Consider the following 144,179-nt stretch of genomic DNA (forward strand, 5'->3'; position numbering starts at 1 on the left):
GGGAAGACATGCTGGATATTGCTTCTTAACTTTTTTTGCTTGTTTGTTTTTCGAGGTAGGGTTTTCACTCTAGCTCAGGCTGACCTGGAATTCGCTACGTAGTCTCAGGGTGGCCTCGAACTCACCGCAATCCTTCTTCCTTTGCCTCCCGAGTGCTGGGATTAAAGGTGTGCACCACCATGCCTGGCTGGGGTTTATACCACTTTTCGGGGGGGGGGGGCGGGCGCTGGTTATCGCTTCTTAATACTCATCTCCTCCAGAGGGGGTCCGACAACCAAGCCAAGACTGGGGTCAGACGAAGGCTCACCTTTGGGTGTTCTGTTAAATTATTTGTACTTAGTGAAACATTTCCAGGCAATGTACAAGCCCTGGTGTCGCCCCCCCCCCCGCCCCCGTTGCGGGGACAGCCTCATTCTGACAGTGTTCTGTGCTCTCAATAGAAGGCCCGCGATGCTGAGTTTTGAGGTGGTGAGGGTTCAAAGGAAACAGGTTGTGCTTATTGGAAAACTCTAGTTCTATTTAAGCTCTGTCTTTGACTTGGCGTCATGAAACATGTTGATTGATGTGAAAACTCCAGTATCTCCTTCTTCAATCATCTTCCTTCGGTGTACAAGAGAAGCCCTGCCCCCCAAGCTACTTAAAGATTCTTATCTATTTTGCAAATTAAAATGTAGATAAATGTATGATTTCTCTAAGAAATTCTAGCCCTTCCCCAACCACTCTCAGCATGCTTGTGTTTCCATTGCTGTTCTTGATCTTAGAAAGGGGCTGATGGAATTTGAGGAAAGCTGTGGACATCATGCCTGGTCACAAAGACCTTGCAAAGTTAGTTGTTTCCTTGTAAATTTTACCTTCAAAAGTGCCAGACATGGGGCTAGAGAGATGGGTCAGTGGTTGAGGGGCTTGTCTGCAAAGCCCAGTGATCCAGGTTCAATTCCCCAGGGTCCATGTAAAGCAAGATGCACAAAGTGACTCATGCATCTGGAGTTCATTTACAGTGGCTACAGGACCTGGCTCACCCATTCTCTCCCTCTCTCTCACACACACAATCTCTCTCTCTCTAGTTCTCTGATAATAAGTAAATATATTTTTAAAGTGCTAAACATATGTGACTCCACCTATGTCCAGTGCTGGCTGAGAATCAGTAACTGTAGGCTCTTGGACTACTCTCTGCCCATCATTGGAGCATCTTTGGTACAGCTCTTAGGCCCAGCAAGGTCTGTCTCCAGCTCTTCTCTACCGTGGCTTCTCAAGGGCTAATACCTTGATGCAGGAAGACCAGGCTCTCCATACCACTGGGCTGTCTGTGGGATGTGGGAAGGATAGCGTGCTTTTAAAACAATGGATAAAGGGTCTAAATAAACCCAAGGAAGGGAACATGCTTCTTTTTCAAGGATTAGACTACAAGTTAGGGAGGAAACAGAAAGAGAATTTTTTAATTTTTATTTATTTGAGAGAGAGAGAGAGAGAGAGAGAGAGATAATGGGTGCACCAGGGCCACTGCAAACACCAGATGCAGGTGCCACTTTATGTCTCTGGCTTCTGTGGGTCCTGGGGAATTGAACCTGGGTCTTTTGGCTTTGCAGCCAAGTGCCTTAAGCACTAAGCCATCTCTCTAGCCCTGGAAAGAGAACAGAACTTTCAAATCACTTGGAAACACACTAGATGTGCCTCCAGAGAGGAAAGAATCCCTCTGAGGTATACAAAGGCTGTCTCCTTAGGAGGAAAGCACTTGGTGTTCAGTGGCCAGTGGGTCTCATCACCACCAGTATCTCATCCTTCCCATCACGGTCACAGTCCAGCAGCAGCCTCAGAAAGCCACCACACCTTTCTACTGATGCTATGTTATATGTACTACCGACCCCTGGGCATCCCCCCCACACAAAAAATTAATGAATAGTACTTTGGTTCAAAAAGTCCCACACACATTTATCTAGCGAACAATAAAGTTAGCAATTTTAATCAATATTCTTGCAGATAAGTGTAGATATGTATATGCATATATACACACATATATATTTATATCAAAATTGGGAATTTACAAATAAGATTTGTTGCATTTCGTGTAGCAGTGGGTAAGTCCACAGAGGAAATGGGAAGGTGGGTAAATTTCCTTCGGTGGTGCTCGGGGCAATTCAGTTCTATGGCATACAGAGAGATCTGAAGCTTAAACTGAGCTGACGTGGGAGGCATCAGCAGTGAGAAGAGCAGGAGCAGTCTATGAAGCAAGCACCGTGTGCTATCGCTGTTTCCTAGAGATACGGGAGGGTCTGAAAATCGCACTGGGTCTGCTGCTGGTTTTTTTGATGTCACTGGAATGTGCTATCATGAACCACAAAAATGTGGTAACATGAAGTTTCAGCAAAACTGAGCCCTGTCTGTAGTCCAGGTCAGACTGAAGATGACCAAATTGTCCTGTGTCCATCCTGCAGCCTCCTGATACCCAGGGGCAGAAGGCTTGGAACATTGTCTTTCTCTTGCTCACAGCCCCTAGTGCAAGTTAGTCGACGAGGCTAGGAGGGCGTGTTTGCAGCAGGCTGGTCCTGTGGTCACCACTTTCCAGGGATGGTGACCCCACACTCGTACCAGCCCACATAGTAGTAAGGGGTTCCGAAACCAATGTGGCCAAAGCTGACGGGCTCCTGGCGATACTGGCGATGGTAGCCTGGAAGGAAAACACAAAAGAGAGGGGAAAAAGATACATGAAGTGAGCTGAACCAACAGGAAGACTTCTCAACTTACAAGCTGCCTGTAGGCAGAAGCCTCTGCTGAGTGTTTTTACGATATGTATGACTTGTGTTGAGTCACAAATGCCTGAAGTTTATCTCAAGCATGTTCTATGGGACCATTCGGTCACCTTCTCTCTCCCATAATAGGTGATTATAGTCAACACTAGGGAGCATTCACCACTGGCCAGCCTTGAGCATGCCCCGCTGATTCTCGCCAAGCTTGGAACCTCCAAACTCCAAGCTTTCATTCTGAGAACCTGAAGCAGACTTGTAGGTATTTTCAGAAAAGCTATTTTGGGGAGAGACTCCTGCAGCGCTACTGTGGAAGATGCTCCAATCTCCTCAAAGTATTTAGGGAAATTCAACCATTGCTCTCACTGTTGCCAAATCAATGGCCTCCTGCCACTCTACCCGTGAGTGTACTAACCAAGCAGCACTGAGGAAATACCACAACCGCAGCATTGAAATAGAGTGGACATAGATGAACAACTGTGCAACAGGAACTGGGGACGCCACAAGAGCTGCGAAGGTATGAACTGTGCATACTTCACATAGTTGTTCTGACAGTACTGTAGATGTTTTTATGAAAATATTTTTAAATGAGACTTGTAGTTGTCTGAATGCAATAAGTCCTCCATAGCCTCAGATAGTTTTGATTAAGTGAGTAACTTGAATCTCAGCAGCCTGCCTGGAGGTGTCACTGGGGATTGGATCTTAAGTCCCACCCTAAGGTATAAAAAGAGAAGTTTGAGGTGCTGGCTGTTTGCATTTGGTGGTTTCTGGCTTTTGATGATGTCACTCTGTTTGGATCCATGGAAGTGAGCCAGCTTCTTCCACCACTGATGGCGTTTCCCCTGGATCTGAAACAAAGCCTGGAACAAACCCTTCCGTCCCACAAGCTGCTTCTGGTTGGATGTTTGCCTTATCAAGGAGCAGCTGTCCAAAACAAGACTAAAATTTCAATCAGCAGACTAAACAAATTATCTCTATAATGTGGACGGTCTTTGCCCAATGGGTTGGAAGTTTTAATGGAAAATTACTGGTTCCCCACCACCCTAGAAAGAGGAATCCTGCCTCCAGGAAGCCTTGGCACATGATGTACAGTGCACATCTTCCCTTGGCCTTTGGCCTTCCTCTCAACTCTGAATTTTTTTAACTTCCTAGTTTCTGTAGTTATATGAAATAATTCCTTAAAATAAATCTCAACACATTTATCATTGGTTATGTTCTGTAGATGAGGGAGCACTGATCCACTTGTTTTACTGCTTTGTGTAGTTTAGTTCTTGGAAAAATAATGTTAATTCATATACCAGTCTGCAGTACTTTTCCTCAAAATTAGATACTTAGCAAATTAACACATGCCATGCCCTGAAAGTGCCGCATCACTGAGAACTGAGAACATGCTAGAAAAGGTGCTGGGCTTCTTTCTGCCCTGTTTGTTTGCTTGGGAGACTGAAGGAGTTAGTACCACATTGCAGGGACTAATCTTTGAGAGTAACCCACTTTCCCTGGCCTCAAAGCGCCATGGGCAGGTAGCTCAGGCACTGACTGACAGCTCCCCCAGGCAGTGGACTTTCACGCTTAGCTTTGCTGTCTGTATCTTCACTCACGTCAGTCTCCTCTGGAAGGACTCCACTCTTTGCATGTTTAGACAGACTTGAAAGATAAGCCCAGACTTCTGCCCCTGATGATATTCCTTAACAGAGTGGTTGCCTCTCTTGAATTCACAGTCCCAATGATATGCACAATTCCTTGACAGCAGGACAGACACATGACATAACTGTCACTATCTACACATCACAGTGTTCACTGTGAGTTGCCCTTTCACATATTTGTTTTCTCTTCCTGATTTTGCAGACACACACACACACACACACACACACACACACACCCCTTTTTTTAAAATCCCAATTTCTTAATATTCATATCAAACCCAATACATGGTAAGAATGCTTGGATTCTTCCACTCCTTATAGTTTCTTTTTTTACCTTTATGTTCCAAAGTGCTCCCAACATTATCTTCAAGTGAAAAATCAAAGGCAGACTGTCCATGAGTTTGCTCCTTCTAGTCACCCTCCTCTCCCATCACCCTCAGCAGAATACTTGTTCACAGTACCTTGGATGTTGGGAAGGGCTTCTATATAGGTCTGAGGTCCTGTTCGTCCATCAAGATGTGAATCCACAAACTGGCAATGATCTTCACCTCGTCCCCAGCTGTCTCCAATGCTGTAGAACGTATCTGTAGAGGGGAGTATCGTGGGTCAGTGACTAGTCAAAGGTTGTCACTGCTGGCTTAGAAGTCAGAACAAGCTTTAAAGACCATTTGGAATAATAGCTAAAGGCACTTAAGTTGTGTTACATACTTTGTATATCTGAAAAAATAGGATAATAGCCCTAATTCCCTAAACCCATTAAGTGTTGTAAGAATTCAAAAGTGCCTTGCTCTAAATACTTAACATATTCTTAAGTAGGGGGACCCATAAATAATATACACAGCTCCACCCTATATATAATGGACCATTTTATTCCCCAGCTTTAAAAAAGTAATGTAGGGGCTGGAGAGATGGCTTAGTGGTTAGGCACTTACCTGTGAAGCCTAAGGAACCAGGTTCTATTACCCAGTGCCCATATAAGGCAGACACACAAGGTGGTGTATGCATCTGGAGTTCATTTGTAATGGCTAAAAGCTCTGGCACACCCATTCTCTCTCTCTCTCTCTCTCTCTCTCTCTCTCTCTCTCTCTCTCTCTCCAGCTCTCTCTTTTTCAAATAAATTAATGAATATAATATTTAAAAAATAAATGAAGAAAATTATAACAAAGAACAGATAGTGACAATAGGCAGTTCTGGTTAACCAGAAACTATGTTCCCTACGTAGCTGGAAGGGGCCTAGGTTCATGGGACAGGACGCTGTCCGAGGTGCTGAATCCCAGCAAGACAGTGGAGTTGTGTCTCTGCGTCTCCCACCTTAGAATCATGAAGATGCTTAGGCAACCTCTACCAGAGATTCTGAAGGGGAGGGAAAGCGTAGAAGAGAAGAAAAGAGTGTAGGAGAGGGGGAGACAGACGCAGGTAGAGAAAGTATTTAGGTAAAAGCATATAGGAATTGTAGGTAGGGGGGATGGGAGGGGAGGAGACTGAACCCTGCTGCCAAGTTAAAAGTACATTATAAAACTGACTAGCGAAAAAATGCAGACCATATAAAGGAAAGCCTAAATATTTTACACATGGAATTTAAAAAATTTTGTGAATTTTGAAATCAAAACTAAGTTGATGTGGATGGGTGGAGCAAAGCCAGCTTGGTAGGAATGACCTTTTGAAGCATTAGTCATTCAAGGTCTTCCACGAATTCTTGAAAACACTGTTATTTTTATTCTGACTGAGGAAAAAGTGCACTTCTCATATGAGTTTCACTGCCTGTAAACATTTTTTCTTTCTAGAAAGATGCAATGGCAGCAGGAAGAACTTTCCTTTAACTCTTCTAGACACTACATACTACAGTTGCAATAATATCAAATTAAATAAGCCTTTAAATTTCTTTTCACAAAAACGTTCATGCGTGTGTGTGTGAGCACGGGCATGTGAGGAACTCGGCACATGTGTGGAGGTCAGAGGCTAACGGTTTGGACAAGTCTTCACCATTCCACTGCTGCACCTGCCAAGGGTTCTAGGAAACTCTCCTGCCTCCATTTCCCACTTTCCATCTGTGTGCTGGGACTATAGAAACTCACCGTGGCTTCAAGCTTTTTACATGGGATCTAAGGAGTAAACTTGGGCACTTAGCCTTGAGCACCAAATTCTTTAGCCACTGAGCCATTTCCCTAGGCCAACCTTTAAATTTCTAACAGAATTAATTTTGAATGGCATTCATACAATGGACTGTGTGCTCTGTGCGTACATATGTGTGTGCATGTGGAAACCGGAGTTGAGGGTCGGGTGTCTTCCTTAATTGCTCTCCATTTGTTTTTTTTTTTTTTGAGACAGGGTGTGGTGGTTTGATTCAGGTGTCCCGCATAAACTTAGGTGTTCTGAATGCTAGGTTCCCAGCTGATGGACATTTTTGGGAATTACTGCCTCCTGGAGGTGGTGTATTGCTGGGGGCGGGCTTATGGGTGTTATAGCCAGTGTCCCCTTGCCAGTGTTTGGCACATTCTCCTGTTGCTGTTGTCCACTTTATGTGGGCCAGGGGATGATGTCCACCCTCTGCTCACACCATCATTTTCCCTGCCATTGTGGAGCTCCCCCCTTGAGCCTGTAAGCCAAAATAAACCACTTTTTTTTTTTTTCCCACAAGCTGCTGTTGGTTGGATGATTTCTACCAGCAATGCGAACCTGACTGCAACACAGGGTTGCTCACTGAACCTGGAGTTCAGCAGTTCAGCCAGTCATAAAGCCCTGGGATCCTTCTGTCTGCATCAATTCAGTGCTGAGATCACAGGCATGCACACACCCTCACACCCAGCTTTGTATGCGGGCCCTGGGAGTGCAGACTCAGGGCCCAGTGCTAGCATAGCAAGCACGCTGTCTACTGAGCCATCACCTCAGCCCCAAATGCAGTAGATCAGATAGATAGATAGATAGATAGATAGAGAGAGAGAGAGAGAGAGAGAGAGAGAGAGAGAGAGAGAGAGACAGACAGACAGACAGACAGACAGACAGGTTTCAAGGTTGAAAAGTTGAACTAGTAACCCTAGTAGAACCTGCAAAACTTCATTTTTAAAAAAATAACAGTTGTGACAGGCCCAGGCCTCAGGTACCTCCTGGGGCACCTGCTTTTCCGTAACGTGCCACGGCCGCCCATACTGCAGGACCTACCTTTCAGGTTGTCGCTGAGGTAGATCTTGTACCTTAGTGAATTACAAAGAACGACTCCCACAAACTTTCTGTACCACGTCCGCTTCACATATTGCCGCCCGTGGCAGTCTGTGTAGCTGGAGTCATGCTTGAAAGCAAATGGGATCCATATGGGCTCACCACCTGGATGACAAAACCCGCGCCCCAAGTCACAGTGGCTCACAGGAGTTTCTCTTCTTACACAGGCTCTCAGAAAACAGGCTTTTTTTTTTTTTCCCCCCACTAGCCCTTCCCTCTTTCAGGCCTGCTCTGAGGCAATGATTGATTGTATTACACCTTCCTTCTTAGTCCTGGAGCATAACTTGGTGGGTTTAATCTAAAAATGCCCCCCCCATGGGCTCATTTGTGAACATCTTGGCCCCAGCTGATGGGCTGTGGATTGGATCATGCGGGTTCCAGCCTCATCAGTGGATTAACCCGCTGAAGAAGTCATACCTGAATGAACTATTAGGAGACAGTTGAAAGAAGTACGTGACTAGTGCATGCCTTTGAAGGGTACGCATCTTGTCCCCAGCCCCTCCTCACATCTCTCTCTGCCCCCGGCCTGTCGGGAAATGAGCAACTTGGCTCCACCGTTTCCTTGGGCCGTAAGCTGCTGCTTTACATTGGCACGGGTACGATGGAGCCAAGTGACCCTGGGATGAAACCTCTGAAACCAGGAGCCAAAATAAACCCTTCTCCCCTGGTTTTCTCAGGGGTTTTATCATGTCAACCAAAAGCTAACTTACGGGGAGAGCTCATTTTACCTAAGTATAGCTAAGGCATTGGTACTTCAACAAGAAAATCTCAGAGTTCATGAAAGACTCAGGACACAAGAAAAGCAGTTGTAACAGCAGATTTGATCCTTTCTGGCACACCATAAACCTCCAGTCCCCCAGCACAGGTTCCTATATTTTTGCCACTCTGTTAGCCTATCTTAAACCACAGGGATTTCTCAGTTTGTTTGAAATAACATAAAATTTCTTTGTGTACTTGGTACATTTTTCTGTCTCTTCATCAATTTATACTATCCACAGGGGTTGTATAAACCAAGTTCCTATTCTAGAAACACTGGCTACTCCTGCCATGGCTTTGCATAGCTATTGATGGGTATGGTCTCACTAAAATATTTCCAGATCATTCTCTTCCTTAGGTCAGAATGGAAGGTGGATCATAGATGAATCAAGGTGATTAAAAAAAAAAAAACAACCTTTGAAGATGCCTCAATGACCCATCATTTTTAATTGTGATCTCACATCCCATATTCACTATGAAAACCAGGACATCAAAAGCCTAAAGAGGAGAAACTCACCTGGTGGCCTCACCACAAGCAAAGGATTGTCTGCAAATGAAGAAGAAATAATTAATGCTGTGTCATGTTCACAGACATGCAAATGTTGACATGTCTACTGTCACTTAGAGAGCTAACCAAACCAGAAGAGGGAGAAAAATAAAGGCTTATTTACCAGATACCAAAGTTTTCCTTCTCTAAACATTTCCTTTCAAGAAATACTCTTCTAGTCAAGTGCCTTGTTATTTATTTACACAGAAGCTGAGAGTGTTTGAAAGTAACATTTGGAAATTGGGTGTTACAAAATGATTCAATACTCTTAAAGCTCTGAATTTGGAAAAGTTTGGTGGTTTCTTAAAAAATTCTGTATGCACATGATACTACCTGTGGTTTCACTCCTGGCTATTCACCCAAGCATACTTAATATATTTATCCAGACACCCATGCTAGGTAAGCACTCTGCTACTGAGCTATATCCCAAGTCCAAACAATTGTTCTTCTAAGGTATATATCCTGTGAATTTTACCACATATACAGGTTCATGGAGCACGCCCTTCCATGAGTGTGCAGACTCTTCCATCACCCCAAGCCTCCCTTTGTACAGTCAATTCATTTGGCACCCTCATCTGTGCATAAGATAGTAATGCCACTTTAAGAGGAAAAGGCTGGTTTTGTCCTTCTCAGTTTGACTTCTAAAGTTGCAATAGTCTGGTGGAAATGTCTCAAGTACTCTGAGGCAGGCTAGCAACCATGACACAAATTGCAAAAGCCCTGCTCTCAGGGCTTACCTGTGTGCATTTAACTCCGACATCAATTATTAGATTATAATGGTTGCCAAAGGCCACAATTCACTGACATGATAATTTTCCTCTTTCTTCAGGGAAGCAGACACTCAAATAAAAGAAAAATACCTGGTTGGGGGGCTGGAGAGATGGCTTAGTGGTTAAGCACATGCCTTAAAGCCTAAGGACTGTGGTTCAAGGCTTGATTCCCCAGGTCCCACGTAAGCCAGATGCACAAGGTGGTGCATGCATCTGGAGTTTGTTTGCAGTGGCTGGAGACCCTGGCACGCCCATTCTCTCTCTATCTGCCTCTTTCTCTCTCTGTCCATTTGTCACTCTCAAATAAATAAATAAACATAAATAAATAAAATTAACAAAAAATACCAAGCTGGATAAACTGAAGATGACCAGAGCAAATAAATATCACATTTGTGTGTGTGAGGGTCTTCTGAGACCTCACTGAGAGTGAATTTCATGGGCCACACCACAGAGATTCATACTAGAATTTAAGGTTGGGGCTCTCCCACAAGGAAGATGACAGGAACTAGAAGTGGGAGAGAGGACAAAACAAGGGATTTTTCTTTCTTTCATTGGAATTTGACTTTCATGGTTCCCACAAAGCCAGTGGAGACTACTTTGAAATTTATATCTAAACTTTAATGTTGCAAGCTGGGCATGGTGGTGCACAACTTTAATCCCAGCACTCAGAAGGCAGAGGTAGGAGGATCACTGTAAATTTGAGGGTAGACTCAGACTACAGTGAGACCCTACCTCAAAAAGGGAAAACAAAAAATAAAATTAAAAAAACTTATGTAGCAGAAAGAAAATAATTCTAATTTTATAAAGAGCCATCTAATAGCAACTCATCGACTGGAACAGAAGCAATTTTCTTGCTTTCATTTTCCTTTTTCTGAGGGCATTATTCTGGGTCCCTTATTTCATTTTTCAGCAAAGTGAAAATGAGGAAAAACATACCTGATTCTGTAACGAATGAGACCGAAGGGCTGATGGGCCCATAGCCGTGAGTATTTTTAGCTTGAACCTTAAAGTAGTATCTGCAATTGAAAGAAACCGTCTTTTGAAAGAGAAATTTATTTGACTTCTGTGTAGTGAGACAGACTCCCCAAGCTTCTGAGCTCCTGCTCCACAGGAGGCTGGCCATCCTGTCACACATATCACTAGTGACCCCTGTATTTTTCTGAACTTTCTAAGTTTCAACGACTCCTTGAGATGACACAGTTCACGCAGTATAGACACACGGTGAATGGGCTGAGATCTGGGCTCCTGTGCTTCAAGGAAGAAGCATGCCTGCAAGAGGAAGTGGGAAAGCCTGGAGAGGCTCCGCTGCAGAGCTACGCTTTTTCTTGGAACAGAGGATGTGCTAAGGAAAGAAGTGCGGTGTTTGAGTCAGCAAGCTCACCAAGGAGGAGACTGAATCTCAACGTGTCTCTGCCAACAGGTGGTTAGGAGAGGTGGGTGCCCGTTCCGTGAATAAGATAGTTCATGTTTGCTTTGAGTCCAAAACAAGAGTTAGGGCTTAGCGGCTAAGGCACTTGCATGCAAAGCCAGAGGACCCAGGTTCGATTCCCCAGGACCCACATAAGCCAGATGCACAAGGGGATGCACACACTTGGAGTTCACTTGCAGTGGCTGGAGGCTCTGGCGTGCCCATTCTCTCTCTCTTTCCCTATTTCTGAATCTCTCTCTTTCTCTCAAATAAATAAATAAATATTAAAAAAAAAAACAACAAGAGTTAGCCATGCCTGGTAGTGCATGCCTTTAATCCCAGCACTTGGGAGGCAGAGGTAGGAGGATCACCATGAGTTCAAGGCCACTCTGAGACTACTGAGTGAATCCCAAGTCACCTTGGGGTAGAGTGAGACCCTACCTTGAAAAACCAAAATAATGATAATGATAATGATAATGATAATAATAATAAAATTTTAAAAATTGACATGACTAGTGGTTAGGCACTGGCTCCTTCCTGGAGTAGACTCACTTGTTGTCTGTCTTGGGGTCCTCAGATAGTCCCCAGGAGAGCACCCCCTCAGCAAGATGAGCACCGGCGGCTTTACCAGAATGACTCATAGAGCTGCTACGCGATGATAGTAGTCACACTGTCCTGACTGCAGCCTGCAGCTCCTGTCCACGAGGGTTTTCAGGAGATGCAAGCAGGAGCCCACGTGCCATACCATGTCCTGACGGAAGATCCCAGGCTGCAGACTATTACGGGGCACGTAGCACCCTTGCACTGTCCCATTTCCTCTTTTGAGACGTTTTTCTTCTTTTTTTTTTTAATTTTTATTTATTTATTTATTTGAGAGCGACAGACACAGAGAGAAAGACAGATAGAGGGAGAGACAGAGAATGGGCGCGCCAGGGCCTCCAGCCTCTGCAAACGAACTCCAGACGCGTGCGCCCCCTTGTGCATCTGGCTAACGTGGGACCTGGGGAACCGAGCCTCGAACCGGAGTCCTTAGGCTTCACAGGCAAGCGCTTAACCGCTAAGCCATCTCTCCAGCCCGTTTTCCTTCTTATAAGACTCTAAGCTTCGGGGTACCCTCTGTCTGTAGCACTTTCCCCTTGCCTCACCCACCTGTGCTCCAGCTCAACTGTCTCTCATATTCTAGACCTAACTTTCCCTAGGCGGCTTACTGGACTAAGCCCAGACTCAGTAGGAAAACAAAGTTCCCTGTTATGTATCTTCCAGGCACCATACACACTTCCTCATGACAACGGACCAGTAAAAGTCTGCATTTATGTTTCTTTATTTTTCTCAATCTGTCTCCCTTCCCAGGTGGCAAAAACCCATAATGATAGCATTGTAACCTCCATGACAGCCACCCACACTCCAAACCCCTATATTCTTTTTTTTAAGAAAAATTTATTTTTTATTTATATTTATTTATTTGAGAGTGACAGAGAGAGAAAGAGGCAGAGAGAGAGAGAGAATGGGTGCACCAGGGCCCCCAGCCACTGCAAACGAACTCCAGACACGTGCACCCCGTTGTGCATCTGGCTAACATGGGTCCTGGGGAATCGAGCCTCGAACCGGGGTCCTTAGGCTTCACAAGCAAGCACTTAACCGCTGAGCCATCTCTCCAGTCCAGCCCCTGTATTCTTAAATTCTTCACGCTGTGCTGGCCCCAGATGAACCCTCAGGAAGAACTTCTTGAATGAAACATGGGACCTGTGCCCACTGAATGAACAAGCACACCATCACCCTTCAAAGTGGCAGAGATTCAATGTGGCAGCTGAAAAGTTGTGGAAAGAAAGTTGGACATGTGCGGAAAGATCAGGAGACTGGCAGCGAACTTGTGCTGTGAACGGCTCTGTGGCAAAACCTGTGGAATGTGTCTTTCAGCTTTCTGATATCGTGCCTGGGCTATAAACGCACTGCACACAGTAGAAAGGGTGTTGACCTTGTTTGGTCTAATTCTGCTCTTTTTGTTTTCTCTAATCAATGTCTCATTACTATTAGAGAAAAACAAAGTGCTTTCTCAGTTTCCCATTTTACTGCTTGCTTTGAGTTTGCCAAATCCTGAAGCTCATAACAGTTGTCGAAAGCCCCATTCTGCTGAACTCAGATGGCACATTAAAATGTCCCAAGGGGAGCTCTCAGCTTATTCGGAAGTCTCTTGGTAGCCAGGCTTTGGCCAGCTTCTGCCCTCTCAAGCACGTCTGGTTACCAAGAGTATTTTGTTCCATCCTTTTCCATGTTCCTCTTGCCTGCACGGAAAGTGCTGGCCCTCAGGCTCACCCTCATGCTACTGTGAGCGCTTCTCGAAGTGAGCCCACTGGCTCTGTGTGACAGGGTAGTGCTGAAGCCATCTGGACAGGCCTACGAGAACCAGCCATGAGCTGGCCAGGAATTTTGCAGGCCTACTGATAAGGTGAAATTGGCCATGGTGGGAATCCTCACACCACAGAAATTGGAAAATGCTATAAGCCAAGATATTTTTTTTTTCCTTAGAGAGTAAGTTTATCAACATATCACTGCTTGGCTAGCACATGCTTGGGCCCTTACTCATGTTTAACCCACCAAGGAAGATATCTGATGGTCACTGCCTCCAAAACAGGGCAGTAAAGTTGAGGACACTCCCCTAGGACTCAGTTTGCCTAATTTTCTTGCTTCCAGAATGGTGCTGCAATCAGCTGGCTACTGCGCAATGGATAAAGGCATGCCTGTCCTTGCTAACGTGTGAAGACACCTTTCCAGAATGATTTGAACTTCAACATAACGGAGATTGATTGCCAGTTAACTAAATGTCAATTGCTTTTCCACTAATGTCACACGTGAAGGTTGTGCTGCCTAATGTAACCACACTGGTGTGACTGAAACTGAATCCATTCTCTGTCAATGAACAGAACAACCTTTCTTTCCTTAGTGGTAGTTAATGTTTAGTAAAACAGGTTGGAAATATAAGCACAATAACTTAACAATTTCAACACATAAAATAATTTCTCTTAAGCAAAAGACATGGCACATAAAAAGCCTTCACCAACATTCCATGAGAATTAAATAGAAAATTGAAGGAAATCATTAAAAATTCCCGAATAGCTCGGCGTGGCGGTGCACACCTTTAAGCCCAGCACTTGGGAGGCAGAGGTAGGAGGAACGCTGTGAGTTCGAGGTCACTCTGAGACTACATAGTGAATTCCAGGTCAGCCTGGGCTAGAGTGAGACTCTACCTCAGAAAAACAAAACGAAACAAAACCCTGATGAATCCTTTGTTTTCAACAAAAGGATATCTGCGACCCAGCTCATGGGTCTCATTTTGTTTGTCTCTTTCGAAATGACTGACATTTCGTACCTTGTGTTTGGCTTCAGGTTCTCGATGGGCAAATGGGTCACTGATGAGTCTTGGGTGGACCACTTATTCCTGATGAAGTCCTCATAGGATGCGCTGTATACCAAGTATCCTGGAAACATGAACGGGGAAGGACCCAGTAGGTATCAAGGACTGAAACTGGTGCGGCAGGGATGAGGCCATGCATACATACAGCTTGTGAGAGAACTCAGTGCTCCAGAGACCATTCTGGCTAGGGACAGCAAGATTAACATACTCCCTACTTCACTTCTTTCTCGGAACCCCTCACTCCCTGGCCTCTCTCAGCTTGCAGAACCCTTTCACTTTGGAAGCTAAGTATCTCAAATACTTCACTATAGTGAAGCTTTATGGAAAGCTTTCTGACACGATTACTGTTCTCTCTGTGGACATCCTCCTCCTCTGAGAACAGTGAGCTCAAGCTAACAATGCCTCCGTGGTGTTATGAGAGACAGTGGCATACAGGCTCACGTATGTGCCGGCGATGCTCAGCTTTGACAGGGGTTGCTGTAGCTTGAACTGCGGCTTCCATCAGAAACATGTGCTTCCTGTGGGGGGCGCTGGTGTCTCTGCTGAGCCTTGTGTCTGGGTTTTAAAGGCTTTGGGTTTTGCTCATGCCAACAAGATAACTCCTGACTTCTCACTGAGGCTTACCAAAACCAGTTGCAAAGGCTGACTGGGGAAGGGAGAGGGAGATATCTGAGTGAGTTAAGCGCTGGCCTTGCAAGCATGATGGCCTAAGTTTGATCTCCAATACCCACAGAAAAATGGCAGCATAGGGCTGGGGAAAAGGCTTAGCAGTTAAGGCATTTGCCTGTGAAGCCTAAGGATCCCCGTTCAAGGCTCGATTCCCTAAGACCCACGTAAGGCAGATGCACAAGGTGGTGCATGCATCTGGAGTTCCTTTGCAGTGGCTGAAGGCCCTGGCATGCCCATTCTCTCTCTCTCTCTGCCTCTTCCTCCCCCCCCACTCTCTCTCAAATAAATCAATAAATAAAATATGTCCATTGCCAATGTTCCAAGACACTGAAAAAAAAAAAAAAAGACAACTGCCTTCTCCACTCAATCCATCCACTTGTTCTCCATCCACTCAGCTCCCCATCCTTGGCTGTCTGTATTTCTCACCCACACATCAGTGCAAACTCTGAGCATCTGCCCAGGACACACCTGTGACCACATCTCCAGGGGTGGCTTTATTCCAATCCACAATGACAAACGAGTGGCAGCCTTCCATGGCCACCACAGTGATGTTGCGGGGAGCATGCTGAGGAGGCAGGTCACCCTTCCTCAGGTCACTCGGGATGATTTCATCCAGGCTGTCCACTTGGAAATGATCTAGAGCATCCGTCAGAGAACATGGGGCAGACGGATCTTTACTTAGGTATGTCACATATGGAGCTGGAAAGAAAAAAGAAAAAACCAGATACTCAGTTGGATTTTTTTCACACTCAAGTACTAACCAGGCTCAACCCTGCTTAGCTTCCAAGATCAGACGAGATCATGCATGTGGAGATGGTGGTATGATCATAGACCCATTTAGATTTTCCTGGAGGCAGAATCACATCATATACTCCTTGCAATAAGACCTACTTTTAGTCTTTCTGAAAGACACTGCGCAGCTACCAGCCCCACAGTCAACTCAAAAGTACTTCCCTGACTCTCTTTAATGGATCTGTATGTGTAAAGCTTCCAATCTGATGGCTGCAAGAGATCTCAATGCCCCATCATCGTTGCTGGCCGTGTCCTCCAAGTGATTTTGTATGATCCCCAGGCTATATAATTCAATGTAGTGTAAGCCCGTGGCACTCTGCCATTCCTACACTCACATACTTGGAGAAGTGTGAGTCAGGCCCATCTGACAGCTAACTAGCATCCTCTGTCAATTCCTCTTTAGGCCAGGGAATCTATCCACTGATCAAGACACCAGTTTTAGCCTTAGGTGGCCTCCCTTAGAGTGTCATAAACTCCTTAACCCTCTCAGGTATTTGTGCATAAGGTCAGGCCCAAAGATCCCTCTACCTCACTGCTCAGTCTAATAATATCTACTCATACTTATGGGCATGTTTAAGCGCACCCTACCCACGTTTGAGTGGGTAGACGAGGCCAGGAGTAGGGCAGGATGTGGGCTCCTGATGGGACAGTGTGGCCCCGGGGAGGGTCACATAGGAAGCTCTCTGCCGTCAGGTCACAGCTCTCTCTAGCCCATCCTGTAAGGAGTTTCGAAGGCTAAGGAATTGAGGTTGGGGTTTTATGTATGTGAGACCTTCAGGTGCTCTCAGGTTGCACTGGGTAGTAATTTCCAAAGGGCCTATTGTGGTCTTTGTTCTCACTGTCAGGACTGAATGTAATTGGGGTTTTTTGTGGCAGGGGGATGTTTCTTTTTTGAGGTAGGGTCTCACTCTAACACAGGCTGATCTAGAATTCACTATGTAGTATCAGGGTAGCCTCCAACTCATGGCAATCCTACCTCTGCCTCCCTAGTGCTGAGATTAAAGGTGTGCTCCACCACACCCAGCCTGAATGCCATTTTTTGGCCCCTTTATTTTCCAAGAATTAGAATGAAACGAGAACTTTGGACTTGTCTGTGGAGCTGATCAGGAAGTTTTGGAGAACAGGTTTTATAGTTTATAGACATGAGAAAACAGCCAGGCAATGGTGAACTGTTCTTTCAGTCTTTAGGGGCACTCTGTGGAAGAGCTATTAACAGCACTGAACACCTTTCCAGGCCGGCCTGTGGGACTGCAGGGAGAAAGATGAGGTCACTGGCTGAACTTGGCCAGGCTGCGGCACGGCACGTCACAGCAAACTCTGGCATTGGCCCCAGGAACGCTCCCTCACACTAATGGCCTTGTTCCTTGACGGCGTGTGCTTGAGACACTCAGCCACCACGTCTTGGCTGGCAAGATTCGTCCTCTGCTTGCGGCAGGACAGTTGTTTCGGAAATGGAAAAGTTGTGATGTTAACTTAAGCTATTGCTTAGTTATTTCCACCCACGAACATATTAATCCTACTGTCTCGTTAGTGAAGTTTATTCAGGGCATGGGAAAAGATGTCTTGGGGAGAGAAGGAACCAGTTTGGCTACATCGAATTTCTTACTGAAATCGCTTTAATAGTTGAGAAAGAAGAGGACAAAAATGCCTTGATGCTAGTGAAAATTGCAGGAAATAACTGGAGAAAGTGAGCTTTCCTTCTGTGATACTGTCTGGGCAAAGGGCTGCATTTACTTACTATGTTGCAAACCTTGTGGGAAGAACTTAACTAGACCTTTGCAGCTGAGGCCCAGAAACAAATCCTGTTTTAGAAAAGCTGGCTGCAGGGGCTGGAGAGATGGCCTAGTGGTTAAAGTACTTACCTGTAAAGCCAAAGGATCCAAGTTCGATTACCCAGGACACAAATAAAGCCAGATGCACAAGGTGGAACATGTGTCTGGAGTTCATTTGCGGTGGCTAGAGGCCCTAGTGCACCCATTCTCTCAAACTCTCTCTCTCTCTCTCATCTGCCTCTCTCTGTCTCTCTCAAATAAATAAATTCAATATTAAAAAAAAAAAGAAAAGAAAAGCTGGTTGCATTACAAAATACTTAAGGTGCTTCTTAGTCTACACAAGGCAGACTTGCTGAAATTTTATACTCAACACCGACTCTTTTATGGTGTCTGCCCCTTCTGACTTTTGCAGAAAACAAATTAATATGCATCTAAGTAATTTGACTCTCTAAATTACCCCAAATGGAAATTAAACCCTTAGAAAACATTTTTCTTTCGAAACACACCACCTTAGCCAAGCCAAGAGATTAGTCACACTCGTCTTCAAAGGACAGAAGTTAAAAACCCATGTTTCCCTGACTAAAGAAGTTGTATTTACCAACAAATCGCTTCTTTCCAGCCAGATCAAATTCTTCCTCGGGGAAAGAGCTGACTGTGCCTTCCTCTGGGATGACCTTCGGCGTGGCAGCAGTGGTCAGTTGCACGGTGGTGGGTGGTGGCCTCGTGGTCTCAGATTCATAGTCTGAAAGGATGTGAGGGCTTTGTAATTAGAATGAATAGGAAAGAGGCACTGTCTGCAGTCAAAAGGTTCTGTTTTAAAGTTTAGCTGTACACACGCATGCATGCACACATACACACACACACACACCCCTCAAATAATTGCTATACCTAGACCCAATAGATCTCTGCTAAAATATCATTTCTCTCCATTTTGATTCCCTTAGAAAAGCAGCTGCAAAAAGAAGAGGGGAAAAAAAAAAGAAATACATATTTCCACAAAAATGAAGTTTAAGGATTAGAGATAGAGAGAAGAGAGAGAGAGAGAGAGAGACCTAGAGAGAGAGAGAGAGACCTTTAGAATTTCCCACATGGTATCCTCATCTTACAAGGCTATTCTCTACTTGAATGACTTTCCTTCAGAGCCATGAAAGAACACATCAGAAAATAAATTTGAGTTTAAAAATATCTGAGTACAAACTTTTGTCAGGGGAAGAACCAATCTTTTTTTTTTTAATTTTATTTATTTATTTATTTATTTGAGAGTGACAGACACAGAGGGAAGGACAGTTAGAGGGAGAGAGAGAGAATGGGTGCGCCAGGGCTTCCAGCCTCTGCAAACAAACTCCAGACACGTGCGCCCCCTTGTGCATCTGGCTAACGTGGGACCTGGGGAACCGAGCCTCGAACCGGGGTCCTTAGGCTTCACAGGCATCAGTGCTTTCCCGAGATATAAGGAAGCCGTCCTCACTTCCCAACACCTGCCGCTTTTCTTTTTTTTTGTGTTTTTTAATTTTTTATTTATTTATTTGAGAGCGACAGACACAGAGAGAAAGACAGATAGAGGGAGAGAGAGAGAGAGAATGGGCGCGCCAGGGCTTCCAGCCTCTGCAAACGAACTCCAGATGAGTGTGCCCCCCTGTGCATCTGGCTAACGTGGGACCTGGGGAACCGAGCCTCGAACCAGGGTCCTTAGGCTTCACAGGCAAGCGCTTAACCGCTAAGCCATCTCTCCAGCCCACCTGCCGCTTTTCTTTCAGGTCAGTTTCCGTTTGAAAACTGTGGTGGATTAAGCCACCGCATCCACCTTGACTATGAAAGAATAAAGCATCAAAGGTGGCACTATTCACCCTGTGGTGAGTCAAGGCAACTTGGGGTTATGGCGACAGCGGGCAAGGGGATGCAGGGCCCTAGAGCACTCTGGGCTCAGGAGCCAGAGGCCGCAGCAGGCAGAGGCAACGTCCCACGTGACCTACTCAACCTCAGAGACAGCCAGAGGATCCTAATGGAAGTGACAGCACCAGGTGCCATGTATTGAGAGATGTTACAGATGTGGCAAGAGGTGTTTTGTATTCATTTTGGATTCTCGAACTTGCCGAACTTGAAAAGATCCTGTGAGAGGAATTCAATCCACACAGAGCATTGCCTCTATTATATAATCAGACAAAGAAAGAGAGCCAGGTGTGGTGGTGCACGCCTTTAATCCCAGCACTCGGGGTTGGGTGGGGAGACAGAGGCAGGAGGATTGCTCTTGAGTTTGAGGCTAGCCTGGAGCTACAGAGTGAGTTCCAGGACAGCCTGGGCTACAGTGAGACCCTACCTTGAAAACACAGAAAGAAAAAAAGGAAAAAGTGAGAGAGTGACCCTCCCCCAAGAGGCTCCATACTGGTTAAATAAACCATATGGTTTTGCAAACAGAAGTGCCAGGGGCTTCATGGGGACAGTAGTGGCTCCAACATTAATTGAACTAAAGAGGGAGAGTGCATGAGAGATGGCTCAGCAGTTAAAAGCACTTGCTTGCAAAACCTGCTGGCCTGGGTTGTTCCTTAGCCACCCATGCAGTAGTAAGAGACCTTGGCTCTCCCAAACACAATGCACGCCAGTGTGGGCATACATGTGTATGCGCATGCGCGCACGCGCACACACACACACACACACACACACACACAAAACACACACACAAATAAATTTTAATAAAAATTAAGTGGGGTGTGGGAGGAAAACTGTGTTTGCACCTCAAGCTTGCTATTTGCCTTTAGGTCAAACATGCATTTGTTGGGGTGGGGTGGGGGGTGACTTGGAAAGCAGTCAGGGTGGTAAAACCTCTGTCCTGGGCTGGCCCAAAGGAAACTGCAATTGAGATCTCATCCCGCTTATAATTAAAATAAGATCCTTGGATCAGAAAAGTGTACAAATGTGTTTGAATCAGCCCAGTACCTTCATCGTACACAACGTAGGCCTCTTCTGTGGGAACTGCGGTGTCGGCCTCCTGGCCTGAGAATTCATCTAGGGAGGAAGAGGGAAGCAGGGTCATCACCTGCCCTCGGTTCGGTTCCTCCCTCAGAACCCGGCCCTGCACATAACTATTCGCTCCTCCTCAGCGGCTCACTGGATCAAGCCACCAATCCCAGCGTCCCTCGCTTCTGCAGAAGAAATACCATCAGAACACCAAAATGGAACCAGGCTTCCTCTGCTTTGAGATGCTCTCTGGTCAGTGGTAAGCTCCCGGCTCAGTGTCCCCAGAGCTCCCCTGCCTGGCTCTGGGACTGTCCCCAGAGCTCCCCGCCCCCGCTCCACCAGCCTTCACGTGAGAGCTCACACAGCCGCCAACAAGGACAGGCTCTGAATGGTGACAAAAACCCTTCCCGCTCAACACCTACCAGCCTTCCTTCTCTCCGCCCACTCTGTCTTGCTTTTGGAATATTCTAGACCCAGGACAATTTCTTGCTTAACACTCTAGTTTGGCAAAGTATACCAATCAAATTCCCTGAGCTTCTCTGCTCTTCTCAGTTCCCATTCTCTCACCGACTCAGGACGTAAATCAGTCCTAAGCAGATTCTTTAGCTTCATACAAATGTCAGATAGGATAGGCCAACAATTACCAATTTCTCTTTAAGATAGCTTAAGGTCTTTACTAGTCACTAGATCTACTATGACTATAGAACTATACTTTCAGTGTGATGTATAGAAGTTTTGATGAGATTTTTCATGTGTCTCATCTAACTCTGAAAACTATTATTACAATTCCCATAACGGGGCTGGAGAGATGGCTTAGCAGTTAAGGCACTTGTCTGCGGAGCCGAAGGGCCCAGGTTCAATTCCCCATTACCCACATAAGCCAGATGCACAAGGCGGTGCATGTGTCTGGAGTTTGTCTAGCAGTGGCTAGAGGCCCTGGCATGCCCATTCTCTCTCTCTCTTTTTTCTCTCTCTCTCTCAAATAAATACATAAAATATTTTTTAAAAAGAGAAAATTCCCATAATGACTGATCTATCAAATAATCATAAGGTCAAGCAAAGTCAGTAATTGAGGGAAAAATGGGAAGAGAGTTTTGAATTATCTGGATAATTAAAACAGAAGTTGTACACGCAGGCACTTATGTGTGTGGGGGGGGGTATGGGCATGAATGTACCATGGCTCATGTGCGGTGGTCAGGAACCAACCTCAAGGTGTTGGTCCTCCACTTCCACATTTGTTTTTTGAGGTATTTTGTTGTTATCTTAGTTGTTATTTTTGTTAGCGAGGTCTGTCTAGCTGGCCCTCACTGATCTTCAGGATTCTCATGGCTTTATATCCCATTACCACTGGCATATTACGATTGTGTTCAGCCTTACATGGGTGCTGGGGACTTGAACACAGGTCAGCAGGCTGTGGAGCAAGCACTTTAACTGCTGAGCCATCTCCCCAATGTCCAAAAGTCTTTTTAGAAGTTTTTTTTCTAACCAAAAATCTCAGAGGAACTTCTTCCCTGCCCTTGACCTGAAACTCACAGCTTTGACACCGAGCTCACTAAATGCTGTGCTCTCTTGGAAAGGGGATAAAGGGGACAGCAGGAGAAGGGAACAGTAAATTATTTAGCCAATGCCATTTGCACACAAGGTACTTTCTTGTGTAAATTGCTTGGGATAACCCTCTCCACAGACCTATGGGACCATCAGGCTGATCATACCCACTCCTCAGGCCAAGACACTAAGGCTCTGAGAGAATTTAAAACTAGTATAGAGTCACACAGCTGGTGAATGACAGAAGCTGAGCTCTCAACCCATTGGTTATAGAAACCATGTGCCTCCTCTTTCATCAAACTGCCTCTGTGGGCTGCGGAGATAGCTCAGTGGGTAACTCACTTGCTTGCCTTGCAAGTATGAAGACCTTAATTCAATCCCCAGAGCCCATGCAAAAAAGAAAAGAAAAGAAAAGAAAAGAAAAGAAAAGCGGGGTGTGGAGGTATGTGCTTGCAATCCCAGTGCTGGAGAGGCAGAGACAGGAAGAACCCTGGGCTCAGTGGCCAACCTGTGTAGCCTACTTGAGCTCCAGGCCAGTGAGAGCCCTTGTCTCCATAAAGGTTGGTGACACCTAAAGAAATACCCCTGAGGTCATTCTCTGACCTCCACACACACATTTGCACCCACACGTGTGCATGTGCACAGATACATACAGACGCCAACAACTTCTACTTTTGAACTAGCCAGCACAGTTGTTTATAAACCCTAAGGCGCTCCACTAACCTCCTCATCTCACAGTGAATGAAGGAGAAATCAGGGAGAAAAATATATAAAACTCCCTTCACAAAAGAAAGAAAGAAAGAAAGAAAGAGGGAAAACATATCTACCAATTTTGAGATTTTCCATTGTTAGAAGATCATTAATCATTACCAGAAACATTTCAATATAATGATTCTTCCAGCTCTTTGGAGCCTAGATCAACATTGTGAGTGTCATAATGCCAAAATGAACTCCAGCATCTGAGGGCAGTGACCTCTCTCCAGTCACCTGGCTGCCATTCTGAGGATTATAGCAAAGGCCCCAAGTCACACTCCAGTTACATGTTCCAGAACCTTCCCCAGCCTTGATGCGGTAACTTGTCACCATTGGGTCAGCAATAGTTAGCAAGGGACCAATTCTAGCCAGGAGTGGTGACACATGCCATTAATCCCAGCACTCAGTAGGCAGAGATAGGAGAATCACTGTGCATGTGAGGCTGCCCTGGGATTGCATAGTGAATTCCAGGTCAGCCTGGGCTGGAGTGAGACCCTATCTTGAACCTCCCCCCCCACCACCACCAAAAAAAAAGAGAGAGAGACAAGTTCTAGGACATTCACCTGTCAGGGGTAGAATGGTCATTTTGTGAAAAACTACCAAGCATGGCTTTCCACTGACCATGCCAATGTCAGCATGTCTACATCTGAGACAAATTACTTCTGTGTCAGTTCAAATCATTTTTCAGGTTCACACTCCTTAAAGTTTGGGGTTATCTTGCCATTGGCTCCCTGCCTACCATTTTCTTTCCTTTGCCAATTTTAAGAGCAGATTGTATTTTTCCCCCCTAGTGGATCATTTCAGTTTCATTTTTCATTCGACTTATCCAGGTCAAAAATGGAATGACTTGAATAAGATACTTTGCACAAGTGTTTTGGGGTGAACAAGAAAAGGGAGAAGTGCCTCGTTTACTTTGCTGATTCCTGCTTCAGATAAGGAACAAGGAATGGCCTTTGTCACGAGTGAACATTCTACTAACATAACACTTAAAAAAAAATCAGCCAATTTTTCCTCTAGATTAGCATCACCTTGCCCTAAGTAACTTCCAGATGTTGTGAGCATATTCACTGTTTTTTAATAACAGCTGACCACTCGACTTTGCTCCCCTTCAATGCCATTCCAATCCATCTGGAGCTGTGCAAAACTGGACATTTTATAAGTCCGTCTAGCGTCCATGCCAAACACTTGAACTTCTTACAGAAGCGGCTGCCAGCCATCAGCATGGCGGCGTAGGATCAGCTCCTGAGAGGTATGTTACCCATGGTCATGGAGAAAATGAGTGTGTGATGTCACCAAAGAATGAGGGCTTCAGCTCCAGAGAGGTTAAGGATATTTTTCATTTTTATCCCACCCTATTCTCAGCAGAAGTTTAGAGGGAGGAAGTCACTGACAGCCATGGGGAACACGGGCGTGTTTGCACGTTGTACAGGGGTCCGGCTCAAGTGAATTCCAATTCTTCTTCCTACTTTCTGTCAGGAGGGCCAGGCAGGATGGCACTGTTTTCCACTATGACCGCTCTTTCTCTCCAACGCGCAACAAGGCCACATTACAAATGCCTGAACGCTCAGGCAGCTCAGAGCATGTCCAACCATCTGCAATCTCATCGGATCTACAGCAGAAAAGAGCCTGAAAAAACAAAGTTCATCGGTTTTTACTTCCCAGTTAGAAACTAGAGACTGCCTAGATCTTAAGTAATTGTTTAGATGCCCCAAAAGTATTACCTCGTGCCCTCAGGAATTAGAGATGAAACAGAAACTACTCTCTCAGCTACAAGGAGTTCGTTAGCAGTGAAGGCATAGCAAACAAACAAAAACTCATTGTGTTTGTGTGTGTGCATGCATGCATGCGTGTGTTTTTAAAAAGAAAGAAAAAACAAACGCAGTAACAGACAGGAAACCAGCATGTAATATGCATGTATGACTACAGGGAAGTTAGTATCCATAACAAATGAGGAAGTACCCATAAATACCACTTGAATTACTGGAACGACTGAATGGCCCATGGTTATTCCTAGATCGCTACTTGAAAGCGGCGTTGAATAAAGGAGCCAAGACTTAGAGATCTGAAAAGATGCCTTTTAAGACTGGAGGGCTGAAACAAAATGCCAGGCCTTTAGAAGTGGAATGGAATGTCCAGTGGTCAACTGAAGAAGGGGAGAGGGGCTTAAAAGAGCCCCTCACTGATATACATCGCTGACCACCAACGCAAGTTCTAACTTCTGCCGCAATAAACACCAGGCTGGAAAGTGCCACAGGCAAGATGTTGCTTGACAAACCTTAGCTGTGTAGAGATGGAGCCCCAACACCCGTGAGTGTACGCCGCGGGGTGCACACTAGTCTACACAACAGAGGAGGTCGCACAAGGGAAATGCTAACACAAAAAGCAGAGCTAAGGCAGGGATGCGACACTGGTGTCTCTGTGGGTTCTGCACCGGGGAGGCTTGGGACAGTCCTTCTGCCGAGGTTGCTACAAGGCTCTCAGCCAGCAAACAGAAACTGTGTTTTACTGTCAGGGTGCAGCCTTTTCTAAAGCAAACTCAACTCCGCTGTTTGCCAAGCTCAGGACTCCTCGGAACCAGATTCCCACACAAGGGGCAAGCATTCTATCTGGCGTGTAGTCACAATGCAGAAGCACATGTTGAGGCAGAAGGTGAGTAGACAGGAAGCCAGTGGAACCTGCCGCAAGGAACCCAGTAAGGGATAATGTGTTAGCCTATGGGGCCTGCTTGGAGATGGAAAGAAAAAAAACAACCCCAAGAAGTGAAACGGAGGAGGGGAAAGGAATGATTCTAACAGAAGGGGGTGCTGGACCCGGGGAGGCATTGGGTATGCCTGTCTGTGGCATGAATGGTGGTGATGAGCTCGCACAAGCATTCTCATCCCTCAGCTCCTCAGGCAGGTTAGACGGGGGCAGCTCTCTAGATGTCAACCATACCACGACAACGTGGCTTAAAACTGACAAGACGATGGCAGAAGAGATGGTTTAGCAGCTAAGGCACTTGCCTAAGGACCCAGGTTCGAATACCCAGTTCCCACGTAAACCAGATGCACAAGTGTGCGCACGCATCTGGAGTTCCTTTGCGGTGGCTGGAGGCCTTGGTGTGCCCATTCTGTCTCTCTTTTTTTCTCTCTCCTCTCTTAAATAAATAAATAGACCTGATAATACACTTGAAACTCACAAAGACCAAAACTATGTGTTCTCTTTGATATACAGATCTTAGCTTGCAATGTCTACATGTATGTTTATAAAGGGGTCAAATGCGGATAAAACCTTCAATGGCAGGTAGAAAGAGGCATCCAGGAAGAAGGATAGAGGAAGGGCAAAAGGACATGTGTGACATATAAACAGAAGGAGGGAAGACACTGTGGAGGTTGGGAATTGGAGAAAGGAGGGATGAGAATTGACTAAAACAATTTGTATTTGAAGATACCAGAATAAATGATACTTAAGTCCCTATATGGTAACGAAAAAGTAAATAAATAAAATGTAAACAAAACTTAAAAGATAAAACTAACTGTGACTAGAAGAAGCAAAAAGGAGAAAACATTTCATAAAGTTGTTAGTAAAACAATAGAAATAAAATAGTATTCTTAAAAGTAACATAATCCAGACTGGAGAGATTGCTTAGTGGTTAAACATTTGCCTGTGAAGCCTAAGGACCCCAGTTCGAGACTCGATTCCCCAGGACCCATGTTAGCCAGATGCACTTGGGGGCGCACGCATCTGGAGTTCATTTGCAGTGGCTTGAGGCCCTGGTGCGCCCATTCTCTCTCTCTCTTTCTCTCTCTCTCTCTTTGCCTCTTTCTCTCTCTGTCTGTTGTTCTCAAATAAATAAATAAAAATGAACAAAAAAATAAAAAAATAACAATCTATTAAAATATTTGAAGATATGTCATTGTCAGAAAATTTAATTTTTTTCATAAGAACTTTTTTACAAAATGCTGCCAAGAGGGCTGGAGGGATGGCTTAGTGCTTAAGGCATTTGCCTGCAAGGCCAAAGGATCCAGGTTCGATTCCCCAGGTCCCACGTTAGCCAGATGCACAAGGGGACGCACGCGTCTGGAGTTTATTTGCAGTAGCTGGAGGCCCTGGTGCTCCCATTCTCTCTCTCTCTCTCTCTCTCCCTCTTTCTCTGTTAAATAAATAAGTAAATAAACATATTTTCAAAAATGCTGCCAAGATATGAATTATTCCTTGGGTTGGAGTAGGGAACCAAAGAATTATACAAGTATAGTAAAATGCATGCATAGGTATCCAAATTTTCAAAGAAAAGAACTGACATAAATGCAAAGAAAAAAATCAAATTAAAGCACAAAACATAAAAGTAAATGAAAATGACACATGATAAGGCTCCCAGGTATGGTGGCACATGCCTTTAATCCCAGTACTTGGGATACCAAGGTAGGAGATCTCACTGAGTTTGAGGCCACCCTGAGACTATATAGTGAAGTCCAGTTAGCCTGGACTAGAATAAGATCCTACCTGGAAAATCCAAAATCAAGCAAACAAAAAATCAAATAAAATAATCTGCAAAGCAACAGTAATTAAAATCAAATCCTATATAATCGCTCTTTTGTTGACAACCAATTATTAAGCAACTATCTGCTTTAGTCATATTGCTATTTCTAAAAACAAATGTAGGGCTGGGGAGACGGCTCAGCAGTTAAAGGTACTTGCTTGAAAAGCCCACTGACCTGGGTTCAAGTTCCCGGTACTCATGGTAAAGCCAGATGCACAAAGTGACATGTGTATTTGGAGTTCATTTGCAGTGGCAAAGGCTCTGGTGCACCCATCCCCTCTCTATCTTGCCCTCTCTGCTTGCACATAAATAAATAAAATATTTTTAAATGCATCCATGTATGCAGAGGAAAGCAGTCAATTTAATACTAGAAATCCAAAGGTCAATTCAAGCTTGTACTCACTGGGTGAATAGCGCAAGGATTTTCTCCGCAGTGGCTCTCTCCCCTGCATATATCTCCTTGTCCTTTGGCGTGAGTTTTCAGATACTTCCAGTTACTTTTGCTCTTTTTCATGATAAGAGTGACTTCGGAAAGAATTCTCATTTGAATACAGCATCCGCGTTTATATCGGTTTTGCTTGTTATGGGCAGGAATGCTGGTGACAACTCCAAGTTTCCAACTATGGCTGAAATGCAAGATCTTCACTCTGCCCGAGCTTAAGAACATACAGGCTTTGCAGCTGACAGAACACCCAAGGGAAGAAGATGAACTCATCTATGTCCAATGAGGAGGTGGGAGAGATTTGTCCAAATTAGCTTGATCAGGGGCCCCGGAAGAAAGAACAATGTCATCCTGGTTCACCGACAGCCTGGGCAACTGTGGCTCCCATTGCCGTGAGAAGTGAGACATCAGGGGCGGCTGGGAAGCCAAACCAAGCGGACGAAGCGGGAGAGTGCTGGGTCCTTACCCAAGGGAAAGCCCGCACCCCCACAGAGGCCTGGCCCTGCGACGATCAGCATTCCCCGAAGAGAAGGCCCGTCAAGGAGCGTTCAGCTGCCGCATGTGCTGGGAAAGCACAGATCTGGAGAGTTCCACAACTGTTCCGTGATCTAACAGTCTGTCCAGTAAGGAACGCATCAAGCCTGTCTAAATCACATGATCACAGAACCAACCCCCCTCCACACACACACACACAACCCCTCTCGACCCTTGTTGGTTGGAATGTAAACTTCATGGACCCCTGTGTGGGTAACACTGCTCAGGAAGGCCGGGGAACTCTAGGAGGTGGAGCCTTGCTAGGGTCACTGTGTCCCTGGGGGCCAGCCTTGAGGACCTGCAGCCTAGCCACACGGTCTCCTGTTCCACTTTCTACGTCCTCCCTGTTGACGTGACCGTGGGCTGTCAGCCTTCTCCACCTGCCACCCTTTTGCCACCATGCCGGACTTCTCCTCACAGCTGTAGGCTGATCCCTTTCCTTCCTTAAGCTGCTCTGCATGGGTGGAAGGAGATGATGCACTTTCCCTCTCCCTCAGCTATGTTTCCGACTTGGGTTGTGACCAGGCCTGCCGGAGAAAACACTGGATACCCCGAGTCTTAGGTGGACGTAAGTCACTTGCTAGTCTAGGCCTGGCCCACACGGTGTTTCTTACTTACAAAATCTGACCACCTTGACCGCGACACAGCAAACCTGCTGGGGTTCGAGGTGCTGTGACGGTGCCCAGTCCTCACCCACCTTGGGCAGGCTTTGTGAGCCTCCTCGGACCCCGCAGCCTACTAGCTAATTACGTTGGTTCCCATCAGAGCAAAGCCGGTTACCTTTCTCAGGGGAGCACTCTGGGATCCCACTGGAGCCCACTATCAGGTTGCCATCTTCATCATGCTGTTCCAGGGTCCCTGGGGGACAGGTAGGGGCAGGGGTGGAGGGTTCCGGGGTGGGGGTGGTGGTGGTGGTGGTGGTGGTGGTGGTGGTGGTGGTGGTGGCAGCGGTGGTGGTTGTCCGTCGAGTGGTTCGAACTGTGGTCGTGGGTCGCGTGGTCGTGGTGGTGCGGCGGGTGGTGGTGCGGCGGGTGGTGGTGGTTGTGGGTTTGGGAGTTGTGGTGGTGGGCACGGTGGTGGTGGTGGTTGTGCTTGGTGCCATGGTTGTGGGAGGGGGATGGGTAGTCGTTCTGATGACCTCCAAGCCCACCAAAGGCTTCCCTCCAAGACTCAAGATGGGTTTATCCTGGGCACTGGCCAAGGGCTTGCCGTGTCGCCCCTGCCCAAAGAGGGGAAGCCCATCAGGACTCACCACAGGGGTCCCTCCCAGATCTGAAATGAAATCAACCAAGAACGATGAAACAAGGAGAGAACAATCCATTGGGGATCAACAAACAATAGCAGGGCTGAAGAGATGGCTTAGCAGTTAAAGCGCTTGCTTATAAAGCCAAAGGACCCAGGTTCGATTCCCCGGGACCCATGAAAGCCAGCCACATAAGGTGACGCATGCGTCTGGAGCTCTTTTGTGGCAGCCCATTCTCTCTCTCTCTCTCTCTTTCTCAAATAAATAAAAATAAAAATTAAACAAAAATAGCAGCAAAGTGTCTCCTCAAAGTGCAAACATGCCTATGTTTTCATCTGTCAAAATGGCGGAGGGATAATTTAAGATTAGCTGTGGTGGTCATAACTGTGGTTACACGGCAGCTGATGGTCTTGTAGTGTCCATTACTTTATATAAATATAAAACTCTTAATTCAATATGCCCCAGTTCTTTCCTCTTCTTCATTTCTATCCCTAAGGAGGAAAAGAAAATGTCAGGTTGGGCCAGGAATGGCAAACGTTTTCCATACAAGTCCAGGGAGTTAAGGATTTTTGTGATTTACAGAGCAGATGGGCCCTATGGCACTATTCAAGGGCAGAAAATACAATAGATACTACATAAACAATGCACGGTACATGTGTGAGATGATACATAAATAACTGTGGCTGCGTTGGAACGTAAAGCTTTGTGCAAGGGCCCTGAAATGCGAGTTTCATATAATCCCTACAAGTCACAAACTATTCTTGTTTTCGGGAGAGACAATCATTTTAAAAACATAAGGAGTTTGTTGAGCTCATGGGCCATAGTTCCAGATCCTTGCCCTAAGTAGAAAACGTCAGGAACAAAGGAGAAGACTCCGTTCTAAAGGGCAGAGTCTGAAGGGTTGACGTAACTAATGCTATAAAGGGCAATGTTGACTTTTGCCTGTTTGGAGGACTTTTTTCCCACATGATTGGAAGTAACTGGACCAATGGCAGCCACTTAAAAAAAGAAATGAGAAGGAGGAAGACAGAAGCTATGTCAACTCCTGGCTCCCAGGAAACCGTCTCAACTCACCCACGATGGTGCGGCTGTCTCCGCCCAGCTTCACGCGAAGAGGGTTGCCATGTGAATCTTGGAGGTACCTGCCTTCTGCATTCAGCACTAACCCACGGTCCAGGTCCACAACCTAACCGAGACGACAGATTGAAGAAGGTATCGGTCAATCTGAAATGCCCATGGGAATCCAGCGCCTCGTAACGTATGTGTGAGGGGAAGCATGATGCGAGAGGAAAACACGTTTACAAAAGTGCAAATGGTCATTTTCACGTCACAATCTGCTAAAACCCAAACTGCAATTTTATTATCAAATTTTAAATGACAGGTTAGAATAGCATTGCCTAATATAAAATGCACACAAAAATGTCATATCCTAGCAACTTTAAAACTTGAAAAAGTTATTATTACATATAAAGGGAAAAAAAATCATGTTGTTTTTCATTCACGGCCCCTTAAGCACGGTCCTGGATGAGTGCCCTTCCAACCACTCACGACACAAATGGCCTGGGTCTACTCTCAGCCTGTAATTGACAAGACTGCAATGACCCCACACTGGTTAACATCTGAAACCCCATCTGCTACGTGATCATGGAAGAAATCCCACTGTGACAGTTAAAAGTCTACTCTCAAAATCCACTCTGCACTACCTCAATTCAAGATGATTTACAGTGGTATTGTGATTTACTTGTATTATTTCTTTATAAATTTACATTCACTCCCTTGAGAAATGATTAAATGCATCTTTAGATTGCCTATGATTAAGAATTACACAGAATGTGCTCTATCATGTTTATTGCTGCTCAATTTATAATAGCTGGGAAATGGAACCAGCCTAGATGTCCCTCAACTGATGAGTGGATAATGAAGATGTGGCACATTTATACAATGGAGTTCTACTCAGTGGTAAAGAAAAATGAAGTTATGAAATTTGCAGAAAAATGGATAGACCTGGAAAGGATTATACTAAGTGAGGTAACCCAGGCCCAGAAAGCCAAGCGCCACATGTTCTCTCTCATATGCGGATCCTAGCTACAGATGATTGGGCTTCTGCGGGAGAATGAAAATACTTGGTAGCAGAGGCCAGTAAGTTAAAAAGGAGACATAAAGGGAAGAGAAAGGAAGGGAGGAGGATACTTAATAGGTTGATATTGTATATATGTAAGTACAATGATTGTAATGGGGAGGTAATATGATGGAGAATGTAATTTCAAAGGGGAAAGTGTGGGGGTGGGGAGGGAGGGAATTACCATGGGACTTTTTTTATAATCATGGAAAATGTTAATAAAAATTTAAAAATTAAAAAAAAAAGAATTACACAGAGTCTTAATATGTTTTCCTAAACCATCCCCTTATCAATGGAAAGTTTGGGAAATCAACAATGATTTTTTTTTTAATGCTTTCAAATATTTCCAGTTCCTTAATAGCATTTCCTATTCATTACCCTCAACCCACAAAAATGCCTTAAATATTTATCTTAACCCCAGGTAGGGCTAATATACTCTTTGTTTAAACATATAGAACTAAGGCATTTTTAAAAATTTTTGGTCAAAAAGCAATTGTTGAATGATTCAAAGACTGATCTTATGAAAATGAGCTCTGGGTTAGGGGTGATTTTTTGGTTTTACTCTATTTCCTCTCATAAAGGATTTGAAGCAACTAGCAGAAAATACATGTGATATTAGATCACACAGTAAGCTAGAAATAAAAGCAAATATAGGGAGGAAAACAGGAAAAGCAATTCTGTGGGCTCCAGGTAACTGCTTTATTTGAACCACACATTCGTCTGATCTTCCTGTCAGTCAAGGCAAACCATCAAATAGACCCAGATCTCACCTATCAGATATGCAAAAACAAACGAATTACTCAGGAGAACCAAAGAGTTTCTGAATGTTGAAAGGAACAACATTCAAGTATCTTCACACAGAAGTAAGTAGTTGAAAGTAGAAAAGGAAGAGAACATTTCTACAATGTGGTGGTCATCACATGTTGAGAAAGACTCCAGGTCACCAAGTAGAAACATGCCTTTTCCTCTATCCTGAACTCTTAAATATGGAGACAGACAGGATGGAGCACGCCCAGGCAAGAGGATCTCAAGTTCAAGGCCAGCCTGGCTACATAGTGAGGCCTTATCAAAGAATTCAGAAGGCAGGAGAGGAGACAAGAAAGAAAAAAAAACGAGAGAAGAAGAGAGGGGCGAGAAGAAAGGAAGGCAGGCTACGGATTTATTGGCACACAGTATTCAGGATTTTTCTCCTCCTAAGGGCATGAGCACTGGAGTGTGTAAAGTTTACCCTACCCACTTTGTTCCTTGAGGACCATTGATAATTCTTTGTCCATTCGGTTTTCCAATACTACCAGGAGGTATTTTCTCTTCTACATTTGGTCTGCCATTATAACCTGCAGTGTGGAAAAAGAATAAAAAAAAAAAAAAAAAAAACCCAGAATCTGGTTAATAAGCATGGATTGAGATCCTACTACCTACAAGGCCATGTTGAGTTTTACAACTATTAACAGAAATCTTTGCTTTGCTTAAAATAATCTTAATGGAAAGTTGTCCTCAATGTGGGACCTTGTCCTGTCTTTACATTAGACTAAGTTGACAGTATATCATGCAGATTCATAAATACTGCCAGGCGTGGTAGCTCATGCCTGTAATCTCTCTAAAGGCTGAGACAGGAAGATTGCTTTTGAGTCTGAATACAATACATAGTATATTCCAGGCCAGGCTTGGATATAAAGCAAGACTAATTTTTTAAGAATTCACTAAACACTAATACATTCAGTCAACAATATTCCATGATATTCTGATTACATGCAAGTCTTCACTGAACACAAGCTTTTGGTAACTACTTTAGACCTTGCCCTATAATCCCTGTAGACACCAGTTCACAGCTGTCTATGTTCCATGTCTCTTACGGAATACAAACCACACATGTCCCCTGTGTGACAGTTCTCGTTAGTGTCCGTTTTAGAGATTTTAGACACTAACAGTTGAGTGCAGCGTCTGAATAATTCCTATCTAAATTCTGGGTATGTTTGGTTGAATCTGATGCGCAAGAGAGCAGGAATAACAAGCAAAGCCTGCGTACAAAGCTAGTCTGGGCTGGGAGAGATGGCTTAGGGGTTAAGGCACTTGTCTGCAAAGCCTAAGAAGCCAGGTTCAATTCCCCAGTACCCACGTAAGCCAGATGCAGATGGTGGCACAGGCATCTAGAGTTCATATGCAGTAGTCACAGGCCCTGGTGTGCCCATTCTCTCTCTCTCTCTTTTCCTCTTAAATAAATAAATAAAAATTAAAAACCAAGCTAAGCTAGTCTGTTACTGCTGGTTCCTTAAATATGTCAGTAACTGACAAGAGCACCATAGTGGATTTCACAGATAAGAAAGAGCCTAGTTAAGGGATTTGGAATAGTGGGAGGGTGAGCTTCCTGTTCTGGATGGGATTCTAGCTCAGACATTTTGTGGCAGTCAGACTGGAAGCCAGCAGCTCTTTCCTGACACCTTTCCTCATCCGAAAAACAAGGTCCACATGGATGGAATTACAATGCCTGTGAGAAGCTTTTGACATCGTGCTTGGACTTAGTGCTAATCTCTGTTAAACAAAACAAAAGCGAAAAATCAAACACTTCCAGGAACTGTAATGAACACCACTAAACCATTTTAAAAAAAGGAATATAGGGGTTGGAAAGATGGTCTGGCACTTAAGGTGTTTGCTTGTAAAGCGCAAGGACCCAGGTTTGATTCCCCAGTACCCATGTAAAGCCAGATGAACAAGGTGGCACATGCATCTGGAATTTGTTTGCAGTTGCTAGGGGCCCTGGCATACCCATTTTCTCTCTCTCTTTCTCCCTCCCTCCCTCTTTCTCTCTTGCAAATAAATAAATAAACTATATAAAGACACCCTTAGAAAAGAATGTAAAGGTTAGGTGGTTACACGGGTTACCTTGCGTGTGAGAGGGCCTCACAGGCTGGCGTGAGACAGGGGTCCGGAACCTGCGCTGCATTCGCTGGCGCAAAGACAGCATGGGTGTGGTGGAGGAGTAGCTGGGAGGGGCCCGGGTGGTGTGCCTTGGCCAGGAGTGGGTGCCAGCGATGGGATCAGAGCTGCCAGGAGGGCGAGGAGTAGGGGGTCGTGAAGCCATTGGGGGGCCGCCTGGAGGTGGGGCATGAGGTCGCTTTCCAGGGGTGTCGCGCTCTTCCTGCACCGGACTCCCTCGGGGGGCTATCGCAATGGCCGCCTTGTCCTTGTCAACGCCCCTGTCACCGTATTTGCTACCCCTGGAGGTAGAGGACCACTTGGAGGCAGAGGCAGACAGAAGGTCCTCCTTCCCTTTCAAAAAGCCCTCATCTTCCTCCTCCTCCTCTTCCTCAGCAGAGACTGACTGTTGAGATTTGGGTGGCTGGGGGTGCTTGGAAGGTGGGGTCTTCTTCCCAGGGCTGGCCTGGACCCCTGTCTTGCCAGGGACACGTAGGCGGGGATGGGCACTACTGGGCCGGCTAGGCCTCGGGGATCTGTCTTCGCTGTTTTCTACCGGAGACCCCACGTGACGGTGCTTGAAAAGAGCCGGGGTGGCATCCTTGGTGCGGTCAGCGTGGGCAGGGGTCTGGCCATCAGGGTCCTCAACTTCTGTGCTATTGTCATCGTAGCTGTCCTGGGAATTCCCGTCCTGGCCCCGGGGCGCCGAGCGGAGCACCCCACGCGAGCTCGCCGTGTGTGGATCTGAAAAGGAGTGGACGCTGCCCTGGGACGTGGGGGCAAGGGCCAGCTTGGGCTGGGAGAGCGACCGCTCGGCATCCTTGCCCTGGGGCATGGAGACCTCATGCTGCTTTTCTGGGGCCCGGCCGGGGGCCATTCTTCTGGGGACACTGGAGCCGGGGTAGGGTTGCAACCTCACTGGTGGAGGACGTGCAGGGGACCCCCGGCGGCCCATGGCCATGTCAGTGCTCTGTTGGATATCCTGGGCCTTGGGAGGCAGGCTGGAAGATTTGCTCTCCGGACGCTCATCTGTCTCCGCAGATTCAGGATTCTCCGGGATGGGCTCTTTCCGGTACAGGCTGGTCCCTCTCTGGGGACCTCTTCGGGGATCCCAGCCCCCGGGGAGCCTGGAGGAGGAAGACACGTGCTTATTGACCACAGTGGCCGCAAGTGGCTCCTCATCGTCCCCGTCTCCATGGACGTCTGAGCCAAGCTGAGGGTGAGAGTCTGGCTGAGGGCGGGCCAAGGACCCAGAGGGCTGTGTCGCTAGTCCCCGGCCACTGGGGGACCTGTGTGGAGTCCTGGCATTGGCAGCGAAGGGTTTATTCCGGAGCAAACCCAAGTGTCCAGGGGCAGGCCTGGCCCTCTGGGTGGGGACCGTGACCTCTGCTTGCCGCTCAGGCTCTTCGGCACGTCTGTCACCGCCGACCCCGCCATCAGAAGCGTCCCCTTCCTCAGAGGCTTCTGTCCTGGACGGTGATGCGGCAGTGCGGGAGCTGGAGGCCTGGGCATCCTTCCAGCCCCTAGAGAGCGGGGGCCTGGGGGGTGCTTGGGACCGAGAGGACCCCGTGTGTGATGGAGAAAGTCTCGAGGGTGGGGCTGGGGCGATGGGGTCCTCCTCTCCCGAGGGGGAGGCATGGGGCCGCCGGCGCGTGGGTGAGGCTGGTTTTGCCCCCAGCTGCACGGGGCTCCTGTCACGGGAGATACCCGGGAATGCCAGTCGGCTGGGGGACAGGTCTGGCCGGCGCTGGGCCGCGTTCCTGGGAGGGAGTGGCTGGGAGGAGGAGGTTGCCTTAGGATGTGGGATGTCTGTTTGTACGTCCTCATCGGAGTCCACAGAGTCATTGTCGATGGAGCTGGGCTGATGGTGGGCAGAAGAGGCCTCCCCAGAGGGAGAGACCCTATGGCGAGGGTGGGAAGCCTGTGAGGGGCCATGCCTGTCCACACCTTCCTTTCGGGTCAGCACTGATGACCCGGCCCTCGATGGAGGCCTTCCGGGAGCTGGGACCCAGTGGCCAGGTCTACTTGGTGGCCTCAGCGCTAGCCTCTGGTCTTGAGTTTCTGAGGGAGACGCACGTGGGCCCTCCAGGGAATCTACTTCCTCCTCCTCACCAGTGACTTCTGTGGACTGAAGAGCCAATTCTCCCGTCTTGGGGCGGGGTTGGGGTTTCCTGAGCACCCCACCATTGGCCAGTATTTTGTTTTTCAAGTCAAGTAGAGCATCCTTGACATTTCTGCCCGGGGCAGTGTGATCTGAGGACGCCGGGGCTTTGGGAGCAGGTGAGGCAGGCCCGAGGTTCCTGGGTTTCCAGTTTTCTTCAGTGTGGACCCTGGGCTCGCTGTCACTGGCTGGAACAGATTTTAAAGAATGGAAGTCAAAAGAAAGTCAATGGCAAAGTGACACAAAGCAGTTACAATGTAGTGTGTAGGTATTATAAACACCAGGAATCACCTGTGATCACTTCTAACTCCTTAATACTCTAGAAATGCATTCTAAACACCAAGAATCACCTGTGATCACTTCTAATTCCTTAATACTCTATATTGTATATTCCCAAGTTTAGCATGCTCTGCTCTGCTTTCATTAACAGATATAGTCCTCGAAAACATGTGTGAATCTGAATGTCTACACACTAAAGCAGGTGATGTTATAACTTGTCATGTGGAGGAATTATGAGATGAGGACTTTGAAGTTCAGTCCACCCTCCATGTTCATGGGCTCTGTGTCCTCCACTGCCGATTCAGCTAATCTTGGCTGGAAAATTAGGAAAACAAGCCATCGTATCTGTACCAAGCAGGTATAAACTCCTTTTCCCTTGTCATTTCCCCCTAAAAACTATACAGCAGTTATTCACATAGCTTACCTGCTACATCCAGTTGGGTAGGTAAGCTAGAGATGATTTGAAGTATATGGGGAAATGTACACAGATTCTGTGAGAAAACTTCTGTCTCACATAAGGGCCTCGAGCATCATCAGATGATGGTGCCCTTGGGGTCCTGGAACGAATCCCTTAATTGCCAGATTTCACCAGTTTTATAAGTGCAAAATATTATGTAGCATTTTCTTGAAATAAGTGTCAGTCTGTCACAACTGCATTCTAGCTGTTCTTAATAGGAAAGAGATGTGTACAGATATAAAATACTGAGTTGATTCGCACTTAAGATATACGGGAATACATGCACAGAGCTTGTGAGTGACTGGGGTGAGGAAGAAAGTGGCATATTAGGAAGGCTCATGAAGCACCTCCTTTTCTGCTTTCCTTCTTAAAATTTGTCTCATAATCGGTTTATTTGCAATTCCAAAATAAGGTTTAAAAAATAAAGACTCCTGAGTGGGCAAAAATGCTAAATTAGAGTACCATGTCTTTCGCTCTGTCTGGAGAACAGACCAAGTGGCCCAGTGATAGAGGAACATTGAGGTAGCGCTGGGAAAGGAATGTATACAGCAGTTGGGGGAGGGGCAGGGAGCAAACTTCATCTTTCTCGTGGCCTCTTCCAGCATGAAGCTTCACTATTGCCGTTCTGTGGCCCACAGAGCACACGACAGGGAGAGAGCTGCTCACATCTGCCGTGAATGTGGAGAAGCAGAAAAGGAAGCCTGGCCCAGAGACAGCCCACCCTCACTTCTGGGTCTCTGTGAACTTGTTACTTTTAATACTAGTCAGCTAAGCCGGACAATTAACACAGGTATCCCCTGAGTAAATCGGCACTCTGAAATAATGGAATGTGAACTGAACACTGTAAACGTTTGGTGTCAAAGCGGGCTACCAACTAAGAACGTCACGTGAAACTTGCAAAACTGTTCTTGACTTCTCAACATAAGCCCCAAATTGAACAGTGACATAACATCAATCATATAATTAATATATAGGAGATTGATTTCTAAAAGGGCCATAAAGCTATTTTAGAAATCAACTGAGCAATTTTCAACCCAAAAGCATGACTCAAAGGAACACAAAGCAAATAGCGGGAATGCAGAGAGGTAGAAGACAGAGGGAAAAGCCACGGACACACGATGCTTACTTGGTATAGCGACAATGAAGGCTTTGGAGTGTGGCCCGGGGCCTCTCCTGTTTGCCGCCCGGATTTTGAACAGATAGCGTTCCCCAGGCTGCAGACCGTCCACCAGGGCAGATGTGGTGCGTCCGGGGAAGGTAAGCGACTTTGCTCCAAATGGTTTGAGAGCCGGGGCGTATGAAAGAATGTATTCTGAAATGAGTTGGCAGATGGTTGGAAGGAGGAAATGGGAACAGTCCTGCACTGCACAGACAGGCCACGTGGGCAGGATGAGTGAGACCGCGCATCGCCGAGGCTCACACGCTCACAATGCGCGCCGGGTCAACAGCTGGAGCAGGACACTGCGGACGGTGAGCGCGCACTCGCTCTGGCCATTTGAGACACAGTAAGCATGTGAAACCCAGGGGGCTCAATTTTATACAGTTTTACCGATATATTTACACTGGACTTTAAAACCCATTTATTTATACGTGTGTGTGTGTGTGTGTGTGTGTGTGTGTGTGTGTGTGCGTGCCAGGACCTCTTGGCTGCTCACCGAAAACCAATGCCAGATGTTTCTGGTCTGGCTTTAGGTGGGTATCAGAGACTTGAACCCAGACCACAGACTTTGTAAGCAAGTGCCTTTAGCTGCTGAGCTATTTCCCCACCCCCTGCACTGTTTTTTTTTTCTTTTACTTACTAACTTGGTATGATGGCTTTGGAATATGCTCTATATAAGAAACCAAGGACTGGCCGGTAAGCACTTCTCTTTACATTTGTACCCATATATTAATGCTACTCTCACTACTGGGTACAGAAGTTTCTCTTTTCAGATGGCAGTGACCTTGGGATGACTCCGAAGGCACTCCCATGCTAAGAAGTGACAGGGGAATGCTCAGCACTGAAACAACTCTATCACACTTTCCAAGGCTCAGGGTCCAATGTGGAAGAGGTGGCAGGAAGAATGTAAGAGCCAAAGGAAGGGTAGGACTCTTTGCAGTGTGCTCCTCCAGACACAACACTGCCTGGATATCCATGACCTCGCAGTGCCTGGCACTACCTACTCAAGACCCTCATAATAGGAGGAAAAGATGATGACATCAAAATAAAAGAAAGTATGATTGAGAGGGGGAGGGGATATGATGGAGAGTGGAGTTGCAAAGGGGAAGTGAGGGGAGGTTATTATCATGGTTTATTGTCTATAGTTATGGAAGTTGTCAAGAAAACAAAGAAACCACAGAGCGGGGGGCAAAAAAAAAAAAAAAAAAAAGACAACTGCCAAGGAATTGTCTGAATAAGTGTTGGCATCTTTGTTTCAGTTTACCAAGCTGAGAGGGTTCTTTTTTCAGTACCTTTAACCAGAAAATTCTCATATTTGGAATATAACTTCACTCTTGTAAAGATTATACAAGGTCCTATTCAATATCTGCTGATAAAGTTATTCCACAGTATTTATAAATCTATGCAGAAAAGTTGCTGGTAGATTTGTGTAGTGTGATATGTTTTCATATCAAATTGGCTCTGCCTATTGGTATATAATGCCCTTGAACATGAAAGCCCATCTAAGGACCTGCATTATCTCTGTGATTGCATGGAAATATAATATGCAAAGACACACTTTACAGAATAATTTCAACCTTCAACTAAAAAAAAAAAAAACACTCATTGCCTGTTTTCCCCTTAATGAACTCAGCATTTGAAAACCAAATGACTTCTGAAAAATAAGTTAAATCACAGAAAAATCAAGCAATTACCAGAAGCATGGGGATCTTCCTTTTTCCCTAAGTTCCAATCTTTAAAAAACACATTAAATAAAAGACTTTCAATGAAAGATGTCTTTGCATCATTTTCGTGTTGAAAATGAGCAAGACAGTCATTTACATGTATAAAACCTTTTAGTTAATAATTTAATGGATAAAATTCATCTGGAAGCTACATAATAAGGTCAACATCTATACTGTCTTATCGTGTTTTATACTTGTTAGCTGCAAAAAATGTTCAATTACTTATGACTTTCAATCCCACTACTACACCTCTATGAAAAAGATTCACAAGTTCTTTCACATATAAAAATGTCCATAACTATCAGTATTTCTGGCAATTGTTAGTCGGTGAGAAATAGCTTTTATCAGCAAAGAAATATAAGCATAAGCTAAAATGTGGAAGAGGAAAAAATGCGTCAGTAGTCAGGTAATAAGTTCACTAGAGGAACAGTAATTGTCTCTGTTGAAATTAAAAATATGGTTGCCAAGAAAAAAAAAGAAAATGTTTTTATTCCAGCTTCAGAGACCTTTTCAGCACTACGACACTTAATCCACAAGGAACCAATGTTCACCTTGTCATTAAAACAGTGATTTAACAAGTCATATACCTAAACATACAACTAAATATATAACTAAACATATACTCCCCTTTGTTTCTGACTTATTCCAGTGAAGGGGAGACAAACAAAAACAGTAATGCAGTCTGGGGCTAGAGAGAGGGCTTGAGAGTGAAGCCTGAGGACCCAGGTTTGACTCCCCAGAACCCACGTAAACCAGACGCATAAGGTGACACATGCACACAAAGTGGTAATCCCATCGGGAGTTCAACTGCAGTGGCCAGAGACCCTGGCCTGCTAATTCTCTCTCTCATAAAATAAATTAAATTATTTTTTTAAAAAAGTCTAGTCTTTCAAAAAGAATGGAACATGACTATTCACTAAGTATAGAAAGAGCTTTCCACACCCATCTTCCTTGACTTCTATTGTCCTATGACAAGACACCCCACATGTCAGCCAGTTAACCTATGTATGACTGAATGCAAAACAAAAAAAAAACAAAAAAAAAAACACCATTCAATATTTTAAGAAATTCTCAAAGGAGACTAGTAATTATCTTCCAGGGTTTTCATGGCGTTTTGATGTATCAGACTTTTGGTTGATTTGTCTTGCAAAACCTAGTAACAAAAATATTCCTTTCTTTGAATAAACATGCCATTCTTTCCTACCCTTAGGGTACATCTGTATAGCCAAAGCAAAGAAAAAAAGAAACAATATGACTCTTTAAAATGCCTCCAGACTTCTGAAGCATTTTTTAGTGTTTTCCATTGAAATGAGAACATTCACATGTTTATTTAGTAGTCCTAAGAGACTATTTTTAATTTAACTGGTTTTGAATATCTTATTCTATTTTTATCCTTCTAAGGGTCCAGAATTTTTTTTTTCTCTTTTAATATGTTACCCTTTTTCTTGACCTAAATAAACAGATACATAATGAAATTTAGAGACCAATTCTATTTCCTAGAAATGATTCCTACTAAAAGTATGTATGGTCTCATTAAAGATACTTATGGTCCTATGGGACTCCTTTCACTATCTCATTGGCACAATGAAAAGATTGTAATGTGGACACAAAGATATCTTAGGACAGGAAAAGGTGGTAATGTCACACACCATGCAATTACAAACGTGTCCTGGGTGGCTCCCTCAAAGACCCTGCCTACAGGACGGTGCACAGTCATCTTGGTGGCCGCCTGGCTCTCAGACAGTGCACCCTCTGAGGGACATGTTCTTGTCCCTGCCCACCTCTACTGTAGACCTTGGCCCCTAGCTCTCTGTTGGTCAGCCATGTTGTGAAGAGAGCTGTGTTTATCAGAGTCAAGGCCACTCGGAGTGGAAGGAGGACAGGCTTACCTTTCACTTTCCCCTCAGTTTCTGGTAGTGGGTCCCAGGAGGCAGTGACAACCGTGGGTTTGCCACTCACTGGCCAGACGTTCAAGTTCTCAGGTGCTGTGGTGGGAGCTACAAGGTGACAAAAAAAAAAAAAAAAAAAGAATGGGATATTTGACAAGGCCCTCCTGGGTCGCTCTATGCTCACGTTCATGGAAGCGCTGCTGTGTTTGGGAAGACACACGAGAGAATATTCTACACTTGCTCTTCGCAAAGTAGAGAGATTTGTGCCACTTCTAACTCATATGGGGAGTTTAGATGCATCTAGATGGGTTAGAAGTTCAGAATTTCATGGCTAAGCATTGTAATAAATGGAGAATAGCCCAGTCCAGGAGCAACTTCCTTTTAGCCCAACATCTTCCAAAGACACAGTTTCGACTGTGCTGTTGAATCCTAGCCTTGACTGAAGAGGAATTCTCCCCAGACTCAAATACAACCACAGCCTCAAGACAGAACATTGGCATCTACAAGAGCCACGGGTCACCCAGGGACACTCATGGATGCAGTGGTGATTTATGTAGGCGACCTGCTGAGACTTAATACATTTGCATGTCAGAACAACGCTGTGGTGGAAAAGGCCATCAGAAGACAAAACATTGACCCAAAGGAAACTGTTTCATAACGTTTCTGCAGTTTTTCTTATTTAAGTTTCTGCATGTGTATGCACATGTGTGTATGCATGTTTTTATGAGTGTGGTTGGACATGCATGTGGAGGCCAGAAGTAGGTGTCAGGTGTCTTCCTGAATTTCTCTCCACTTTTCTTATTTGAGATAAGGTCTCTTGTTTAATCTAGAGCTCACTGCCTGAGTTAAATTAGTCAGCCAGTGAGCAGCTAGGGATTGCTTGCCTCTGCCTCCCCTAGATTAGGGTTACAGATGCGCATGTGCATGTATACACACACACACACACACACACACACACACACACACGACACCCCACAATGCCCAGCATTTTACACAGGTACTAGGGACCCAAACTGGGGTCCTCATGTTTGCACAGCCAGCACTTTATCCACAAAACCATCTCTCCAGCCCCCTTGTTGAAATACTTTTCTTAAATCAAGCCCTGAATTTAATCCTGCTTTGCATTATGCATAGAAACACTACCAAAATGTAGGGCTATGTGACTTAAAAAAATTTCCATGCTAGCCTCTGTCACTGTGACTTCTTAAATTTTCTTAAAATCTTATTTTAGGAATAAGCCCCCAGTTGAAACTCCAAGGCCACTTTAAACACAGACCAGATTCCGGCGTTCTTTGGAAGACAGACGTGCTCCACTTGCCGTCTCTTTCACCCTGTGAGATGCGGACTGCAAATTCATACACGGTGTCTGGGATCAGGTTGTCCACCAACGCACGCCTGTTAGCAACTTGCTTATAATCCCACCTGGCCGACTCCCCCTTCTCACGATAGCGCACGGTGTACTGTCTACAAGAACATGCAACATGACAACGCATCCTATTGACCAGAGTCTCTGCAGCCAAACCCCAGACCCTTGCTGTTCATCCTTCCCCACAAATGATAGCTTTTGGAGGCATGCAGGGTAATCAAAGAGGAGAAAGATGGCTGGAGAGATGGCTTAGTGGTTAAGTGCTTGCCTGTGAAGCCTAAGGACCCCAGTTCAAGGTTCAATTCCCCAGGACCCACGTTAGCCAGATGCACAAGGGGGTGCATGTGTCTGGAGTTCCTTTGTAGCAGCTGGAGGCCCTGGCATGCCCATTCTCTCCCTCTCTGTCTCTCTCTCTCTGTCTCTTACTCTCTCTGTCTGTCGCTCTCAAATAAAATAAAATAAACAAACAAGAAAAAAGTTAAAGAGGAGAAAGATCTAGTCTATGTTACTGGATCAGAGAATTTGCTTAAGTTCCAGGGAAAGTTGTATAAAATAGCTTGGGAAATACAGAGTATACTGCCTTCTAAGACCAAAACATTCTTACTGCTCAAAGGACCAAGAAAGGTGACAAAAGGAAGGGAGAAGCCGGGCGTGGTGGTGCACGCCTTTAATCCCAGCACTCGGGAGGCAAAGGTAGGAGGATTGCCCTGAGTTCAAAGCCACCTTGAGACTACAGAGTGATTTCCAGGTCAGCCTGAGCTAGTGAGACCCTACTTCGAAAAAAAAAAAAAAGGAAGGAAGGGAGAAAGTGGGTAATAATTTAGGGGGTCACTACCTTCTCAGGGATGAGATTGTGCAGAAAGCATGGAAAGGGATAATAGAAAAGACCAAAACTGGCCCCAGGTCTCCTGGATTTTTAGAAAAAAAAGACAGCCCCAAAAAATGAGAGATTCATTTCATGATAAATCTGACATTTCAATTGTCTCAGAGGAAAAGGGAACCTGTGGTCTCGAGTAGACTTATTACTATCAAATGTGTAATGAATATGGCAGGACAGAGGGTAATATTCAGGGAGAGAAATACCAAACACAGCAATGCTCAAAGAGCCCGGGTAGGTGTCCTCAGCATTCTGAGTGGTGAACCCTGCTTATGGATACCTTTTTTACTAATAGACGTTTTCTTTGTGGCCTCTTCATAGCAGAGAGCATTTGTAGCATTAAAAAAAAAAAGTCTGCTCATTATATTTAATAAGTCAGAAGACCTCAGTTAAAGAGACAGCGCCCCAATTAACGAAGCAGTTCTGTTGAGAAAATTTGAGCTCTTCTTGGTTCTCAGTGCAAAGTTGGAAATCAAAGCCCAGTGGTAACCAGGCATACTTTGTACTGGAAGGACCATATGGCCGGAAAAGACCATGACTCTTCGGGGGTCTTTCAAAAGAAACAGATGTCTTTTTACTAGCAGACAACCCAGGACATTCTGCAGCTAATATGAATAAGAGTTCACACATATGCATGTTTATAATCTGAGCATGATATCCCACTCATTTCAAAGTATATTCCCTTTTTCTGGTTGCAGAGAGGATCAAATTTAAAAATTTTTGTGTTAAAATTTAAATACTAATTAAAATATAAACATTTTATTAGACCACTAGATATCTGATTTTTTTTTCTTGGTTATATGAACTACTTAGTTACTGAACACATCAAACTTCAGTGTCTATATGCACCATTGGCTTATTTATTTATTTAATAGAAAGAGAAAGAGGTAGAAAGAGGGGGTGGAGGAAGGGAGGGAGAATATGGGCATGCCAGGGCCTTCAACTACTGCAAACAAACTCCGGATGTATGCGCCAACTTGTGCATCTGCCTTACGTGGGTCCTGGGGAATTGAACCTAGACCCTTTGGCTTTGCAGGCAAGTGCCTTAACCACTAAACTATCTCGTCAGTCCAACCATTGGCTTTTTTTAACATCAATATTATTCTATCGCAACAACTGGTTTTCCTTCTATTACTACTGTCAATGAATATGAAAGTCAGACTGACCTAACCTCATGGTCTAGGGGAAAATCAGATGCCTTTTGTTACCCATGACAACACGACACGGGTCAGAGGTCAATAAATGTCTCCTGAGTTACCACGTGTGTGAGGAATTAGACATAAAATCCATCCTGCTGGGAGTCTGCAGTAAGATTCCTTCCAGGGTGGACATTGTACAGAAATGAAACATCAATGAGATGACATCAAATATAATTGGGGCAAAGGGAGAATGGAATCCAAAAATTCTATACATTTCTGACAATGGAACACTCAGGAGCCATAGATCGTTGTTAGAAAATTTTCAGTGCAAGGGATGGGATACCTCCAGTGAGTTGCTGGCCAGGGTGGTCCCTGATGCCCCCAAAACATTATAGGCCATTGCCGAGGCCCTTGGTTTCCCACCAGGGATAGATGGTAAGACCCTATTGCTGAAGACTCCACATACATGGGCTGCAAGGCCACTGAGAAATCCTGCTGGAACTGAGCTGATAACCTCCTCCATGTAGATCAGCTGACAGAAAGCTGGAAGAAACCATTCTACATGTATTTCAATGGAGAAAGAGATACCACCAGTGAAGATACCACCAACAGTGGACACTGCAAGCCTTATAATTGGCCAGCCAGGCCAAATGAGCCAACAGGTGCAACAGTGGCAGGTCTGTCATGGTGGAAACCAACTGCCCTCCTATTGGACTGGAGGCCCGCTCCATGGGGGCGGGGAACACATCCCTGATACTGAAAACTTAAAACAGGGGTAGTCATGAGTCCCAGGGATGTAACATCTGCTGATGTCTGGGTAAGTGTATATACTATGCTTATCAAACTGCCCAGTAAGCACTTCTCTTAATATTTATACTCTTATACTAATGCTACTCTCACTTTGGGTAGAGAATCTTCTCTTTTCAGATGGCAGTGACTTTGGAATGACTCAGAAGGTATCATAGTGCTGCAAAGAAGTGACTGGAGTGCTGAGTAACATCTTGATCACACCTTCCAAGGCTCAGGGTCTAATGCGGAAGAGGTGGCAGAAAGAATGTAAGAGCTAAAGGAAGGGTAGGACTCCTTACAGCGTGCTCCCTCAAGACACAAAATGGCCTGGATCTCCATGACCTCACAGTGCCTGACACTAAGAGGAGGAAAAGATCATGACATCAAAATAAAAGAGAGACTGATTGAGATGGGAGAGGATATGGTGGAGAATGGAATTTCAAAGGGGAAAGTCGGGGGGAGGGAGGTATTACCATAGGATACTTTTTATAATCATGGAAAATGTTAATAAAATTGAGAAAATAAATAAATAAATAAATAAATAAATAAATAAATAAAAATTCTACACATAAGATAAAGCTGACCAAGCGAGATGTGAGGTCCTACTGTGTGTGTTGCACACAAGGTCCTAGTAGGATTGTTTTTTTAAATATATATATTTTAGTTATTTATTTATGAAAGAGAAAGGCAGAATGGGCAAGCCAGGGCCTCTAGCCATTGCAAATGAACTCCAGACACATGCACCACCTTGTGCTTCTGGCTTTACGTGGGTCCTGTGGAATCAAAGCTGGGTACTTAGACTTTGGAGGCAAGTGCCTTAACTGAACTGCCGAGCAATCTCTTCAGCCCAGGTAGTTAGTTTGTTGAGGCAGGGTTTCACTCTAGCCCAGGCTGACTTGGAACTCACTCTGTAACCTGGGCTTGACTTGAACTCATAGCAATCCTCCTACTTCAGCCTCCTGGGTGGTGGGATTATAGGCATGAGCCACCACGTCCAGGCAGTATCTGATTTGTGGGAACAAGATCCTTATGGAATATTGTACTACTCCACAGCAAAAGGGAGCAGCCCTCACAGAAGTAAGGAAACAAAGTCATGACATCCACGTGGCACTGCAGGGTTAGAGAAGACATAGTAGTCAGACATGAAGATAAGAAATGAGCTCACGTACCTTGATGCGACAACTCTCTTCTGTTTTTCCACAAGGGGATCCACCCAGGCCACGAGCATGGATTGGGATGACATCACCCGGACACTAATGTCTTTGGGTACATCCAGTTCGTCCTCTTCTGAAATGACAGTGGGTGCATGGCAGGACACCTCTTACGACGGGCTCAGCCTTGGTTTGCTCTGCCCTTCCGCATCTATGACTCACCTTGTACATCCTTGAGCTGCTCATGCATAATGAACACAAAATGAAGGGAATAGACATCTAAGCAGTTATTTGATTGGTCGGTGTAGATGAAACAAATCTTCACTCTTCTTTTTTTTTTTTTTTGGTCTTTTGAGGTAGATCTCACTCCATCTCTGTCTGACCTGGAATTCACTATGTAGTCTCACAGTGGCCTTGAACTCATGGAGGTCCTCCTACCTCTGCCTCCCAAGCGCTGGGATTAAAGACACAGATGTTGTGGAGTACACCTTTAATCACAGCACTCAGGAGGCAGAGGTAGGAGGATCGCCATGAGTTCGAGGCCACCCTGAGACTACATAATGAATTCCAGGTCAGCTGGGCTAGTGTGAGACCCTACCTCAAAAGACAAGAAAAAAAAAAAAAAAGACACAGTCTAAGAAGTGAGGAATTCCCTTTGAAGCTGCCTGACCCAGTCAACGAGGAGAACCCTGCAATGGGAAGGCTGTGCCCTGTAGAAGGTTCCACAAGGGACTCAGTGTTTTCCCACTATGTGCTGTGAATTTCTGAGACACAATAAAATTTTTATGAGATGTGTAAATTTGGGGGAAGAAGATCTTAATTTGTATCTCTTTGGTGATCGTGACAGAAAGAATCTGGTTTGAACATGTTTCCCATAAGGTTCAAATTCCTCACAGTTTGGCATATGTGGCTGCAAGGCGGGTTCGGTTTTATATGCAGATATAAAATAGAGCTAAATTTGCCAGTTTCCAAGAAAGATTTATCTTTGTTGGGATGGGAATATGGCTTAGTAGTTAAAGTGCTTGCCTGCAAAGCCAAAGACCCAGGTTCAATTCCCCAGGACCCACATAAGCCACATACACAAGGTGGTGGGTGCATTTGGAGTTTGTTTGCAGCAGCTAGAGGCCCTGGCATGCCCATTCTCTCCCTCCCTCCCTCCCTCCCTCCCTCTCTCTCTCTCTCTCTTTCTCTTAAATAAATAAATACTTACAAAACATTTATCTTTGTCATCAAAAAATATAGTCACACAGCTCACAGTCTGACTTCACTCAAACAAATTAAGGCTCACAAGGGTTCTTCAACTTTGCTAAGATTCTGGATTTTGTTTGGTTTAATCTCATTGTTTCTTTTGGGGGACCATCTTCAAGCTCAATACTAACTTATAACATGCCCTCCAGGGCTCAGGGAACATAGTGGAAGAGGAAAGAGTGAAAGAGCCACAGGGTGGGACAGTGCACTCTGAGACACTGTCCTCCACAGAGCCTGGCTAGTGCGCTCATGACCCCACAGTGGCAACAACCCCACTGTGGAGGACCCTCAGGGGAATGGGGACGGAGGAGAGGAAACGTAAGAGCATAACCCCAAGGGAATACAACCAGTATGCAATATGTTCCTAGTAGAGTTCTAACTGAAAAACAAGATAGCAATTTTACCTAAGTAAGGGAAGTTGGAAGTAGACCGTTAAAAAGGTAATTTTCTATGGCATCAATCATCGAATAATAAAAAAGTGAAAAACATATATGTGGAGCTTCTCTACATAACGTGTAAAGTGGAATGGATTTCATCTTACGTTGTGAATTCATGAACACTGGGGCTGCCTTAAACTGAGGCACATGACTCAGAAAAATTGTGTGCAATTAGTTAATATGACTACTGTTAAAAAAAAAAAATGAGAGAGAGTCTGCATGAACATGAGAAAAGGGATCCTCAAGCACACGCACAATGATCAGGTTACTCACGCAACATAATTAGCATGTTCCTATTCCTCTCAGTGTCATTCAATGTCAAGTTTGCTGAAGTGATGGGTGACGTGTGTGTATAACTCCACACTTACTCTCCTCTCTCCCCTTTGTGTGGCGCCTCACCAGGGACAGCTCCACATGGTCCAGACTGTGCCTTTCCAGAGACTGATCCTCCTCCTCTTACTGCACACAGAAACCACTCAGTGAGACAGATTTCGTCACAAGGCCACGCCAGACCCTGCCTAGGAAAGGGACATGTTTGCACCAGACGTGTGACTGACTCTGCCCTCTGGTTTCCTTCATCCTCCATGGCATTTGTGGAATCTGACACAGACTGCGTCATGGGGAAACATGGCATCCACTCTGGACCTTGGTTTCACCAAGTGCAACCTCAGAAACATACCTGAAATCTTGCGTTTCGTGAGGGCAGCCCTGTAGACGGGCTGACTCCGCCCTTGGGAGTTCATAGATTGCAGGGAGACCACGTACACTGACTCGGAGGCTGAGGACCAAAGAGCACAGCATGAGACTGTGGCCACCTTTCTCGGGTGCACGCTCGTCCCAGAGGCCTGCAGTCCCTTCCCTGCCCGCCCCTCTACGGCTTCTCTTCCATGGGCATTCAAGCTTATTTGGACAACTACAGACCAGCACAGGCCTACAGAAACTGAACTCAAAAGGAACAGTACTATGTTCGAGAATGGGATACAGGGGTTGGAGAGATGGCTTAGTAGTTAAGGCGCTTGCCTACAAAGCCAAAGGACCTGGGTTCGATTCCCCAGTACCCACGTAAGCCAGATGCACAAGAGGCCGCATGCATCTGGAATTTGTTTGCAGTGGCTAGAGGCCCTAGCAGGCCCATTCTCTTTCTCTCTCTCTCTTTCTCTCTCTGCCTATTTCTGTATCTCTCTCTCAAATAAATAAATAAATAAATATTTTTTAAAAAAGAAAGAAAATGGGATACAGGTTTGTGTCCATAAGAACATAAGACCAGGCTGGAGAAATTGCTTAGTGGTTAAGGCACTTGCCTGAAAAGCCAAAGAACTCAGGTTCCATTCCCCAGAACCCACACAAGCTGGATGCACAAGGTGTCACATGCATCTAGAATTTATTTCCAGTGGCTGGATGCCCTGGCGTGCCCACTCGTTCTCTTTCTTTCTCAAACAAGTTTGAATAAAACAAGAACTTGCTAGGCGTGGTGCGCATGCCTTTAATCCCAGCACTCGAGAGGCAGAGGTAGGATTGTTGTGAGTTCAAAGCCACCCTGAGACTACATAGTGAATTCCAGACCCTACCTCGAAAAACCAAAAAAAAAAAAAAAAATATATATATATATATATATATATATATATATATATATATATATATATGAAAGAACACAAGACCATACAAATTACGAGCTTTGGGTTTTAAGTATCAGCCCAAGGTCATACCTGAACCCAATCTCATAATCTTCCCTGAATCCCAAATTGCTACTGCCTGACTCCAGTCTCTACCAATGGGACTTCCTGCTGCAGCTTAAATCAATTTAAGAATGACAATGAGGGGCTGGAGAGATGGCGTAGCGGTTAAGCGCTTGCCTGTGAAGCCTAAGGACCCCGGTTCGAGGCTCGGTTCCCCAGGTCCCACGTTAGCCAGATGCACAAGGGGGCGCACGTGTCTGGAGTTCGTTTGCAGTGGCTGGAAGCCCTGGCGCGCCCATTCTCTCTCTCTCTCCCTCTATCTGTCTTTCTCCCTATGTCTGTCGCTCTCAAATAAATAAATAAAAAATGAACAACAACAAAAAAATTTTTTTAAAAAAAAGAATGACAATGAGGAACCTGGTCTGTTTATAGGGCAGATATCACCAGGCAACACCTCAGAAACTAACAATGGGAGGATTGCTCCTCGAGCAATCTAGAACAGGGTCTCGCAGGCTTGCGGCTGGCAGAGGGAAACAGACCTTTTGTCTTTACAATCATGTTGAGCTAAACCTCAGTGGTGACTTGTGTTCACAGCCTCACAGTGAAGGGACTTGGTCATGTGACATGAACTGCTATGAACTCATCAGGAAATTCCAGGGAGACGGATGGGGACAACATTTGACAACCCCTTCTGCGTCTCCCTAGAGAAGAAGTTCAGGTCGTGTGTCGTGAGTGAATTGTTTACACAGAGTCACTGTTCGCAGGACCCACCAACCTGGATTTCTCCTTTTTTTTTATTTTAAATTTATTTATTTTATAGCGACAGAGAGAGAAAGACAGATAGAGGGAGAGCGACAGAATGGGCGCACCAGGGCTTCCAGCCTCTGCAAACGAACTCCAGACACGTGCGCCCCCTTGTGCATATGGCTAACGTGGATCCTGGGGAACCGAGCCTTGAACTGAGGTCCTTAGGCTTCACAGGCAAGTGCTTAACTGCTAAGCCATCTCTCCAGCCTGGATTTCTCCTTTTATTTCCTTTGGTTCCCTCAGTATTTCATGTGGAAGGGGAGGAGGAGAGAGGTGGCTGTTGTCTTTGCTGAACTCTACGCTTAGAGATGATTCAGAGGCTTGGCTTGGTTCAAAGACGCCTGTGTGTCCTCTGGGGACCATGTAGAGGCACAGGATGCCATGCCGTGATCTCGTGCTTCCAAACCGCCCCCCTCCCCAAGAGCACCACGATTCCAAGACAAAGTGTGAACGCGGCAGCTGCAAGCACGGGCACTTCTGGGCTGTTTCAGGGAGAACGTCGCTGTCCGCTCAGCGTCTTTAGAAGACCGGAGCCGGGCTGGGCAGCACCCGCAGTGTGGCCCAATGAGCAGGGCCCGGGACCGTGGAACTGCTGAGCCACGTCGTACCCTTAGCAAAGGGGACCACGATCTCACATTAAATCAGTAGTCCAGGCCACTGGGCCTTCTTCCCATGTCCACCTCCGTGTCCACTACATCCACTCCCCACGCCAGGCACCCCCCCCCAGCCCAAATCACCACGCACTGCTGCCGCCAATGAAACACCCCCAGGCTGTAATCACACGCTACCTCCCCTTCCCACGTCTCCCTATCTGCAAACTTCTCCTTGACCTGAAAGAAGAGCATTCATGACTTTTATGACTGAGGTGGGGCCAAGCAGTGGAACTAAGCTGTCTTCTCCATGCTATCCCTTCCATCCCAACAGGCCCGAGGCTGCCTTCCGTCTCCCCACCTCCAGCTCCACACCCCTAAGAGACGCTGAGCCCTCTCTGGCCAGCCTCGGAGCCCCCACTTCCAACCTCTACACCCTTGAGGGATGGTAAGTGTAGTGGTTTGAGTCAGATGACCCCCCGAACACTCATGTGTTCTGAATGCCAGGTCCCCATCTGGTGGCACTTTGGGAACTGGAGCCTTGCCTGAGGGGGTGTGTGGTTGAGGGAAGGCTTATGGGTGTCATAGCCGGCTTCCCCTTGCCAGTGTCTGGCTCACACTCATGCTACAGTGATGAGAGGCAGCCTCTCTTCATGCCATCCTTTCCCTGTCATCATGGAGCTTCCCCCTGAGACCATAAGCTGAAATAAACAACTTTCCCCCAATCAGTTGCTTTTGTAATTCTAACAGCGAGCCTCCACCTCCAGCCTATCTACTCCGGCAGGGCAGAAAGCCTCCATGTCTCATCTCTCCACCCCTAGGCAACAGCAAGCCTCCACCTCCAGCCTCCTCCTCAAGTGTGCAGAGGCCTGACAAGCACCTTGAAGGCATGGGGTGAGGGGGCCCCCAGGCATTCCTGGAATCTTCTGAGAAACCCCAATAAACCTCAGCTTTCCCTTGCTTGAGTACTGACCCATTAGGAAAGCAAGAGTTAGCCACAAGGGGCCAAAATAATTGTTACTTGCAAGAGAGAAAGCTGACGGACCTGCAGCAAGTGCACTTTCTAACCTGAGCACCTGCAAGGGGCAGATCTGCTGCTGAGGCCCCCGTGTCCCCACAGCCTGGCTTCCCGCAGGACGAGAAGAGGTGAAGTGGCTCAGCTGCCCTTCTAACTCATCAGGGAGGTAAAAAAGCAGAAGTCAGGGTGCAGGAATGAGACCACTGGTCCTGCCACCAAATGCACCGAGCCAGCAGCTGGAGGGCTCAGAAGCATCCTCTGGGAACATGGCCCGGGTCCCTGTCCAGCCTGCCCATAAACAAGGCCAGGAAAGGTCAGGAGCCAGTCTAGAACAGAGCACACACATGAGGCCTCCTGGGTCCAGTGTTCTACAGCTAATGGGCCCTCTGCCCAGAATAGGAAGGAGCAAAGGTGTGGTGTACAGGCTTCGCCTCGGTGTCCCTGTATTGATCTCCACGGGACCCAGGATTCTAAGGGAAAGCTGAAAAGAACAAGGTGGTGAAACTAGCCAATATGGGACACACACACACACACACACACACACACACACACACACACACACATACACACAACACACATCTTGCAGGTAGAAAATGGCTTCACTCAAAGAATCTGCACTGTGGACTCAGGAAAGAACTTGGAGGCCAGCTACACCCTCCCACTGCCCAAAGGTTAAAAGGATGAAAGCCCGGGTGGGGGGGTGGTTGGAACAAAAAGCTGTAGTGGTGTAAATGTGGGATCCCCCCCCCCCAGAGGCTCATGTGTTTGAACCCTTGGTCCCCAGCTGGTGGCAGAACATTTTAGAGGTGGGACCTTGCAGGCAGAAGTGAGTCCCTGGGGAGAAGGACTTGACAATTTATAGCCCAGACCCACTTCCTGTTCACAATCTGCTTCCTGATGTGCCAAAGACGTGAGGAGGCAAAACATCCCAGATGCACACTGGGCCGGGCCACCACGGAGCCACCAGCTGCCACGCCTCCCCCTCCGTGACGGACGGTCTCTCTTCAAACTGTGAGCCCCAGTCGAGCCATCCTGCCTGAAGTTGCTTTTGCCTGGTATGTTATCACCGCGAGAAGAAAATCGGTGAGCACAGGGCATAACCTTGAATGACTGCCAACCTGGGTAAAGGGACGTGGCAGCTCGGATGTCTCCTGTCCTGAATGAATGTCCAAATCATGAAATGTGTAATGCACATGCTGAAACACACCACGAAACTCACCGAGCTTCTTGATTTCGTGCGTCCGCTCATCTCTGCTCAGCGGGACATAATTCATCTTCCGGCCGCTTTCCCCGTAGCCCAGAAGGAAGCCCCGGGATCGGCGAGGGCTCTTGGCTCCAGACAGGCGTGGTGCCTTCCATGCCACGGACAGCCTGTCCTCGGAGGGCCGGACACGCATGCGCAAGGGCTTGTTGGGCACTTCCTTTTCTTAAAAAGGACATGATACAGAAGCCATTAAACGGCGCACCACGTGGAGGTTTATGCTGCGTGTTTGTGGGTAAAATTTAGGCACACAGTGAGCTTCAGACACCCATCGTTGGTAACCGATTACAGGAAGATCATATGTGCGCTACTGCCCATTTCATACCACCATAGCTCAGGAACTTAGAATAAAAACATACCAATGCGGTAAGGCTGCCAGCGCCAGGTCTTGGAGGCTTTACAATGTCCCTTTTCATCTATTTCCTTTTACCCTCGTTAAGCCAAACTATATATTCTCTGGCAAGAGCGAAGGTAGATGTAAAAATACAGCAGAGAACTGCTCAGTTCTATTTATAACTGCTCCTCCCACCCAAAGGCAGTGATGTTGAAAAGACAGGCTCACCTTGCCTTAGTAAGCTTAAACACTAACTGAATTAACCAGAGCTCGTCTTCTATTTTTCTTCCATGTGTAAGTCCTGTCCCTGACAAACCACATTGCTATAACTGTCCTCCACATCTGTGGCTTTATTCTTGATCTATTAGCCAATTTTATGAAATCTTTGTTACTTTTTAAAATGTGTAGCCAAGGCTACCCTCGAACTCCTAACCTTCCTGCCTCTGCCTCTGCCTCTTTGGCAATTTCCTACTGGTGTGAGCCACTACAGCCGGCTCAAGAAATCTTCTTGATAAATTCACTAAATTCAAGAAATGCTCTGTCAACTTTCTCAAGGCAGTGTCTTCCGGATGCCATGCTCAGTGTTTAAAGAAGTAAGAGTGATACACTTTGGGACAAGTGTCCATGGCTCATGTGACTAACACGTTGCCAGTTTCTAGCAGTGGGAAACCTTCCAGCCCTCATCTGGGGATGCTAAGCAAATGAGCATCTGTAATTGTATGAGCCACTACGTCCCTCATGCTCCTCCTTTACAGTAACCAATTACGATTAGTGTTATTAGACTAGAAAGTTCTCAGCTCCAATAACTAAGACATAAAAACTACTGTCATAAGAGAGTGTGAACTTCAAGAATGCATACATGAATAGTCATGGTGGATGGCTGCTCTGACGTGTCACGTGTCTGGCTCCAATGTCGTGAGTCTAACCAAAGGACCGTCCCTTCGTGGGTTAGCTGGAGCTGCCTGTCAGTCACTGGACACCCCATTCCTAAAGGACAGCATAAAAGTCCCAACAAACTTTTCCCCAACATACAAATCTGTGATTATTTAAGCTTTTATAATCTAATAGAATAATCCAGAAAAATGAAATGCACATGGGTCCTCTGGGAGTCCGGGGCAGGGGGGGGGAGGGGAAACACTGTTAGACAGGAATGATGTTTTCTGTCTGAACTTTTCTCCATCCCTGGGTCCTCTCCAGCCAAGCATCTTGGAGGGGACCCAGTATCCCCAGGACCATCCTTGGGCCTTGAGGACAGTTGCAGGTTTCTACTCAGGACAGGCGGGTGCTGACTCAGCAGTCCCTGACACTCCTCATCAAAATGCTGGGGAGGGGGCAGGGGACAGTGAGAAGCACAAAGACCTTCAGGATTCTCTGAAGTGATGAGATGACAAAGAGGAAGGAGTAAAGTTCTGAGGACAAGAGGTTTAATCACAAATGACACAAGTTTGTTGGCCGAGGTGCCCAGCCCAGAACTCTGCTCTGATGCAAGCCAGGCCCACGAAATGTCAGCCACACAATACAATGACAGGGACAACAGCTGTCCCGTCAGACCGAGCAGCTCCTGCCACTAGCTGTTGCCAATCCGTGTCTAACCCCGTCATGCCAGCGCCCCAGGATTGTGACCAGGCCCACAGAACATCTGCGGGGAACAGGTCCAACCTACGTTTGATATGTGGCCCCTGTGAGAAGGAATTCTGCACTTTGAGCTGTCACAGTGCTGGCAAGTGTATGCGGGTTGCTAAGGGAGAAAAGTTATCAAGTCTTACCCAGAAGTAGACCCTGTGAGCCACACAACCAGCCAGCTAGGCAAGATGTGCCCACTAGTACAATGGTGGCCTGATTGGCATGGGAATAACCAACTGCTCTCTAATTGGATTCAAAAGCCCTCTCCATGGTAGGAAATTCACTCCTGCTACTGAAAACCTGGCCAAAAGCCTGTGGCTGGTAAGGATAAAGGCCCGAGGAGGGAAGCTACTTCGGTTGTTCGGAATGCATAGGTTATGTCCATCAAATTGCCCTCTAAATATCTGTGATTGTGCCCATACATTAGCGATGCTCTCATTTTGGGTCAATGAAGCTGGTGCTGACTGCTGCGTAGACTCAGAACTCATCAAAATGCTGAGAATTGGTGACTGCCGAGTTCTCAGTACTAAATGAGACATCTACATCACACCCTCCGAGGCTCAGGGAACATTTTGGAAAAGGGGGTGGGAAGCATGCAAGGGCCAGGAACGACTTCTTTTCTGTCTTCCAGATATGAAATGGCCATTGCATTCACCCCACACAACGGCTGTGTTCGTGACCTCGGGGTGATGTCAGTGCCCTCTACAGCACCCGCGTGACCTCGGGGTGATGTCAGTGCCCTCTACAGCACCCGCGGGACTTGGACCCATCGGCACCCCATCAGCGATGGAGGAAGGGGCAGAGGGAAAGATCTCAAAAGAGAAGAGGCACTATTTTAAAAGAAGAAGAAGAGGTTCAGGGGGAAATGGATGGGGGAGTCAAGAAAAGGTAGTGGGAGAGGATTGTGATCAAAATTCACTATATACATACAGGAAAAAGGGTCAAGAAACGGTTAAAGAAGAGCGTTACAGTTTGCAACAGGCTCTCACTTCGGTCACCCTAGTGTCCACATGAACCCCTAAGGTAAGGAGGAAAGGCACCCTTACCTCCACAAGAAAGCTGAAGCTCCCTAGAGTAAAGGAACTGACCAATCAGGGCCCTGAAGCCACATTCTGACCCCAAGAGTGCCGTCGTCCCCCGCTCTCCCATTGAAGCTCCCCCTCATTCCACACACCTTCCCACAAGCCCTTCCCAGCCCCCCTCTGCTCATGAATGTGAAACAGGGCTTGGAAGGCTCCCTGTAGAGTGTGAACCCACTGCCCTGCCCAGTTGGCATTGAGTGTAAGAATGTCAGTCTCCCCGGCTGACAGCTCATGAAGAGAAGGTCCCCTGGCCAAAGCCTGTTGCCGTGACAACATGAAGCTCACTGTCTGGGCAAAACCCACAAAGTTAAATGAGAGGCCACCCCTCTAAACCCAGCCATCTCTCTTCCAACGCTTTGAAACTTTCCCTTCTTTAACAGACCATCAAGCATCTTTTCTAGATCATCCCGGGACCCTTCCTTCCTTCAGCTGATGTGCACAACAAGAAGACCTTCCATGTGGCTCGAATTCCTTTGCAATTAAATTATTTAAGTGCATTCTCTAATCTAAGCTGTGTGTGATTGCTTCGCCAAAGCCTCCTGAAATTTCCTAATAAATCTCTGCGGGGCTTTTATCTCTCAAGCAGGAAGTCACAACTGCCAAGAGCAATTGGGCTCATGGCCACCAGCTGAGGGTACTTAGTTCAAACTCGGCAGGACACGTTCCCTCAGTCGCTCTTAGTGCATCAGAACCAGGTAGGTCATTCTCAGAGCTGCTTGGTCACACGAGACCCCTGAAAACTGTCTACCTGCCTGGGCAGCTGTGTGAAACAGTCACCACCTGGCTGCAGACCAGACACCTAGGCAGCATCGAGGTGCCCCCCCCCAACTTGCATCGCTGGCTTTGCAAATCGGCACACTTCTCAAGTGGCATGGAGTCAAACCCTGTTCTTTTCAACACCAAAAAAAGTCCAATATCCAAGCTTTGCCTAGTTATGATATTTTTTTTTTATTTTTTAAATACTTTATTTATTTGCAAGCAGAGAGAGGGAGACAAAGAGAGAAAAAAAAAAACGGTGGCACCAGGTCCTCCAGCTACTGCCAATGAACTACAGACACGTGTACCACTTTGTGCATCTGGCTTTACGTGGGTACTGGGGAATCAAACTCAGGTCACTAGGCTTTGCAGGCAGCATCTTAATCGCTGAGCCATCTTTCCAGCCCATGTTTGTTTTAGTTGTGTGTGTGTGACACAGAGAGCGTGCGTGTGTGTGTGTGCCTGTGTGAATGTCAGAAGACAATCTCCAGTGTTGGTTCTCACTTTCCACCATGTTTTGAGGCAGGGTCCCTTCACATTCACAGCTGGCCTGAAAGCTTCAGGGTTCCCGTCTCTGCCTCCCTTGTCTCTGGGCACTCTAGGATTACAGACACTCACGCTGCGTGTCTGACTTTACATGGTTTCTGGAGATCCAAACTTGTCTCTCATTGCTGTGTTTTTCATAGCAAGCACTTTATCTACTGAGCCATCTCCCTGACCCATCCAGTTATGACTGAATGGTAACTAAGTATCAGTAGGTTTCAACTGGACTTCCCCAAACTCTCATCCTGAAGTTGCGTTAAATCTACTACTTCTGGTGAATTGTGGAATTCTCCCTGAACCTCAGTTTCTTCCATTATAAAATAGTATATAGGAGATGGGTATGTCATCCCAGCATTTGGGAGGCTGAAGGAAGGGTATCACCATGAGTTCAAGGCCAATCTGAGCTATAAAGAAAGACCTTGTTTCACAAAACCAATGTATGTATACATACGTATATTGTTACATATATATTTGTATATATAATAGCATATGAGGTTTTGAAATATAATTCTTGTAAGGCATTCAGTATCATTTCCAGCAAATATTAAGCACACTAGTTCATGTGTGATGACTTTAGATCATCACATAATTAAAGGTCTGCATGATGAAGGCTTTGTTACCAGCTTGGTGCTATTAGGGGGCTGTGGAAATTTGAGAGGTGGGGCCTAGTGGGTGGCCTTTAGGTCACTGGAGGATCACCATTAAAGCAAATTGTGGGTCCCTAATGTTTCCATTTTTCATCCCTTTGCTCTTCTCTCCTAGCTACGAGGTGAGCAAGTTTCTCTGCCATGCACTCCCCTCACAATGGGCTATCTTGCCACAGGTCCAAGGCAATAGGACCCAACTGCTCATGAACAGAGATCTCCACACGGTGAGCCTCTCTCCTTGTGAACTGACTATCTCACAGGTTTGATATAGTAACATAAAGCTGGCTAACACAACTTATGACAAAACTGGAATCCTTTCTTCCTTAGATATATGCTCTAAGTGACAGCCCTGGGTGTGGAAGTGTCACAGAGTTCACCTCTGTGCTTTCAGGTGAACCAGGTCGAGAACAAAAGATGACTTATTGACAGAAATCCTTCTGGCTGACGAATATGAGTTGCCTATTCCCAGGTGACTGTTTTGGCATCATGAACTAAAGATATTGTTGACTGCTTTCACCATCCAACAGGATCAGTTCCTCGAGTTAGAGTAATTGGCACTCTTCACAATGCCAGCAGAAGGTGTGACTCAGTCTACAGCATTGACGTGTCCATGGGTTGTCCTACCAACCAACCTGGTGGCCCACTGTGCTGACCACAAAGCTTACCAGAGTTAACCCCTTCCCCTCCTCATTGTCTGAACGAGCAGGCCTGCATGCTCACAAACCCTTGACACACGCCCTATGCCCTGCACCTCTACCCCAGGATTCACAAAACTCTTCTTCAACACACCTGGCATTCACAGTGCAATCACGTGACCCTTAACAACAGCAACACACTCTGAGAAATGTGCTGTCAGGTGACGTCACCGCACGACATCACAGGGCATGCCTACACAGACCGTGTGGGTCTGAGGCCGTGCTGTGCCACAGAAAGCCAAGTCACTCGCCAATGACAGAGCATTGGTGATAGTAGAGAACTCTGTGCCCATCACAGATAAAGCCCTTGCTGCCTCCACAGGAATCAAAAAGGCTCTATCGAGCTGGAGAGATGGCTTAGGGGTTCAGGCACTTGCCTGAGAAGCCTGAGAACTCATGTTCAAATCTCCGGGTCCCACATAGCCAGATGCCCAGTGATGCAACGCTGCACACGTGCTACACGGGAGCGTATGCCTGAAGTTTGTTTGCAGCAGGCTGAAGGTCCCGGCACACCTATTCTTTCTCTCTCTCTCAAAAATAACAATAATTGGGCTGGAGAGATGGCTTAGCGGTTAAGCGCTTGCCTGTGAAGCCTAAGGACCCCGGTTCGAGGCTCGGTTCCCCAGGTCCCACGTTAGCCAGATGCACAAGGGGGCGCACGCGTCTGGAGTTCGTTTGCAGAGGCTGGAGGCCCTGGCGCACCCATTCTCTCTCTCTCTCCCTCCATCTGTCTTTCTCTCTGTGTCTGTCGCTCTCAAATAAATAAATAAATAAAATTTTAAAAAATAACAATAATTTTAAAAAATGATTTCAAAAGACTCTATCATTGTCTGTGTGGCTCTGTCTCAGTTTTCATGGCTCACTTTCCCTCTGAGAGGTATGTCCTCTGTTTCCCCACTGTGTAGGCAAAGCTGGCATCTCTGTGACCCTTTTGTGGCAGCAGCTTATCTATATGATGCCAGTTGCCATCACCCATGTCATTCTTTTTTTTTTTTTTCTTTGGTTTTTCGAGGTAGGTTCTCATTCTAGTCCAGGCTGACTTGGAACTCACTCTGTAATCTCAGGACGGCCTTGAACTCACGGCAATCCTCCTACATCTGCCTCCCGAGTGCTGGGATTAAAGGCATGCGCCACCATGCCCGGCTTCACCCATGTCATTCTGATTGGAGACACTTGCAACAGAGCTCAGGGTTAGCCCATCCTCGAAGCCCACCCACTGGTTCTCCACCCCTTGCCCAATCCACCCCACATGGGGTGGAAACAGCATCTTCAGGTGGCACTGCTTCTGATGAATGAGTCAGCCACACACTGCTTGTGACTCCCCCTTAGAGGTATGTCCATTTCTAAACACACACTCACACATGCTTCCCGAGAGCTCACAAAGGCCACAGACAGAAAAGGAAAAGGAAAGCTGGGTGTGGTGGCACACGTCTTTAATCCCAGCACTGGAGAGGCAGAGGCAGGAGGATTGCTGAGAATTCAAGCACACTTTGAGACTGCTTAGGGAATTCCAGGTCAGCCTGGGCTAGAGTGTGACACTGCCTCAAAAAGAGAGAGAGAAAGAAAGAGATAAAGAGGCAGATAGAGAGAGATCATGGGCACATCAGGGCCTCCAGACACTGCAAACAAACTGCAGACGCATGTGTCACTTTGTGCATCTGACTTTATGTGGGTCCTGAGGAATTGAACCCTGGTCCTTAAGTTTTGCAGGCAAGCACCTTAACCACTGAGCCATCTCTCCAGCCCCTCATTGTGGTTTGTTTTGCATGTGGTATGCATGTATGTGTATATGTATGTTTGTATGCCTGGGGGCACATACGTGTGTATGGGTGCTTGTGTACATGTATGTATATGTGTGCGGAGGCCAGAGGTTGCTGTTAGTATCTCCCTCAATCACGTTCCACCTTAGTTTTTGAGTCATGGTCTCTCACCGACTGTGATGCTCCCTGATTCATCCAGACAAGCTAGCCCCAAGGCTAGGGGCCACTCTGTCTCTACGGCCCCAGCTCCAGTGCACACTGCCAAACCTGGCTGCTATTCTGGTGCTAGGGGCTTAAAGTCAGGCCTTTAGGCAGGAAGCACTTTACCAACTCAGCCACCCCCCGCCCCCAACAGCCCCATGTTGCACTTGTGAAAACTCTGCAAACAAAGCTGGCTTTCGTAAAAATGGTGACTCAGCTCTCCTCAGCGCAAGGGAATGAGAGAAGGAAGTCATCAAAGAGAGATGAGGGAGGGCACCTAATCCCCATTATCCTCAGGGGAACAGGAAGCAGGAGCATCCGCTAGAACGAGGAGAACACAGGCCATGTGGTGGTTTGAATGCAAAATGTCCCCCATGGCCTCAAGTGTTTGTGATGGGGCATGGCCTCATGCTCCATCCCCAGCTGATGGCAACTTGGGAGGAGGAGGTGTACCACTGGGTGCCTGGGCGAACCTTGGGTTATTAGCCAAGCTTCGTACTTAAGACTACTTCCATCCCCGGATGTGACTGCTTCCTGATCATGTCCTCTCCTCCCATAAGCTCTTTCTGGCTGGGTGTTTCGTTCCAGAAATGACAGGCTAACTACAACGGGCCGGGACAGACGCTGAGACACGTGGCAACCTTGCGCAGCAGCCATTATGAAATACAAAGATAGAAGCTGATACCTTGGCCCAGAAGCTGTGGATTTGTTTAGTCTATCATCTCTGTGTCCAGAATTTTTCATATTTGGACTAATGACCAGCCTGAGAGTCACTTAAGTCCTGTTCAACCTCCAGGACTCTCTTCCTCCTCCTCATCTGGCTTCATCACTGACGTCCACCATCCTATCATCAGGCTCCCAAACCTCCAGCTCTCCTGTCTTCTTATTCTACGTCACAGTGTGAACTTTTACCTCTGAAGTAACTTGTGATCAGATCATCTAGGTTTAATTGTGTCCCCCCCACCACCTGCCAAAGTTCACATGTCGAAGTCTTAGCCCCAGCATCTCAGAGACTATATTTAGGGCTACAGCCTTTAGAAAGGTGTTATGAGGGGAGGCTGGAGAGATGGCTCAGTGGTTAAGACACTTGTCTGCAAAGCCCAATGACCCAGGTTCAATTCCCCAGGACCCACATCAAGCCAGATGCACTAAGTGGGGCATGTGTCTGAAGTTGGTCTGCAGAGGCTAGAGGCCCTAGTTCATTCCCTCTCTCCCTTCCTCCCTCCTTGCAAATAAATAAATAAATGGTGTTACAGGTTTAAAGGAAGCCCTTTGGTTGGGCACTGATCCAATCTGACTAGTGTCCTTAGAGCAGAAGGCAATACGAGCACAGGTGCTCATGGAGGGAAGCTGTAAGGACATGGTGGGAAGGTGGCCACCTATAAGCTAAGGACCAAAGCCCCGGGGGAATCTAAACCTGGCTACCCTTTACTCTTGGACTTCCAGACTCCACAACCACTGGAAACATATTTCTGTTGGATAACTTCCCAGTTTGTGGCAGACTTAGAAAACAAAGAAGTTGTATGCATTATTTTTTGTAATTTTAAAAACATTTTATTATTGATTTATTTGAGAGAGGGAGAATGGGCATGCCAGGGCCTCCAGCTACTGCAAACAAACTCCAGATGCATGCACCACCATGGGCAACTGGTTTACATGGGTACTGGGGAATCGAACCTGGGTCCTCACAAGTGCCTAAACTGCTAAACTATCTCCCCAGAATTATATTTTTTTTGCTTGTTAATTTTTCCTACCAGAACAAGTTTTATTCTGGTGTGAGCCCTTGTCTATCTTGTCTATTCATGCTAGCAATTACTTGGACCTGAGCCTGGAAAACCCACAGGCGCTGAACAACTAGATTAAGTAACTAAAGTCATATTTGTAGGTGGAGTATTTGGCCCAGGTAGGGCTGAGACAGCCAAAAAGAGACCTTCTGGAATTGGAAATGAAATCTTTGTTTTCAATGAAATAAAAGAATGGATTCGAGGGGGAGGAAGCTATCACTATTGCCGGGCTACATGACTATATTATGCCCTCCAAATTACCGTCTAAATATTTATATTTGTGCCCATTAACGCCACTCTCACTTTTGGCTAGAGAAGCTTCTCTTTTCAGATGCTGGTGGCCACTGGGAAGGCTCAAAGATCATCAAAATGCAGGAAGGTCACGTGCATGCCTGTGTACACGCACATGCACACTATGAGCACACTCATGAGTTTCTATTAAAGGCATAAGAAACTGATTACCTATGAAAGAGCCAGAAAATATTTCTTCTAAAACTAATACCATTAAGAACAAATTTATGAGCATAAAATAAAATAAAATAAATATTTAAAACACAAATGTAAGATTCAAATACAAGGCATGTATACCTGTCAGTAAAATGTTTACTGCTGGAGTCAACATATCTGAAATAAACAACCTTTCCTGCTTTGCACTTATCTTAGGCATGCAGTAGCCCCCTCTGATCCAAACTTTCCCTTTCCAAGATTCAGTTACCTGTAGTCAACTGTGATCCAAAGACATTAAATGGAAAATTCCAGAAATAACTCATAGATTTTAAATTGCACACTGTTATGCACAAAAATGTGACAAAATCTCACACTACCCCACTGCATCCTGCAGAGGGCTAGTGTCCGTCCTGAAGAGCGCATGAACTGTCCCTCAGTCCGGTGTATCCATCGCGTACACAACACCATCTTGTTAGTCCTTCAGTAGCTTTCTAGGTTCATCTCTGATATTGTAGTGTCCCACGTTTTTGTTCAAGCAACACCTCACAGGCCTAATTCACCTACACGTCATGTCATCCCATACCATCCTAAGAAGGGTGAATGCAGCGCAATAAGCTATCTCAGGGGATGCGGAAAAGTTCACATCCACATAACTTTGACTATAGTACATTGTTACAGCTCTTCTCTTTCAGTGTAGTTATTGTTAAATTCTTGTTGTACCTCCTTCATTAGTTTAAAATGATCATTCATGGGTTTATACATAGGGACGAAAGCGTGGCATTATAGAGTTAGGAACTACTTATGGTTTCAAGAATCCACTGGGGTCTTAGATCAAAGCCCCTGCAAGTGAATTACCATGTTGTCAGTGCTTTTCTGGTTGTTGTTGTTGTTTTTTTGATTGATTAACTTCGAGGTAAGGTCTTGGTCTAGCCCAGGCTGATGTGGAACTCACTCTGCAGTCCCGGGTTGGCCTTGGATTCACAATGGTCCTCCTACCTGGGCTTCCGGAGTGCTGGGATTAAAGGCGTGCGCCACCGCGCCCCGCCGACCTCAGTGACTTTCAAGTCTCATCCTTGGCCCCTGCTTGTCTCTCTCGCAATCCTCTGCTTCTTGTGCGCTTCCTCTACCTCAAGAATCACACTAGACAGGATTCCTGAGCTCATGTCTAGCTCTTTCTTCCAACTTGCATACCTTTACCTACAAGAATTTTCCATTACAGCACCCCCAGTCCAACAGATCTGTGGAAGAACATACCACGTCTCTCTGCAGCCAGGCTCTTCTTCCTTCCTCCTTTCACAGAAGGGATTTTGACAATTCTCTGCACCAGAGAAACTAACTTTTTGTTTTGTTTTTTTCAAGGTAGCGTCTCACTCAAACCCAGGCTGACCTGTGATCCTCCTACCTCTGCCTCCCAAGTGTGGAAATTAAAGATGTGTACTGGGCTGGAGAGATGGCTTAGCGGTTAAGCGCTTGCCTGTGAAGCCTAAGGACCCTGGTTCGAGGCTCGGTTCCCCAGGTCCCACGTTAGCCAGATGCACAAGGGGGCGCACGTGCATCTGGAGTTCGTTTGTAGAGGCTGGAAGCCCTGGCGTGCCCATTCCCTCTCTCTCCCTCTGTCTTTCTCTCTGTGTCTGTCGCTCTCAAATAAATAAATTTTTAAAAAAATTTAAAGATGTGTACCACCACACCCAGCCAGCAAAACTAATTGAAGGAACATATTACCATCATTATCTTCAATATACTCACCTTCCTCTCAACAGATACAGTTTCATTGTGCTTCATTGTGTTTCAATGCAGGGTACATAAAAATAAAGCATGACTTCTTGCCATGCCCAACCACATTCTAAAATAATTGCATCCATCATGCATTTTTTTAACCATAAATTAGATACATTCAAGAAACAGCACACAAGAAGTATCAATACTTCTCTCAACACAAGAAAAGCAATACAACCAGACAACATCAATGCCCACATGATAAAACACACACACACAAATATGGAGCAGAGATGGAAGACCTCACATACCATGAAATGTCCAAAGGTGTCGGAGGAGGGAGCAAGATGTGATACAACCCAGTTGCCAGAAAGAGCCATCGTTTTTGTGGGTCCCAGCCACGTATACCATGCATCCGTAGATAAAAGCTTAGGAAATTTCTAAACGAGCCGGTACTGCCATCTCAGCCACCATATTTGCCAGTTCGCAGGGTGACAGTCTCTCCAGATGCACACACAGACGCTGCCCCACGCGAGGACATGAAGGGACATGGACCAACGAGTGACACCAGCTGCAGTGGGGGCCATCAGGCACGGGGCACACTGGCCGAGACGGGGCAGCATGTGCGTTAGTGTAGCGATGGGAACAAGATGAAGGCTTGTGAGCACATGTGTGTAACAGAAGCACAGGCCTCTGGCGAGGTGGTGGCTTCAGTGAGGACATGAACGGAATGAGCAAGAAGTACCTGTGACGGTCTCATTATATGGTGCTGGACCCTTAATGGGAAAACCATCACTCTGGAGCCATTCACCTCCTAAATCAGGAAAATGCAACTGGACAGTTAGAAACAAGGTCTGCGCGGCTTCCCATAGTTCAGCACGTCCTTAAGGCGTCGTGAAGGGATCTTTCTGCAGGCTCTGGGAGGAGCTGCTCAGGCCCTGTGAGTGATTTCACACCTACACTTTAGGGACAATGCACTTTTGGAGTCTCCTGCTGGTGACTGGGCTCAGTGGGTGCTAGAAATCATTCATTCAGACAAGATGCTAGTAAGTTACTACATCTAAATCTGGGGACAGTTCCTCTTGGTTTTCCATCTTTGGGCTCGCTACGCACGTCTGCAATGTTCAGGAACCCTTTAATAATTCTAATGTTGGCTTGGCATGAAGAAGCAGGGAGGGAAGGTCCCCCCAAACTAAGGAAGGAAACACAGCCTGCGGTTCCAGGTCGGACTTACCGGGTGGGCTCTCGGCTCTGTAAACCGGGCGACTGACTCCATTGCGGTTTTCTGCCGTGACCAGCACAAAGTGCACTATCCCAGGCTCTGCAACACAGGGGTCACATCAAGCCCCCGCTTCACACCTCCGGGAAGGCACGCTTCCATCCACTAGTCCTCCTCCTTACATCAGTTCCCACCAAATACCAAAGACCTGAATTAAGTAGCAAGCCTACTGGGAGCTTTGTCTTGGATTTTTACTGAACTCACTTGCTTCTCATACAATTGAATCACAGCTGACCCAAAGAACACCTTTAATTTAGGACCACTTACAAGGCAAGGGTAATAAACCTAGGTTTCCAAGCAGCTAATAATGAGAGATTATGAGGTGTGTAATGCAAAATCAGTAGGGGAAATAGGAACTCACAGTTCACTAGCTAGTATTTGAACATATAGTGTCAGAAATGAGCAATAATGTTTCCACACAGAAGCTCCAAGTGGAAATCTCCAGGAAAAAAAAAAAAAATGTCAGTGAAACATAAAATATAGCTCATAGGAGATCTATGTTGAACTACATCAAGGTTCATGAATTTTCTGTTTCATAGTAAAATGTTCCTCGAGCTATATCTGCATGTGGTTTTTTACTATTTCAACAACAAGCTACAAAAAATATTTCCAGGAATCTTGGAAATGCTAATCTTGAAATAATTAGGCTTCACTTTTTGACTTTGGTCTTAGGTTCAAGGTCAAATAACTGAGGTCTCCTTGGCTGAGATTCAAAAGTTGTTGAGATTCAGAAGAAAGTCCAGAGGCCACATTACAAAGAAAACCACAGCTTTCGCAAACAAAGTATAACACCACTGGTCTTCCTCTAAATAAACTTTGTCTGTGACAGGTAAGTGAAGGTGCCCGTTCCTTGAAGCGATGCAAGTCCGTGGGCGCTGTAGGTACAGGATGGTGGGCTGGGGAGGTAAGAGTTCGCTCTCTCTCAGAAGCATTAATGGTGATGCATTTCTCAAAGCCAGGGCCATTCCTTTAAACAAAACCCCATTCAGTGCTTGAGCTCAGGACCAGGGGCTAGAATGCCACTCTGTGGGGCACCTGCTGGGCTCAAGCCTACTTCTGTCTGACTACAGCAGGGCCTGGCGGTGTTTGAGGCCTGGCCTGGCCTGTTCAGCTAACAGAGAAGCATTTCACATTCTGATAGAGCGTGGAATCGTGCTTGACCCAGCACTGTCTCCGCTCTGGGCTCACGTGTAATCCAGAGAACGTTCGGGAGATTCTATTTGTTTAGCAAGTGCTGCGGCTCTATTTCATGTGGGTTTCTTCTCTCCAGCAATCATAACAACCCAACGTTTGAGCTAATGTGACCCTGTTTGTGTCTTTGATCCAACAGAATCTCCATTTAACCTCACAGCTGGACACAGGGGATCACAGAGATGTGGAAGACATTCAAGGAAGTGCGTGCCTAGCTGAAGCCAGGAGGAAGGGAAGCTGGCCACTTTCTTAATCGCTTTATACATGTTCTGCTCAGTTACCCAGAAAGTTAATGCTACCATGCAGGAGGAGTAAGGATTGGGAGCCAGGGCAGTGGTTCCGAGAAGCCGTGAGCTGTTCGTGATCAGAATGCTAACGTGGTACTAAGAACACCTGGTTGTCTCTATGCTAAACATGTGACTTCCTTGTGGTCTGTCTCAAACTTGGACCCCCAACATGATGGTAGATAGGGTCAAAGAAGTGTCAGGGGAAGAAAGAGCAGTTTAGAAATAGCATGTCAAAAGTAAAGTGTCCCCCCCCCCGCCCCAAAGCTGCACTTTGAAGACAGTACACACTGAGGCAAGATGGGAAATGTTCCCAACCTCCACAATCAAATTAAATTTAAACTTCAATGTGTGAAGGTGTTATAGTCAACCCTTAGTAACCGCTATACAGTTGAAAATCTGCATATAATGTTTGCCTCTCACTCAATGTGGCTCCTAAGAGCTTGCCTGTAACCTGACCCGTTATAAGCAGGTAAGTTACACGCATTTGCACGTCATGTGTATCATAGGTTGGGAAAGATAAGCAAGAACAATGAGAGAACGGTGCTTGATAAGATAGGTTGTGTAATGTCCTGGGGAAACAAGGTACTCACACGAGGGCGTGCGTCACGCGTGGTGTCGTGGCATGGACACGTGCAATGTGGACTCACCACTGGAGCCACAGAATGAGGCTGTGAAATTATGACAGTGGGGCAGTACTGCTCAAGTGACTTTTTAAAAAATATATTTTATTTTTATTTATTGGACAGAGAAAGAGAGAGAAAAAATGAGTGTGCCAGGGCCTCCAGCCGCTGCAAATGAACTCCAGACACGTGCGCCCCCTTGTGCATCTGCCTAACGTGGGTCCTGGGGAATCGGACCTGGGTCCTTTGGCTTTGTATGCAAGTGCCTTAACCGCTAAGCCATCCCTCCAGCCCTCGAGTGACTTTTTAATGCCTTCGCTTACCTGCTTCTCAGCTGCGATTTGTAAGTTGTTGCATGCATAAGTTGTGATAAATTTTAACTTCTTGTGGTAGAAAAGGAGAGCAGGCACTATTTACTTACATATACTTCTGACAAGTCTGACTTTTTCTTAACTTTCTGATACTGCTAGTCTTTGCAGCTCTTCAAATTTTTCAACTTGTCACAATAAGTAGAAGTGGACACACACAATTCCAATTCCAATTTGTGCTATTCAAGGGTCAGCTGTACTTAAGTAATCCCTATTATAAAATGGTTTATAGGTTAGAAATCTCCAGATTAGGCTACTACACTGTCTTGTAGTCAAGTTTCTATAAGACAAAATAATAATAATAATAATAACAGTATCTTTTCCAGAGCACTTCAGAAACTGGAAACTGCTAATTATTTCATAGTGTAGAAAGGAATATTGAGCTCAAACACATGGACAGGAGTCCTGAGGAGGCAGCAAGATGAAACTAAGAGGCCTCATGAGGAGAGTCTCCGAGGTTAGCTACCCATATCCAGAGAAACTCAGGCCCCGTGAGCCCAGCCATGTTCTGCATCACAGTAGTTATGCTATGAAGGTACTTGAGAGGGTCGATTTACAGTGAACTCTGAAGGGGAACAAGGGTGTGGCGTCACTTACCCACATCCTCAATAAGGAAGGAATAGGTCTCCGCATTCACCTTGATGTGCTTAAGACTTTTCAGTGACTTCCCATAGGCAATGCTGTAATGCTCCACAGGTCTACTGGAGACATCTTTGGGAGGATCCCACGTGACCTTCAGGCCCATTTTAGTGGACAGCAGTTTCACGCGCCTTGGCTTCAGTGGGTGGTCCACTATGCAAACAGCGCAACTATCAACTTACGGCAATGGCAGGTTGGGAAAAGAATTTCTCAGAGGTTCTCCGAGATGATTAGCAAAGACGTAAATGGCATTTACTCTGTCTGGCCCTGAAGACTTTGAGTGCAGTCATGTTTGCACATTGTCACAGTACACAGCAAAACAAACATGCCAATCCCACAAGCTTTTCTGTATTTTGGATAACTGTGGGTGGTAAATTTAAACCAAATGGGAACCAAATCAAAATAAACTCTGGGCACTCTCCGCCTAGGCTATGCTGACATGCCAGGGCAAGAAAAACAAATTCATAATTGGACATATTCTGAACAGCGTTTAGATGCTGAGTTCTTCATACTGTATGTAATAAGTTAGGCAAGTTTTTAAATGCCTCTGCAAAGCATAAAGTAACCGTCATGATTAGAAAGGCTACCTAGTACATCAAAGTGAAGTGATAGAATTTTTCACTTTCACAGAGGAAATAAGCCAAGATCATCACCGGCTTCAAAGGGAGGTAAAACTTGGGTTTTAGATACACATACCTAATTTAAATATTTCCATACTTTTTTCCCAGAAAAAAAAAATGTGACCTAAAGAAGCACCATGGTATCTTTTAGTTATGAAGCTTTAATAATTTGGGGGGGACTTTCAAAATTGCCAAACATTTTTTCTATCCAAATCTCTCCGCTCACTGCGTCACCTACACCACGGTGGAAGACCACGTCCACACATGCTAGACATTCAAACAACAGCTGCAACAGTCAAACAGACTTAGGCAAACTTGGATCTGAAAATGACCGCTTCATGATTCAAGACACTTTCAGAAAAAAAAAAAAAAAAATCACCTAAGAAAGAAAAACCTTAAACTTAATTGCATTGAGGAAAATGCATTTGGAACCTCACAGGAGAAAGATTTTAATACTGAATGAAAACTCTGAATGGCGTACACACAGGTGATTCACATATATCACTCATTTCTCCTCGCGACCTTGGCCCACTGCCTCTGGAGGAAAGGACTGACACAGGAGAAATGAATTGGAGAAATTTCCAGCATGACTAAAGAGGATGGATGTGATGGTTTTTGAAGTGTGAGAGGAAGGAAGTCCACTCTGAAAGCAAAAGCGCAACATTAGAGAATGTGCATGGCCAAGGTCACGAGACATTGCCTGCCCACTCCACATCCGGGCACCAATAGCCTGGCTGGGGAAAAACACAGACAAGCGACTTCTGGACTACGAAAGCATGCCAATCACTTCCTTGGCATTGAAAATGAGTGATACTTGATACTCTGCTATGATTTTTCTCTGCCAATAAGAAACTTCTGGGGGAATCATTCCCAGGGATCCAATGTCTCACCCTGACCAAAAGCTGTGTAGAAACCAAGTACGATACTCAACGTCCATAAAGAGAAGCTCGGGTGGCTATTTCTTCCCAGGAAGGAAATGAAAGAGTGAATAATGTGTGAATACCACTGCTCTTCACAGTTCATTTCCAATGACCCCTTAAGAAAAGCCTACTCTTGCACAGATATTCCAAACTGTAAGGCCTGTAAAACCCAAAAAAGGATTTGGAGAGATGGCTCAAGTGGTTAAACGCACTTGTTTGCAAAGCCTGATGGCCTGGGTTCAATTCCCCAGCACCCAGTCATTCGCACACTTCCTAATGAACATCGTGCATGCTGGAACAAGACAGGTGGGTGAGAATGACCTTGCGACCCATTCCAGCCCCCCCCCTCACCTGCCAGGGCATTCCCGGTTCTGGATGAGGGGTGAACATTCTGCGTGTGTATGTGTGCTCACCATGCCCCATGTGGGGGTACGCTCACCTGTGGTGGCTCACAATGGAAAACGGGGTACCCCGATCCATCCCTCTTCCACCCATTTACTTTAAGCCAGAGTCTTTTTTTTAAAATTATTTTTGATTTTTATTTACTTATTTGAGAGCGAAAGACAGAGAGAGAAAGAGGCAGATAGACAGACAGACAGATAGATAGATAGATAGATAGATAGATAGATAGATAGATAGATAGATAGAGAATGGGCGCGCCAGGGCCTCCAGCCACTGCAAAGGAACTCCAGATGCATGTGCCCCTTGTGCATCTGCCTAAAGTGGGTCCTCGGGAATCGAGCCTCGAACCGGGGTCCTTAGGCTTGACAGGCAAGCACTTAACTGCTAAGCCATCTCTCCAGCCCTAAGCCAGAGTCTTTAGCTGACCTAAAGCTTGACTTTTTGTTTTTCATGCTCCGGCAATTCCTGGGTCTCTGTTCCCCTATGGGACTAGGGTTACAGGGCCATGTGGCCATGTTCAGCTTGTTTTTGTCAGTTAAACTTGGGTGGCCTCAGGTCCCCTCAAGCACTCATGCCTGCACAGGAAGTGCACGTAACCACCAAGCCTTCTATCTCGCCAGCCTCCCCCTTTTAAACGTCTTATTTCAAATCAAGGTCACACTAAGTTGCCCAGGCTGGACTTGAACTCACTCCATAACCCAGACAGACCTTAAACGTCCCCCCAATCCTTTTGCCTCAGCTTCCCAGGTGGCTCAGGTGACAGGCCCCAGTAGTATTGGCTCAGCCCCCTTTGAAATATTCTTGCAAACTTGGCACTGCCCCTGCTGTCTGTTACACAGCTAACGTGCAAAGCCTTTTGCCATAGTTTACTGTGTGGTGACCTCGGGCGCACCCTGGAAAGCTGTTTAGTCTGTGAACTCTGTCTGTGGCAGAAGAAGGCAAGCCCAAGTGTCCGTAGCATGGGAATTATAGAGTATAACAGAGCGGCCACTGAGGGTGACTTCACGGAACATGTACAGGACAGGTGGGACCGTGACAAACTGCTTTTCACTCCCACAGGTGCAACCTGAGGAAACGAGCTTGAACTGTAGCCGAAGGGACGTCAGGGATAAGTAAGAAGAATTGCCTGTCTACGTCCAGCCCCATCACCCCATCCAAGGCTGTCTTTGAATGGAGACAGATGGTGAGGTGCCCCACGGGAGCAGCAGCCAACTCAAATCTGCTGACTCAAGCCACGTCACCCTACAGCCCAGTCAGAGTCACAGTTCGCTCCAGTAAACTTTTGTCGAGATGTAAGAATGTTTGGCCAGGTACCAAGTGGGAAAATGCTACTATTGGCAATCTTTCAGGTACCCAGGCATCATCAAGTTTGACACCCCATGCCATGGCTCCGGTGAGATGTGCTGGCTTATTTGGGAATGGAAAACAAGGACACATCAGTACCCACATCAATCTAGAACCAAACTCCAGGGCTTACCCAAGAGTACCATCAAGGGCCAGTCTGGGTCAGAAGTCTGAAGTGTGGGGGCTGGAGAGATGGCTCAGCAATTAAAGAAGCTTGCTTGCGAAGCCTGACTGGCTGGGTTCGATTCCCCAGTACCCACATAGAGCCAGATGCACAAAGTGGTGCATGCATCTGGAGTTCATTTGCAGTGATAGACTTTGGCACACCCATTCTCCCTCCCTCCCTCCCTCTCTCTCTCTCTCTCTCTCTCTCTCTCTCTCTCTCTCTCTTACCTTCTATGCTTGCAAATAAATTTTTACAAAAACGTTTTTTAAGTCCAAATGTGGATTTGGAAGGGCAGTTTAGTTTAAGGTCGTTGTGTGCATCTGTCAGTAATCAAGACAGGGTAAAATGCCTTTACGATGACTGTCCTCAGAGCGTCTCTGTCTTCCACACACAGGCCTCAAGAAACATCTCCAGGGCTAATGAACAACCTTGGGAAGCCTGAGAGCAGAGCTAAATCCTCAGGCCCAGAATGACCAACATCTAGAAGGTCCATTCCAGAGACGACAGGGCACTGCACCTCACCTGCCTCTTCCCCAGCTTCTCATTTAGTCCTGTCTTGACATCCATCATCCACTGAGATACTCAAGTCTTATGGAAACCATCTGAAGGAAAGGAGACCAGACAATGAGGTCAACCCAGGGGTCTCCAACGCAAGTGCCTATATAAGACACGGCAAGTGATAACCTATTTCAAGAAATGGACATCCCACATTCTTTCTGGATTCAAAGATGTTGCTTTTGTTAGTTTATCTGTTTTGTCTCCTTTTTTAAAAAAACTATAGTTACTTCAGTTGAGTCTCTAGGTAGGTGAAAAGAGAAAGAAAGGTAACTGGGGGTGGGGGAACCACGAAGCAGAAAAGGACAAGAGGCAGAGGGAGGAGAGATTGCCAGAACACCCCTCACCCAAGAGGAAAGGTGGGGGGAATTTTCTCTGTTACTTTGAATTTTCTCTGCTGTAATTTTGAAGCAGACTGCTCTGAGCCAAAAATGCCATCTCATGAAAAGTGCTGGAACGTGGTCAGCATTCGATAAATACTAGATGCACTGGATGATATTTCAAGTGTGATCTACATGCTATTTACCATCCGAACACAAAGAGCAGCTGATAAACAAGCAACTTTCTTTTTTGTTGTTGTTGTTGTTTTTTTCCCATTTCTGGGTCTGCACCAAACAGCTACCACTGACAGAATCATTTTAGATCCTGAAGCTAAAATCTGCAGCTGTGGGGAAACCCACGGATAAAATGTTGACTGGAAAGAAGCAAATATTTTCTGAGGCAATTACCGGCATACTAATGATCCAAAAAAAATTGCTATTTATTCTGTGCTTTTTCTCCCGAGTACTCACTGTGTACTCAACTTATGTAACTGAACGTTAGTTTGACCTGAAAACCACATCTGAAAAGTAGGTTTGTGTTACTCTTTGGTTCTCCCAAGGCCTAGCCACACTATGCTGGATAATCACTGATTCTTACTACTGTCTGTTACATGTGAAAGGGGCAATGGGGTACCTGTGGGCAAGCAAAAGAAAAGGGACCGCATGTTTCTATTAGATCAATACATAACAAATCACTTAGTAGCTTTACTTCACCTGGTAAGTGCATAAAGCAGCATCTCCTGAATTTGAAGCATGGGACATAAATGTGTTTATTTTGAACATCTGAATTCAACACCAAATGAAGAAAGAAGTCAGAGAATGCACTCAAATGGGCTACCACCATCACCACACTTGCCGCTTCAGTATTCCCTCTTGTGGTAGGTTGAATAGCTGGCCCCCAATATATTCAGTATCTTATTACTTTGTAGTTTGCATCTGCAGCCACCCGGCTGGAGGCAGTTTCACTGGGCTGATCTTAAGGTGTGGTGGTGGGTTTCAGATTTCAATCTAATGATATACAAAGTGTGCCTAGCTGGAGTTGCTGATGTGTGCTGTGCTGTGTGGCTTTTGGCTTTTAGGCTTGTGCTTCTCTCTGTGTGTGTTTGGTCCTGTGAAGGCAGGCCAGCTTCTTCTGCCATTATGGAACTTCCCCTGGATCTATAAGCTTCAATAAATATCCCTTCCTCCCTAACTGTGCCTGGTCTAGAAGTTCATCTCAGCGAACCTGAAGCTGTCTGCTACAGAAGTTGGTACCAAGAGTGGGGTGAGATGAACCTGACCATGTGGATGTTGGTCTTTTGGAACTTTTGTTTTGGAGGAATGGGTATGGACTTGGTGCTTGCCACTGAAGATGCCTTCTGGAGTGGTAAGCCAAGTTTTATGGACTATTCTGCTGCAAGTTTGAAAATGCTAAGTACAGGCAGTATTAGACTTCGAGGCTTGGCTTATGAGCTTTCTAAGGGGAAGGAAAGACTACAGAGGACTTTGTTGGAACTGGGCTACTGGCATAAGGGCTGGCTGCATCCTGCTGCCCAGGCCCAGAGAGGTTGATCAAGGTTAAATTTGTAATGGACTGATGTGCTTGGCTAGAGATATTGGACTGAGAGATTTAAGATTTTAAGCTGGAAAACCTCAAACAAGTTAAAATTATAGGCACTGAGACTGGTTTTAGGTTACTGAATCTGCTATTGTCAAACACATTAGCAATCTTAAAGGAAGATGGTCCAATTGCTTTACTATGGAAAGGATGCCTAAGGAAAGACTATCATAGAAATGCAAATACTTTTGGGAAGAGCTGAGTAGAGAAGGAACCTGCTTTTCAAGGTTATAATTTATTTTGTCCCTGAATTAAGAATATGGCTGTGTCCTGCACACCTGGTATTGGTTTCAGAAGTATGAAAAATGTGAGAAGTGGTCGTGAATTGCCCATGGTTCCAGGAGCCGCTGCTGAGATGCGGCATGAGGCAGGGCATGATGCCCTGATAGGCTGAAAGAGCCTTTGGAAGATGGACCATGGTTTGCATGAAGACCTGAAAATGTTTTGGATAGACCAGGTCTGTGCAAGGGCTACCATGGAGGTCACTGTTGGCCTAGGATGGAGGTGTTCCCTGGCTACTCTGCCCAGCTGGAAGGGTGAATTGGAAAATCTGGAGACTGTCAGTCTCTGGTTATATTGAACTTGAACTGCAGAAGTTTGATGTTTGTTTGGGTTTGCATTGTTTTAGTCTCTCCTTGCTATGCATTATACCAGTTGAAAATGTTTACTCTGTGCCTTTATATATTGGAAGTATTTAACTGTTTTGATTTTTCAGGACTTACTATCTTAAATCGGTCAAGAATGTGGGGACCTTTGAAATTGAACTAAGTACAATTTACAGTGTGTGATGGTTACAAATCTATTGGGGGCCAGGAATGGAATATGGTAGTTTGAAGAGATGGCCCTCAGTATATTCAGTGTTTTATTACTTTGTAGTTTGCATCTGCAGCCACCTGGCTGGAGGTGGTTTCACTGGGCAGACATTAAGGTGTGGTGGTAGGCTTGAGATTTCAATCTAAAGATATGCAAAGTGTGCCTAGCTGGAGTTCCTGGGGTGTGCTGTGCTGTGTGGCTTTTAGGCTTGTGCTTCTGTGTGTGTGTTTGTGTGTGTGTGTGTGTGTGTGTGTGTGTGTGTGTGTGTGTGTGTGTTTGGTCCTGTGAAAACAGGCCAGCTTCTTCTGCCATTATAGAACTTCCCCTGGATCTGTAAGCTTCAATCAGTCCCTTCCTCCATAACTGTGCCTGGTCTGGAAGTTCATCTCAGCAAACCTGAAGCTGTCTGCTACTACACCTCTCTAGCTCTGCACCATCAGACAAACCCAAAAGGGATTGCGAGTCTGATGCAAGCCAGAGGGCAACAGGCGTGGGCCTAACCCAGAGAGCTTCCAGAGTAAAGTCAAGTGCAGTCTCCTCCAGGAAGGCACACCCTGTGGCTTCTACGCCATTAATGCTTCCAGGCAGAGAAAGTTGCTCATTAGAGACCAGACTCTCCCCATTCACCGTGGACCAGAGGAGTATGAAGTAGAAGAGGCCAGAGGTGTCCCTCTACCAACAATCCTTGACAAACAGGACAACAGAAGTCCCCTTACAGACATCGCTAGCTGGTGGTCTGCCCATGTGCCCATCCCCCCCCCCACCTTACTGGACATGACAATCACCCCGTACTGACCTGACGATCGGGTTGTACTGACCCCTCAGAGTAAGAATCAGTATGACTTCACTTCCCCTTCAGGAGACCCTCCCCCATCCATTACCCACCAAAGTCCAGAATGGACCTCCTGGGGTTATTTACCTGACTGACTAGCAAGTACTGGCTGGGTCTCTCCCTGTGGATAGAAGGTAAATGCCCCCCATCGGGTCATGTGTTTAAGCATTTGGTTCCCAGCTGGTGGTGATGTTACTTGTTAGGAAGTTAGATTAATGTAGTCCCTGGTTGATTCTTTTTTTTTTTTTAACATTTCATTTATTTATTTATAAACGAAAATGAAAGACAGAGAAAGGAGCAGATAGAAAGAAAGAGAATGGGTGCATCAGGGCCTCCAGCCACTGCAAATGAACTCCAGATGTATGCGTCACCTTGTGCATCTGGCTTACATGGGTCCTAGGGATTCGAACTAGGGTCTTTGGCTCTGCAGGCAAGTGCCTTAACCGCTAAGCCATCTCTCCAGCCCCCTGGTTGATTCTTTCTGGTGAGTTGTTATAAAATGAGGCCACTGCATTTGCTTGGCCCTGTGTGTGTGAGGCTGGTCCCGTCTCACTCCTCTGCCATGCTGAGATACAGCTGAGGGTAGCCCTCACCAGAGGCCATGGGATGAGATCTTAGGCTTCAGTCTCCAAAAACATGATCTCAGTAAACCTCTTTTCTTTATACAGCAATTCATCAGGTAAAATCATGAGCCATGAAAACGTGGGATGGGGGCCTGAGACACTTGAAATTCAATCTGTAGCACCACATAAAAAAGCTAGGAGAAACAGATTGTTATTAGAAAATCTTCAGTGCCAGGGATGGGATACCTTCCAGTGAGTTGTAGGCCAGGGAGATCCCTGATACCCCCAAAACATTATAGGCCATTGCCGAGGCCCTTGGTTTCCCACCAGGAATAGATGGTAAGACCCTATTGCTGAAGGCTCCACATACTTGGGCTTCAAGGCCACTGAGAAATCCTGCTGGAGCTGAGTGGAAAATCTCTTCCATGTAGACCAGCTGATAGAAGGCTGTAAAAAAACCACACTGCATGCAGCTCAATGGGAGAGAGAGAAATCACCAGTGAAGATACTCCACAGTGGACACTATAAGCCTTATATTTGGCCAGCCAGGCCAAATGAGTCAATGGGTACAATAGTGGCATGTCTGTTACGGGGGAAACCAACTGCCCTGTAATTTGACTATAGGCCCACTCTAAGGGAGGGAATACATCCCTGGTACTGAAAATCTACAACAGGGGTAGTCATGAGCCTAAGGAATGTAATGTCTGCTGGTGTCTGGCTAAATGTATGTACTGTGCTCACCAAACTGCCCAGTAAGCACTTCTCTTAATGTTCATACCCATATATTAATGCTACTCTCACTTTTGGTTAGAGAACTTTCTCTTTTCAGATGGCAGTGACCTTGGGATGACTCAGAAGGTACCATGGTGCTGAGAAGTGGCAGAGGAGTGCTCAGCACTGAAATATCTCTATCCCACTTTCCAAGGTCACAGTGCCTGACCTACCAACATAACACCATCATAAAAAGAGGAAAAGATCATGACATCAAAATAAAAGAAAGACTGATTGAGAGGGGGAGGAGATATGATGGAGAACGGAGTTTCAAAGAAGAAAGTGGGGGAGGGGGAGGAAGGGAATTGTCATGGGATATTGTTTACAATTATGGAAGCTGTCAATAAGAAAATAAAATTAAAAATAAATGCAAAAAAAGCTGGGTGTGGTCAAGCACATGTCTGAAGCATTCCTGTGACACTGGAGAATTACTGGAATTCACTGGTCAGCTTGCCTGACATACAAGGGCAGCTCTGCGTCCAGGGTAAGACTCCTCAAGGAAGCATGCAGATGAGGAATGGAGGAGTGCTCCCAACATTTTCCTCTGAATTTCACAAGCATGCACACATGTGCACACCACACACACCCCAATAATAATAATGATGACAATAATACATCCTGACTCCTAACATTTTCAAAGCCATAAAATGTTGTTTTCCACAGTTGGCTGTGGTTCTCCAGGGCTGACTGTGGGTCTCTGGTGTCTGGAGTCGGTCCTTGTAAAGCACCACAGAGACCTGGATTGGCACACAAAGCCTGTGTCCCTGTCTTGGGGAAGTCACTGTAGCACAGTCATCAGGTCACAGAGAAACATTAAGACCAGCAGATGTCCAGGGTCCCCTGCAGGGTCAGGGGCAGCCCGGGAACCCCAGCCCAGCTGTGCAGATTTTAGGCCTGGGTTGTGCTGCTCACTCGTCTCCGACACAATGCTGGGTTCTCCCCCACGCCCGTGGTGCCCTGCTGCATTTACACAGCAAGGTGTGTGTCACACAACTGAGCTAGGAGCTAGAAAGACTCAAGAGGGTCTGGGGACACCCCTGGCGAGTAACTGTAGCATCTCTGACTGGTGAACACTGGAGCCAGCTGGGCCCAGACGCCTCACTTTTCCAGTCACTGAACCTGAATTTCCTCTGCTAACCTCTCCAGCATTTAGCAGCTTTTCCTTTTTTTTTAAATAAAAACAATGCATCACTTTATTCGGACTAGAAGGCCACGTTCCCAAGTGTGCATGCCAAAGTGCCCACGAGGGCTCTGGATGGAATCTGCATACACCTGTGAATCACATTTTTGTTTCATCAGCTCCCAAGGGGCCCGGTGGTGAAGCTAGCTAAATCTCTAACTGGGAACCACTTGCCAGTCTGCATTTATACAGAGTCTGCCAGAGGCTGTTCCTCTGTCAGCACCACCGACCCTAGCTTGTCTCGGTGGGTGGAGGGCTCACCTCAGAGGCTTTCGAGCTGTCGCGGGTCCAACAAAGAGATGAGCCTCACACTTGACTGTAGAAGCTGACCCCGATCCGTGCTGGGCCCACGGCACACGAGTTACTCACACAGGGGTCACCATGCAATGCTGCCGGAGTCTACCAGGGCAGGGGTCCCAACCTCCACTAAGGCCACCTGCATGGTCCTGACATGCTGGCCCAAGAGGTCTTCACCTCAGGTGTGTGTCACTGCCCACGTTTTTTTCTAGGAGTAGTAGCAACATTTCATTGATAATTTTCATACATGTATTTTGAGCATAACCCCTTCCCATTAACCTTCCTTTGCCCCCCCCCCATCCCCATCCATTGAACCTCCTGTTCTTTTCACCTAGTCTGTCTTCTATTTTTGTTGTTGTTTTTGGTTTTTTCAGGTAGGGTCTCACTCTACCTCAGGATGACCTGGAATTCACTATGGAGTCTCAGGGTGGCCTTGAACTCATGGCAATCCGCCTACCTCTGCCTTCCCGAGTGCTGGGATTAAAGGCATGCGCCACCACGCCCAGCCAGTCTGTCTTCTATTTTGATGTCTCGTTTTTTTTGCCCTCTTCCATGGTCCAAGATGGACCCGCATCGCGCGGTTGACAGCAGTCAATGTGAGGGCATGTGTGCCACAACCACTTCCTATACAGAAGACAGCATGCCCCAGCACTCCCCAGCTTCTGACTCTCACGCTCCCCGTGCCCTCTTCCGAAACTGGGAATGGTTTTCTGTGAACAAAGTTTGCCTAGCATATTCTTTCTTTTTATTCAGAGGAAAGTTGGAGTGAAGAGAAAACATATTCAGTAACATAGCTTTGCTCCTCATCACTTCCCACTTGCCCTCTCCCTTCACCCTCTCCTCTAAGCCGGGAGGGACCTACAAGGCAGAAGACACAAACAGGGGACACCAAAAGGAAGCATCAAGGAATTCTATTTCAAAATCAGTAGCAAGTCACAGGACTAAAATCAAATCCCCAAGTCAATAGGGAGCATCTGCCCCAAGGGCACTCTTGAAATCAGCCTGCCTTCTCCTTCAGCTTGCGCGGAATCCAGACGTGGCAGGCAGACACTGCGGATGGCCCTCCCCAAAGTCACTCCCCACTTCTTCTCTGTCCCGTGCTTTCCTCTGAGGCAAGCATGGCATGCGAAGTCACGACGGCCAGCTTGCGCTGCAGCCAAGATGGGCTTATGAGCGAGTGCGGCCAGTGACCCGGGCGGAAGGGGACGTCGGGAGGGTGCTCAGAAAGCATCCTGGAGGGACTCTCGTGTACCTATGTCCTTCCTAGCTTCCTCCCTTTCCTCCTTTCCTGGGATGTCAATATGTCTTAAAACAGGAGATGACAAGCCTAACCATGGTGACACTGTCAGCCACTGCGGAGTATAAACAGGGTGCCGTGGATCCCTGCTGGCCCTGTAAAACCCCTGAGCCAGTCCAGATCTCTCCACTCCCAAGTTTATAAGTTAGTGAGCTGACTGAGCGCTTCCCTTACTTGCTTAGCCACTGCTAATTACATACTGCTCCATCAACAGCCCAAGTCCATTCACTCCCATGCTTCATAAAATCAAGTCACCTAGCTGGGCGTGGTGGCGCACACCTTTAATCCCAGCACCCGGGAGGCAGAGGTAGGAGGATCGCCATGAGTTCATGAGGCCACCCTGAGACTACAGAGTGGATTCAGGTCAGCCCGGGCTAGGGTGAGACCCTACCTCGAAAAACCAAAAACAAAACAAAAAATCCAGTCACTTCCAGTGATGTATAAATAAGAGACGCTTTAGCTTGAATTTACTTCTGTTTGTTTGGAGATTGAATTTTGAAAATGCCAGCGCTTTTCTTGTCAGTATGCCATTGACTTGAGAAAGCACATCTGTCCCCAACGTGATGAATCCAGGAATGAGAGTGGATTTACCCAGCAGGGCTGGCACGATTTGATCATTAGGATTTGAGGTTTTAAAGCTCTTGGCTGTTTTATTTAGAAATGAATGTAAGCAAAAGCTACTGTTGCAGGGGGAAAAGAAAATTAAAGAGAAGTTATTTTCCTATCTACCTCACCAGCTTTCCAGAGCAGCTTAGAAAGTCGACTTGGCAGGGCTCTGTGGCTTTATCTCCCTTTAACAACCATTAAGAAGACATGTCACCTCAGGGAGCCACAGCAGGCCAGTGCTTACAAATAGGAAGAGAGCGCAGCCCCCATTTCTGCTGATGACCCAACTAGAAACCAGCACTTTCCAGGTTTTCATGGGCTCTTTTGCACATTCTTCAAATTCAATTCGCCACTCAGAAATAGTTTCTTAAAGGATCACCATTGTTCACTGGTCCAGCTAAATCTCAGCCCACTGTGAACTGCTTGATATGCCAGCCAAAAGAAAAAAAAAAAAAATCTCTGAAAATCCATTCCTTTTCCCAAATATGAAAGTCATTGTCCAACTATGTTAGACATTTGGGCATTTTTATGTCCCAAGTCACCACACATCTAACTCAGAAAGCTCCCTAAAAATGCCCTCAGAAGAGAAGCTAGCAAATATTACAGGGAAGTAGGTAAGAAATGCAGTGCCCTAGACAGATGTGACCTGGAGCCACAAGGACTCGGTGACAGCCCATGTTTCTAGTGAATCATTTTTAAAGATATTTCAGACAAGTACTTAATTACTATTAAATAGACAAAGACAAATTAAATATAAGGGGAAAATGTACCTCCCACGTAAAGAGCAAAAAAGTTTATGTTTTTACAGTAGGTTCATTTGTGATAGAGAAAAAAGTATATATAGAGAGAGATGGAAGTAAAAAAGAAGAAAGGAGGGCTGGAGAGATGGCTTAGTGGTTAAGCACTTGCCTGTGAAGCCTAAGGACCCCGGTTCGAGGCTCGATTCCCCAGGACCCACGTTAGCCAGATGCACAAGGGGGTGCACGCGTCTGGAGTTTGTTTGCAGTAGCTGAAAGCCCTGGCGTACCCATTCTCTCTCTCTATCTCCCTCTTTCTCTCTCTGTCTGTTGCTCTCAAATAAATAAAAATAAACAAGAAAATTTAAAAAAAAGAAGAAGAAAGGAAAGGAAAATTGGCTGAATAGCTATTGTAGTAGTTACTATTTCATTACTGGGACTAAATACCCAACCAGAGTAGCTTATGAGAGGAAAAGGTTTATTTCAGTCTACAATTTCGAGGGAAAGTTGCACTGTGCCGGGGAAAGCATGCACGATCAGGGAGCCAGCTTACACTGTCACATGTCAGCAGCCGGGAGGGGACAGGAAGAGTGAGCTAGCTAGCACCTGCAAGGGGGGAAGGGGGATTGGACTATAAGACCAATGTGCACTCCAGTGACACACCTCCTCCAGCAAGGCTCCACTTCCCAAAGACCCTACAACTTTCCCAAGTTGCCACCAGCTGGGGATCAGTATTTAAAACACATGAGGCTATTGGGGGGGGGCACTGTACATTCAAAACTGCCCATAGCTATCTAATGCCAGCCAGGTTATTTATCCAACAGGTATTTCTTGAGCACCCACCAGGTGTCAGGCTTTAAGAAAGACACTGGAGGGTACAGAAGTGACTAAAGAAAGGATTCTGCACAACTGTGGGTCTTTTCTCAATTCTCTCCCGTTGAATCCTGTATATTACACTCTTGGTGTTTCTTTCTCTAAGTGAGTCTTACGGAGCCAAGTGGCCCACAGCTAGTAAAAGCTGTGATCAAGCCAAGACCTACTTGAAATCACACACTCTCTCTGCTTTTTCTGTTCCATTTGGTTTCCTCTCAGCTGCACTTTCAATGAAAAACAATAACCATGCATCTAGAGAGAAATAAGAGCCAAACACAGGAAATGGAAGGCCATCAGTAACGGCGGAAATCACAGAGATCTTATGAGCTCAGTGGACTGAACAAGATCGTGTGAAATCTAGAAGATTCCATGTTGCCAAGCCCTCACTTCTTGGACTTCTACTTACTCTGTAGTGACAACTGAACACTTCTCCTGGGTGCTGCCCTTCTCTTCTCTACGGGCGTGGCACCCTGTTTTCCTCAATTTTGGGAAAGATACTTTGCATTCAAATATTTAAATCTTCAAACCTGGGGTTGGAGAGATTGCTTGGCACTTAAGGTGCTTGCCTTCAAAGCCAAAGGACCCAGGTTCAATTCCCCAGGACCCACATAAGCTAGATACTCAAGGTGGCACATAAATCTGGAGTTCATTTGCAGTGGCTGGAGCCCCTGGCATGCCCATTCTATCTGCCTCTCTCTCTTTTTCTCTTTCTCCAATAAATAAACAAAATATTTTTTTAAAAAAAAATCTTCAAAGTTAAGGAAATTCAGATGATCTGACTCAACATCCCTTCTTCAATCTGCCCATGAATGTCACACTCAGGGGCCTTCAGTGTTCCCCGTGATTTAGCAATGAGACTCTATCAAGTCCACACACCTGAACCCCTCCTTCAGAGGTGAGCAGCCTTCAATGTGTCCTTCAGCTGGATGATGGAGCTACTAAGAAAGGCACTAAGAGAACTAAGAGAACAAAGACAGGAGCTCAAAGACTTACACCTAAGGCAGTGTCCTTCAATCCACTGAGGGGAACATGTGAAAAGAAGAGTCGCCGAGGGCCACTGCTGTGGTTGGAATGCAAAATGTCCCTCATACGCTTTTGTGTTTGAACACTTGCCCTGTCCCACAGACAGTGGCACTGTTTTTGGAAGATGGTGGAACCCTTGGGAAGTGGGGCTTTGACGGAAGAAGTGGGTAACTGGAGGGTCTGAGTCCTGGGTCCAAACCCCAGGACAAGTGTGTACAAGACAATGCCCCTTAGGAAAGCAGTGTGCCTTAACAGCTCTGAACTCCGCTCCCACTGGAGAAAGACGAGATGGCCAACGTCACCAGGTAACCAAGAAGACAAAGTGGAAAAACAAACAGGGAAATACGTGAACTTCACAGCAGTACAAACTGTGCAAAGGAAATTAAAACATCCACCTTGGGACTGGAACCATGGTTCTGCAGTTAAGGCACTTGCCTGCAAAGCCTAAGGACTCAGGTTCAATTCCTCAGGACCCACATAAGCCAGATGCACAAAGAGGCCCATGCGTCTGGAGTTCATTTGCAGTGGCTAGAGGACCTGGTGTGCCCATTCTCTCTCCCTCTCTCCTTCTTTCTCAAATCAATAAATAAATAAGATATTTAAAAAAAAAAAAACACCCACCTAGGAATGCATCACCAAGGTGGGATCAAGTGTGAGGCATAGGCTTTCCCCAAGGCAATCACACCATGATGGACCGACTTCAGCCACGAATAGGCGACCTCACCAGTAAAACAGGGGCGTGTTCTCTTGTCTAATCACATTTCTAGCTCCCAACTTATGTTTGAAGTGTAGCATTCTACACTATCTACTCGAGTCATAATTACAATAGCAATTTGCATTCTTCTCCCTCGGAACACAAACCAACCATAAGGTGGACACAGGAGGCTGGCAGAGAGAAGTATTAATGATCACTTACCGCACCACATCCCTCCCGTGCCCTCTACTCTCTCCACCCTCCCCAGGTCCTTGCTGTGGCTTTGATCTGGGCACCAGGGACATCCTGATAACTGAAGTGCTACAGACCCTAGCTTTAGGCTTCAAATCTTTCTTATTAATGTTTAATTGACTATTAATGAGTAATTTGTCTTCCCCAACTTAATAGCTCCAGTAAGTAGAAAACTTGCCAGGAGCAGTGCACTAAGGGAAAACACAAAGCAGATAACTGGACTTTTGTGCTAATTTCCTTATCTCTCTAAGGCCACAGCAGCCGCTCAGTATTTCCCTCCTGCGAGACAAGAAGGGAGCAGCCCACCAGAGGTGGGAACGCCTCCGCAAGGCCGGGAGCGCCCTCTATCGGCCGCACGGCGCGAGCACGGCCACCCGCCCAGTCCTGGGAGGAAGATGCCAAGGTTTGACTCAAAAGGAAAGACTTGGGAAGAAGGAAAAGAGGATGCGCTCATGTGAATGGCCAATACTTCCTGGCCCTGAATGCTGCAAAGATGCGGACGCCACGCTAGCCACTGCTGTGCGCCAGCTACCTGCTCCCCAGAGGCACCAAAGTTTTCAGTGTATCCTGACATAAAGATTCTATTGTAAATACATACAGAAGAATATTCTCTATCTCTATCTATCTATCTATCTATCTATCTATCTATCATCTATCTATCTATCTATCTATCTATCTATCTATCTCGTTTTCACAGCTTTAAATACCCACCTCTGTGTTTTTTAACCGAACCAAAGCTCCTGATAGCAGAGGATCAACGAGCACCTGTGACACCCTAAAGTCACACGAGGAACAATGAACAGAGATCGGCTCTACAATTGGCACAGGACAGTTGAGTGTTATCTGGGACATTTGTTTTGAGATCCCAACCCTTCTCTCTTCTTGAGGTTGGCAGAGTAAACGTCCCTAAAGGTATTTCACCTAATCACCAGAGCCAAGGAAGGTGGGCACCCAAGGGATTGGGAAAATTGTCAAAGCTGATTCCTCCTCCCGGCCCCCCCCCAGCTAGTCCCCCACTTGCCTCCCCCAACCTCTGGAAAGAATGCAGCCTTTGATTTTAGCCCAGCGGGGAGCTATTTGGGGCATATTATAGTACTCCAGTAAGATAATAATATTTTACTGTTTTAAGCCTCAAAGTGGATGATCATTTGTTACAACAACAATAGGAAACTAATATACTCCACCACTCCATTCTCCCCCTCCTGTTAGCAGGGGGTGGGCTTTGGGGACTTAAACATGGATGTGAATGGCACTGGTAGGACAGACAGATAAGGCTGATGAACTCACTGGTGACTGGGACTGGGGTCCTTGAATTATCACTCTGCAATCTTATTACAGCCTTGAATCCCACAGTAAGGGCTTCTCTGTTCATAAAATGAGTAATGCAAGCCTTCCATTTGCTGGGCTCTGATGTCCAAAAGGGTATATTCAACACCTGCTTACAAAGAAGACAGCAATCAACAGGGGCAGGGGAAACACTGAAGGGCCAGAGACAGGTTGGGCCACAGGAAAGCTTCCAAGAGCTTTCTATTGACCAGGTCTATCTGCAAATGAAGAGCAAATGCCTAAGGCCAGGAGCGGAGCCATGATGGTGCCGAGACCCAGACCCAGGCACCGTGACTTCTAACCTACATCCCTCTGTGTGCACCAATACTGTTCCAACATTGTGAACTCCTTTCTACTCTAAAGTTTATGAGAAGCCCACATAAGTTATGCTTAGATAGCTTTTATTGAGTCTTATTTATTGTACTAGAAATCAAATGTATTCATAATTAAAATATCTGTTCGGTCAGGGATGTAGTTTGTGGTTGAATGTTTGCCTAGCATATGCAAGGTGTTGTGTTTGACGCCCAGCACTACCCAAAAAATAATATGCTTATCAATTCATTGGTAAAAACAAGATGAAATCCTTACATGTTGGCATAGAAACATGTTGTTAGGTTCTGTTCTAGCAAGATGTGCCCATTGGTGCAATAGTGGCATGGCTGTTACGGAAGTAACCAACTGCTCTCTGGGTGGACTTGGGGCCAGCTCCACAGAAGGGAATTCATGCCTGCTACTAAAAACGTCGTCAAAAGCCTATGGCTAGGAAGGTTACAGACCCTAGAAGGGACATTAACTCCTGTTCTTTCAGTAAACTGGTATCTTTGCCCATAAAATTGCCCTCTAAATATTTATGTTTAGGCCATAAATTAATACTGCTCTCACCTTTGGTCAGAGAAGCTTCTTTTTGCAGGTGGCCGTAATTACTGGGGATACTCAGAGCCCGTCAAAGAACTGAGAATAAGAGACTGCTCGGTGCTCAGTTACTAAACAAGACATCTCCAACACACGTTCCAAGGCTCAAGGAAGATCATGGAAGTGGTTGCAGAAAGAATGTCAAAGCCAGGGGACGGGAGGAAGGCTTTGGAACGCTGTCTTTTAGACACGGAGCGGCCATTGCATTCATGACCTCACGGCCGCCATTGCTCCCTGCACAAATTTGAGTCCATCAATATTTCAACATGGGTGATGGAGGAGAGCAAAAAAGACATCAAAATAAAAGAGGTACTGGTTGGAAAGAAGAAAGGGCACACTAGCAGGAAGTGGGAGAAGTGACAAAAGAAGATAACGGAAGAGGACTGTGATTGCAAGATATATGCACATGTATAAAAGTTGTCAACAGAATGTTTTTTTAAGGGTGTCTAGAGACTGGGGAGACAGCTCTATAGGACAGCACGTGCTGGGCAATCACAAGGACCTGGGTTGATTTCCCAGCACCTACACAAAAGGCCAGGCTTAGCGGAGCACACCTGCAGCTCCGAGCGCTGAGGGAGGCGGAGGCAGGAGGATCACAGGCCTTGCAGGTCAGCCGTCCTGACAGAAAAGGACAAGCTCCATGTTCAAGTCCAGCAAGAGACTCTGTCTCAAAGAAATAAGGCAGGAGCACTACAGATAAGGACGTCCAATGCCATCCTCTGGCTTCTGCGCAAGTGTGCGCAAGGGGCGTGCATCTGTACACATGAGTGCATACACCGCATGCACACGCACTCACACACACAAACTCCTGAACACTGGGAGGGTTTCAAGCCCACTAGAGTAAAGAGAACTTTGCAACATTCAAGTTTTCACTTAAAAAAAGCTCAAGTTTCATCCCTGGCAAGAGATGCTAGTACTTATATCACTACAAATAGCAGACTCCCGTCGTGCATTTGTGAGAAGATGTATGTGAGGGTCTCAGGCCAGCCTTCATACTCTGTAGTCATGCTAAGGAAATACGGTATCCTATCTTTAAAAGCAAATGACTCAGCTGCGAACCCGGCATCACGCAGGTCCTTTTCCTGGATGTTACCCTTGAACTTGGGCAGTCACCAGACTGGCTTACGTGCCCTCTCTATTTCTTTGCGCAGAATATTAAGAGTATGTGCAGTTCAAGGGTGGACACTTGGCTAAAATTGATAATTTTACTTAAGTGATATCAAGTACATTCTGACTTGAAATTGGCATATCTCCTTTTTTTTTATCTTGAAATTGGAATATCTCCTTTTTTGTTGTTGTCGTTGTTGACTGCAAAAGCTGGGAAGATGCAGTAATTGCTAGTATTTTATAGTGCCTCTGCCTTGATTCATGGACAGGCACCAGCAATTTCACACACCAGGCTTTCGGACCCTCCCTGCAAACATCAACACCAGGAAAAAGCAAAGGGCATCCTAGTATTACTTCGAAGATCATTTTGACCTGGAGGAGTCTCTGAGAGGGTCTTTAAGCTTTAAAGATGAAAATAAACATCAGCCCCTACCCACCCCGAGATGCCACTGTAAATATATCCTATCTGACAAGCGTCATTGTGATTGTAATGTTATCATGCAGTGTGTTGCGGGGGAGGACGGGGGAGGGGCACTGCTTGCTTATTTCATGTTCACATGGGCTCTTATGCGGAGGAGGGGGAGGGGCGGTATTTGCTTTGTTATGTTATTTGTTTTGTTATGTGTTTTCATTGACCCTGAGTTGCGGGAGCTATTAGGACCTCCAGTGTGTGGTGCCACTATCCGTGTGGCTTTACGTGGATCTGTTTGCAGAGGTTTTGGACCCAAAGTGTGGGGCTGACACCTGTAGCTTGAAGGACCCGAGCCCTGAACCCGCCCCCATGGCCTTGCGATCGATCCAGAGCAGCCCCCCAAGCTGTGGGTGGCAGGACAGAAGGACAGGAGGGAAGCCTTCTCGAGGAGCCCAGGAAGTAGAGGATGCGCCCCGGGGACTTTTTTCCCCCCCAACTGCCGCTTGCCAAATCTCTTTCTTTCCTTCTCTTGCTGAGTTTAAATGTGGTGAGGATTCGTTTTGAAATGCGCCCGTCTCCTTTGTCCGTTTCTAGTCTGGTCATCGTTTTACTGCAAATCCCACGTCAACACAGTAGAGAGAAGTGCCAGCGAGCCTTCCAAGTCCAGCATTCCACAGCGCAGTGATTTCCAGAGCAGAAGGCAAGGGAAGGAACGGGAGGGCGCGCCGCACTGCAGGCTCCGGGACACTCACCAACAGTCCCGTCTTCCCACATCTGCAGATGTCACCCACCCCGCAGGTGACAACGAGATCAAACAGAATAAAGCAGGAAGTGTCACAAAGCTCACTGACTGTTAGCTCCACTTTCAGATTGTTTTCTGAAACAAGGACCGTCTACACACAGAAAACTTGAACTTAGAAAAAGATAAGCCGTGGACTGTAGGTGGGAAAGCTAGAAGACCAAACCAGAATTGTTCTGTCAAGTGTACCAAATACGAAGTGATGGCTTTCCTGGAGATTATCATAGGAAGGAGGGGAAGTCTGACAGCTCCTCCGACCTTTCTTGAAAGAAGCATCAGGCTCGGAATATTTGGCGCACGTCTCAACCAGCAATATGCAAGACTCAGCTACCAAAAACTCACAAAGCATCCTGACCCCAATTTGCTGCCTTTATATCCTTGTAGAAAAGACAAACTAGAGTCACCAAGCAAGTGCCCCTCGTTGGAAAAGAAGCTGAAGTTTTACAATCGTGCTGGGACCAAACAGTACCAAAAAATGTCTACTTGGATTTCTGCAAACTGCTGCATAAATAAAAGTCACAATTTTAATGTGTGGAAATGCATGTATAGGTAGTGGAAACCAAAGCCACCAAGAACCTTTGGGATAAATAACTCACTACAAGATGATCGATCTATCTACCTACCTACCTACCTATCATCTATCTCTCTTCCCCTTTTCCCCTTCTCCTCTCCCTCTCTCTCTCTTCCCCATCTCACTTTCTCCCCTCCTCTCTCTCTCTCTCTCTCTCTCTCTCTCTCTCTCTCTCTCATTCAAATGCATTAAAAAAGAAATCTAAGAGCACACTGGCCTACTCTGAAAAGAAAGCATCTATCCTGGCTCCAGCCACAGCTTAGGTCGGAGAAGGGTGAGGTTCTCTGGAACCGATATTTTTCCCACTTCCCTCTTTCTCTCTCTCTCTCTCTTCTCAAGACAGATGTCATTTCAAACTCCAAAGTTCCCAGGCTGGACGCACAAGGTCCCAGCAGCTGCCTGGAACCTAGCCCTGCCCTTACCTTTCTAAGACAGCCCCGCTTCTGGGCCTCCGGCACCCGCACCCCCCGCGTGACCCCTCCGACAGCCTCAAGACAGGTGAGGGCGAGCAAAGTAGCCGCCCTCCCCCTGCCCCGACCCACTACCCCCTACCCCTGTGCGATGCCCAGGATCGCGTTTCCTTCCTTTTGCCTTCGTCTTCGCGGGGTGGAAGCACTCAGACGCCTGCAAGCCCATGACCCCTGGGCGGCCAAAGACATCCTTAAAGAGCATCCCGGGGGCCCATCCACGAAGACGCACGGGTTAGCGACCCCGAGCGGGGTGATGGGGTCCCCAGAATGACAAGAGCAAGCGAGGGGCTGGACGGCACCGCGCCTACCTGGGGTCCCCGCCGCCGACGAGGACCAGGAGGAGGAGGAGGAGGAGGAGGAGGAAGAGGAGGCGACCAGGATCAGGGCGGCCAGGAGCAGCAGCGCCGTCCAGGGGGCCATCGGGATGCGGGATGCGCGCGGGGACGGGGCACGAGGAGGGCGCTGGCCGCGGGGGTGCCGGGGAGGGCGGGGGGGAGCGAGGAGACGCGGCCGTCGGGGTCCCCGCCGTGTGCAGCTCCCGGCTCAGCCCCGGGGCGATCGCTCCTGGCCACGCTCCGGCCGCCGCGCTCCGCCACTGAGCCCGCGCCGCCCGCCGCCCGCCGCCCGCCGCGCCTCTGAGCCGCGCTGCAGCGCCGCCTGCCGGACGCGCAGGGCGGCGCCGGGGAGGGCGGGGCGCGGCGCCGGGGGTGTCCGCGAACCCGCGCCCTGCAAGGTCCGTGGTCTCCAGACCCGGCCGAGTGAGCCTCGCCCGATTCTCTCTCGCGCTCACTTTCTGGCAAGGAAGGCGGCCCCCGTGGCATGCAATCGTTGCCAAGGCACTTTGTCCCCTTCAATGAATGCCTTTAGTTTTAGTTTTTTGTTTTTTTCAACCTTGGCGACCCGAGCCAGGACCCTCACCTCCCCCTATGTAAGCGCAGAACGTGGACTTTTTAAATGATTTTTTAAAAATTATTTATGAGAGACAGAGAGAGAGGGAGAGAGGGAGAATGCGCGCGCCAGGGCTTCCAGCCTCTGCAAACGAACTCCAGACGCGTGCGCCCCCTTGTGCATCTGGCTAACGTGGGACCTGGGGAATCGAACCAGTCCTTCGGCTTCGCACGCACCTTAACCGCTAAGCCATCTCTCCAGCCCGGATTTTTTTTTAATAAAAAGAAAAAAAAACACTTGTCCTTACACGTTCTTGCTCCTGGCTGTCACGTCTGGGAAGCGCGTGACGCTCGTGGAAACGGAAGCAAGTTTTGAGCATTGCCGTAGAAGCCAGGCCAAGAACTTATCTGACCTCCGATTCTGGGATTTTAACACCGCCTCGGGGTCCCGCTGTTTCTAGTTTTTGGTCCACTCCCAGCCCTAGAAGCCGCGCTTGGCCCTGCGAGCGGGCTGTCAGCGCCCCTGGAGGCGACAAGGACCTGCGCACTGGGAAAAACCCTGTGCCTAGGCTGCTCTTGGCAGAGTAACCTGAGGGGTTGGAACTCACAGCTCAAATCAGCTTAAAAATGACGACTCAAAAAGAAAGCAGATTTGAGCCATTCGGAAAAGAAAAAACAAATGGTTGGATAAATTGCAGACTGTTAAAAAATGCAAATGCAGGACTGGAGATATTAGTGGTTAAGTGGTTAGTGGTTAAGGCTCTTGCCTGCAAATCCAAAGGAACCAAGTATCCATTTAAGCCAGCTGCACAAAGTGGTCCATGCTTCTGGAGTTCATTTGCAGCGCCTGGAGTCCCTGGCATGCCCATATTCTACACCCCCCCTTCCAAATAAATAATTAAATATGCTTTTAAAACATATAAATGCAGGGCTGAAGAGATGGCTCAGCTGTTATGGCGCTTGCTTGCAAAGCCAAAGGAACCAGATTCAATTCCCCAGGACCCACATAAGCCATATGTATAAGGTGGTGCATGCATCTGGAGTTCATTTTCAGTGGCTGAAGGCTCTGGCATACCCACTCTCTTTCTATCTCCCTCTTTCTGTCACTCTCTCTCAAATTAATAAAGTAATATATAAATACAGGAGCTAGAGAATGGCTCAGAGGTTAAGGTGCTTGGCTTGAAAAGCCTGAGGGACTTGAAGTTCAATTCCCCAGCACCCACATAAAGTCAGATTCACAAAGCGGTGCATGCATCTGGAGTTCAGTTGCAGTGGCTGGAAGCCTTAGAAAGCTCATTCTCTCTCTCTTTTTCTCTCTCTTTTTCTTCCCCACCCCCTTGCAAATAAGTAAAATATTAAAAAAAAAAAAACAGAAATGCAGATCCTTTTGTGAAATAAAAGGACAAAACCGAGGCACCGATATGTTCCACCCTGACTGACAGCTCTGGCCTATCTGGTTTTCAGTAAGGGCTGATCTTCCATTGGTCTTTCACACTCGTGTGGGCAGAACAGTTACAGGGAGCAGACACGCACGGCTGAAGTGTGCGCTCTTCCCTTTACTCCCTAGGCTTGGAGCCTTTCCCCACACCCCACTCAGCGTAGCAGCCATGGTTACCTAGCTAGCAGTCTCCCGGGTTTGCTCTTGTTGTGGAAGCACTAGCTGTCCCCAGTCTCAGTGGCATGTCCCCTCCCCAGCCCCCACTGCCTCTCAACAGCCTCCCGCCCCCATCTGGTCCAGGGGTCTCACGCCACTCACAGGGTCAAAGGCAGGACCGGCAGCTACAGCTCAGGCTGGTGGAAGGCCCCTCTTCTTCCTCATGGCTCATGGATCTTGAAGAGCTGTGGCCATGGTTAGCTGAAACCTGCCCCTCCCAAAGGTACGCATATCCTCATCGCTGGAACGAGGATAGGAGAAAGGGGCTGTGATGACGTTGAGCATTTGAGGTGGAGAAGTGTTCCTGGATTGCCTGGGTGGACTTTGAATGAAATAGGTATGCTTCTAAGGAAAGGAAGATTCAAAAATTTTATTTTAATTTATTTCAGATAGAAACAGAGAATGGGCACACCGGGGCGTCCAGCCACCACAGACGAACTCCAGTCGCATGCGCCCCTTGTGCATCTGGTTTACATAGATCCTGAAGAATTGAACCTGAGTCCTTTGGCTTTGAAGGCAAACGCCTTAACCACTAAGCCATCTCGCCAGCCCAGGAAAGGAAGGTTTGGTGTTCACATAAGGGAAACCAGGTTATTCTGGACCATGGGGAGGAGGCAGCCACGAACCAAAGGAAGCTGACCGCTACCAGGCCCCAGAAGAATCAAAGGACAGCTGTCATCTAAAACCTGCAGTGGGCCTCTCACGCCTAGATTTCAAGCCCATGGAGCTAATTTCAGACCTCCTGCCTCCAGGGCTGCACAGGAAGAAGCTCGTGCTGCTAAAGCCACCCAGAGTGTGAGGCTTCATTACAGCGGCTACCAGAGCCTAATGCAGTAGCCAAGGCCAGCGTGTGGCTTGGGGCCCCAGCCTCAAGGGTCGCCAACCTGAGCGAAGGGAGCTTTCCACAGAAAACCACCAACAGAGAAAGAGAGAGCGAAGGAGAGAAAAGTACCGAGCTCGGAATTCTGCCTGGAGGAGAGTCTAGTGAGCAGGGCTCTTCAGTCCAGGCGAGACAGGAGACACTCAGCCCAGGACAGCAGAGGACGTGAGAACAGAGGGCACTCCAGGAACATCTTGTGTTGTAGTTGTTAAATATTTTATGCCATTTATTTGAAAGCAGGGAGATGGAGGAGAAAGAGAATGAGAGAGAGAGAATGGGTGCGCCAGGGCCACTTGGCTGCTGCAAATGAACTCCAGATGCATGAGCAAATTTGTGAATCTGGCTTTATGTGGGTACTGGAGAATCTAACTTTTTTAAAAAAATTTTTGTTTAATTTATTTTATTTATTTATTTTTTTTTTTTGAGAGCTACAGACAGAGAAAGAGGCAGATAGAGAGAGAATGGGCGCGCCAGGGCCTCCAGCCACTGCAAACGAACTCCAGACTCTTGCCTCCCCCCCTTGTGCATCTGGCTAATGTGGGTCCTGGGGAATCGAGCCTCAAACCAGTGTCCTTAGGCTTCACAGGCAAGCACTTAACCGCTAAGCCACCTCTCCAGCCCCCGAATCTAACATTTTTAATGGCTGACCCAGCTCCCCAGCCCTTCAGAGAGACCTCAAAGAGATGATTTCCTAACTGACTGCATGTGGGAAGGAAGGGGATTAGTATAACAACCATTGTCCTTCCCTTGGTCACTCAGCCTTTTAATATCAAGATTTCACTCTTCAACTTAGATTCAGTAAGATCATCCATGACAAAGTCTGGTGTGGCTGCACACACTTTAATCCCAGCACTCAGGAAGCTGAGGTAAGAGGACTTATGTGACTTCCAGGCCAGCTTGGGCTACAGAGTAAGCTTCAGGTCAGCCTGGGATACAGCCTGCCTGTCTGCCTCAAAAGAACACAGCAAGCCCGGTGTGCAAAAGCTGGGCATGGTGGCATATGCCTTTAATCCCAGCACTCGGGAGGCAAAGGTAGGAGGATCGCCATGAGTTCAAGGCCACCCTGAGACTACATAGTGAATTCCAGGTCAGCCTAGAGTGAGACTCTGCCTCCAAAACAAAACAAAGACTGTAGTAATGGCTTAACGGTTAAGGCACTTGCCTGTTTAGCAGACACCACAGGTCTCACATAAGCCACATGCTCAAGGTGATGTAAGCGTGCGAGGCTGCATTTTCACACAAGGTGGCACACACGTCTGGAGCTCAATTGTAGTGGCTGGTGGCCCTGGTGCTCCAATGTTTATTTCTCTCTGTCTCAAGGAAAAAAATAAAAAAATAGGGCCGGGCGTGGAGGTGCATGCCTTTAATCCCAGCACTCGGGAGACAGAGGTAGGAGGATTGCAGTGAGTGTGAGGCCAGCCTGAGCCTCCATGGTGAATTCCAGGTAGACCTGGGCTAGAGTGAGACCCTACCTGGAAAAAAATAAAAATAAAAATAGGGCTGGAGAGATGGCTTAGCAGTTAATGTGTATGCCTGTGAAGCCTAAGGACCCACGTTCAACTCTCCAGATCCCACATAAGCCAGATGCACAAGGTGACACAAGCCAGCAAGGTCATACACGTGCACAGGATGGCACACTCATCCGATCTCTGACTACACTGGCTGGAGGCCCCTGCATTCCAGTTCTCTCTCTTTCTTTCTCTCTCTCATAAAAATTAAAAAAAATAATAATAAATAAATAAAACTTTAAAAGATTATTTATGACATGGTCCGTGGAAGCTCCTCAGAGAGTGGGTTCATTCTCTCTGCATTAGACACATGTACCTGTCTGCCTCCCCAGAAGGTGACTTATTAGAGCAACTTTCTTATGGAGACATTTCAGAGTTGAGGCACAATGCAAAGCCATGTCCGATGTTAGAGATCAAAGATCTAGAACACAGAAACTCAATGAGATGACTAACATGTACAAGTCCCAACTCCAAGTGATTACAAATTCGAGAGTGCATATTTAATTTGACAACCCTAATACACACATCTAAGGCATCACAACTTTTAGCCTTAAAACACCTAAGGGGTGAAGAAGAAAAAACTAGCCTCAGAGTCTCTGCCACATGTTCTGAATGTGACTGTCCCCAAAATGTAAAAGCCTTGAAGTATTCTTCTACTATGTGTGTGTGTGTGTGTGTGTGTGTGTGTGTGTGTGTGTGTGTGTGTGTAATTTATTTGCAAGGAGAGAGAGATAGAGAGAGAGAAAGAATGGGTGTGTCAAGGCCTCTAGCCTCTGCAAATAAACTCCAAATGCATGCACCACTTTGTACATCTGACTTTACATGGGTACTGGAGAATCAAACTCCCATTGTTAGGCATTGCAGGCAAGTACCTTAACCACTGAGCAATCTCTCTAGCCCCATTCTACTTAGTTCTTTAAAAAGCATTAAAATATTTATTTTCTCTTATTAATTTTCAAAGTGATATACTAAGCAATGGGCTTCATTATAAAATTTTATTTAATTTTTAAAGCACATTTTATTTATTTATTTATTTTAATATTTTTTGTTCATTTTTTATTTACTTATTTGAGAGCGACAGACACAGAAAAAAGACAGATAGGGGGAGAGAGAGAGAATGGGCGCACCAGGGCCTCCAGCCACTGCAAACGAACTCCAGACGTGTGTGCCCTCTTGTGCATCTGGCTAACGTGGGACCTGGGGAACCGAGCCTCGAACCGGGGTCCTTAGGCTTCACAGGCAAGCGCTTAACCGCTAAGCCATCTCTCCAGCCCTTATTTATTTATTTGAGAGAGAGAGAGAGAGAGAATGGGCATGCCAGGGCCTCCAGCCACTGCAAACGAACTCCAGATACATGTGCCCCTGGGCATCTGGCTCACGTGGGACCTACAGAATCGAACTGAGATCCTTTGCAGGCATGTGCCTTAACCACTAAGCCATCTCTCCAGCCTATAAATTTTTATTAAAAAAATACTTTTAGGGGAAGGTGGGGGGAGGGAGGGTATTACCATGGGATGTTTTTTATAATCATGGAAAATGTTAATAAAAAATGTCAAAAATTTTTCATTTATTTGCAAGTCGAGAAAAAGAGAGAATGTGTGGTCAGGGCCTCTTGCCACTGCAAAAAAGAAACTCTAGATGTATGTCACTGTGCATTTGGCTTTATGTGGGTACTGGGGTATAAAATTCGGGCCATCAAGTTTGCTAGCAAGTGTCTCCTGCTGAGCCACCTCTCCAGCCCGCATGTCATTTCCATGCATAGATGCCATCATACTTCACTTTAATTCATCCCTCCCCTCACTGCCCTCCCTGTGTCCCGTTTCCTCTCCAACCTTCTGCTTTAGTTTTGAGTGCACTCTGTCATGAGCATTGTTCTAATCAATTTTACTGCCTTCTCATATATTTGCTTAATCTCCTGATTATTGCTTCAATTTTGTTCATCAAAATCAAACAGAAGCTGGGCATGGTGGTGCAAGCCCATAATCCCAGCACTTGAGAGATGGGGGCAGGAGGGTCAAGAGTTCAAGAGCAGCCTCAGCTACCTGAGATTCTGTTAAAAAAAAAAAAAAAAGAGGGGGTGGGGAACAAAGGGGCTAGAGTTGTGATCAGTGGTACCACACTTGCCTAGGATGCAGAAGGCGCCAGATTGGATCCCCAGCAGTATTTATTCTGTTCTTGTGAGAATTATAGAGGCAATTATTCTGCTTTTGTAGAGAGAGAAGATCAAGTCTCTGAAAAGTTTAGCATGCCCCTGAATCCTCTAAGTGGTGACCATGCCCCCCACAAAAAAAAAAAAAAATGCTTCAGAGTGAGCTGGGGAGATGGCCCAGTGGGTAGCTGTGTATATATGAGGACAGAGGTTTGGATCTCTGGCACTCACTGTGATACCGGGTGGGCATGGCAGCCCACCTATAATCTTAGCACCCAGGGGCAGAGGCAAGAGATCTCCAGGGACAACTGGCTAAGTAACTGGCTGAGCTCTGAGCCCCAGTGAGAGAGCCCTGGCCTCATTCAATAAGAGGAAAGCAATTAAGGAAGACACTTCATTTTGCCTCGCCCCTACACACACACACACACACACACACACACACACACACGTGTCCATGGGCATATGAACACACAGTCATATACACCATGCACACAATAAAAACAAGTAAACAAACACAGAATGGCCGTCACTTGGAGGCTATGTAAATCCTCAACTATTCAAATGCGAGCTATTGCTAGTGTGCCTCCAGCTACACCCTGTGGTTTATATCTGTCTCACGAATCAGACTGCACCCACATACACTGCCTCTGCTTCTAGTTACATGCATCACACAAGCTCACCACTCTCCACGCACAATGTCACGGCACCCCTTTGAGGTGGGGTACACGAAGATGCCGCTGTTGTGCTTCCCATGGATACACGGAAGCCAGCTCCAGATGACCGTTCAGCACTAACGTAAGCAGATTGTAAAGTACAACTCCCATGCCATTCACCTGACACCCTATCTTGTTCCATCTAGGACTTGACTTCCATGGCTCTTCAATTCCCTTGGAAGAACCGTGTTTGAAGATAACTATACATACCATGATGGCGGCGGGAAATTGTGCAATGCCTATTACACAATGGTGTTATGCATACTTGTTTCAGAAGACTACATAGAAATGTAATAAAAAACAAGGGTGCGCCTAGAGTAGGTGGGGAAGGGGAAGAGCAATACTTCTCGTGTGAAAGATCAGTAGGGAAACAAGGTTCTCCAGGATTTCGTGAACAGAGAGAAAGGAAGAAGAAAATAGGGCAAGTAGGCTACACTATCTCTATTCCCCTTGACATGGGGGAAAGAAAATAAATAAAATAAAACAATGCCTTGCAAACCTTTCCTCAAACAGCAGTCATTCTGTTCTCATGAGAATCATAGAGGCATCATTCTGCTTTTTTTTTTTTTTGAGGCAGGGTCTCACTCTGGCCCAGGCTGACCTGGAATTCACTATGTAGTCTCAGGGTGGCCTCGAACTCATGGCAATCCTCCTACCTCTGCCTCCCCAGTGCTGAAATTAAAGGCGTGTGCCACCATGCCTGGCTCACTCTGCTTTTATACACACAGAAGATCAAGTTTCCAAAAAGCCTAGCATGCCCCTGACTCCTCTAACTGGTGACCATGACGTTGGCCCACGCCTCTCTCCATGTGCATATTTAATTTTAAAATGCTAAAAGAGATTTCTAAGGCAGCACAATTTAGGTCTAAAACACCTAAAGGGGGAGGAAAAATGACCAACGAGTCATTGTCATCTCTTCTGAATGTGATTGTCTCAAAAATATAAGTACACTGGCACCTCAGAAAGTCTCCTCTCTAACACATTTTCTTTTTTAATTGTGTGTGTGTGTGTATGTGTGTGTATGTGTGTGTGTTGTGTCTATGTCAGGGCCTCTTGCCTCTGCAAATTTGAACACCAGAGGATTGCATCACTTTTTGTGCCCTGGTTTTGTGGGTGGTTTAGGAATTGAACCCAGGTCAGCAGGCTTTGAAAGCAAGTGCCTTTAACTGCCAAGCCATCTTCCCATTCTCTCCAATAGACTTTCAGTAAGCACATCACCAAGGCAGAGAGTGCAAATAAAAATCTGTTTCGGGGATCTGGAGAGATGGCTCAGCGCTAAAAGGTGCTTGCTTGCAAAGCATGATGGCCTGGGTTAGATTCCCTAGGATCTACATAAAGCCAGATGCACAAAGTGGTGCATGCATCTAGTGTATGTTTGCAGTTGCAAGAGGCTCTGACACACCCATTCATTCTCTCCCTCCCTCTCTCTCTCTCTCTCTCTTTCCTTGTAAATATGTAGAAAAAAGTTTTTTAATCCATTTTGCTTAGTAGATCTTACTCAGGTCTACTGCTAATTTATTAAAACCGTTATGTCAGCATCCACACGGAGAACAACCCTCCCAAGCAAATTATTACGCAAGACCCCCATGTCATGTCCCCTCTTTTGTATGTTCTCAGAATTTGGAGGGTTCAGAAAAAAGGTGTCCCTTAAAAGAAAACCTCCTACGGACCCAGCCCTGCCTGGAGCATGCCTGCTGAACACGAACACAAGCTCTCTGGGAGCTGGGGAAGCGTGAAGAATGAAGGCGTCAGCCCCCCAGCCCTGCAGGTGCGTTCTCGAGACTGCGTCCGTTGGTGAGATAGAAAGCCACAGACTAGGGTTCAACCCTTCTGTCTCGTATCCCTGGCCAATGAAGCACATGTAGCCCCAAAGAAGGCTGACCTTCGAATTCTGTCCCCTATCATTTGGGGATGAGCACCTGGCTTGGCCTGTAGGAAGCCAGACCATTCATCCACCCATGTCTTTGCACAGCCTCTGTTGCACACCCATTCTTATTCTAAGCTACACGCTAGGATCTGCGTGGACAAATGTGATGGAGACACAGCGCTTTCCTCAAAGAGCTCAAGATCAAGTACAGTAAGTCAGCCAATAAACCAACACCAAATGACAGGCCAGTGTGACAAGAGCTGTTACAGGCCACAGAGCTTAAATGAAAAAAAAAAAAAATTATTATTATTTGTTGTTGTTGTTTGTTCTTTCAAAGCAGGGTCTCACTCTAGCCCAGGCTGACCTGGAATTCACTATGTAGTCTCAAACTCACAGTAATCCTTCTACCTCTGTCTCCTGAGTGCTGGGATCAAAGGTGTGCGCCACCATGCCCTGCTTAAAGGCATTTTTTTCTTGTTGTTTTTACGAGGTAGGGTCTTACTGTAGCCCAGGCTGGCCTGGAATTCACTGTGTAATCTCAGGGTGGCCTTGAACTCACGGTGATCCTCCTACCTCTGCTTCCCTAGTGCTGAGATTAAAGGCGTGAACCACCGTGCCCAGCTCCTTAAAGGAATTTTTATAAACATTGCTTATCTCTTCCTTCACATCATTTTCTGGCAAGGAAGTATTTAACCCCTTGTATACTTCCGGTTAGTAGACACTGGGTTACATTCACTAATCCTGAGGAATTAAGGAGAACTTGGTGTGAGCTGGAAAGATGGGTAGGGCATTTGCCAAAGGACCCGGGTTTGATTCTCTAGGTCCCAAGTAAGCCAGATGCACAAGGGGGCGCGTGCGTCTGGAGTTCATTTCTGGTGGCTGGAGGCCCTGGTGCACCTATTCTCTCTCTCAAATAAATAAATTATATATATATATATATATATATATATATATATATATATATATATATATATATATATATATATATATTTTTTTTTTTTTTTTAAGAGAGAGCTTGGTCGGGCTGGAGAGATGACTTAGCGGTTAAGCGCTTGCCTGTGAAGCCTAAGGACCCCAGTTCGAGGCTCGGTTCCCCAGGTCCCACGTTAGCCAGATGCACAAGGGGGCGCACGCGTCTGGAGTTCGTTTGCAGAGGCTGGAAGCCCTGGCGCACCCATTCTCTCTCTCTCCCTCTATCTGTCTTTCTCTCTGTGTCTGTCGCTCTCAAATAAATAAATAAATAAATAAAAATACTTTAAAAAAAAAAGAGAGAGAGAGAGAGAGCTTGGTGTGAGGGAGAGTCACTAGTGAGTCTGGGTAGGACAAGAGCTCTCTCGATGTACAGTCAGACCTCAAGTTGTGGTGAGCAGTTTCCAAAGCTGGCTCAGGGATAGTGCTAGGAGAACATTTGTCTGGCCGCCTTCCCTGGCTGCATTTCGCCAATTCCCAGCCCCTTGTGCGGAGTAACAGTCAATCTCAGAGCACTCCACGCTTCAGAGCCGCCCACCGGGACCCCGACCCCCCACACGCCTACAGAGCAGGAAACCCGACCCTTCCTTGGTTTCGTGGTCCCAGCTTGAGCCCCAGCTGCGTACCTGGCCCACAAGGGGGGCCCAGACCTGTGGTCACCTATGAAGGGACAGCCGTCCTCGGCTTGGCTACCCGGGGAAGCTGTCCCCTGACAGCCATGGAAAGGCTCTGAAAAACCCCAGGAAGAATTCTTCTCCCCCGCAAAGAACGCCCAGCCTGGCGGGCAGCCCGGGAAAGGGTGTCTACGTAGGCAGGCTGCCCGCGCCGACCCGGACCCCTTTCTTCTACGGTGCCATCCTCGCGCATGCCATCTACCCAGGCGCGCGCGCACTACCCTGGGCACCCCGGCACTTCCTTCCTTCTAACTGAGCTACGACCGGGAAGCCCGCCCTCGGCGGTACCCACCGGGCACCGAGACACGCCGTGATGCCCGTTTTTCAGAGGTGGAAACTGAAGCTCCCCGTCCAGCCCACGGCAACAGCGCAGCTGGGGTCCAGTCTGTGAGCTTGGTGATCCCTGCGCCGTCACCACAGCGAAAGAATTCTCCAACGTGGCATTTGCAGAAACAAGATGGTACCCAGGAGGCATTGGGACAGGCCTCTTTGATTTCCACTTATTTATGTTTCTGTCGTCAGGCAAGGTGCCGTTTTCCACATGTGCCTTCCAGCCAGCTCAGCCGCATTTGAGAAGCAGATTATCTCCCATCCTTCAGAATCGGCGCAAAAGCTGGTACCCCGGGGTCTTCAGGTCACTGTGGGCCCTGCTCTAAGAAGGAATAAAAATAGCTCTTGGCCCTAGGCTAGTTTTCACAAGAGTGATTTGTTCCAAAGGCCTGAGCCAGACCGCAGTCTTGGGACGGGATGTCCTTTGTGCACTTTGTCCACCATGACGTCATCTGAGATGATTTCGATGCAGGGTGTCCCATCAGCCTCAAGGGTTTGTGACTAAGCTTCCAACTTAGCCCCCAGCTGGCAGAGCCTTTGGGAGGCGGAGCCCTTCTGGGGGCACTGTGCCACTGAGGGCAGAACTTAAGCTTCGTCAGTCCCAACCTACTACTGGGTGGTCAGAGCTGGCTCACTCTGGCTGTTTGCTTCCCACTGATGTGAAGATATGAGGCTAGGCTGTGTGCTCTGGCATGCTTTCTCTGTCACGCTGAAACTTCCCTTTGAAACTATACACCTTAATAAGCGCTTTCCTCCTGTAAGCTGCTGCTGGTCAGCTGCTTTGTCCCAGCAATGACAATCTAACTGTGACATTATCCACCAATAGACCATCACCAAGGGCCAAACCAATGGAGCTGCAAGATCTTAGACTTTCAGCCTCCAAACTGTGAGTTCAATAAGCCTCTTTGCTTTCTCCAGTTACCTGGGTTCATGTATTCTTAAAAAAAAAAAAAAAAGTTTGTTTATTTACTTGCAAGCAGAGTGAAGAAGAGAGAATGAGAATGGGTGCACCAGGGCCTCTAAGCCACTGCAAACGAACTCCAGACCCATGTGCCACCTTGAGTATCTGGCATGGTTTTGTGTGAGTACTGGGGAAGCAAAATGAGTCCTTAAACTTTGCAGGCAAGCGCCTGAACTGCTGAGCCAGCTTTCCAGCCCTCATGCATTTTACTAGAGTAACAAAACATGAATAGTCATCACTACCAGCAGGTCTTTCTCCTTTTCAGCCGTGGCCTCTAGCAAACCTGTGCCGAGGTGTCCTTCTGTTTTGTATCTCCAAGGGTGTGGTTCCACTGGAGCATAACCTTCCACTTGCTTGCTGACAACAGTCCTGGAGCTCATTACATACGACAAATATCACAGCTCCCAAGCTCTAGGCCATACCCCGTGCAAGTGAGCCTTTTATCTACAGTGTCAGTGCGTGTAACAGGCCCCTGTGCAGCATCCTGCAGATGGAGCTGGCTGGAGGAGGTGTCACTGGGTGGATCGTAGGGTCCAGCCCTAAGGTGTGGGGGTGTATTTGCAATTCCAGTCTAAAAATATGCACAGTGCTTGAGCTTAGCCTGGGGGTTCCTGAAGTGTGCTTGCTTGTGGTGGCTTTTCACTCCCCCCCCCCCCCCCCGCCCCACCGCTTGGTCTTGTAAGAGGTGGCCAGCTTCTTCTGCCATTATGGAACTTTCCCTGGATCTGCAAGCTTCAAATAAATCCCTTCCTCCGTAACCGTGTCTGGTCTGGAAGTTCGTCTCCGCGGCCTGAGGCTGCCTGTACAAGCATCCTGCAGATGGAATGGTACCACCGATCGCCCCTCCACTGTGCTCCGTCCTTTAGCCTGGAAGATTCCCACCCGTTTGCCCCCTGACTTCATCAGGTCATTGCAGCAAACGCGTTTTGCGATACTTACTCACAATCCCTTCCACTTCTGCCTTCCTTCCCTGGCGGGAACTTCCGAGAAGGCCTGCTTCAGCATGCTTGTTCTGCCTCGCATCGCTTAGACTCCCCACATGCTGGTGCCTGACTTGGCTGAAACTCCCCAGGCCTCTTTGGCATGCCACAGAACTGTTGATAAAATAGAGACCCCACTGGGTCTTTCAAAATCTTTACTGAAGAACTTCATCCAATTTTTTTCCAAAAGACATTTGTAGCATCCTGGCATTTGTCAAGCATTACAATGAATGCCAAAGGCACAGACACATGGAAGACACTGAAAACGCTTTCCAGACGCATGGTATTTCTATCAGTGAAGCACAGAATCAATGGTCCGTCCTTCTTTAAAGGGAGACCCATTGGCATGGAGTAGCAAACCTCATTTCAAATGAAGGCGGAAAGGTGGCAATGCAGTCGCTTTGCATAGTGTAGTGCTTAGCAAACTCCTAACCGTGGCCCCTCAGTCAGGCTAGATAGCCTTTCACTATGCTGTCAGCATAGTTTGAAAAGCCTACATAAAATTGGCATTGGAGGGATGGCTTAGCAGTTAAGGCGCTTGTCTGCAAAGCCAAAGGACCCAGGTTCAGTTCCCCAGGACCCACGTAAGCCAGATGCACAAGGTGGCGCATACATCTGGAGTTCGTTTTCAGCGGATGGAGGCCCTGACATGCCTATTCTCTCCTTCCCTCTCTCTTTCTTTCTCCCTATTTCTCTGTCAAATAAACAAAAATAAAATATTTAAAAATAAATTGACATTGGAGAGTCATTTTAAAAGCAGGATGTCTAATTGTGAATGTTGCCAAGAAAGAAGATATGCAGAGTGTCAAAGGCCACAGGAAATGTGAAGATGCTGAGCCACCAGATCAGTTGGCTGTCACAGGTGCTCTCAGAAGAGGGGCTTCACCAGGACAAGCTCCGCGGCAGCCTGTGGTGGACTGAGTGTGAAATGGCCTCTCTACTCAGTCACCAGCTGGTGGAGCCTTGGGGAGGTGAAGACTTGCTGAAGGAGGTGTGTCAGCAGGGGAGGGAGAGCCTTGAGGTTTCCTAGTCCAGATTATTGGGGTTCGTAGCCCTCTCCCTCTTGCTGCTCTCTCCCCGGCTGATATGGCAAGGTGAGGCACCTGGCCTCTGCTCTGCCATAATGCCATAATGAAACTTCCCCTTGGGACTGTAAAAAAAGAAAAAAAAAACAAAAAAAAACCTGTTGTGTAGTTTGAATAGATGGCCTCCAATATAGTCAGTGTTTTATTAGTTTGTAGTTTGCATCTGCAGCCACCTGGCTGGAGGAGGCACAACTGGGCGGATCTTAAGGTGTGGAGGTGGGTCTGAGATTTCAGTCTAAAGATATACAAAGTGTGCCTGGCTGGAGTTCCTGAAGTGTGCTGCGCTGTGTGGCTTTTAGACTTGTGCTTCTCTTTCTCTGTCTGCTTGGTCCTGTGAAGGCAGGCCAGCTTCTACTGCCATTACGGAACTTCCCCTGGATCTGTAAGCCTCAATAAATATCCCTTCCTCCATGACGTTTCTATAACGTTGCCTGGTCTGGACGCTCATCTCAGCGAACCTGAAGCTGTCTGCTACGCCTTTCCTCCTGTCAGCCACCAGGACGCCTGGGGTCGTGTCCAGCAACGAGAAGGCAGCTCAGGGTCCTGCAGGTCCACACCTGCATCGTCTCGACCTCTCATCTCATCATGAGCGCGGATGCTGACATCCATGAAGCCCTGGCCTTCCATCCACTCGGGATTATGTTTGTTTGGGTTTGTGTTCCTGTTCTCATACGGAATGCAAGCCAGTGGTGGGCCCTCTTAGCTTCTAACATTCACAACGCAAAGCATCCTAAGTGGAGTTCCTTGCAGGCCTTGCTCCATCTAGACTGTGTCAGGGAGCCCGGGGTAGAAGATGAAGTCATGGCCACCCACCGCGGTCTTCCTGGGGAGGTCGCCCTGCGCTCCTCCAAAATACCTCTACATGCCGCCAGTGTGCTTCATGTTCGTGCTGAGCATTATGCTAAAGATGGGGTTGGAATGAACAGAACAAGAGACTGGTTACAGCTGGGCGTGGTGGTGCACGCGATTGATCCCAGCACTTGGGAGGCAGAGGTAGGAGGGTTGCCGTGAGTTCGAGGCCAGCCTGAGACTCCATAGTGAGTTCCAGGTCAGCCTGGGCTACAGTGAGACCCTACCTCGAAAAACCAAAACAAGAGAGAAAAGAAAACTGGTTACAGAGACAATAGAGCGCTTCTCATAAAGAAAGAAAAGGAACATGGTATTAATTCCAAAGATGAATACATCTTTGCATGTGCACATATACAGGGGAAGGCACAGGGAGACAGAGAATGTCTGATAAGGAAGACAAAGAAAGGCATCTTAACAGAATCATCATCGGAGCTTGGAGGATGGCTCAGTGGATAAAGCCTATGCTGCACAAACATGAGGACCTGAGTTCAGATCCCCGGAACCCACATAAAGCCTGATGCAGCGACATGCATCTGTCATCCCAGCATTGCTGTGGGGCAAGATGGGAGGCAGAAACAGAAAACTTCCCAGAAGCTCACAGGCCAGATAGCCTGGCACCCACAGCTGCAAACATCAAGAGACCCTGCCTCGGACAAGATGGAAGGCGAGGCCCAACACCCAAGGTTACTCTCTGGCTTTCACACTGTGGCACGTGCACGCGGCCATCCATACAAGTGCACACAGAGGTGGGGGGAGGGAGAGAGAAAGAAAGAAAGAGAGAGACAGACTGAAAAAAAAAGCTTTGTAGAAAAGATATGATAGGAGAGAAAATTAGGAATGTGAAATACTGCTCAGAAGAAATTTATGGGCTGGAGAAATGGCTCAGTGGTTAAAGGCTCTTGCTTACAAAGCCGGCCAGGGCTGGAGAGATGGCTTAGCGGTTAAGTGCTTGCCTGTGAAGCCTAATGACTCTGGTTCGAGGCTCGGTTCCCCAGGTCCCACGTTAGCCAGATGCACAAGAGGGCGCACACGTCTGGAGTTCGTTTGCAGAGGCTGGAAGCCCTGGCGCGCCCATTCTCTCTCTCTCCCTCTATCTGTCCTTCTCTCTGTGTCTGTTGCTCTCAAATAAATAAATAAATAATTAAAAAAAAAAAAAGCCGGCCAGGCCAGATTCAATTTCCCAATGCCCACGTAAAGCCAGATGCAAAAAGTAGCATATGTATCTGGTGTTCATTTGCAGATGCGAGAGGCCCTGGTGTATCCATTACACACACACACACACACACACACACACACACTAAATAAATAAAACTACTGGGGCTGGGGAGATGGTTCCATGGTTAAAGGCACTTCCTTACAAGGCCTGCCAGCCCAAGGGTCAATCCCTCAACACGCATGTCATGCCAGATACAAAAAGTGGTGCATGCATGTGGCATTTGTTTTCTGTGGGTGGCAAGAGTCCCTGCTGTGTATGGGCACATAGGCACACACACAGAGAAGCAAATAAATAAAAATAAAGATTTTTAAAAGGAAAGAAATATTGTAGCACAGAGAGACAAGGATGTAGAAAACACGAAGAAGTAAAAGGATATGAAAATAGCCCTGCGGTGGTTTGAACTAGATGTGCCCTGTAAACTCACGTGTGCTGAACGCTTGGTTGCCAACTGGCTGCAATTGGGAGTTGGAGCCTTGCTGGAAGGGTGTGTTGTCGAGGGTAAGCTTATAGTGTCATAGCCAGCTTCCCCTTGCCAGTGTTTGGCTCCCTCTCATGCTGTGGTTGTAAGAGGTGATGTCCACCCTCTGCTCACGCCACCTTTCCCTGCCACCATGAAGCTTCCCCTCCAGCCTGCAAGCCAAAGTAAATCCATTTCCTCCCATCAGCTGCTGTTGGCCCGGTGCCTTGTCCCAGCAACCAAGAAGGGAACTGCAATACTGATTTGGCTAGATTAGCTAGCCAGCAAGCCCTAGGAAATCAGGCACAGACAATGTCCTAACACTAAAAATTAAGCAATAATAACTTTTGTATGCATTGCAACTTGGAAGATGTTGCAACAGTGAAAGCAGGTAACTTTAATATTTATACAGGATGGACATATATGACTTTAAATTTTTGGATCTAAATAATTGAGGTAAAAAAAATAAGTGGAACACACAAAGAATAATAGGATTTGGGGAAAAAAGAATGATTAAAAAAGAAAGATGAATTGTCATAACTGTTTTATCTAGTTTTATTACTTTATCAAATATTACATTGATCCATTTGAACCATCATGTTAAAAAAAAAAAAAAACTGAATGTCTATAACCCCAGCACTAGGAGGCTAGATCAAGAGTCTAAGGCCAGCCTGAGCTACAGAGCATGACCCTCTGTCAAAAAACTAAAAGCTAGGGATGTAATTCAGTGCTAAAGCTTCTACCTGTCATACAAAAGGCCCGAGCTCAATCCCCAGCGCTGCATTATAAATAAACAAATATATAAACCAAAAGTTTCTAGAAATTATAATTTACTAAACTTGACCCCAGAAGGAAAAGGATGCCTGACTGGTCTTATAATCAGCCTTGATGCCCAAACTAGATAAAGATGATGTGATAATGGAAAATTAAAGATGCTTGACAGATAAACGTTGGTACAAGTACCATGAAGAACACTAACAAAACAAATCCAGATTAGTATTAAGAAAGAGCAGACAGGTTGGAGAGATGGCTCAGTGGTTAAAGTCACTTGTTTGCAAAGCCTAATGATCTGGGTTCAATTTTCCAATACCCACGTAAAGCCAGCTGCACGAAGTGGTGAATGAATTTGGAATTTGCTGGCAGCGGCAAAAGGCCATGGTATGCCCATTTTCTCTCTCTCTTTCTCTCCTTGCAAATAAAGAATAAATAAGTCTTTAAAAATAGGTCTGGGGCTGGAGAGATGGTTTAGCGGTTAAGTGCTTGCCTGTGAAGCCTAAGGACTCCGGTTCGAGGCTCGGTTCCCCAGGTCCCACGTTAGCCAGATGCACAAGGGGGCGCACGCGTCTGGAGTTCGTTTGCAGAGGCTGGAAGCCCTGGCGCGCCCATTCTCTCTCTCTCCCTCCATCTGTCTTTCTCTCTGTGCTTGTCGCTCTCAAATAAATAAATAAAAATTAAAAAAAAAAATAGGTCTGAGCCGGGTGTGGTGGCGCACGCCTTTAATCCCAGCACTTGGGAGGCAGAGGTAGGAGGATTGCTGTGAGTTTGAGGCCACCCTGAGACTACCTAGTGAATTCCAGGTCAGCCTGGGCTAGAGTGAGACCCTACCTCAAAAAACCAGAAAAAAAAAATAGGTCTGGAGAGATGGATTAGTGGTTAAGGTGCTTGCCTGCAAAACCTAAGGACCCATGTTCTACTCTCCAGGTCCCACATAGGCCAGATGCACAAGGTGACACAGGCGTGCAATGCACACAGGTGGCACACGTGTCTGGATTCGATTACAGTGGCTGGAGGCCGAGGGGGACCAGTTCTTTGTCTGTTACTCTCCTCACTCTTACTCTTGCTCTCTCACATAAAAAAAGCCAGTCTGGGGCTGGAGAGATGGCTTAGCGGTTAAGTGCTTGCCTGTGAAGCCTAAGGACCCCGGTTCGAGGCTCGGTTCCCCAGGTCCCACGTTAGCCAGAAGCACAAGGGGGCGCACGCGTCTGGAGTTCGTTTGCAGAGGCTGGAAGCCCTGGCGCGCCCATTCTCTCTCTCTCCCTCTATCTGTCTTTCTCTCTGCGTCTGTCGCTCTCAAAAAAAAAAAAAAAAAAGCCAGTCTGTTGCCTTGCCTTAAAAACAGTTATTAAAAATAAAAAAGAGGGCTGGAGAGATGGCTTAGCACTTAAGGTGTATGCCTGCGAAGCCTAAGGACCCAGGTTCGATTCTCCAGGTCCCACATAAGTCAGAGGCACATGGTGACACATACATCTAGAATTCATTTGCAGTGGCTGGAGGCCCTGGCATGCCCATTCTCACTCTCTCTCTCTCTCTCTCTTTCTCTCTCCCTCTCTCTATCTCAAATAAATAAATAAAATGTTTAATAAATAAATAAAAAGAGGGGCTCAGCAGTTAAGGCACTTGCTTGCAAAGACCGATGACCTGGGTTTGATTCCTCAGTACCCACATAAAGCCAGATGAGCAAAGTGGTGCATGCATCTGGAGTTTGAGGAGTTTTGCAGGGTTAAGAGGCTCTGCTGTACACATTTTTTTAAATATGTTTTTATTCATTTTTCATTTATTTATTTGAGAGCAACAGACACAGCGAGAAGACAGATAGAGGGAGAGTGAGAGAATGGGCGCGCCAGGGCCTCCAGCCACTGCAAACGAACTCCAGATGCATGTGCGCCCCCTTGTGCATCTGGCTAACGTGGGTCCTGGGGAATCGAGCCTCGAACTGGGGTCCTTAGGCTTCACAGGCAAGCGCTTAACCACTAAGCCATCTCTCCAGCCCTGGTGTACACATTTGTTCTCTCTTTCCCCTCTCTCTCCCCATGGAAATAAAAATATGTTTAGGTTTGGAGAGATGGCTTAGCAGTTAAGGCGCTTGCCTGCAAAGCCAAAGGACTCAGGTTCAATTCCCCAGGACCCATGTAAGCTAGATGCACAAGGTGATGCATACATTTGCAGTTCATTTGCAGTGGCTGGGGGCCCTGGCATGCTTATTCTCAATCTCTCTCTCCCTCTCTCTCTCTCCCTCTCCTTCTTTCTCTCTCTCAAATAAATAAAAAATAATTTTTTAACAAAGGGGAAAAGAAGATATATCTTGTCCAAATTTGTTCTATCCCAGGAATTCAGAGGAGGTTTAATATTAGAATAAATGCAATTTACCACAGTAAGTAGATTGGAGGAAAAAAACCAAAAGGTCTTACCATTTGACTCAGAGAGAGTATTCAATAAAATTTAACATATCTTTGTGTTTTTTCTTAAATTCTTAGTAAACTCAAAACACAAGGAAGATTGCAAGGAGTTTCAGCCAGGAATCTGCAGCAAGCACTGTTGTTAGCTGCCAGACAGGAGGAGCATGCTCTGTCCACCATCACCGGTCAGCTCTGCAACACGGAGGGCTTTGGCAGGCGCCCTGTATCTCTCCCAGACTCTTGGCAATTTCTCCTGCTGTCAGTTGTACCACTTGGCACACGAAAGGCAAAGTTTCCACATATCTTAGGAACAGAACAACACAACCTTTTGTACTTAAGTAATCTTCCTTTGAGAGATCCTACACAACGCACGCTGGTCATTGATTCAGTTTGTTGTATCTGTTCATTGCACAATTAGCGTGGCTGCCGGACACTCTGACAAGCATCCCTGCTCATGTGTGAAGTCTTGCAAATCCCCTGTGTCAACATTAGGTCTCTCTCTCTCTCTCTCTCTCTCTCTCTCTCTCTCTCTTTTCAATATTGTTCCTGGTTTCTAATAATCTCAACAAAACTTAAGTGGAGAGAAATGTGTACAAATTTCCTGGTGTGAGATGCTTCATGCTTTAAGAAGTTGGCTGTGGTCATGGTGCCATGGCTTCATTCTCTGCTCAGTCCACACAATTCTTGGCGACCCAGTACTCACCAGAGCTCTTTTTCCCTTGTGGTTTACTGTTGGCGCAAATCACCTGGATATTTTTCCTCACGTAAAGACAAGAAACCCTACATGCACGTAATCATGTCGTCATCCCAGTTGGAGATTTGGAATTGTTTTTATCGTACGCAATCATTTCAAATCACAAACTGTTCTACTTTTACACTTGGTTTTGCTGACATATATATATATTTAACATAACAATAAAGCTGAGAGATGGCTCGGTAGTTAAGCGTGCGCCTGCAAAGCCTAACAATCCAGGCTCGGTTCCCCAGCACCCATGTAGAGCCAGAAGCACAATGGCACATGTGTCTGGGGTTTGTTTGTGGCAGTTGGAAGCCCTGTTATACCCTTATTCTCCTTTTCTCTCTCTCTCTCTCTCTCTCCTATCTCTCTTAGCTTGCAAATAATTAAATAAACATAGTTTTTAAAAAATAAAGTAGGGCTGGAGAGATGGCTTAGCGGTTAAGCGCTTGCCTGTGAAGCCTAAGGACCCCGGTTCGAGGCTCAGTTCCCCAGGTCCCACGTTAGCCAGATGCACAAGGGGGTGCACGCGTCTGGAGTTCGTTTGCAGTGGCTGGAAGCCCTGGCGCGCCCATTCTCTCTCTCTCCCTCTACCAGTCTTTCTCTCTGTGTCTGTCGCTCTCAAATAAATAAATAAATAATTTTTAAAAAAAATAAATAAATAAAGTAATTGAAAATATAATTAATTAAAGGAACTTTAATATCATGCTTGGCCATTCTTTTTTTTAAATTATTTTGTTTATTCTTATTTATTCATTTGAGAGCAACAGACAGAGAGAGAAAGGTAGATAGAGAGTGAGAATGGGCACTCCAGGGCCTCGAGCCACTGCAAACGAACTCCAGACGCGTGCTCCCCCTTGTGCATTTGGCTAACATGGGTCCTGGGGAATTGAGCCTCAAACTGGGGTCCTTAGGCTTCATAGGCAAGCATTTAACCGCTAAGCCATCTCTCCAGCGCTTGGCCATTCTTTTTGCCAATAGTTGATCATTATGTCATTGGTCTCGGTTGCTAAGGTGATTGAGTAAGAAGACTCAGTTGCAGATTCTCAGGGTACAAGTCTGTGGCTTGCATCCTGGTGAGTCATTCCACCCCAAAATAAAATTAATTTGACACTAGAGCCCTTCATCAATTATACCCCTTGTAAGTTAACACAAACCAGTTGTACTCTTGGCCATAATAAATGAATTATTTGTTGGCCAACACAGGGCTACAAATATCTCACTTGAAAAAAAAAAAACAGACTCATCTATCAGGAAAGCAAAGTGGTATTGTGTTAAGAAAACTTAATCAGAGAAGGTTCTCTGTTCATAACACCATGAAGCTATTTAAAGCAAGTCAAAATAAAATGATGCTAAGACATTTCCAACTGTTAGTAAGAATATAAAGGCTTAAGATTGGAGGTCAATTAGTGGTATTTATTGAAATACTAAATGAACACTGCTCTTAGTATTATTGGCAAAGAATAAGGAAGTATTCTGGCTAAATGAAGTTTTTTTGTTTAATGTTAGAAGAATGAGTAGTTCACTGAATTAGAGAAAAGGCTAAACTACAAAGGCTAAGGAGAGAAGGGCTCGGCAAAGCCCTGGGGCAGAGACATCTGGTCAGCTTCTGGAAGGGTCTTGTTTCCGGACACATCATCTCCAGTCGTTTGCCATTCCTGTGCAGGTCTGTCCAAGATTCTCCGTCCCCCGAGGGAGCATCTGACCAGCTTAATTTGAGCACATGACCTCCTTCCCCCCAGGAAGGTGAGAGATGTAGTTCTCCGTAGACAAAGCAAAGACACCAGTGGTCCTCACACCGTAAAGGGTTTGAAGAGAGCAGAAAACAAGGCCCAGGAGAGAGCCCAGTGGTTAAAGGCACTTGATCTGCAACCCTACCAAATGGCTGTCGGATCCCCAGCACCCACTAAAGCCAGAAATAAAACGGTGCACACGCCTATGATCCCAGCAGACCTAGTGAAGGGTTGGCAGAGTCAGGAGAACCCCAAAGCTCACAGGTCAGCTAGTCTGACGTTCCCAGTGACAAAGAACAAGACCCTGTCTCAAACAAGGTAGGAGGAGAAGACCCAAGATGGTCCCGTTACCTCTGTGTGCTCCTGCTCATACAGAGAGAGAGAGAGAGAAGTTCAAGGTGTTTTCCTATGACAGGAGCACTTATTCACCCACACCACACGGTCCATCACAGAGGAGATCGAAGTCCAAAACATCCCACATATCAGCAGAGGTTGGCAAGACCTCTGCAGAGCCGTTGGTGAATCAAAGAATCCTGGAAGGTAATTTTGCTTGTGGAAACATTTAAACGAGGTGTCCTGAACCACTCTGCTCACAAGAAAACCCACCGTCTCAAAACACACTGGGTGGACAACGTTCTCCCTCCCCTGCCGCAGGGAGACACTTAATCCCAACTCCCGTGTGATAAGGAACAAGCAAACACGGGATCGTTTTAGTCAGGAACACAGTGTCAGGAACCCAAAATGTCTGCGAGACCATGAGTTCAATCCCTGCCACCCACATAAACACCTGGGCTTGATCACGCACGTCGGTAACTCCAGTCCCATAGGGGAGCAGAGACCCGAGAACCACAGGAGCTAGTGAATAGGACAGCAAGCTCTGAGATCAGAAAGAAGCTCTGACTCAAATAAAGATGGCAGCAAGAGAGCCGAAGCAGCAGGACCCCCAGTGTTCAGCTCAGGCGACCGCAGACACACGCACCCCACCACAGGCACATGTGCACACAGCACACCCTCACACACGCATGCACACACACACTCAACACAAAATACTATGCCAAACGTCTAACAATAAGATAATAACTGTATGCTTTTTATATAGGTACACAATGTTTAAAAGATTTAAATCAGAAGTTATAAAATTGTATATGAGGATGGCCATGAGTTCAAGGCCACCCTGAGACTCCATAGTGAATTCCGGGTCAGCCTGGGTTAGAGAGAGACCCTACTTCTAAAAACCAAAAAAAAAAAACCATAGTTAGCATGAAGAAAAGACTTGAATAACCACAGAAACAGGCACCCTGGAGGTCAAGGGGTCCCATGGTGTCTGGACCAGATTAGGACCAGTCAATACGACGCATTTGGATTCATAAAATCTAAACACTTCAGTATTTAGCTTCTAAAGCACTGGCCTCCTTCTGCCTTGTTAGCAAAACTGTCCGGATTAGTCCCAACCATCCTGGACTGGGGATTGCTTGGCCTCAGGGCGAGCTTCAAAGTGAAGTGAGTCAAAGCAAAGAGTGAAAGGAGGGCGTGAATTTTGCACAGGATTTTCCCTCATTTATTGGTTTAACTGACTCTTTTCACTTCCCTCGGGGCCTAAGATATTTGGGATTTTATACAAGAATACACATGCATTGTAATACCTCCCTAAACCCATAAAAATTGAATATGCCAAAATGCCATGGGGGCCTCAACCTATAGCACTGGTCTGCTGTGCCCGTCAGATCTAGTTCACGAGTGTGAGGAGAGCTTTCTTCAGTTTCTGAACCTCAGTTGAATTTCTGGTTTGCTGCTCAGTCCTGGCAGGATGAGAAGAAGCTCACGCTCAGGTCAGGCTCTCCCCTCTTCTCCTGCAGGAGTCGAGTCTGAATTCAGGGAGACCTAAAGGGTGTAGACGCTTTATAAAGTGCCATCTGGCCCTCATCTCCTCTGTTGACATGGGGACCTTTCCTGACCAAAGCGCCCTTCATGCCAGGCAGCACTCCTGTGACTTGTGAGATACACCCAGGGACCCAGGGACCATCTGGCTGCTTCACACCTTATAGGTGTGCTGGGCTAAGGGAGGCAGAGTGGGCCCAGCGGATGGCCTCTTCCCTCTCCGCTGCTTGAACAGCGTTCGGAAGGGTGGAGGGAGGTAAGAAGGGCCTGAGATGGAAATGCCAGCTAACGGTCCCAGTGGTTTCTATCTTCCAGACGAGACTATGATCTCCTGTGGCAGATCTCCCCTTGTGGCAGTCAGGTTCGCATTGCTGGCAGCAATCACCCAACCAAGAGCAGCTTTGGAGGAAAAAGGGTTTATTTTGGCTTAGGGACTCACGGGAGAAGCTCCATGATGGTAGGGGAAGTGATGGCATGAGCAGAGGGTGGGTGGACATCACCCCTGGCCAACACAAGGTGGACAATAGCAACAGGAGAATGTGTCAAACACTGGCATGGGGAAACTGGCTATAACACCCATAAGTCTGCCCCCAACAATACACCACCTCCAGGAGACGTTAATTCCCAAATCTCCATCAGCTGGGAACCTAGCATCAGAACACCTGAGTTTATGGGGGATGCCTGAATCAAACCGCCACACCCCTGCACCGTATATTATGTCCTTTTGTCCTTACCGCCTAGCAGGAGATGTGTCAGCCAGTCTGACCTAACTAGGGGAGCTACAGGCCAGCAAGAGACCTTGTCTCAAAAGAGGTGGACGGTAGGCTGGAGAGATGGCTCAACAGTTAAGGTCCTTTCGCCACTCTCCATGGAAGCCAGATGCACAAGGTGGCACATGTGTCTGGAATTCACTTGCAGTGGCTAGAGGCCCTGGTATACCTATTCTCTCTCTATCTCTCCTCTGTGTGTGTGTGTCCCTCACTCTCTCTCTCTCTCACACACACACATACACACATATATATTTGCACACACATAAGTTTTTTTTGAGGTAGGGTCTTGCTCTGGAATTCACTATGTAGTCTCAGGGTGGCCTCGAACTCATGGCGATCCTCCTACCTCTGCCTCCCAAGTGCTGGAATTAAAGGTGTGTGTCATCACACCTGGCTCAATGAGATACTTTTTATTATTAACTTATTTATTTTGTTGTTGTTGTTGTTTGTTTTTTCTGAGGTAGGGTCTCACTCTAGCTCAGGCTGGCCTGGAAGTCACTATGTAGTCTCAGGCTGGCCTCGAACTCATGGTGATCCTCCTACCTCCGCCTTCCGAGGGCTGGGACTAAAGGTGTGCACCACCGCACCTGGCTCAATAAAATATTTTTTAAAAGGTGGTTGGTGCCTGAGGAATGACATGACATGCAAGGTGGTCCTCTGCCCTACATGCATGTGCATGCGTACACACACACATGCACACACCCACACACAGTTCTCAGAGAAGCCAAGCAGTGCCTGGATTGGCCCATTCCTGAGCACCTTCCACCTGACCGGGCAGGGGACATGGGAACCTTTGAAGTGGAAGGGAAGGGCTTGTTGCTGAGGTTCAATGGCTGTACACACAGCACCAGCTGAGCACCTCCCAAAAATCCTCAAACAAGGCATGCACCTCTCTGGTTCACTGAAAATCTTCAATGGCTGACGTCAGCCATGATGTCTTTTCGAACAATGGCTTGAAGCAAAGAATTTATCAAGTGGGAAAAGAGCAAGCAATACAAATAGTGGTTGTTAATATATATAAACATACCAGGACTCAGGGAGAAGTGGTTTTAGCTGAAATACAGTTTACTGGCATTTGAGGTTCCATTGTGAACTTTATATTCACTCATGCATATTTTATATTTATTTATATTTTTATTTACTCATGTATATTACCTACTTTAAGGAAAAAAAATTGTCTCATAGGAATTTGAGAGTTCTTTCACGGCATGTTATATATTTTATTTTATTTTATTTATTTATTTATTTATTTTTTGGTTTTTCGAGGTAGGGTCTCACTCTAGCCCAGGCTGACCTGTAATTCACCTACATAGTCTCAGGGTGGCCTCGAACTCACAGCAATCCTCCTACCTCTGCCTCCCGAGTTCTGGAATTAAAGGCGTGCGCCACCATGCCCAGCATATATTTTATTTTTGTGCATGTGTATGTGTGTGTATTACTGTGTGCACACAGCAGTGTGTGTGCCATGACATGCATGTGGAAGTCAGGACAACTTTCAGTCTGTCCTTGTCCTTTTACCTCACTGGGGGCAGGGTTTCCCTCCGTCTCCTCAGCTGTTGTGCTGTGGGCTGCCCTCACCAGGGACCTTGTGGGACATTCCCCTGTCTCTGCCCCCATCTCACTGACACTGGGGCTTCTGGCCTCTTACATGGAGCCTGAGGATCAAGCTCCGTGACTCGGGCTTGGGTGGCAGCATTTGATCCACTGAGGCATCTCTCCAGCCCTCTTTTGTATGTTTTATTTTATTTTTATTTTTGTTGTTTTTTCAAGGTGGGGTCTCACCGTAGCCCAGACTGACCTGGAACTCACCATGTAGTCTCAGGGTGGCCTCGAACTCCTACCTCTGCCTGGGATTAAAGACGTGCACCACCACGCCTGGATCTACGGTGTATATTTTAAAAGGAACACGTATTCCACAAGACGTGGGCAAATCGGAAATGAGAGTGTTACTTTTGATTCTGAAGTAACTCTTCCCTATTTAAAACAAGTGACAAGCACGGCTCCAGACAGATGCTTCAGTCCCCCTGAGAGCTTGTAAGAAAGACATGTTCTCAGGCTGGAGAGACAGCTTAGTGGTTAAGGCACTTGCCTGCAAAGACAAAGGATCCTGGTTCGATTCCCCAAGACCCACATAAGCCAGATGTACAAGGGGGTGCATACATTTGGAGTTTGTTTGCAGTGGCTGGAGGCCCTGGCATGCCCATTCCCCCATGAAATAAATAAATAAATAAATAAATAAATAAATAATATGTATTTTTAAAAATAAATATATGTTCTTGGGCTGGGAAGATGGCTTACAGGTTAAGGAGCTTACCAGCAAAGCCAAAGGATCTGGGTTCAATTTCCCAGTACCAAAGTCAGATGCACAGGAGGCGCATGTGTTTGGAACTCATTTGCAGTGGCTAGAGGCCCTGGTGCACCCATTCTCTCTCTATCTACCTCTCTCTGACGAACAAATAAGTCAATATATAAAGAAATACCATGTTTTAAAAAGGAAATAACATGTTCACAGGCCCTGTTCCAACCAGCTAAATCAGACGTTTTTGATATGTGGCCCAGAAATCTGCATCTTACAAGCCTTTATTTATTTGAGAGCAACAGACAGAGAGAGAAAGAGGCAGATAGATAGATAGAGAATGGGCACTCCAGGGCCTCCAGCCACTGCAAACAAACTCCAGATGTGTGCGCCCCCTTGTGCATCTGGCTAACGTGGGTCCTGGGGAATCGAGCCTCGAACGGGGGTCCTTAGGCTTCCCAGGCAAGTGTTTAACCGCTAAGCCATCTCTCCAGCCCACATGAAAAGATCTTAAATGCATATTATTAAGCGAGAGAATCCCCACTGGGAAGCTTAAACACCATGTGACTACCACTATGTCACATTCTGGACAGAGCAAGACCGTGGAGACAGAAAAGATGGTCAGTGGTTGGCAGGGATTGGGAATGAGCAAGTGGCCCACAGGGGACATTCATGACAATGACAATGTCCAGGATAATACTGTGGTGATGGATACAGGTTGTCAATACTCTTGTCCAAACTCACAATGCACAATACCAACATGGCCCCAAATACAAACCCTAGATTCTGGCTGACAGCAATGTTCTGATGTGAGATATGGGGTGAGTTGTGGGGGACCCAGGGGGTGACAGCAATGTTCTGGTGAGGGACATGAAGGACTGTGTGTATGGGTGACAGTAATGTTCTCATGTGGGACATGGGGGAGGAGGCTGTTCATGTGAGTGACAGACAGTACATTCTGGGAAGGGACAGGGGACGGTGTGTCCCTGGGCAAGGGGAGTGTTGGAACCTTCGAGTCAATTTTGCTCTATGCCTCAGTGTGCTTTAAAAAGTAAAGTCTATATTTACAGCCAAGCCAGACAGAAAGAAGCAGAGAGAGACAGTCAGAGGGCTTCCTTAAATTCTGCCCTTCAGGAAAAGAAATCACAGTTAATATTTTAGTGCGTATCATTCCAGATGGTTCCAGGCATGGTGGCACATGCCTGTAATCCCAGGAGTAAGGAAGCAAAGGCAATAGGATCACTGCGTGTTGGAGGCCAGCCTGAGCTAAACAGCAAGTTTCCAGGTCAGCCAGGAGCACATACTGAGATGCTGGAGAGAGGGAGAAAGGAGAGGAGGGAAAGAGGAAAGGGGACAGGAAAGGAAGGAAGGGAGAGAAGGAAGGAGAGAGGACGAAAGGTGGAAGAGAGAGGATGGACAGGAGGGAGACTAGAAAGGGCAACGTGAAGGAAAAGAAATGGAAGGTATGGCAGAGCACAGTGAGATGTGGGAAGGAAGGAGTTTCACGAGGGCAATGCGTGTGCCGCCCCGCCCCTCCGCACCTGGAGTGGGAATGATTTTGCCCCCCTTTGCAGAGAGCCACATGAGCCGTGCTTCCAGAAGCCAGCCAGCCTTTTCCTCTGCTTTACAACCTCGAACAAAATTCCATTCCTGCCACAGTGGCCGCAGGCCATAATAAAAACATCGGCCACCAATCCCAGCTCTCTGTGCTTCCAGAGTCCTTCCCTGGGCCAACCGTAATCAGAAAGGGCAAAGTGGCAACCGCCCCAGCTACAAACACCAGTGTGTTTTCCCTTTGACCGTGTAATTGGGATGGCACAGGGAACTCCCACAGAAATATCAACATGTGTCTGAAGTTGGAAAGGGATTACATAAATCATCTTTGGACTTGGGATCCAAGCCCATCACATATTTTCCATTCTACTGTGGCAGTCAAGCTAATAAATGCCAGGGGAAGGAAGACAGAGGGGGAGAGATTTTCAATAATAAGGTCAATTGACTGCTGTGGTTTGGGGAGCCCCCCACCCCCCGCTGCTTCTTTTCTGCCCAGCAGACAGCATCTCAGCCCTACCTCCACCAGCCCTCCACAGGGCTCACATGATTTATGCCCCATTACGCCATCAACAAAGAGACTTGCGAGTCACTTTCCCTGTGTGGCCTGGTCTGCCATCTTACATGACACCCAGTGGAGCCCATGGAGGGTACAGGGGCTCATGAGTTAGCTCTGATGCTGGGTCGCAGGAACTGCTGATCCCTGCCCCGGTCCCCACCCGACCCCACCTCCTCAGTGCCTGTGCGTGGAGACAATGCCTTCATCTTCATTTCTGGGGCTCTGCGAAGACTCCCAGAGAGTCGTCAGTCACTCCGTCTACCCGCCGCTCTTGCTCTGAGACTTGCCAGTGAATATGCCAGTCTTGGCTGACTCCTGCCAAGACGTGGAATCACCCGCCTCCTTCATCCCACAACTGGGCTTTGCCATGTGCATCTGGGTCAGTGGGCTATCAGCAAAGAGGCAGCTGGAGGACCCTGGCCCAGTGGGAATGGTACCCAGGCCAGGTGCCAAAGGATGCCAGGCCACTGCTGGACACAGGATGGAAGGGACCCATCCTGAACCAGCTTAGACTAGACCCGGCAGCCCAGGTGGCCACGGAGAGGGGACAAGTCCCAACATGCCACTGTTTGTGGAGGAGCAGGTGGTTTTGACGTGGCGGGAACAGGTCCTACCTTCGTGTCCAGGAACCCGACAGCCTTTGCCTATACGTTTTTCCTTCTTATTGATCATCTTCATCCATGAGCATACTGAAGTCTGGTCATAATCTCCCCCCCTGCCTTCTTTGCTCCCCCTTTCCCGAATCTCTATTCCAGCAACCCCCCATCCTCTTTCCCTCTAGTCCTTCAATTTAGTGTCTCTTTTCCCTCTCCCATCATCCACCTCACAATGTTTACGAGCTCAGTACTGTACAAGTCTTGTGGCGGTAACAACAGCCAACGGCAGCTGAGGTCATTAATGTACCAAAGTGCCCCACACCACCCTCTGGCCTTACATTCTTTTTCTTTTTTTTTTTTTTTTTTGGCAGTGGACATTTAATATATATTTTTTAATTTTTTTATTAATTAGTTTTGTATTCAGCAAATACAGGCAGTTTGGTACCATTATTAGGCTCATCTATGACCTACCCCCTCCCAATGGACCCTCCTTGTTGATGTAAATGGGTCGTGCATTGTGAAGTTAGCCCACAGCTATGGGTACGATAAATGTCTCTGCATATCATGACCCAACATGTGGCTCTGACATTCTTTCTTTCTGCTCCCTCTTCCACAAAATTTCCCTGAGCCATGTTGGGTTCGTTTTTGGTCTGCTTCGGTGATGAGGTGTTGGGGGCCTCGGGGGCCCTGGCTCTCTGATTTGGTAGGAGTTGACTGTTCTCTGTGTTGGTCTCCTTCCCCCTTGTGCTGGTTGGCCTTACATTCTTGCCGCCCTTTCTTTCGCAATGCTCTCTGAGCCTCGCAGGGGGGACAGCGACGTCTCGCGTGGCGCTGAGCTCCTGGAACGCTCTTATTCTCAGTGCTTCTGTGGGTTTTGAGTCTCCCCAGCCATGTGCAAAATCAGAAGCGTCTCTGCTCAGCAGCGAGGGTAACGCTGACGTGCTTTCCGCCGTGTCTTCTACAAGAGGCCCTCGGGGTGTGACAGAGAGGTCTTGTCCAGCGTTGAGCACTCCATTGTCACTTCGCAGCACCCTGACAAGTCTCGGGTCTCCCCAGTAGTCACCGCCACCTGCAAAAAGACACTTCTTTGACCAAAGTGAGAGCAGCCCTAGTCTATGGGCATAGACATAAATATTTAAAGGGCATCTCCGTTTAGCCAAGGGCGGGCAGTAGCCATTGACTTTTTATTTATTTGTTTATTTGTTTTTTTTTTTTTTTTTTTTTTTGAGGTAGGGTCTCACTCTAGCCCAGGCTGACCTGGAACTCACTATGTAGTCTCAGGGTGGCCTCAAACTCACGGCGATCCTCCTACCTCTGCCTCCCGAGTGCTGGGATTAAAGGCACGTGCCATCGTGCCTGGCTGGCCATTGGCTTTTGACAAGGTCTTCGGTACCAGGCATGAATTCCCTCCCATGCAGACATACGTATGCACACTCCTGCACAGACACGGGCGTCTGTGCTGTACCGTGGGCCCTGGCAGAACCAGTGACAAGCACCCCGAGCAAAGCACTATGGGAGCTAACAGCTTTCTCAGCAGGGTGAACCGGGCTGCACGTGGGAGCTAGGCTCTTCTAAGAAGCCCTTGCACGTGAGAGCCCTGGACAAGGCGCTTATGACACACTGACACCTGGGCTGGCCTGAGGGACAAGCATGCTGCTCCTGGAAGACAGATGTGCAGCCCAGTGCTGGGCAGATCCACCTCCAGATTCCAGAGATCGGGAGCTGGTTCTTGATCCCCTGAGGGACTTTGAAAAGGCGACTAGTGGAATAGTAACCAAAGGCGACAATCTGGACCACTCATCTGGTGCCTCATCTTACTACACGGTTGTTGGGGCTCAGGAAAGGGGACCCTCCAGAGTACGGCAACTTGACATAGTGAGCTAAAATATGGAGCCTTGGGGTCACTCTGCCCTTCTCTGCCTTTGTCTTACCTGATTGCTTCTGCAGCCAAGTGTTGGGGGTCTCCTCCAAGTCATAACCTTCTCTCTAAAGGCTGGCTCCCCAGATAATTAGCTCCAGGAAGGAAAATTAGAAATACCAGCGTACCCACAGCCTAGAGGAACTTGATCCTCCAGTAATGGGCCCATTCATCAGTCCTAAAATTCATTTGATGTCACAATTTCTTACATCCATCCTCACCACCACCCCCCTCATGAAGGGGGTTATGTCAGTTACTTGTTTGTGACTGGGACAAAATGCTCAACCACTGTTGCACGCAGGTTCGCACTGATGGCAGAAATCACCCAACCAAGAACAGCTTGTGGAGGAAAAAGGTTTATTTTGGCTTGCAGACTCGAGGGGAAGCGCCACGATGGCAGGGGAAAATGGTGGCATGAGCAGAGGGTGGACATCACCCCCCTCTGGCCAACATAAGGTGGACAACAGGAACAGGGGAGTGTGCCAAACACTGGCAAGGGGGAGCTGGTTTTAACACCCATAAGCCCTCCCCCAACAACACATCACCTCCAGGAGGTGTTAATTCCCAAATCTCCATCAGCTGGGAACCTAGCATTCAGAACACCTGAGTTTATGGGGGACACCTGAATCAAACCTCCACAACCAGACACAGCTTATGGAAGAAGACAGGTTGAATTCAGCTTACGGTTCCAGAGGGTGGAGCCCACCACGGGAGGGAAAGCCCCGCAGGAGGACAGAAGCCATTGTCAGGCAGGACTGTGGCCTCCCTCCAGCAAGGCCCTACCTCCTAAAGACTCCACAACCTTCCTAAACAGCGCCACCACCCCGGGATTCAAACACCTGAGTCCACGGAGATCACATTGCATTCAAACCACCACTCCCGTCCAGCTTACTTTGTGCAACTCCCGTGTGCACCTGAATGCTCATCGATTTATCTCAGGCTGAGGAGATGGCTCCGTGGGTAAAAGTTTGCTGCTCAAACTGGAGTACCTGAGTTTGATTCCCCAGACTGCCCACATTAAAAGCTGGAAGCTGTGGCAGGCTTTATAATCCCCTAGCTGACACTGTTAGGGGGATGGGAGGCCGAGAGAATTGTATGGAAGTTCCAGGAGAGCCCAGCAAAGAATAGCAGAGAGAGAGAGAGAGAGAGAGAGAGAGAGATTGAGAGAACACTGAGAGAGAAACTCTGCCTCAAATGAAGCAGACAGGGCTGGAGAGATGGCTTAGTGGTTAAGCGCGTGCCTGTGAAGCCTAAGGACCCCGGTTCGAGGCTCGGTTCCCCAGATCCCAAGTTAGCCAGATGCACAAGGGGGCGCACGCGTCTGGAGTTCGTTTGCAGTGTCTGGAAGCCCTGGCGCGCCCATTCTCTCTCTCTCTCTGCCTCTTTCTCTGTCTGTCGCTCTCAAATAAATAAATAAAAATAAAACAAAAAAAGATTTTTTAAAATGAAGCAGACAGGAGAGACTGACCTGAACGTTGTCCTCAGGCCTCCACGTCACGGCATGCACATGCCCACACTCACACACAAACAAACACATGCACACACTCATGAACACACACACATACACAAAATTAATAAAATAAAATAAAAACAAAATAGTCTCTTTCCCCTGTTTTCTGTCAACTATCAGTTTATTTCAGTCAACTCAATCATCAAAACTTGTGAAAGTTCCCTTCACTCCTACACAACCCATTAGTTAATGGTTTGTGTATTATAACATTTTGAGCGCAAAACATGCAATTATAAGCGCCTCTTGGCAAGATCCACATTATCGCTTCTATGTTGCTGAGCTGCATTATGAACTGCGGGAGATACAGCTGGGCTTGCCTCGGCACGCTCGATTACTTCATTCTCACGATAATAACACCTAAAGGTGCACAATTACAGACTAAGCGCAAACCATTTCTGCTTAGAGCCTTTGAGGAAATCACAGTCCTGATGCCCGAAGGACACCCCTGAAGACGCAGCCACCTGAGCTCAGCTGCCATTGAAATGTTACTATTGTGCAATAAGGAATGGAAGGGTTTGAAAGGGCGACCATGCATGCATCAAGTTCATCACAGCATGTGGTTGTAACTGCTGTGTTTTATTATTACCTGTTGTTGATCTCTCCTAGTGTGGTGGTTTAAATGTAAATGCACGCCCCCCACCCCCTGCATAGCCCGAGGTACTTTTTTTTTTTTTTTTTTTTTTTTTTTTTATTTATTTGAGAGCGACAGACACAGAGAGAAAGACAGATAGAGGGAGAGAGAGAGAATGGGCGTGCCAGGGCTTCCAGCCTCTGCAAACGAACTCCAGACGCGTGCGCCCCCTTGTGCATCTGGCTAACGTGGGACCTGGGGAACCGAGCCTCGAACCGGGGTCCTTAGGCTTCACAGGCAAGCGCTTAACCGCTAAGCCATCTCTCCAGCCCCCGAGGTACTTTTGATTAAGCTTGCCACTTAAGTCCCCATCGAGGCAGAGCCCTGCTGGAGAAGGTATGCCACTGGGAGTGGATCTTTAGTTCAGCCCTACTAGGTAGATGGAGAACCAGCTGGAGTTTTGGCTGTTTGTACCTGCTTTGTTTGTGGTGCCTCTTTGCTATGGGTCTAAGGAATTGAGCCAGCTTCTTCTGCCATGATGGAAATTTCCCTAGAATTTGTAGGCCTAAGACAAACCCTTTCCTCCCATAAGCTGCTTCTGGGCAGATGTTTGCCCCAGCAACAAAAAGAAACGGCAACACTTAGGTTACCCTGCTTACAAATCAAATTTTATCAAGTGTGAGTAGGAGAAAACACAGTATATACTATGATATGCTTAGGGTTTGGGACTGCCTATGACTTCAGGCACACACTGAGGGGTCTTGAATTCATTCTCTGTGGATAAAGGATCACTACTGCATCGCAGAGACACGCTTCAAAATAATAACAACACTGACATCCCTGGAAGTCAGTTGGCAAAACTAACATGACGAGGTTGGGGTGTTTCTGAAACCACACTGCCTCTCAGCACCAAACGTGACGAGAGCATTGGCCTGAGGCGCTGGGCCCACTTGACCCCAGGGTGTGCTGTGCATGGCTTCAAAACTGCTGGGCTTCCATTGGTACAAGAAACCTGAGCTTCGTGAGCCTCCTGTGGCATGGGATTGTAATATTTGGCACTACTGTGGCTGCAAACCCAAGCCTCATGTGTGTAAACAGAATTATAGGGTAGTGTGTGATTAGAAAGAGTTCATCCAACTGGGCTTGGTGGCACACGCCTTTAATCCCAGCACTCAGGAGGCAGAGGTAGGTGGATCACCATGAGTTTGAGGCCACCCTGAGACTACACAGTGAATTCCAGGTCAGCCTGGGGCTACAGTGAGACCCTACCTTTAAAAACAAAACAAAACAAACAAACAAACAAACAAAACCAAGAAAGAGGTCGTTCACATTGTCTAGAACACACTTATGTTTATTTTGATGCCCACTGAGATTCAAACTAGATTTTTTGCATGTGTATGTGTTGTAGAAAGGCGTGTGTGTGTGTGTGTGTGTGTGTGTGTGTGTGTGTGTGTGTGTCCAGATGCATGTGGTGACCAGAGGACAACTTTGGGTGTTATCCATAGATATGTTATCCAAGAGTCACTCACTGACCTGAAGTTCATCAGTGAGGTTCAACTGTCCAGTGATCCCCAAGGATATACCAGTCTCCACCTCCTTAGCACTGGGATTACAGACACATGCTTGGCTGAATGAGCTATCTCTCCCCACACAAAAGATTTTTTCTTGTAGAGAATTTAGGCTGTCTCAAATTTATCAGGGGTCTCATTGGGAGAAATATCATTTGTTTTGTTTGTTTATTTTGGTATTTTAAGGTAAGGTCTCACTCTAGCCCAGGCTGGCCTGGAATTCACTATGGAGTCTTAGGGTGGCCTTGAACTCATGGTGATCCTCCTACCTCTGCCTCCCGAATAATGGGATCAAAGGTGTGCACCACCACACCCATCTCTGGAAAAAGATTGTAAGCACACAATTCTTAGGACTCTCCCAGCTTTAACCTTGTTGGAGCTTCAGAAATGTCCGTTGCAATGCAGGGATCAGCCAGCAGAGGGAAGCAGAGTTCCATCCTGGGAAAGAGGAGGTGGCGCCTCCCAGCAGGCAAAGAGCTAGGCCGCAGATCCTGGAGGTGAGAGTGTTCAAGGGATGCACAAGGTGGATGCCTAGTAATATAAACATTCTTTTACTTAAACAAGAGGAGGTTTGACTTTTTGTTTTCTCCTTATTTATTTGTATTTATTGAACCAACTTTGAGTGACTTCCGTGTGTAAGAAAAAGATGAGTCTTGGGCTGGAGAGATTGCTTAGTGGTTGGGTATTTGCCTGCAAAGCCAAAGGACCCAGGTTCGATTCCCCAGCACCCACATAAGCCAAATGCACAAGGTGGTACATGCTTCTAGAGTTCGTTTGCAGCAGCTAAAGGCCCTGGTGTGCCCATTCTCTCCCTCTCTCTCTCTCTCTCTCTCTCTCTCTCTCTCTCTCTGCCTCTTTTTCTGTCTCTCTCAAATAAATTAAAACTAGAGATGCAGGGTTGGAGAGATTTTTCAGTAGTTAAGGCACTTACCTGTAAAGCCTAAGGATCCAGGTCTTATTCACCAACACCCTCGTAAGCCAAATGCACATGCATCTGGAGTTCATTTGCAGTGGCTAGAGGGCCTGGTGCGCCCATTCTATCTGCCCCCCTCCCCCACACACACACACTCAAATAAATAATCATAGAATGCGTTGAACTGAATTATTTGCACCCTTCCAAACCATTGGCTTTTAACATTAACTTCTTGAGTAACTAGCTTCACCACATGCAAATTCCTATCTTAATACGCCTATAAATTCTTATCTGGCCAGCAGTCCACTGTTCAGAGTCAACGTTGTGACGCAGGTTCACCTTGCTGGTTCCTGGCTGTGTAACCTTGGGCACGTACATATCTTCTGTGTTGCTGTGAGGAAAAAAAAAAATGAATCAGTGCATGCGAGCCCCTACGAAAATGCCTGGCAGACACATAGGAAGGACTCGGTGAATATGAGCTACTTCCTTCTCAAGGCCCGTTTCTACCCGGCTCGCTCCGGACCTCTTGTGCAAGTCCCGGAAAGGGCCACGTAGATGCTGTAATTACCCACCCTTGCCAGCAGGGGACGCTCGGTGTCCGGAGTTGTGACCAAACCCCTTCCAGCTGAACCCAGAGAGAATTTCCTTTGGGGGTGGGGGTAGACGGGTATTTCTAAATATCAAGGAAGCCTCTGGTTTCAAAAGCCACCTCTCGGGCCCTCTGAAAAAGTTTATGCGGGGAGGACATTTGACAAGTTCTCCACCCACCGCTGTTCAGAAAGGGCAGGACTCAATGCTGGGGAGGCGTCGGTGGGAGCTGGGCCTAGACCCGGGACAGGAGGAGGAGGAGGCAGCTGATGACACACGCCATAGTCACCCTCCTGGCTTGTGTGGTCTCCTCCTGAGCGTGCAGCGGGAGCCTGTGCCTTCACTTTCGCAGCAGTTTGTTCCTGCACTCCTCCCTCCCCCAGCCATACTGCTTATCTCTTAGTCCCTGGCACCCAGACATGCCCGGCCCATTCCCAGCCACCTCATCCTGCTGCCCTCTGCGTCTCTGCGTCTCGCTCTCAGCTCACCTTCCAAGAAGACTTTTCTTTTTATAAATGCTTATTACTTACTTTTTTTGAGGCAAGCCCAAAAGACTAGCCTTTTGTTGTTGTTGTTGTTTTTATGAAAGGGGGGGGAGGGAGAGAGAGAGGGAGGAAGAATTGGCGGTGCACCAGGGCCTCCAGCCACTGCAGTTGAACTCCAGCTGCTTGGGCCACCTTGTGCGCATGTGTGACCTTGTGCATCTGGCTTATGTGGCACCTGGAGAGTTGAACATGGGTCCTTAGCAAGCAAGTGCCTTAACTGCTAAGCCATCTCCCCAGCCCTACTTACTTATTTTTTTAACTTTAAGAAATATTTAGCCAGGCGTGGTGGCGCACGCCTTTAATCCCAGCACTCGGGAGGCAGAGGTAGGAGGATCGCCGTGAGTTCAAGGCCACCCTGAGACTCCATAGTGAATTCTAGGTCAGCCTGGGCTAGAGTGAGACCCTACCTCAAAAAACCAAAAAAAAAAAAAAAAAGAAGAATAAGAAGAAGAAGAAGAAGAAGAAGAAGAAATATTCATTTGCTTCTTTGAAAGAGATAGAGGCACTCAGGGGCCTCCCGCCGCTGCATATGAACTCCAAATGCATGCACCACTGTGCATCTGGCTTTATGTGGGTACTGGGGGGGGATTGAACACAGACCGGAAGGCTTTGCAAGCAAACTCTTTCTCTTGCTCTCGCTCTCTCTCCCGCCTCCCCCCTCTCTCTTTGTCTCTCCTTGCAAATAAATCAGAAATAAAAAAATAAGGAAAAAATAAGAACAAAATGTCGAAGACCATAATGGAACCCATTACTTTGCATACTAACTTTAAACCCTAACAGGGAGGAAGGAAAAAAGAGGGAAGGAAGGAAAAAAGAAAGGAAGGAAGAAAGGAAGTTCTTACTATGTCCTTTGTTTCTAGCTCAGCGTCTTGCCTTGTGATGCATGGACCATCCCTGCGCAGTGGAGAAGCTGGTGGACCCGTCAGCACGTCTTCGGGGGGGGGGGGGGGGGGGGCGTTAGCTAGTACTGCATTCTCCGTGGCTTTGGAGCCCATGTCCAGTTGTGAGTCCTGTCTCTTTGCACTCACATATATTCAGACTCCCCAGGTGTCCCCCTGTAAGTTCATCTGACGCCAGACTCATGCCATGTCCCTCCGTGTCCTTTCTCCTGCGGGGTCAGCCTGGTTGCTGGCAATCGAGATGACCTCTATGACTTTGGAATGGCCTTTAGCACCTGATGACCAGCAGGTCTGATATCCAGGGACTTCTCCTTGCAATGAAACCCAACACCAAACCTAGAAGGAGTTGTGGGGGGTGGGGGGGCGTGCTGAGAAGGCTGGTTCATGGGGTAGAGGATGCCCAGAGCGCCTCTGTGCCACCTGACCACCTCCAGGTGGGAAGTAGAGGTGTTCCCACCACCTGTTGGCCATTCTTTGCAGAGAAGTGGCATTAGATGAACTTTTTTTTTTTTTTTTTTTGAGGCAAGCCCAATAGATTGGCCTTTGTTTGTGGTGGGTGGGGGGAGGTTCGAGGTAGGGTTTCACTTTAGCTCAGGCTGACCTGGAACTCACAATGTAGTCTCAGGGTGGCCTTGAAGTCATGGTGATCCTCCTACCTCTGCCTCCCAAGTAATGGGATTAAAGGCGTGTGCCACCACACCCAGCTAGACTGGCCTTTTTTGTTATGCGAGAGCTTGTGCGCATCAAAGAGAAAGAGAGAGAATTGGTGGTCTAGGGTCTCCAGCCACTGTAATCGAACTCCAGACACATGCGCCCCCTTGGGCACATGTGCAACCTTCCATGCTGTGTCTCTGTGAGTCTGGCTTATGTGGGATCTGGAGAGCCGAACATGGGTCCTTAGGCTTCGCAGGCAAGCGCCTGAAGGGCTAAAGCCAGCCTTAAGTGAATTTAAGGCAGCTTGGACACAGGTGAGGAGAATGACCACATCAGCTGCTAAGGGCAGCAGACAGCACTGGGAAAGCTCAGAGTGGCCTCAGGAAAGGGGGCACTCCTGTGATTACACTGCAGCCCCCCCCTGCACCCAGATCTCTCTCAAATGCAGCCTGCCTTGGACACGCGCAATTCTTACTCGGCGGGAAGGCCAGCTGTCGCCGTAGCACCCACCGCTGCCTGCAGAGGGCGCCGTCGCGCTCCCTCGGAGGCCGCGGGAACCGGCGTGCAGAAGGCGGCAGCGGTGGGCAGAGGCGGGCGGCCTGCTGCGAGCATTGAGGCCGCACAGACGTGATCCGCACGTTCCCTGCAACTTCTGAGCCATAGGTTATATGGTGGATGGACTTGTGTACCAGGATAAGGAGAGGTCGCAGAGGGAGAATGCCTCTATGGATGGGGGGGGAGGTCTCTTGGCAGGTTGCTGAGCTAGGATGGTGGGCTCGTGGGATGCAGATAAAAGGAAAGGAGGGGGCTGGAGAGATGGCTTAGCGGTTAAGCGCTTGCCTGTGAAGCCTAAGGACCCCGGTTCGAGGCTCGGTTCCCCAGGTCCCACGTTAGCCAGATGCACAAGGGGGCGCACGCGTCTGGAGTTCGTTTGCAGAGGCTGGAAGCCCTGGCGCGCCCATTCTCTCTCTCTCCCCATATCTGTCTTTCTCTCTGTGTCTGTCGCTCTCAAATAAATAAATAAAAAGTTAAAAAAAAATAAAAAATTTAAAAAAAGGAAAGGAGGGGAGAGAAAGAAGGGCGATGTGTGCTGAGAACTGTGCATTTGGAGATCTGCGCGAAGTCTCACCAAGCGGGGACCTGATCGTCGCCAGAGGGCCTGGAGGTGCAAAGAAGGGTAAGAGAAATGCTGATGGCTTGTCCCGGTCAGTGAGGAAACTCACTTTCTTCAGCAAAGCACGTGAAGACCTTGTTTCCCAAGCTCCCCAACAGCAGAGAAACTCAATCAATGAAATGTCTGAAAAGCTAGTAGTGCCCCCCAGCACATGTGTGTGTGTGTGTGTGTGTGTGTGTGTGTGTGTGTGTGTGTCCAGGATTACAGCGTGTCCCCGTGCAGTCTTTGAAGTCACCTTTGAAGGCCTCTCCTGCCCTAGGTCTTACAGGGAGCATGGGGCTCTGCAGAAGCCCCTTAGGACATGTGAATGAACCTGGCTTCACTTCTTTACTAGCAAGGAACCAAATATTCGAGGCTATGTACCACGATACACAATTATTACTAGTGCTTAAAACATCAAAGGCTTCATGAATGATAATAATAATAATAATCTATCACAAACTAGTATCCATGTCAGGAAAGAGTGAGTGAGCGAGCTCAGTCTGTAGACGTCACACGATTGCCAGTCTTGAGTAGAGACACGGGGCTGGTAAATGATAGGTCACCCTGAAGCCTGCCAGCTGCCTTTCACAAAGATGGGCGTCACACCTTCCCCTCGGTGCTGCCAAGGGTCACTCTCTGCAGTCACCGAGCATCACACGATCAGGCCGTTATTTCTCTGTGTATGAAGATAAACCAAGCTGACCTGCCAGTTGGTCTTTATGATCGGATGTTCACCTTGAGAGCTCCAAGGACAGCATCCAAACACACCAGACTCGCTGGCCCCATCGCAGCCCAAGCCTGGACACCTTCAAGGTCCTGTGAGTTTGTGTTAGTCAAGTTCTCATTCCTGGGACAAAATACCTGACCAAAAAAAAAAAAAAAACAGTTTAAGGGGCTGGAGAGATGGCTTAGCAGTTAAGCGCTTGCCTGTGAGACCTAAGGACCCTGGTTCGAGGCTCGATTGCCCAGGACCCACATTAGCCAGATGCACAAGGGGGCACACATGTCTGGAGTTCGTTTGCAGTGGCTGGAGGTCCTGGTGCGCCCATTCTCTCTCTCTCTCTCTCTCTCTCTCTCTCTCTCTCTCTCTCTCTCTCCCTTTGCCTCTTTCTCCCTCTGTCTGTTGCTCTCAAATAAATAAATAAATAATAAACAAAATTTTTTTTTAATCAGTTTAAGGGAAGAGGGCTGGTTTCAGCATATAGCTCCAGGTTACAGTCCACCGTGGCGGTGGGAGCTTGGAGCAGCTGCTCACATTCAGCCCGGTGAGGAGGCAGAGGGAGATGAACACTGCTGCTCACACACCCTCTCCTTTCTGAAGAGTCCTGTGTTGCAGGCGTTTTCAGGTTCTTTTTCTTAGCCCAGAAAAGAATCAGAGAGCTGGAAGTGTAGTAAAGCAGATTCTATTCAGGCAAAAATAAATAAATCAAGGGCTGGAGAGATGGCTTAGCGGTTAAGGCACTTGCCTGTGAAGCCAAAGGACCCATGTTCGATTCCCCAGGACCCACATATGCCAGATGCACAAGATGGCTCATGTGTCTGGAGTCTGTTTGCAGTGGTTAGAGGCACTGATGCACTCTCTCGGGCTCTCTATCTCTCTCTCCCTCTCTCTCTCTCTCTCTTTCCCTGGGCTTCTTTGGGATGGTTGGGGCTCCGGATAAGGATGGCCAGCCACTGATCTCTGACCACAGGCTTTGATCTAGGATCATAGCCCCTTCCCAAGACTATGTCCTGTCTGTCTCTATAGAGTCTCACCTGTCCATGCATTCTTTGTTAATAGTGGATTGGGGCACGCCAGTTATGTCCATGAGCATGGAAGTGGGCTTCTAGATGGTTCCCCTCCCCCCCACACACACCTCAGGCCACAAGCACAGGAACGTGCTCAACTAGAGGCCTTAGCTGTGGGCTATGAGGGAGAAGCAGCACCTTTTCTCTGGGGGCTTTTCCTCCCCACTCTTCCTGGCGCCCTGACACCAAGACAGGGGAATGTCACTGTCATCGCTCCATGGGACAAATTCTCCTTAACTCCTTATCCTCCCTCTACCTCTCCCTAACACCCAGTGGTGCTGCCCACTCTTAAGGTGAGGTTTCCTGCCTCAATTAATCAAGATAGTCCCTCAGGGCTGGAGAGATGGCTTAGCCTTTAAGATGCTTGCCTGCAAAGCCTAAGGACCCAGATTAGATTCTTCATGTAAACCAGATGCACATGGTGGTGCATGCATCTGGAGTTCATTTGCAGGGGCTAGAGGCCCTGATGTGCCTATTCTATCTCTCTCTGCTTGCAAATAAGTAAATAACAAAAATATTTTTAAGGCTAGGGAAATGGCTTAGCGGTTAAAGCATTTGCCTGTGAAGCTTAAGGGTCTCAGTTCCATTCCCCAGGACCCACATAAGCCAGATGCACAAGGAGGCACATGCTTCTGGAGTTCGTTTGTAGTGGCTACAGGACCTGGCACACTCATTCTGTCTTTCTCTCTCTCTCTCTCTCTCTCTCTCTTGCAAATAAATAAATGAATACAAATATCTTTAAAATTTTTAAATAAGAATGCAGGAGTCTGGAGGCTGTTGGGGGTGGGGTAGAGTTGGGTTCTGACAGACCAATCAGAGTTGGTCGCCCATGTGGAGAGAAGCAGAGTCCTGGATGCCGTGGCACTTTGAAGGACAACCGGCGATTCCTTCGACTTTGGGAGCCTGCCTTGGCAATCACCTGAGGAGAATCAGGACAGCTCTGCTTTGGATGGTGTATACGGTATTAGTATATTTACTAAATTCCTTTAAAGATGCTAAGCCTTAAAACCTGAAGGTGGGACTGTGAAGCCCCTTAGAATCAGTTTAAAACAGACACACAAGCTCTGCCCCTGTCCCAAAGCTTTCCTTGCACTCCACTGAAGAATTCTTCCTGCTTCAAGAGCTGGGGAGGTGGCTCAGTGGTTAAAGATGCCTGCTTGCAAAGCCTGGGTTTGGTTCCCCAGTTCTCACATAAAGCCAGGTCTGGAGATCATTTGCATTGGCAAGAGGCCCTGGTGCATCCATTCCCTCTCCCTTCTTCCCAACCCCCCCCACCTCCTTTCTCTCCCTACTCACAAAAAAATAAAAATTTAAAACACAAAGTGCTTCAAGCTCAGCCAAAGTCCAGCTTCCTTCAGCAAAAGGCCCAAGGAGTCCTGAATCACCTTCTCCCTGTCTCAGCAAACCTTCTTTGCTTCTCTTCAGAACCACCCAGGTGTTTTCCACCAAGAAAGGTGTCACGCAGGCTGAAATGTCACAGCACCTAGCCCGCCCATGCCCAACACAGGCTCCTGTGCAGGTGACCTCATCTTGTTTCCTGCTGCTCACGGGCGTGTGTGTGTGTGTGTGTGTGTGTGTGCAGCCACAGTCCAGGGGTGTTTCCACTGAACCAGTCAGCTATGCAAACAGTAAACAGTGTGCAGATAGAATGTTCCAGAGCGGCCTTAAGGCAAGTGGGAGGCTGGCTAGATGATGGCAATGCTGACGCTGAGATCAGCTGCTCTCTAAACACGTGAGATTCAGCGCAGGTCCCGATCTGCATTCTAGTCCTGACCCTTCTTCATCCTGGTGCCTTCACTGCCTCAGCTGTTCCCCGTCTGTAAAGAAGCCTGAAGGTTCCTGTCCCCGCTCACGGATGGACGAGAATTAAAATCGAGGTATTCTACAGCAAAAGTGATTGGAGCTCTGAACCTTCTACACAAAACATGCAGCATTACGATTATTACAGAAAATATTATTGCAAAAATTATGACAGGATTTCAAGGTGGGGGGAAGGGGATAGCATGTTAGTATAACTCAAAAACAAAATCACCAGAGAAAAAACTTAAAAGCCAGACATCCAGCATAGAGTCTGTCGTGTGTGATATCGCCAATGGGGTTAACTTTTTAAAAATATTTTATTTTTATTTATTTATTTGAGAGAAAGAGAGAGAGAGAGAATGGGCACACCAGGGCATGCAGCCAGTGAAAATGAACTCCAGATGCATGTGCCACCCTGTGCATCTGGTTTACATAAGTCCTGGGGAATTGAACCAGGGTCCTTTGGCTTTGCAGGTAAATGCCTGAACCACTAAGCCATCCCTCCAGGCTGGGGTTAACTTTTATTTGTCTTTGTTATAGCCGGGCTTCTTCATCACTGTGGCAAACAGGCGAGAGAAACGATTTAAAATGAGGAAAGAAGGCTGGGCGTGGTGGCGCACACCTTTAATCCCAGCACTCAGGAGGCAGAGGTAGGAGGATCACCATGAGTTCGAGGCCACCCTGAGACTACATAGAGAATTCCAGGTCAGCCTGAGCTAAAGTGAGACCCTACCTTGAAAAAAAAAAAAAAGAGAGAGAGAAAGAGGAAAGATTTCTTTTGGCTCACAGTTTCAGAGAGATTTCAGCCCATGCCAGCTGGCTCCATTGCATCAGGGCCTGTGGTGGGGCAGGTCATCAGAGCGAGTGGACATGGCAGGGGAAAGAGCTGGTCGTGGTGGTCTGCAAGGAGAGAGGGATGGCGACAGGATACATGAGCACCAGGGGACAGATGCTCTTCAAAGGCACCCTCTCCCTCAGTGGCCTACTCCCTCCAACGATCGCACCTCCTACTGTGTGTCAATGATAGATTATAAGCCCATCAGTTCATCCGCTGATAAAATCGAAGCTTGTCTGCTCCAGTCACCTTTCCACATGGATTCAATCCGTCAGCTGGGGACCAAGGTTTCAACACATGAGCCCCTTGTGGGGCTGCTTGATATCCTAACTGTGGCATCCGTTGTGGAATTATAGCTTGATCCAGCAGGGGCTCAGCAAATGTTCCGTTCAATTATCCCAGAGTGTGTGGACCTTGGAGGAATTGCTGTATGGAGAGGCTGTGCGCCCCGAGTCCCAGAAGGCCAGCCTAGGATGGCATGAGCTCGCCAAGGCAGCTCCAGCGCAGTGGTCTAGGTGGATTCCTGGCTGCCTTTGGGCTCCCAGCACCTGCTGCTTCTCCCTTCACTCCACAGCTTGGGTGTCACACTGACCATGGGGTGGGGGAAGAGAGAACGCCAGCGCAGAACAAGGTGAACCCAGATGGCCTCGGTGCACGGCAAACTAGGTCGTCGGGAGCTCCACACGTCTTTGAAAGCTTTGTTCAATGCCCCATACCCAGGGATGGCCTGGTCGCTGAACTGAGTGGGATAAGAGCCAAAGTAGATAAGAACAGGTAGGGAACCATGGTTTGCAGAGAAGCACCATGCCAGGTTGCACTGGGTCCTGGGTTGAAATGAGGGCAGGAAGGAAGGCTCAGCAAGCAGCAGAGATGGACCACGGCTGGCGACACAGGGCCCTGCCCAGCTCAGGCGTGATAGCTTCGCCGCAGGTTTTGAAGCCTGGGTGTGGGTCAGACACATGTACGTCGAAGGTTCCTCACCTCAGCCGGCAACATAAAGGCTGGAAGGAGACAGGGCTGGGGGGAGTGCAATGTGTGGAATAAGGAAAATGCGAAGAACAAAATACAAAGCAATACAGGCCACGAGCGTGGACTTCGAACCACGGCAAGACGGAAGGGAAGGAGGGCTGGGGAGATGGCTTAGCGGTTAAGGACCCACATAGGCCAGATGCACAAAGGGGCGCACGCGTCTGGAGTTCGTTTGCAGTGGCTGGAGGCCTCTCTCTCTCTCTCTCAAATAAATAAATAAAAATAAAATATATTTTTTAAAAAAGAAGGAAGAGAAGGAGTAAGACAGAAATACTCAGGTGGTGGAACCGGGACATACGGAGAAGGAAGGGGTCCCTAGGATCAGATAGACCCCAACTCTAGGCCCGACCACTTGATAGCTGTGGAATGGCTTAACTCCGTTTAGCCTCACTGTTTCTTAATTTTTTGTTGTTGTTGTTTTGTTTTTTCAAGGTAGGGTCTCACTCTGGTCCAGGCTGACCTGGAATTAACTATGTAGTCTCGGGGTGGCCTCGAACTCTCGGCGATCCTCCTACCTCTGCCTCCCGAGAGCTGGGATCAAAGGTGTGCGCCACCACGCCCGGCTAGCCTCCCTGTTTTCATCTGTAACATGGAACTAATTTTACAGGAGTGTTTTGAGGATTAAAAAGAATGAGCAGACCTGATTATACAACTCAGTGACAGATAGTGTACACAAGACCCTGGATCCAATCCCCAAAACTGGAGAGAGAGAGAGAGTTTAACAAGGTACCACCAAGTAGACTTAAGTTGGGCCATAGGTCAGGGTCAAGTCTGAAAGAGCCGGACGCGGTGGTGGCTACCTGTCACTCCAACTACTTGTGAGCAGAAGGATCTAAAAATGAAAGGCCTGCCTAGACTGCAGAGTGAGTTCAAGATCAGCCTAGGTAACTTAGGGGGACCCTGGATCAGTAAATAAAAAAATGAAAACAGTAGATTGGTGATGTAGCTCAATGGTAGAGCCCTTGTCTAAGGTTAGTCTCAATCCTAATACGGCAAAAAGACAATTACCAATAAACCACTAAGTGAAAGGGCCAGGGCGGAGCTCAGAGGCTCTGCAGTGAACATGTACAGGCTTGCAGACCGGCACAGACCGGCATTGCAGAGCAATGCTTTACACAGAAGGTGTCCACTTGCAGGGTACACCAAGCCGTGTGGGACCCAGGAGCCCCACACCCACAGGGAGTTGCCCATTCTCTCTTTAGACTGCAGAAGTCAGTTTAAAATTGCACATCTCTATGCAAAGTCACCAGCTAACTCCAAGCCCCACATACTTAATCCCTGTCAGGTCCCCTAAGCCAAACCCATGGTGGGATGATGGGAGTTCAGACCAGAGCACGTGTGTGTGTGTGTGTGTGTGTGTGTGTGTGTGTGTGTGTATTCCTCCCTGGAGGCGGGCTCTGCTCTCCCAATCCCACCTCAAGCACCCCCACCCCGCTCCCCGTCAGCCTGCAGCAGGCTCCCACAGCTCTCCCACACCACAGGCTGGTCCACCAAACCCTTTCCCATATCCGGGGAGATGTGGGGGGCCACACTTTTCAATGCAAGAAGCAGCCCGCACGCCCCACCGTCCGCTGGAAATTCGTCAGCCTCGAGAGACCACGGGCAAAGTTGTTTCCACTCACCAGACCTCTGCAACGTCACTTGTTTCCTATTTCGGTGACTTTTAAAATTTCCCCCCCGGTGACAGCGTGGAGGCTTTTGTTGTGAAACCCGGTTAACAGGAGGTGCTAGGTTTGGGGTTTTCTCTTTTCTTTCTTTCTTTCTTTCTTTCTTTCTTTCTTTCTTTCTTTCTTTCTTCCTTTCTTTTTTTTTTTTCCCTTATGACATCACTTAGATTAAAAGAGAGAGAGAGAGACAGAAGTACATGAACAGCTCTGTTAGCATCTCAAAGCAATGAAAAGAAAGAGTTAGGGCGGGCTAGGGGAAGGATGAGGAAGAGGGAGGAGAAAGAAGAGAGCCGTTCGTCTCCGCTCCAAGGCCAGTGTCCAGCGAGCACTGGGCAGGGACAAAGTCCTTTCCACTGCACTGTTCTCTTTTCATTGTTTTTTTTTTTTTTTTTCTATTTCATTTTCCTGGATGTAGTTTATTTAGATGTACCTGTCAGTCTCAATCTAGTTTATATCCGGGGTGTCCAACCTTTTGACACGATATTGTCATCTACAAATGTGTTGCATCACATTCATAGCTACCCTGGGACAAGTGTGGGTTATAACATCTTGTAGTCAACCTTTTTTTGTTTGTTTGTTTGTTTTGTTTTTCGAGGTAGGGTCTCACTCTAGCTCAAGCTGACGTGGAATTCACTACGTCATCTCAGGGTGGCCTCGATCCAACTCATGGCGAGCCAACTACCTCTGCCTCCCGAGTGCTGGGATTGAAGGCATGTGCTTTTTACCCACACCACCAGTAGAGTGTTTTCATATGCTGGAAACCTACAGGAGGCTTGGGTCAGAGCATTACCTCCACACCCCCACACCACCATTGTGTTTAAATAAAAATTGACAGTGACTTGACATTAGATGGAATTTTGACTTGCTGTCCTTGGTAACAATGAACAGTAAACAGGATCTTGTTCCTACTTGCAATTTTGGACTCAAGGCAACTTCTAGACGTTTCTATAGTCCTCACTACTTCTTGTCAATCACCTCATCTCTGCCAGCCAGGCCCCTTAGATTTCTCTGGGTTAGGCAGTGAGGCAGGCTCTGACAGGTGCCACCAGCTAGAAGAAATTTTCTTCCCTTGGGAGGAGCTATTTAGCCCTCGAATATATGAAAATAGCCAGGCATTCCCCAAGATGAATTCAAAGGAAAACAGAAGATGTTCCAATTCAAAGCAGGGTGCCTGGCCTTTGTGCACCGTGACCCGAGCCCACGACTGTTAACTACTAGGCAAGTCAGGTACCTTCCTATATTAATGCACCTTCCGCTGAAACATGATGTAACGTAAGCCTGCATGCTCATCAGTTTAATCTTATGAGCACGTGCACCCGGACCTTGAGCTAAGCAGGCCCAAAGGGGGTCTACTCACCTTACTTGTATGTCATCCCCTTAAACTGAGCATGCTCACGATGTACGCTCTTTTAACTGAACATACTTAAGAATGGGCCCACTCCAAGATGAATCAGGATGGCCTCCCTGAACACCCACCCCACCCCATGCTTCCTTCCCTGGCAAAGTGCACAGCCACTGGAATCACCATGGGGCTGTCCTGCTGCAGGTGAGAAATCTTTCACCGCTCTTTGGGTCTTGGCTGCGCTTATTTAAGCTGTGCAGTCACCACAAGACAAACCCACGGCCCTCAGCTACACTTTCTCTCTCCTGTTTCTGCCCTCTGGGTCTCAGCAGCCTTCAGCAAGTGCTAAATCCCCCACCCTACCCCCAGCCGCCCAGGCTTTCCTCTGGGCCGTGCCATTTACGAACGGTGCTGGGTGCTGGGTGCTGAGGCAACGGGAGGTGTCAGGTGGGTGGAAAGGCCAGAGAGCAGAGCTGCAGAGAGAGCGGGTCCCTGTCAGGAAGGGCCAAGCCACACTCATCAGCAGCATTTGCTTTTTATTTATTCAGTTATGACAGGAGAGAGAGAAAGAGGCGGGGAGCGGGAGAGAATGGGCCCACTAAGGCCTCCAGCCTCTGGAAAGGAACTCCAGATGCATGAGCCACCTTGCACATCTGGCTTTGTGTAGGTACCAGGGAATCGAACTTGGGTCCTTTGGCTTTTCTGGCAAACACCTTAACCTCGCTTTTTTTTTTTTTTTTTTTTTGAGTTTTTCAAGGTATGGTCTCACTGTAGCTCAGGCTGGCCTGGAATTTACTCTGTAATCTCAGGGTGGTCTCAAACTAATGGCAATCCCCCTACCTCAGCCTCCTGAGTGCTGAGATTAAAGGTGTGTGCCACCACACCGGCTCGTGTTTGCTTTTTAAACAACAGAAATGTGTCCTTTGGTCCTGGCACACCCATCACTACAGTATCACATTTCAATGAAACAGGTTTTCTATATAAGAGATCTGCCTGAAAGAGTTATTTTTGCTATCGGTAGAATAGAAAGAGTAGGTATGTCAAAGAAAGAGCTAGGATATCACTTCCCTCCTTCCTAACACACACACACACAGACATGAACTCATAAACACACGTGTATGTACACAGTGGCATGCACACTCATGCCCACAGACATGCTGCCCTGCTGAGGTGAGCTGTCTCCACTCAAGACAGGGTTAAAGAAGTGGCACTGAGCCAGGTCTGAGGGCAGTGGCAGCTGAGCAATTGGAAGGAACCACACCGGAGCCAAGTCATGAAGGAGAACTCAACGCCCTCACGGACGGTGTTGGATCTGCCCGGCGCTGCTAAAACAGCTTATGGACGAAAACTACCAACTTGGAGCCATTTGTTCCGATTTTGCAGCAATCTAACCTGATCTTTTTAACCTTTGGGGAAAACTTTGGCTAATTAAATGAGTCAAGCTTCTCAATCTCGATCCTCCCAGCTGTGAGCCTGGCTGGGGAAGGAATAGATTGATTGGCCATTAGCTACATCTGTTTTCCTCAGAGTGTGAAATCAACAGTATCTCAGCTATGTGTGCTGTGGTGTGAAGGATCTGGGAAAGTATTGCTTTCTTTTGAGTCTCACAGAAATGCCTTTTAATTTACTTTAATTTTTATTTATTTATTTGAGAGAAATATATACAAAAATAGTCAGGTAGAAAGAGAGAGGGAATGAGCACGCCAGGCCCTCCAGCCACTGCAAATGAACTCCAGATGCGCGCGCCCCCTTGTGCATCTAGCTTACATGGGTCCTGGGGAGTCAAACCTGGGTCCTTAGACTTTGCAGGCAAGCACCTTAACCGCTAAACCATCTCTCCAGCCCCAGAAATGCTTTTAAAAAATATATTTATTGGGATGGAGTTCGTTTGCAGTGGCTAGAGTTCCTAGCATGGCCATTCTCTCCCTCCCTCCCTCCCCCCCTCTCTTCCCCCCCTCCCTCTCCCCTCCTCTCTCTTTCTCTCTCTCTGTCTCTAATAAATAAATAAAGTTTTCAAAATTCTTAAATTCTCTAAAATTCATTTGGAAGCACAAAAAAACGTCGAATAGCCAACACAGTTTTGAGCAATAAAAATAAGGCTGGTGATATCACCATACCTGATTTTAAGTGAATGGAACACAATAGAGGACCCAGATGTTAGTCCAGACAACTTCAGCCATCTGATTTTTAACAAAAACACCAAAAAAAAAAAAAAAAAAATGAAGAAAAGACCGCCTCTTCAACAAGTCATTCTTGGAAAACTGGATATCTATATGTAGAAGAATAAAAATAGATCTTTGTCCCTCCATGCACAAGAATGAAGTCCAAATGGGACTTCATTCAGGGACCTTAATACCAGACCTGAAACTCTGAAACTGCTAGAGGAAAAAGTAGGGAAAACCCTTCAACATATTGGCATAGGTAATGACTTTCTGAATATAACCCCAATTGCTCAGGAAATTAAACCACTAATCAACCACTGGGATCTCATGAAATTACAAAGCTTTTGCACAGCAAAGGACACTGTGAATAGAGCAAAGAGACAACCTACAGAATGGGAGAAAATCTTTGCCAGCTACACATCTGACAGAGGATTAATATCCAGAATATACAAAGAACTCATAAAACAAAACAATAAGAAATCAAGCAACCCAATTAAAAAATGGGCTATGGAACTGAATGGAGAATTCTCAAAAGAAGAAATATAGATGGCA

At 47.0% G+C, this 144,179-nt stretch overlaps 1 protein-coding gene across 5 annotated transcripts; it reads right to left on the reverse strand.

Annotated features, from left to right (window-relative positions):
- Positions 1 to 1,928: 1,928 nt before the first annotated feature.
- Positions 1,929 to 92,643, reverse strand: Fndc1 (fibronectin type III domain containing 1). 5 transcript variants are annotated; one of them, XM_045158264.1, is made up of 23 exons: positions 92,517 to 92,643; positions 70,708 to 70,902; positions 67,600 to 67,686; positions 67,111 to 67,179; positions 54,736 to 54,942; positions 50,105 to 50,203; positions 47,759 to 47,876; positions 43,695 to 43,882; positions 42,419 to 42,526; positions 38,773 to 38,958; positions 34,717 to 37,098; positions 33,070 to 33,170; positions 30,792 to 30,903; positions 29,255 to 29,746; positions 20,661 to 20,729; positions 18,325 to 18,468; positions 15,631 to 15,861; positions 14,449 to 14,557; positions 10,610 to 10,689; positions 8,874 to 8,903; positions 7,544 to 7,705; positions 4,846 to 4,968; positions 1,929 to 2,665 (listed from the first exon to the last, which is right to left on the reverse strand). In XM_045158264.1, the coding sequence occupies exons 1-23, from the start codon at positions 92,626 to 92,628 to the stop codon at positions 2,550 to 2,552; spliced, it is 5,520 nt and encodes a 1,839-aa protein (XP_045014199.1). In that variant the 5' UTR covers positions 92,629 to 92,643; the 3' UTR covers positions 1,929 to 2,549. The 5 variants fall into 5 exon arrangements, with proteins under 5 accessions (XP_045014199.1, XP_045014200.1, XP_045014201.1 ...); XM_045158265.1 differs by lacking the exon at positions 67,111 to 67,179; XM_045158266.1 differs by lacking the exon at positions 50,105 to 50,203.
- Between the last annotated feature and the right edge of the window lie 51,536 nt (positions 92,644 to 144,179).

Source organism: Jaculus jaculus, chromosome 9 (assembly GCF_020740685.1).
Source record: "Jaculus jaculus isolate mJacJac1 chromosome 9, mJacJac1.mat.Y.cur, whole genome shotgun sequence".
In the NCBI taxonomy this organism is placed as follows: domain Eukaryota; kingdom Metazoa; phylum Chordata; class Mammalia; order Rodentia; family Dipodidae; genus Jaculus; species Jaculus jaculus.

What these genes read in the sequence shown, in the direction of transcription:
- Fndc1 (XM_045158264.1), bottom strand. Translation starts at nt 92,628, where the DNA reads ATGGCCCCCTGGACGGCGCTGCTGCTCCTGGCCGCCCTGATCCTGGTC. An exon ending in TGGAAAGAAGCGATTTGTTG is followed by an intron (nt 15,862 to 18,324) that starts GTAAATACAACT and finishes TTTTCTTTCCAG; the next exon opens with CTCCATATGTGACATACCTA. An exon ending in AACCTGAAGCCAAACACAAG is followed by an intron (nt 10,690 to 14,448) that starts GTACGAAATGTC and finishes TTTCAATTGCAG; the next exon opens with ATACTACTTTAAGGTTCAAG.